Raw genomic sequence first — 144179 nt, 5'->3', positions numbered from 1 at the left:
TTACGGTGTATAAGACTACTGTGGCTGGTAAACAACATACTCTGCATACATTTTCTTGTTTTTTAATAGCTCATCTCATTTAGTGTTACGCGTTGCTATTATCCAGATTGTTTGGCTATCTGGCAACCTCCAGGTTTGGAGGCTGCCGGATATATGAGAGTTTGCTGTACATCTGTTCTGATTTGTGGTGGGAAAAATGAATAGTTAAGTAACAATAATTAAAAAACAATCTTATGTCTGAAATATACTTCTCCGGGAAACCAGAAAGAAGAGACAATTTGTATTAATTGCTTTAAATAAGCAACCTTTTTTACGTATATGTTTTCCATTGCTGCCAGTGTGTTTTCATACAAGCGAATCCTTTCCTTTGCTGACAACAAAGGCTAGGGAGTTTTTTGTTTTGCAGCAAGCACTCCGTTGTAATCCTAGTGGCGTTAAATTTCTTCGCTAATGAAAGCGGCTACTGGGGCTGCAGAATGACACACGGGACCCTTCAGTTTTATTTTTAGGCATATTTAGGTCAGCTCTGACGGGGGGGCTCAGGTGCAACCTCAGGAACCTGTTTGCGCGACCTAGCATGGTGCCACCCCGCTGCCTGCACTCACACCTCTGGCAGCGCAGGAGGCACAGCCGCCGCCCATGGTAAAAGGCAGGCCGGTTACCCGGACAGTAGTCACCCGCCCAGCTCCGGGGGTTACTGGCCGAAGCGGGCACGATCGCGACACGGCGCCGCCCAGGACCGCGGCCCAGAAACGCTCCCTCACCGCCGGCGGTGCTCAGTTGGGTGCTGCGTACAGAATCGCGGACATAAAGCCGGCGAGGCCGCAAGCTCGGGCCCATGGCGGGAGCGGCTCAGCAGTGCAGCCGCGCGACCCCTCCCCCACTCACCATAGCTGCACAGAGCTCTCCTGACCGACTTATTCCCGGGCGGGGCGGCGCGCAGCGGCCCAGCGAACAGCGGTGAGTCAGGAGCGAGACAGCTGCAGCGGAGTCACTCGCGGCGGCAGAGACCGGCCCACGGCCGCGCGGCGCTTATATGGGCGCGCTCCATACGGGTCTCGCGCGACCTTTGACGTAGGCAGCGGGAGCGGAGGGTGGCGCCGGCGTCAAGCGGGTGTTTAGTGAGAGAGCGGCGCGGCCAGGTCTTCCATGTGCTCTGCCGGGCCGCACGCAGCGCAGCGTAGCGTCTTCGCCCGGTGCCCCCCACCGGCGCGGCTGAGCCGCTCTCCGTTTCTAGCCCCCACTGCTGGGGAGTGTCAGGGGCCCAGCGAGGGGGGGAGCCTATAGGCAGGGCCGGGACGCTCCCCGCGGTCTGCCCCATAACTAGCAGGCGGCCGGCAGCTCGCAGGCTAACCCGTGTTAGGGTATGAGCTTTCCTCGGCCAAACCCCCTTCCGGCGAGGGGTCTGTTTAGCGTGACCTGACCCCTTATCTCTAATTACCGTGTGCAGGGCCACCGGGGGCGGGAGGCATTGGGCCTTTAGGCCTCAGAGGTAGGGGTGGTTAATTTTTTGGCATTTGTTGAATTTCACAGCGTGTGGAAGTGCACAAGTTCACAAGCACATCTTTATTGACCCACATGTGACACTTCGTCCGCTTAGAGCTGCACATTTTTGGTGTCTTAGCTTGTTTTCTTCGGTCCTACTTGTATTACAAATAGGGGCCTGAGAGGCTGGGAAGGGGCCTGGGCCTTTCTGGTCCTCTTGCGACGTCGCTGCTAAGTGAAAATGAGGACAACCCTCATTTAAACTACAGTGTACAAGTTGTTTGTAAGATGCACAATACTTTGCAATATGCTGTTAATGTGTAAACATGCTTATTTTTACTTATAAGTAAGGGTCAGTCTCTGACCGTGTTTCTGTGTTTGCACTTTAGCTTTGGTTCCTGTGTATATGCAAATAGAGTTCTGTTTTTGAAATTCAAAAGTGTATTTTTCTGCACCAACCGTAAATGATGCATTACAACATAAAAAAGGAATCAATAAGCCTTGACAGAGTAGTAACCTTATTCAAGGTCTCTGAGCACAAAGGCACACTACTTCATGGCCTCACAATATGCTAACATATTTATGGCTGACCTGGAACAATGATTCCTCAGCTCTCGTCCCCTATTACTCCTCCTGTACTTACGATACATTGATGACATGTGTATGACTTGGACCCATGGTATAGAGACTCTAGAAGAATTCCACAGAGACTTTAACAATCTGTACCCCGCCATCAAGTTATGCCTCCACTACTCCATGCAAGAGATACATCTCCTGGACACTACAGTACAAATCAAGGATGGCTTCTTCGATACCACACTGTACCAGAAACTCACTGATCGCTATACTTTCCTACATGCTCCTAGCTTCCATCCTGCATGCACAACTAAATGCATTGTTTACAGTCAAGCCCTTAGGTACAATCGCATTTGCTCTGATCCTACTGACAGAAACTGAAAACTACAAGATCTTTACCAACTATTCATAAACCTGAATTACCCACCAGGATAAATAAAAAAACAAAAATCAACAGGGCCAGACAAATACCCAGAGACCAGCTGCTTCAAGATAGGCCCAAAAAAGCCAAGAACAGAACATCACTGGTCATTACCTACAGCTCCCAACTCAAACCACTGCAACATATTATTAAAGACCTACAACCTATCCTTAATCAGGATGCCACACTCCAGAAGGCCCTAGGTGACAGGCCTGTTCTCTCCTACAGACAACCTCCCAAGCTTATGAGGATTCTCACCAACAACCATAGTCTTTTCTGCAGGAACACCAGTCCTGGAACTTTTCTTTGCAACAAGGCAAGTTGCCAACTTTGTCCACGTGTCTATTCTGGGGATACCATCACTGGACCTAACCAGGTTATTCACAGAATCATGGGCACATTCTCATGTTCCTCAACTAACATCATATATGCCATCATGTGCCAACAATGCCCAACTGCTTTGTATATTGGACAGACTTCAGACTTTCTTAGACAAAGAATTAATGGGCATAAAACAGACATAAAAACACTCCTGATTCAGAAACCTGTCAGTCAGCACTTTAATGGAGTGGGCCCTTCTGTTAATGACCTGAAAGTTTGCATCTTACTGAAGAGGAATTTTCACAACAGTTTGGAAAGAGAGGCTGCTGAACTCTCTTCAAATTTGACACATTAACACATGGTTTGAACTGGGATGGGAATTTTCTCGGTCATTATAGGGGCTATAATGCATACTTGGCTTTATCTAATTCTTGACCACCACCCCCCCTTCTGCCCCTCTACTTTCTGATTTGCTCACCTTAATTACTATTTTTGGTTCTCGGTGCCTTAAATATTGAGGCTGTTCTGGTATGGCTATGATCTGAAGAAGTGGGTCTGTCCCATGAAAGCTCATCACCTAATAAATTATTTTATTAGTCTTTAAAGTGCTACTGGGCTGCTTTTTTTGTTTTGATAATATATAGACTAGCAAGGCTATCTCTCTGAAACTAAACAAGAAATCATTACATATCAACTGCCTAGAACAGGTGACCAAATCAACAATGTAACATGAAAATGATCCAAAAGGTATCAATCATTTAAATGTTTTCATTTCAAAGATCTCAAGTCTTACCTATTTCTCTGTGAAAAGTCAACGTACCAAAGAAGCAGCTGTAGCCTACAATTTAAATTAAGAGGTTGTGTTTAGAAGAAAAGCAAGGACAGAGTCTGTAATGTGGTCTCACATTGCACTTCAGTTAAGAGCTTCTGGACCTGAACAGAAGAGCTCCTAAGCTTTTCTTTGACTTACACTTAATCATACCATAATATTTCATAAAATACGCACTCAATAAAAGAATATTTTATACATTCTCATGCACACAATTCAGTTTCTATAATATGAGAGAAGAAGAATTATTTAGCACCCCAGGACAGAGATCATATCTCCCCCTCTTTTCCTTCACCATTTAAACTATCACATTAGCTGTCCTACAAACAAGAACTAAAAGAAACCCTTCTGCTTTCCAATTCGACACATGCCTGTCCCCACCCTTGCCCAGTTAAATGCTGACAACAGACATTCCATCACAAAATAGAGAATGAAGTACTGGGTTTGCACATTTAACAACAAAAGAGAGGTCATCAATGTCTTCAGGACTTGAAGATTTTGTTCAACTATTTATATATCTAAATCCTGAAGTATATGTAGAAGGCCATTTGGGATATAATAATCACTCATAAAAAGTGTTGCTAACTCAGCTTTTTGGTAACACTTTTGTTATATTTATTTATCTTTATGGACTAACTTGGAATTGTGTGACTCTATAATTTTGGAAAAGCTTTAATTTTTAAAACATTTCTAGCACTTAGGGCTGCAGAGAAAAGCTTTGGAACATGACAACTCAAAAACGGGTAAGATAATAACTGAAAAGTATCACTGTCATAATCTTTGAATGATTGGATCTGGTGATACCGCTTTAACTGGCTGTAAATCAGGACAGTCTCTTTCCATGTGCAAGATATGGGATGAAGAAACTGCAAATGAGGGTTTGCAACTTACACCTCAAGATGTAGCAGTCCAGTGTAGATCCTAGCACCAATTCCTGCAAAGACTTGCCCCCTACTTACCTTTACATATTACAAGTAGTTTCAATGAATCACAGCGCCTATTCATAGTGCATTAAAGTAAGCACGCTGCATAAAGGTAAGCCATTGCGGGCTGAGGTTGTTGGGAGCTAAGCCTTACTTAAGTCTCCATATATTCCTGAAGTTTAGAAGGTTTTTGCTGTTCAGAAAACAAAACTACTGATGCCAGAAAATTAAAACAAATGAAACAATGACAGGTAACCATCTCCAGGCACCTCCTGGTGACACTTTGGGGCCCTGCAGTACATTGCTCTCTGCTGGCTTTTGGTTCTTATAAAATTTACTCTCAGGCCAAAGCACTGAGAGTCTCCCCTCCAAAACACACACGGTTTATTTTTTAAGTCTCTTTTGGTATTTCAAATTAGCTCTTAATGCCTCAACTCCAACTTTTATTCCCTTTGAATTACAGTTCCCACTGCCCTTGATCTGGTCCCAAGTGAATCTTTGAGCAGGTTTCCCCTACTTGAATCAGGAATAAACCAGGATAGGTAATGGATTTTTTTAATTCACTGACATGTCCAGGAGGAAAGAGGAAAGTTTTGTTTGGGATCAAAATATCAAACCAAAAATAATGTTTTTGGCAAATCAAAAAGAGCCACTTTTTGTATTTTTTCATTAGATTTCATTCAGAAAATTATGTTTTTGTGCTGGGGCATTTTGACAAAAGCAAGAGAGACCTAGATTCACCAAACGCAGCAGGAGGAGGAATGCCCTTGTAACTTAGCCCAGAGGTTCGGGCACCTATAGGAGAAGTCCGGATTCAATTTCTTTTTCAGATTTACTGGCCTATTGAATTGGGAATAAGCAGTAGGTGTATCTCTTGATTTTAGTGAGAGGGTTTTGATGCAACCTCCCTCTCCCACCGACATTTATGTAAGCAAATTAGGGAAGTCAGGTCTAGATGAATTTGCTCTATGGTGCGTACACAATTGGTAGAAAAATCACACTCCAAGAATGATTATCAATGGTTCACTGTCACACCGGGAGAGCGTAGATAGCAGGAGACCACAGGGATAAGTGTTGGGTCTGGTACCATTCAATACATTAATATCTTGGATAACAGAGTGGATGGTGTGTCTATAAAATTGGGAAATGGCACCATTGTGGGATGGTCTGCAAGCACTTTAGAGAGCAGCATTAGAAATCAGAAGGACCTTGAGAAACTGAAGAATTAGTCTTCAAGATTAGCAAAATGAAATTCTGTACGACAAGTGCCAATAACACCACTTAGGAGGAAAAAAAAATGCCATACAGTCTTTCCCTAGCCCAGAGGACTAATTCTTGATGTTCCGAATGACTATGATTTACAGACAATAGTTATGTGGGCCAGAGAAAGAGGAAATGATGCTCTAGCTCAGTTTCTTAGTCAGTGGTGCGAGTACCCCTGAGGGCACGCGGAGATCTTCTAGTGGTACATCAACTCATCTAGATATGTGCCCAGTTTTACAACATGCTACATAACAGACTCTAGTAAAGTCAGTACAGTCTAGAAGTTCATTCAGACAATGACTTGCTTCTGCTGCTTCATATGCCTTACACTGAAATGTAAGTCCAATATTTCTGTTCAGACTCATCTATTTGATAACGTGGTAGAAAGTTAGCAAGCTTTTAGTAGTAGTCTTCTGTGATATTTTTGCTTGTTTGTGTACGTAAGTAGTTTTTAAGTGAGGTGTAACTTGGTGGTATGCAAAACAAATCTGACTCCTGAAAAGGGTACAGTAATCCTGAAAGGTTGAATGGCATTTGTTTCAAGACCTCAGATTACCTTAGCATCATATTTCTCAACCAGTAGTATGTGCACCTGTAGGGGTATGCAAGAGAGGCCTGGGGGTACTTTTTTTTTTTTTTAAAGGGGTACTATAAAAAAAGGTTGAGAAACACTGCTCTAGCTTTCCAAGTTCAGTGCGTTATCTGAGGTCAGGCAAAGGAACAGCATTTTCACTCCCCCTGCTGTGATCACCTCAGGATTTCAGCCCAGGACCTCCTGCATTAGAATCAAGAAGCCATACCCTTCTGTCAGCAGCAGCAAAACTTCAGGTAAGCTTATTTTTTGAGTAAATATAAGCTTGCTGCTCGTGTAAGACAACAAAATGATTAAAAGTTCTTTAGAGTGGCTGTTCTTAGTTACCTATGTTTCTTACTTACTTCTTCAACAATCTACACATTGAATAACCAGGACAGTTCGATGTTCTCTAGTAATTTCTTTTAGCCATAATCCCATCTATTCAGTGCCTGTAAATAAGCAATAAAAATAAGGCTTCAGTGTATGTGAGATAAATAAGAAACTAGTATGCCATCAGTACTACCTGGATACTGTATTTTTCAGCCTGGATGGTTCTCTCATTATCATGTTGCTAATACACATAGGCTAAGTCTAGTCTACAGGGTTTTGTCAACAAACTGCTATGCTGTCGACAAAATTGGGAGAGCATCCAGATTCTGAAGCATGTCCTGTTGACAGCAAGTGGACAGAACACAGCGCGTTAGTTGACAGCCGTACCCCGCTCACCACGAGGAAGAGCGCTGCTGTTGACATAGGTCTGTCAACAAACAGCCAGTCTGAACATTCCCGGGGGGGCCTTCTGTGAACAGAAAAGGCCTCCAGGCTGCCGTGCAGGTGCCCAGACAGACACACTGTCCACAGCAAGCAGTGCTCTATGGTTCTTGCTTCTGGCCATTCTTAATGCCGCAGGGAGCCTAGGGAACCATGTGGCACAAAACAGAGCATGCAAGCATCAGCATGCCATGTGGCTCTCCAACATGCCCTCAGGGCCACACACTACCAGCAACGGCTGAATCCCAGGCACCCTGGGAGTTTCCCAGGATCCACCCTGTGGCTCCAAGATGCAGGTCCTCTCATGGAGTGGAGCTGAGGTCGAGGCCCTTTTGGACCTGTGGGGAGAGGAGGAAACCCTCCAGAACCCCAAGGCCAGGTGCATGGACACCGAAATATATGGCAGGATGGCCATCACCTTGCCCGAAGAGGGCTATCCCCACTACAGCATGGAGTAGGTCAAGGCCAAAGTAAAGGAGCTTTGCCAGGGCTGTGTCCAGGCCTGGAATGCTGCCCAACACTCCTGGGCAGGACCTGCCACCGGCCCCTATCACCAAAAGCTCCACAGCATCCTGGGAATGGGGATAACACATTCCCCCCATGCCGCAGCATTGACACGGCACTCGAGCCCCCGCAGGAGGAGGCGGCAGCGGCAGCCCAGCCACAAGCCACACAAGAGCTGGAGCAGGAGCCTGACTCGGAAGCCAGCAGCCTTGTGCTGATGTTGGACCTAGTCCCCGGCAGCCAGGCCACCTCCTGGGCACCACTGGAGCTGGGCAAGGATCCCTCAAGTGAGTAGGCCATACATTACACACCCCAAGTGGTGGGGCACAGGTGTTCATGGAGCATGCTGTGAGCATTGCTCGGCCAGCTCGGGTGGGACCTCACGCTGCGGTCCCAGCACATGGGACCACGTACAGTGGGAGTGCGTGCCACCCGGACCAAGGAGGATGGATGAGCCCCAGAACCTGGAGGGGGCCCATCACCCACTATGGCTGGAAGCGGGCGAGCCACAAGGGCAATAGCCTGACCCTAGACACAGTGAGGAGTGCAGCATCCCACACACAGGCATGCCCGCAGGCGGGAGGCAGCACCCGCTCTCAGACAGCACCATGAGCTGCTGGGATGCGTGTGGGCCCCAGGGAGGCAAGACTGCTTCCCACTCACCCTCCGCCCATGAGGGGACCCCTCTGTGGCCAGACACCCCTCTCGGCTGCTAGCCTGTCAAGTGGGGGACTGGGTCACAGAAGCCAGCACGGTCCCAGAGGCACCACAGAGCCCCTTTGAGGCAGGGCCGGCTGAGCAGGCCACACATGGCTCTGCTTGCAGGACATCCCTGTCCCTTTGCCCAGGGGAGTGTTGGTCGGTGCTCATGGTGGGTGGCACGGCCTCAGAGGCTGCACTGCATGAATGACTCACCGACTCTCCTGATTGTCTTCCCTACAGCTGGACACCCACAGACTAAGGGCTGAGCCACCCCCATCTCACCACCAGGCTGAGCCTGCAACCAGAGGGGGCATTAGAGGGTCTATGGGGGCACTGAACAGTTCTCAGATGGATGCTGTAGGCTTTCATCAGCCAGGGCGTGAAGGGGTAGGCTGTCTCCCCATGATGCAGTGTGAGGTCACCCCCTCAGCAGCAGGGCTGTGCGAGGGTGGGATGGCACAGTCCCCCAGGAATAGGGCTTTCCCCCACTCCTCACACCCTTGACCCCAGTTCTTGAAGACCCCCCTTTGGTAGGACCACCCTCCCCCCATGCAGGGATGGCATCCTGAGAGTGTTTTACCTCCATGAAGAGAGCCCCAAGGGTGGGCTTCCCCAGGCCAAACTAGTTACCCACTGAGTGATAGTTGCTGGGGGTGGCAAGCTTCCACAGGGCAAATGTGGCCTGCTTCTCTCAGGGAATGGTGGGCCACAGCCAGATGTACTTTCTCCGGCTGGCAGGGGCGAGCCAGGCACAGAACTCCAGGAAGATGGCCTTCCTCATTCAGAAGTTCTGGAGCCGCTGCTGGTCATCCCACTGCCCCAAGACCAGCTGATCCCACCAGTTGGAACTGGTGCATTGCTTCCAGAGCTGCCTGTGCATCAGGGATTGGGGCGGGTGCAGGTTTGAACATCCTGCAGCCAGGGCTAGGCCCTGGCAGGTGGTCTCAGACTAGGGCAACTACATCTCCCTGGCCAAAATACAGAGCAGGGAGATATGGGGGGAGGTGAGGCTCCCCCTGGCTCCACCAAGCCCCGGGGAGCTGGGAAGGAGGTGGCAGTTGCCGGCGCTCCCCAGGAAAGCAGCAGCCGCTGGCCCTTTTCCGGAGCCCTGGGGAAGTGGCAGCTGCCAGCGCTCCCCCGCTTCCCTGAGGCTCAGGGAAGTGATTCCCACCAGCAGCTGCGCCTGTGCAACTGCTCGCAGAAAATGTCAGCGGCAGGATGGCCCACATACGAGAAGAGTCCCTTTTAAAAAATAAGTCAGGGTGCCTTTTTGGGACCGTCAAATACAGGACCATCCCACCTAACATGGGACGGATGGTCACCCTATTCAGACTCGCCCTCCACAAGAAAGACGACGACAAATATCAGGATGTTCAGAAGCTGATGCACCATCTGTGTGTGGGGCCACTGCAAGCCCGGGGGCAGCTCTGGTGGCAAGGCTTCCTGGAACCAGCTGTGTCACACATGAAACGTGTCACACACGTGCTCGTTGTGCTGTCCCTCAAGGAGGTAGGCACACCTGCAGCAGAGGTAAGAAATGGGTGTCTGGGGCGGGTTCCTTTAAGGGCGCATCTCACCGAGGCTCCCAAAAGGCATGGGTGACCTGTGACCCTGTCCAACATGGTTCCAGGTGGCTGTTTTGCTGATAGAGTGTCTGGGCAGTCTGACAGCTCTCTGTCAACAGAGCGGATAGTTCTTTCAATCCGCCTGTGGTCTGGACGTGATCTGTCAGCCAGAGTTTTGTCACAAGACTTCTTCCAGCACAAACTTCTGCCAACAAATCCCTGTAATCTACACATAGCTTTAGAGGAGTTTGTATCACTTTTTTATACTATTATAACTCTAATAAACATGACCACAAATACATTGTTCTGATCAGGCAATTTTAGAGATACAGACATCACTTCAATATTTATGTTTGTTGTGGTGTTCTAAAGTTTTCCAATATGATTTTTTTTCCCTGAAGCCTTCCTTCTTCCCAGACAAACTGGAAAGAAAACAAGAAAACAAACCTGGACCTACAGAAGTCCTTATTGCAATCTATCCCATTTTCCTAGAAAACCTATGGGGTTTTTGTAAGTAAAGAATATTCATGTTCCACAATAACCTTTCACTAGCTGTGACCTTTGTAAGACTCTCCTGAGACCACCCAGAGTATTTCATTCTTTCATTGACCTCCTTTCTGAAAACTTCCAGCAGGCATATTTCCTGTTCAGAAGAGGAATCCCTCATGTGCTCATGTGAAGAGCTGCATTAAATATATCCCTGTTAAAAGATTCCTGCTATGAGAAGTCTCTAGTTTTGTTCTTGCAGGCAAATATGCATACTAAACCACTGAAGGATGCAATAAAAACCTACTTACTTACTTACTAAGCTTTTCAGAAATCATACTCCCTTCTCCTTCCCACCCCAAAATTCAGAAGGGGCTGTTATAGGAGCCAGTTCTTCAACCCCACACAGATCTCAGACCAGGCATCCCTGTGAATAAGTTAGTCCTCTCTTTATACAGCTTGAAGCTTTGATCTTCATTTCTGTCTTTTTGCACAACTGGAGGTGGGTTGTGAATTTGCATTAACTTTTCTCTAGAGATGCCCAGGAGAAGCCACTTGACCCTGTTTGTCCGCAGAAGGCCATTTTTATCCTTCCCATTTATCAGCCCTCTGAAGTTCATAACACTTTCCAGGGCTCACAGTAGAACATAACTTTTCCATTTGATACAGTTGACTCCAAAATACTTAATTCAATAAGGTTTTTAAGGATGTTGCAGGAAAGTGCCACATCTTTCACACTAATGTCTTCTATTCATTGGACAGACAATCTCTAGCAGCAACTGAAATTCAAATAGTCTTCCCCCACCTTACGAGGGTAATTCGTTCCTGAAAAATCCCTCTTAGGGTGAATTCTCGTAAGTCAAAAACACAATTACCATTAATTTCAATATGAAAAAATTCTATGCGTTCCTGAGCCCCAAAATTTACACCCATTTATGCTAAAACACCACCAAATCCCATTAAAAGGAACACAATTACTTCAATAGTTAACATTAGCTACCATAACACAACCTAACAAGGCATTTTCCCTTCATTAATTACTCTATAATATGGCTGTTTACCTGCTTTCAGGGGGCTGTCCCAGGCGCAGAGACAGGGCTGCGAGGGGAACAGAAATCGAAGAGCGCCTGGGAGGGGGACACAAAGCCGGGTAGCTGCCCACGGCTGCAGAAGTGGAGCTGGTGCAAGTGGGTGGGCAGGGCAGAGCAGGGCACCGGGAGGCAGCCCGGCCTGAGCACAGCTTAGGTTAAGCGGGGAGGGGGCAGTGCCAGGCGGCTGGCCGCGCAGGGAGGTAGGCAGGCACAGGGGACCCTGGCTGGTGAGGGGCAATGCCTCGCTCATACGAGGCCTGACTGGCAGCGGCTGAGGTGGCAGCGGCAGGCAAACCAGGCGCTAAACGGGACGTAATGCCACAGGTGGTGAGTGGCGCCCGAGGCACAGCTGCGCAGGGCAGGCAGTGGCGGCTCCCTAGCCGCCTGGCAGGGCGAGTGGCAGCAGCGAGGCCGGGATGGGCTGTGCACCCAGCATCCACGTCTCAGGGAGCAGTGTGATCTACTGCTGGGACTCGGACGAGACTACCTCCCCACACCACAACGCCACCCCTCTGCATGGCCTCTTTGTCAAGACCAATGTGGCCGACTCCATCCCCTTGGTGCTCACCTACCAGAGCCGCCAGCCTCTGCCTGGCCCCAGCCTCCACCGCCAAGAGCACAGGGAGCCCGCAGCCACCGGCCGGGCCGGGGTGCACCACTGCTGCAGTGCTGAGGCGGAGACCCAGACCAGCCACAGCAGTGTCAAGGTAAAGGGGAGGGTGGGCTGAGGTGCCTAGTGTGGCGGCTCCGTGGATGGGCGCTGTTCCCCTCCTCTCCCGGCTCCGGAGATGAGTGCCCTTTCTGGCTGGCCGGGGCTCCAGGAAACCGCTGCCGGGCGCTGCAGAGATGCGCCAGGCGGGCAGCCATTGCCTGGAGCCACAGCCTTTCTCCCGCTGCAAGGTGTCAGCATCCCTCTGAGGTGTGTGAAATCCAAATCAGTCCTCGTAAATGCGAAGAAATGTCTCATAAGCCAAAGTAGGGGTATTAAATGAAACTCCTTGTAAAGTCAAATTCTCGTAACCCAAATGGGCGTATCTCGGGGTATGACTGTATGGTCCACCCCACTTTTACTTTCCAGTGGAGTGTAGCTTACTGATTAATTATTTCTAGCAGTTCTGTTTATCTGTTAATAATTTGATGCATCTAGTAGCAACATTATATTGCTTTTAGGTCTCACTATTAATAAGCTGCATGCTTTCCACTAAGGCTGTGTCTCTGGTGGAGAGTTCTGTCGATAGAAGGTGTGCTGACAGAGTACTATCGATACAAGTGCAGCTTAGGCACTTCCGTCGACAGAAAGGGCTTCTGGATGCCAGGCAGCCGTTTGCAGAGCTGCCTTCCTGCTGTCACCAGGAAGCAGTGCAGTCTGGCAGTTCTCCGTCGACAGAGCAAGTTGTGTGTAGCAGCAATCAGTCGAGATTTCTATGTTGACAGTAACTTCTGTCGACAGATGCTTCTAGTGTGGACATAGCCTAGCTGAGAATTTGTAGTTAACCACATAACATTAAATGCGAGTTTGCAGAAGTGCTCAGTTTTGACCTAACTCTCATCCCAGTGCATAGTAAAAAACTTCAGATCCCATATATAGGCCTGGATCCTGCCAAGACTCACAAGAGTCTAATTTAACTACTGCTGTGAGGAGTGAATTTAAGTATGTTTGCTCATCTTGGTAGGACCAGGACTTGATTGCCTACTACCTCCCCAGCATACAAACCTCAAGGAAAGAAACATTTGTTTCTAAGCAACACTAGTTTCTTTACAAGGGGAGTAAATATCTAGTTATAGATATGTACTAGGGAACTTCCTGAAAATTTTATATTGCATTAATGACATGAAACAATGCAGAATCTTTAGCTCATTTATTTTAGTTAATCTTTGTTACATCAGTGCAGATGCCAAACTTTAATATATGTAAATACAGAATCCCCAAAACTAAGCTGATTGAAGTCAACAGTTGTGAATGCATCAGTCATCCCCATTGCAGAAGGAACACAGGCAGATGCATTCCCCAGAATAAGGAATTACGCAGCATCTTAAAATGGGAGCCTGATGTGTTGCAGTTAGAGTATTCACATGTGCAGCTATAACCTAACGGATACCCCCAAATGACCTGTAGCATGATTTTCTTTTGTCTCCATGTACTAATGAACCCAGTTTGTTGGTTTTATCTTAGACAGGAAGCTTTCTGGTTCATGAAAAGGTAACATCTATAAAAGGCAATATGTCAGAGCACTTTATCAATACTATGTTTTAAAGACTGTTTCTCCTACAGTAAAGAAATTTAGGTCTAAAGTGTTGTCTGAGCTTCTGCTCACAAGATCTATGAGCACAGAAGAGCATTCGTAGCAGTGGCTGAAAAAAGGAAGAGAAAACACATGCAGTATTAGGTCTCATAATGGAATACAGAATCTTCCACCATTTTGCCCAGATGAGTAGTGATTACAAGCTATTACTATCTGATGGCAGTTAGGTGCCCTGCCTAAAGCAAGTCTGATCTCAGTCCCATCTCCAGCAGAAAGAACACCAAGAAACCTGGCTTGATGTTTGATCAAGGACCTGACTCTCCCTGAAGGAAGTGTGTGTGCCCCATGCACATTACAAAAATTCCAACCTTGAAATTTTGTTCAAGAACCATCCTGAACATCCACTTTCAGCAAGAGTGTTTGCTGGCTGTTGCCACTTTGTGTAACCTGGACAAGATTTATATATTTAAAGTGCTGCTTCTAACTGCAGCAGTTTAACTTTTTACTTTTTCAAACTTAAGTACAAGAATTTCATTTCAAAAACTTCAAGCATATTTTTCCAAAGAGAGTCTTTTAAAGATATGATCTGTCTAAAAATCTTGATTCTTAACAGAAATGGTTTAATTTAGTGTGTGTGTGTGTGTATATATATATATATATATATATATAAACAAACCCACACACCTTAATTTCGCACTTCAGTCACTTTGCTTGCAGAAGTGACATAACCAGGTGAGTTTCTGGCAAGGTCCTTCAGGGACTGCTTCTTAGACCTACACTATTTAACATTGTCATCAATGACCTGAAAGTCAATAAAAGAGTCATAACTGAAAGTGTATAGATGGTGCAAAAAAATAAGAAAGTGGTAAATAAAGAAGACAGACCACTCATACAGACTGATCTGGGTCACTTGGTACACGGGACACAAACAAATACACAGTACCAGAGAGTAAGCCGTGCTAGTCTATACACTATCAAAACAAAAAGCAGTCAAGTAGCACTTTAAAGACTAGCAAAGTAGTTTATTAGGTGAGCTTTCGTGGGACAGACACACTTCTTCAGACCATAGCCAGACCAGAACAGACTCAACAACCTCCCAACCTCATGAGGATCCTTACTAACAGCCACAGTCTATAGCCCAGGAACACCAGTCCTGGAACCTTTCCCTGCAACAAAGCCCGCTGCCAGCTTTGTCCATGTATCTTCTCTGGAAATACCATCACTGGACCTAACCAGGTTACTCATAGAATCACGGGCACTTTCTCGTGCTCCTCTACTAACATCATATATGCCATCATGTGCCAACAATGCCCAGATGCTTTGTATAGTGGACAGACTTCTAACTCCCTTAGACAAAGGGTCAATGGACACAAAACAGACATCAAAACACTCCAGATCCACAAACCAGTTAGTCAACATTTTAATGGGATGGGGCATTCTGTCAATGACCTCAAGGTAAGTGTGTTACTGAAAAGAAATTATCGCTCCTTTGTAGAAAGGGAAGTGGACGAACTGACATTTATATTCAAATTCGGAACATTAACACATGGTTTAAATCGTGATGTGAACTTTCTGAGTCACTATAGGGGCTCGTCTGCATACCTAACTCAATAATCTAATTCTTGATCTTCCCCCTGACTCCTCCACTCTCTGATTTGCTCACCTTGATTATCTTTTTCTGATTTGTCCTCCTTGCTTACTGTTTTTGGTTCTCTGTGTCTTAAATATTGAGTCTGTTCTGGTCTGGCTATGTTCTGAAGAAGCGGGTCTGTCCCACGAAAGCTCACCTAATAAACTACTTTGCTAGTCTTTAAAGTGCTACTTGACTGCTTTTTGTTTTAAATACACAGTACGTACTTCAATATTGTTAACTGTAAATAAATACATCTAGCAACAAAACTGATAGTCCATTTTTACAGGCTGGGAAACTCTACCCCAGGAAGAAAAATTCTGAAAAGAATTTGGTGGGGGCGGGGGCGTGGATTGAAGTGGATAATCAGTTGAACATGTGCTCCCAGTGCAGTGCTGGGCCCAAAAGGGCTAACACAATATTCGGATCCACAGGAAGGGGGAATTTTAAGTAAGAGTAGAGGGATTATTTTACTTTTGAATTTGGCACTGGTGCGAGTGCTGCTGAAAACCTATGTCCAGATCCGATGCGCACTCTTCTCAAGAAAGATATTGATACGTTGGAGAGTATTCAGAGAAAAGCTACAAGAATGACTAAAATATTAGAAGACATGCTTTATAATGAATCTTAAGGAGCTCAATCTGTGTAGTTTAAGAGAGAGAAGGTTTTGGGCTCATGGTTATAGTCTATAAGTATGTAAAGGGAAGAGGAACAAAGGGTTCTTCAAACCAGCAGAGAAAAGTTTAACAATGTAACAGCTGGAAATTGAAGACAGGCCCATTTAGAATGGAAACAAAGGGCAAATTTTTAACTGTGTGGGTAATTAACCATTGGAAGACTGTCACAAGACTTGTGGTGCATTTTCCATCACAGGCAATTTTAAAATCAGGATTAGAATTTTAAAAGGAATATATTCTAGGAGTCATTTGGAGAAAGTTCTGTAGCCTGGGTCATACAGCATATCAGACTAGATGTTCACAGTTGTCCTTTCTGCCCTTGGAATCTAGGAATTTTAGCGTCTGGTTACATATTTCAGTGATATAGCCAGCAGCTGAATCGCTCTGCAGGGCCACATTCAACCCCACAAGCTAGGTAAGGTGTTTGTTTTTAGGGATATTTGGACATCTTATTTAATTTCTTGTACTTGCATATTGTTGTCTCCAGTGGGTCAGCTTAAACCTCTCTGCAAGTGAAACTTAAAACAATGAAGTCCTGTTGCACCTCATAGACTAACAGATATTTGGAGTGTAAGCTTTTGTGGGCAAAACCCTCTTTGTCAGATGAAACAACTGATGAAGCAGGTCTTTGCCACGAAAGTTTATGCTCCAAAAATATCTGTTAGTCTATAAGGTGCCACAGGACTTCTTGTTGTTTTTGTGGATGCAGACTGACACAGCTACCCCTCTAACACAAATACCCCAATTTTTTTATGTCTCCCAGTTTTATTTTATTTATGTTAACCAAAAAACAACCACTGTTAAGAAAGCTGTTCCTTCTTTATAAAGTCTCCATCTTTTCAGCTGAAGTTTTCCATGTTTGTAACTGAAGGCATTTGCTGCTGTTGAAAGTTTAAGCCCACATTTTTGAGCTAAGCAAGAGGGAAAAACCTCTCCAAAGTCAATACATAAGATTATATAAATTTGACACTCTTTAGTCTCCTTCTCAGGAGAACAGACTCTTAATAAACAGCTGGAAATTTAAAATTTAAAATTTCCAGCTTATATATTTCATTCTTTACAGCCCTCCCTAACATGTGCAATAGAACATTAATTCGGTGTCTACACGACAAAAATAACTTTGAAGTTGCTTACTTCAAAGAAGTTTAACTTCGAAATAGAATGTCTGCATACACCCTACTTTAACGTAGGGCACTACTCCATTCCCAGGAATGAAATAAGGACTTTGAAGTTGGGCTTCCTACTTCAAAGTAAGGGAAAGTGTGTGTAGACTCTCCACTGGCTACTTCAATGTAGTTAACATTGAAGTTAGTTCCTAGTGTAGACGCACTCTTCCAGACTACTGTATACCTTCCAGATTAACTGTCTTTCATCCCACCCAGCTGCCCCCAGTGCCATCTTACTTAAAAAACTGCTTGCTTATAAAAATCAGACATAAAATACAAACGTGTCACAGCCCACTATTGCTGAAAAATTATTTACTTTCTTTTTTTGTACTGTGTAATTGGAAAATCAATATAAATATTGTACCTACACTTCAGTGTCTAGTATACAGAGTAGTATGACCAAGTCTGTGTGAAATTTTAGTTTCTCCTGACTTTGCTAGTGCTTTTTATGTAGCCTGCTGTGAAACTAGGCAAATACACAGATACGTTGATGTACAACTGGAAGATTGCTGGGCACCCCCAGGGTAGACATACTCCTGGTTGAGAGCCGCTGCACTGCACAAATAAGCACAGACATTTACTCCTCAGCAGAACATTTAGCCCACTGAGCTTCTTGTCAGGCTGTGCCACTTAACAACTCAGGGATGCCTTCTGGGAAATTTAGGATCTGATCTACCATTCTCTATCAAAATACTCCATGTCTTAGATGGAGCACTGGGCTAAGAGCCAGGAGATTTTTTTTATTCCCACTTCTTGCCTGAATTGACAAACCACCCAACCTGTTTTATGGGGAGGATAACAGCAATGCAGAGGTAGAGAGACTTGTTTAAGGTGACAAAGGAGATTTGTAGCAGAAACAGGTGCAACAATTTGCCTTTGAAAATTTTATGAATAAAATATTCATTGTTGCCCCATCCTAACCCCATTAAATTTCCACTTACAGTGACAGAGTGAGTATGGAACTTTACAGAAAAAAATATCATTCCTACCCTAAAGAGCTGATGTCTAAATTTTGTTTGCAAACAAAACTTCGAGTTGTTCTTCTGTAGCTACTGCTGAAGCAACCAAATTCACTGTATTCAGCATTGTTCTAGCTATGTTGGCCCCAGGATATTAGACAGACAAGGTATGTGAGACACTTTTATTGGACCAACTTGTGTTGGTGAAATAGAAGCTCTCCTTTCTAGTGGTGATGGTACTAACTCACTTCAAGAAGGTCACCTAGCTGCCTTCAGAAAGTAACAGCTTGTCTCCTTCACCAACACAAGTTGGTTCAATAAAAAAAATCATCTAACTGACCTTTTCTCTCTAAAATTCACTGCAGACTCTCCATTTCCAATTTAATGTCTTCTTCCATCTGTTCTCATTCCTTTCAGATACTTTGTCAATGCAGATTTTTAGCCCAAGGAATGGAAATCTTTCCCCTGTTTTACTCCTCCTGATTACTTGGCTGATCAAGTTAACTCCTGAAATCTGGAATATTTCCAAGCTCTAACGGGCTGATTCGAAAGGGAAAAAACAAGACTTTTTTTTTTTTTTTTAAAGACTGAAAAGAGTTTTCATGTTAATCCAAAACACTTCCCGAGCACTCCTGACTGGTTGGGTCAGAGACACATGATCTCATTTTCCACATATAATGGTTGTTGAAGTTTCAACTGCACAGCACCAGGATTAAAGAAAATCCATTTCTTAGTTACAGCCTGAGTTTTTTTTTCTAAAATGTTTCAAAGGAAACTTGTCCATCACCCCAATGTTCTGCTTACGCTTCCTATGCTGGAGCACTTCTAATTTACAGACACTGCATTCTAATCACACCAAACTGTTAAGACTTATTTGATCAGAAAACTCTACCAAGCACGCTCATATTGGCCATATTCTCCACATAAGGGAATATTCATTCACATTAGGGATATATTACAGATAAAGATATGCGTTTGTCCAGTTACGGGACAAAAGCGAAAACAAGTTCCAGGGGATGCCAATGAAGTCATTAAGATTCTGACCCTTGTAGAATGCAGGGTTACCAATCAAGTCTGTAACACGTATTGTAATTAACACACCTGACTAAGTTTAAATGCAGTTTGCCCGCTGGAATGAAGTGAAATGCTTCTTTTATAGCCCATATTTATGGTTAACTATAGAACTGGAAGGAACATCATGAGGACATCAAGTCCAGTCCCCTGTACTAAAGGCAGGGCCAAGCACCGACTAGACCATCCATGACAAGTGTTTGTCTAAGATCATAGAATACTAGGACTGGAAGGGACCTCGAGAGGCCATCGAGTCCAGCCCCCTGCCCTAATGGCAGGACCGAGTACTATCTAAACCATCCCTGATAGACATCTATCGAACCTGTTCTTAAATATCTCCAGCAATGGAGATTCCACAACCTCCCTTGGCAGTTTATTCCACTGTTTGACGACCCTGACAGTTAGGAACTTTTTCCTAATGTCCAACCTAAACCTCCCTTGCTGCAGTTTAAGTCCATTGTCTCTTGTTCTATCCTCAGAGGCCAAAAAGAACAAGTTTTCTCCCTCCTCCCTATGACGCCCTTTTAGATACCTAATCTCTATCCAGTGATAGAGATTCCACAACTTAAGCAGATTATTTCAGTGCTTGAGCACCCGGACAGTTAGGAGGTTTTTCCTAATGTCCAACTTAAATCTATTTGCTGCAATTTAATCCCGTTGGTTCTTTTCTTATCTTCAGAGGTTTAGGAGAATAATTTCTCCCTCCTCCTTGTAATGAAGGTAATTGTTACATCCCCTTTCAGTCTTCTCTTTTCCAGACTGAACAAACCCATTTCTTTTAATCTTCCATCATAGGCTATGTTTTCTAAACCTTTAATCATTTTTGGTGCTCTTCTCTGGATCATCTACAATTTGTCCATATCTTTCCTGAAATGTTGCCCCCAGAACTGGACACAATACTTCATTTAAGGCCCGATCAGTGCAGATTAGAGCCAAAGAATTACCCCTTGGTTCATGCTTACAAATACACCTGTTAATACCTCCCACCATGATGTTTAATTTTCTCGCAACACTGTCAACTGATATTTATATTGTGGGCCCCGCTGATCCCTGGATTCTTTTTTGTACTACTCCTCCCTAGAGAGTCATTTTCCATTCTAGACGTGCAAATGATTGCTCCACTTAGGGGCATTTGGGCTTGTTGACTTTAATCCTATTGTCCACAGCCCATTGCCAGTGTTTTCTTTAGTTTTCTCCAGCCTTATGTGGATGTGCACCACCACCAGACACCCAGGCTGTCCACGGCAGGTGGCTGCACGCACTCTGCTAATATCAGCTGGGCAGCATCTGAATCTCTCCTGGGCAGCTACCCAAGCATTCAGTTTGTAGCAGACACTGCCCATTTCTCCAGCTTTTCCAGATCCAGGGGCATCATTTGAGGGTGAGGGGGAGAAGTTCCCCCCAGCCCAAAGAACTCCACTACTGCAGGACAGGGGCTCCTGCCTCCCTTCTTCCCCGGAGCGTGAGGAATGTAGGATGCTTTATTTATGCAGGCCGTAGACTAAAATTTCTGGGGAGGTGTGCTTTTGTTGTAACTGTGATCACCCCCAGGGGCCCTGCCCTTCTCCCTCTACTTTGGCTCTCCAGCTGGCCCTGCCCACCTCCAGCCAGCCCAAGTTCAGCCCCCCACCACATTCCCACTAGGCCAAAGATCTCCCATCCAGCCTGAAACCCTCCCCCCCATGCTCAACCCAAAGATTCCCCCTACCTGCCCCAGCTCAGTCCAGGGACCCCCCCTCCCCATCTCCTCTCTGCTCAGCCTGAACTCCCCCAAAAGCCCCCACATCCCCCACCCCAGCCCAAGGACCCTCTCACCGGCTCAGCTGGGGAGGACTACCTGGGACAGGAGGCAGTGGCCACTGCAGGGAATAAGCTCCCCTCAGCCCCAGCGCTCACCACCCAGCACTCCACCTCAGCCTCCAGGCCTAATGAGCCCTGCTTCTCCAGGGGTGACTGTGAGGCCTCCAGCTGCCCAGTAGGGCCCTCTGAGGCTGGAAGACATGGTGGAGCACCCCCTGGTGAGGGCAGAGGTGGGAAGAGGGTGGAGGCAATCTCCTGCAGCTGCCATCCACCACCCAGCCCCTCTGCCAGGCCATCCCTGGCTGGGTCAGTTGGGGAGTGAGCCTGAGGTCCAAGTGGGGATGGAGCAGGGAAGGGATAGGGCAGTCCATTGGAGGGGGGACATGCAATCACATCCCCCACATACAAGCCCGCTAGGCACCTTTGGCTCTGCCCCCCGCCCCAGCCACCCTGCATGAAAATCAACGTCTCTTTCCCCTCTCACTCCCCGTGGGCTATTCTTCCCTGTCACTGAGGAATGCTTCAGTGTAAGAGCAGCAGAACTAAAGAATGACCACCTGCCAGGACCTTTCCCTGCCATCAAGCAACAGACATGTTTTCACTCCACAAGCATGTCTTAAATTACCCCTTCCCCCCCCAAAAAAAAAAACACATCCAGACCATGTCAAATGGAGTGGACCCAATCTTTCACCTGTATATTGAGTTCAGCTGGGCTCCCTTTTGACTCATTTGCAGTGAGAAATTTGCCCACAACAAAAACACAATCTCGAGATGCATTTTCTCAAAAAACTCACTACTCTTGCTGAACAGTACCAAGCTGGATATGCCAGGGAAAAAAGCCATGGAGGCGCTGCTACGCCAAGCTGAGCAAAATAAGAACACTTTTGCTAAATGGGTGAAATCACCAAGTAGTGTAACTGTGGCTAGTTTTATGGTAACAACTCGTGAAATGAGGACAGTCATTCAGAGATGGATACATAAAAGAGTGCTTTCTCAAAGCATCAGCTCAGAGAGACGGTTTGGGAGAGAAAGTCAGGAAGACAGTGATACAAACACATGTAAAGTGTGAGGAAACAGACTACGTACGAAGTTTGTGAATGTCCTGCAGTAAACATGTATCACATTACAAATCATGTGCACGCACGGTTCTTAAAATAGGGGTTGCAGAAAGTATGGTTTGATATTATTTGTTAAGGACCATATGATTCACATGCATTGCAGCTCTCCAGTTATTGAGTTTTTAACTGAATTGAAAAAAAAAAATGCTCTTGCTCTTTCAGCAGCAAGAGAGCCCTGGGCCAGATACAAACTACCAGAGACTACTGTAGTACAAATTGAGAGCCTCACAGTGTTCACCTGCATTCAGAACACTAGATGTCACTTGCTTAAAATTTTATCTCTACAAACCATTAATCCACCTGTGTGGGTAGTTTGAGAGAGATTAGCTGTTCTAAGTATTACATTAAATGCACTCTGCTCAGCAAGTTCCATAGCAGCTAATTGACTCAGTATGGTAAACCTATGTTAAAATTGAATGACAAAAATCTCAGTTTATAAGTTGTACAGTGTTATAGGACAAGTGATCGTGGTTCATCATCAAATGGAAACACGCAATAAAGCATGCTCTGAAGGAATCAAGTGGGATGAAGAAAACCCAGTCTGGTATTTTCCTTTAGGATTTTCTAGCCTCCAGGATGTTTCACAAAGCCTTCAACAAAAATAAAAGGTACAAGTGTAAAAGATTTCAGCAGTATCTTTTAAATACGTTCCTTCTGTGATCAACAAGCCATGGACATTTGCATACCAAAGACTACCACTTCCATTGCTGATTTGCAGCTACCCCTTTCCAAGGCTTCAATGAGACACAAACAGTTCTGTCTTTTTCTGATTGGAAACATTAATGCTTTAAACAATGGAGATGAGTGAGAAAGGACAAAATTGGACTAACCCCTAGTTCTGCCTCCCCCTCCCCACATCTTCCAAAATGACCCCACAGGGAAAAGTGTAATGAGCACTAGGATTTTAAATCCCCTTTCATTGGTCAACCACTCGGTTTAGCCAGGTGGTGGTGGTGGGGGGCACGGTGACAGTGCAACGCTGCCACAGACAGGGGCTACTCCGGCCAGGTTGGAAGCACAGAGGCTGCTCCAGCTCTGCTGGAGAGTCCCTGCCCACAGTGCTGGTGTGAGCACTGGAGCAGCTTTGTCTTCAGTGACCCAGCCTGGGAGTGCCACAGGCACCTCTCCCCAGCTACCCCTCCCACCTCCCCTGTGACAGCCCTTCTGGGCACAAGCACCATCCCTAAAGTATACAGGCTATGGCAGTCTTCATAGTTCGAAGTAACTGCTTACAGCACTAATCGTCCAGAACAGTTACATGACCCCCATCTAGGATCAATGCTCCCTCATACTAAGCGCTCTGCAAAAACAGAAAGTCAGTTTCAGCTTCCAGTACAAATTATGACAAGACAGATGGGGAAGATACCAGGGAGGTAACAGCAAAGCAAATAAGTGAGTGCAAAAATCTAGTGCTGGTGGTTTGCCCAATTAGAATATCATCCTAACATGCCGATTTTTATGTATCTTCCTTCCTAGTTGCTCTAAATATCTTCCTTAGCGCCAACACCCCATTGGCAGTCAGGGCCCCAGAGTCATAAGTTTAGCTTAAAAAGTTTGGTGGTTCTTATTTTTTTTCAGTTTGAGCTATTAGGGTTTATATTTTCCCCAATTCTCTCAGCTTCCAGCCACCCTGGCTGCAAACCATGTTGAAGCTGTGATTCTTCAAGCACTGCAAGAGCTGGTGCTTTAAGTAAATCACCAAATACAGACAGACTTACATTAGTGTCCACTGTTGTGGTGAGTTTTTCTTAACCAAGTCCACTTGCTAATACAGCTTTTGTAGAGTCAGTTTCTTATCTTGAAAACGTTACACGGATTAAAAAGCTACCTTGTTGAACAGTCAGGTTGCTAAACAGGCAGACAAGTTACACAATAGCTTTATTCCTAACCTCTCTCACATGAACGCAGGTGACATTTGAGGAAGCAGAGGAAAAAAGATTTCAGTTATCTTCAATGTTTCACTTCCCTACACATCTACTCATAGGATGTGTGATCAATATTTGTTTGGGCAGGGGGAGATTGGGAACAAGAAGGGAGGCTATTCATAGGCACATACAAGAAGTTTCCTTGAGGCAGTTTAAAAGTTGCCCCCATCTCGCATCTTGGCAATAGATTACATAACTGCTATCATGCTAGTCTGAGGCATTTATGAAAGTGCTTTTTGGGGCTTAACACTTATACATCACCCCTCAAATACCAGACTCTGAAACGCACATTCAGTCTCTAGTGTCTCCTGAGCAAAGCAGGAAATAGCAAAGCCCTTTGAGACAGCCTGACTGCTATTCCGTTCTTCAACACTGACCAGGCTAATTTTAATCACTTTATTTATAGAAATCTCTCTCACAACAGGTAAGTTTTTTTAAACCTCTTGACCGAAACAAGGGTCAGATCACCACCACATTGATGCATGCACACATTAACAAAAGAAATACAAACGGGAAAGAGAAAGGAGAAAGAAAAGCCATCAATAAAAGCAAGAAAAAGACAGACGCTGCAAAAACGGCTACAATCTATCTTGCAGGGAGCGGAGGCTTTGAAGAAGCAGTTCTGCACTGGGACGCTCCTCTGCATCAGATCTCCAGCAGCTGCAAATGATAGTCTGAAGCCTTTGGCCCCAGGCTGCCTCAAAGAAGACTGGAGCAGCCAGAGAGGGACGTAAGTTATAGGCTACCACGGCGTAGAGCACATACTGGCGTTCTCCCAAATAAGGTTGCTCGTGGGTAACCATTTGCCATAAGGTGATAGCAAAAGAATAAATGTCTGCTTTGGGGGTGACTCTCTCCCCTTTCAGGAGCTCAGGGGCACGGTGGGTATATGTGCCCCCCTGCTGGCAAAGCTGGGGACCTGGGGACACACTGTCCTCTAGCTTTTGGGAGCACCCAAAGTCTCCAATCTTGCACACACCCTGCTCTGTGATGAACACATTAGCAGGCTTCAGGTCCAGGTGCACAATGCACTGTGAGTGGAGGAAGGTTAAGCCAGTCACAATATCAGAGCAATAACCCAGGGTCTCAGCGATGCTTAGGGGGTCTCTACCCCATCCACCCCCATCATCCTCTCCCTTTCCCTGCAGGCAGCCCGTACCGTAGATGACATGGTGGAGGGTAGTGCGGCCAGCATATTCCATGATTATGGTGCCCAGGCTGTCTTGGCTGGCAGGGGCACACGTACTGGCAGCTACAACACGTACCACATTGTCATGGTGGAGGCGAGCCACATTTAGCTCAGCCCAGAAACTTTGCCGTGATGCTAGCCGGTTCTTGCTGCACTTCTTCACCTGCTTCACAGCCACTGTCTCCCCATGGTAGATGGCCTTGTAGACAGACCCAAAGCCCCCAGCACCAAGAGGCTGTAGGAGGCACAAATGATCCCAGTCTATAGAGCACCAGGCCAAGCGCGGAGGCAGCCGCCGAGCCCTGGGTGAAGGGGTTCCGCCTAAGAACAGTTTCCCACCTTTGCCAGGGAGTACCAAGGGGCTACTGCAAGGCCGCAGGTCCACAGAAGGGGAACACTCCCGAGGAAGGAACCGATTAAGAGGAATAGGTGATGGCATGCTGAGTTAGTACTAAGAAAAAAGGAGTGTTGATAACAAAGAAAGACAGGCTAAGAGCCTTCTGCTGAAGTGGAACCAAGCAACTGCTTTCCAGGGCCTCTTTTATCTCCCCCCCCCTCCACTTCCATGAGCTGCATCTATCTGTCACCAGGTAGCTGAATCTCAATCAGTTTCAGCTGCAAACAGTATTCTCCACACTGAAAGCAAACTCCACTCAAAGCAAGGCTTCTAAAGAAAGCTCCTTGATACCCATGGGATATAGGCTAAAATATGTTAACTCATCTTATGAGATACTTGCCTTTTGTTTCACTTCTCATCACAGGAGAAAATGTTATTTCAAGTATTCCCAACTGAATGCCATTAGAAAGTATCCTGAGAATCAATGAACCACAGTGATCAAGTAAAATGGTTCACAGTTGGCAAAAATGGTAGTGATCAGGTGCATTAAAGATCTCTCAATTATTATTGGAGGAAGCAGTTGAAACTGAGAAAACTAATATGGATAAGTGTCTCAGAGGGTGTGTTAGTTTGTAGCTTCACAAAAACAAACAAGAAGCAGTCCTGTAGCAGCTGAAAGACTAACAATTTTATTTATTAGGTAATGAGCTTTCATTGATAAGACCCACTTCATGGAAGTGGGTCTTACACACAGAAGCTCATTACCTAATAAATAAAATTGTTAGTCTTTCAGCTGCTGCAGGACTGGTTGGTTTTATTGATGTGTGTTAAGAGAATGATTAGTTGCCACCTAAATAAAACTGGTCCAAACAAAGTTACCTGGATGCCCAAGTCAATAGCCAGAGAGACAAGGACGATATCAGAGTAAGAGGATAACATTATATTGTTTTATCAATGTATAAATAGGAAATCACAAATTCCCTCTTATCTCATCTCCATAACATTTCCCCACCCAGTCAGCTCAGCTGGATGATCAATTTTTCTTTTTTTATTTCTATATCCACTGTTGTCAAACAAGCTGGAGAAGATATTGTAGCTGCACTAGCAGGAACACAAAACAATACCCAATTACCTTCCCTGGATTACAGTTAATAAAGACAATAAAATTATAAAAAATCTACAATTGAGAAAGAAAGAAAATATCATTTCTCACAGAACACAGTTGTGTTGGGTCCATCTCCCATGTTCTTGTGGCCATAGGATGCCTCAAGCTCAAAGTTCTGGAGCCATTGGTTCTAGCATAAGACACCATACATTTCTGGGAATGCAAGAAATCATCCAGAAGCTTTTCTTCCACATGTTCCTTCCAGACTTTGTTGGCCTCCAGTAGGTAGCTGTGACACACTCTGTGTGTGTGCGCGCACGCACGCGCGCTCAGTATTCTGCTATGCCTTGGGGCTTTGAGTCTCTTGCTGTGATTGTGTACCAACTCCTTCTATTCTAGACACCAGAGGTCTTCAGTGATGCACTGGGACATCTAGGACCAGATTTCCAATGAGACTTAGGTGCCTAAAGTTGCAGATGTCTAATAGAATTTTAAAAAAGTGCCTAGGCTCCTAAAACCCATTGGTTTAAATTGGATTTTGGTGGTGAAATGTTTTTTGAAGTCCCAGCTTATCCGCATCTTTAGGTATGTAAATAACTATGAAAATCTATCCCCGAGTTCTTTGCATTTACTCTCTTGAAGTTCCAGCTCCTGTTTCCTCCAAGCTGGGCTTTGGCCAGCACTAATTCTGTGCATTGGTGCTGCACTGACAGTGTTTCTTGTTCTTAGATCCCTTTTTTTCCCCAGGATTTACAGGAATCAGCCTACTGGCTTCCAGGGACATTCCAGGCGGGGTGAGATCATGCTCCTCACAGTGCACCCTCCCTCTCAGGAAGAACCATGACCACCTTCACACAGGTCCTGTGACCAGTTGTGCCCAGGAGGGAATGCCAGAGCTCCCCATCGACTTCCTTTGAGGCAAGCTGGCCTCAAAGGATTCAGTCTCTGGCAACCCACAAATGAACCACAGCTTGGAACTGAGACTGTCTTTGTGCTGCCTGAATCAGTGTTGGTCTGTCAGGGTAGAGCTGGCTTGTAACATCATTGTTTCAAGTGCTAAGTGAACATGTGGAATCTGGACCAGAGGGGAATGTGACTGGGGCCTCGGTGATCTTCCAACTCTCTGGCGCAGCAGAATCCTAGTGGGAACGGGTCTCTTGGGTGAGACATAGACAAATAGGCTGGAGTGGTGCAATATGGAGTTTTATCATGTTAAACAGAAAAGAGCCCAGGATGAATTAAGTTCCTCCAGCATATCTTGTTCCAGCTGGAGCTTCGCTGGGATGCAAGGCTCCAGTGGCTCCCCTTCCTCCACCTTTCTCACCTTTTTCTGATGAGAGTTTAGCAACAGGAGCAAAGATGAAAATAAGCTGGTGCACCACTCCAGTAAGAAGGAGCTGGCTTCCGGCTGTCCACCTCCTGTCACAGTCAGGGACTGAGGGGAAAGTGCCAGGTGTGCTGCATTCCTCTCACTCTGGCTGGGCTGGGTAGGCAGGGACAGACAAGCTGTGCACTTTGCTCTCGCTCCTTGACCTCCCTGCATGTACACACACCAACCCCCTGCCCTGAGCCTGCCCACATCCCCAGCCCTGACTCCTCTACCCCTACATTCCCACCCCAGCCCTGAGCCTCCCCCACAGCCCAACGTTCCCCAACCCCCTGCTCTGAGCACCCCACACTCCACCCCATACTTAAATCTCTTACAAATACTGTCATATCACAGCCTCCCCATTCTCCTACCCCAAGGGCCCCCCACCCGGGCAGTGGTTTGCGAAATGACAGTACCTGTAAGAAATTTACATTACGTTCCTTTCAGCCTTGCTGCACAAGGAGCTTTGAGGTGGCGTGAGGCTACTGATCTCAGTGCTTTTTCTGTTCCAGAACCAGCACAGGATGTAGACAGTGAGAGGACCTGCCAGAGGTCCCCTAGTATTCACTGGTCTCAGCAACAGCTACCAAAGGACACTGGGTCTTAATGTCAGGTTGGGGCCCCACAAACATCCTCTATGCGGAAACCAAACAGCAGCAGAAGCCCTAGGGTAGCCTGAAACTCACAGCTCCCTGTGCAGCTGAGTAACCACCACCACTACCGAGAGCAGATGCTTCATTTTTGTCCCCCTAGTAGCAGCCTGCTGTTATCACCATTCTACTGTTGCTGGGTGACAGACTTGCTGGTTTTCTGTTCTTGTCCATTTCTGATTTCCACACTCCACTCACTGCAATTCCCCCTGCCCCCTTGCCACTGTTTGTCTTCTCCCTTCTTTCCTTCCCCCCATCTTCGGTCACCTCATTAATGCTCTGCTCCCTTCCGCCTCCTCAGTTTTCCACTTTCCTGTGCTTGCACAGTCCAGCCCCATTCCCTAGTCCATCCTGCCAGACCTCTTATTTTTAATCCTATTGTCATAAAATCTAGCAGCATAAAACCCCAGCAAACACAGCCATTGACTTTTGGTAGGGCTCTCTCTACTGTCTTCCGTGCTTTTGCCACTTTTAAGAACATTGCAACAGGCTTTCTGAGGAGCTATGCATTAAATCCAGCCAGCCACTGAAGCTGAGGGGAGAACTTGGTGGTTCCTTTGTTGCATGTCATGGATCAGCACAAGACACCAATACACCACATTATGACCTATGATGGCCATGCTGCCTTCTCTGTTTTGGAAATTACTTTTCCCTCATCCTGCCCTCCTGCCAAACTTGGTCAGCTAAGCCACTGGATCTCATTATAAAAGATTGGAAGCTGGTGCCTAGTGAGTGGGGGAGTTGCCCTAAGTTTGGAATTTTCATTCAAATTATCACAAAGCTCTGGCCTCTGGACATGCTGCAAAGCTAGTCTCTGGGTTGTACTGAAAAGTACTGCACGGGATCTTTTCAGGGGAAAAGACAAAACGCCACATTATTGGTAATACACATATACCAATCAACACATCATATGCACATGATATATTTTACACACACACACACACACAGAGGCACACTCCTGTCTTTTTTCTGTTACCAGTAGTTATGCATCCTAACTGCACTGGCCAGTGGGGCCGAGTTTCTGCCGATACAGATCAGTGCTTCAGTGCTGACAAGACAAAAACCCACAGCCCCTGTGCAAGATGCCTTACATTTATAGTGTTCTGTCTCTCATGCATGTTGACACCAGTTAGCCACCTCATGCATATGCATAATCTGGAAGAGCAATCTTATGAATATGCATTTAGCACCTTCTTCTGGGTGCTGCTTCCAAAGGCAGGCACTTGCCAGTGACTCCCGAGGCATTCATATACCCAGTCTTCTTTCACTGGGCTCACTGCGCAGGCTCCGTTGTTCTTCTCATTGGTCTTGGATCTACTTTCTCCAACCCTTGCAAGTACCTGGAGGAGCTTGTCTTCCACACCTTTCCGTTCATACCTCATTCACTCAACAGGGCAATCAATTAAGGATTCCAAAATAAAGGGCACAGAGAGGTTTTTCGTTCCCTTATCTACCTATAGGAACTGTTCTACAAAATATAACTAAATATCTGTACAACAGGGATTAATACAACAAGACATAAAATGACTTGATACCCCATTTAAAAACTCCAAGGAGAAAATAGTTAAAACAAAGATGTATCTACATCTGTACCCTGCTTTTGGGGAAGCAGAACTCTGATGATGATGAGAGAGTGCAGTATGAAGAGGGAATGGGAATGTGGGATTTGTTGGGAATTACAGACAGTAATAGGAGTGGCTTTAAAAACATGTCAGGGCATCCTAGATCAGGGATCGCCAAACTTTCAGTTGCCAGGGTCACATTACTCAGCCTTGCTCTAATGGTGGGTGGAGTGGGCCAATTATAGAAAAGGATATCTACTTTTCCTACAGAACTCTAAAGGTGTTTAGACCATTTCTACCCTGAAGAGCTCACAGTGCTCATAGACAAGACAGCAGAGGGCGAGGGAATGTTGCTAAGTGCGTGTAGTTGTTTTATCTGGGCAGTGTGCGTGGTGAGATAGGAAAAAGCAAGAGGGGACAAAGAGGTGCTGGTATGTGAGGAAAGTATGTGGGGAAAGGGCAATGGAAAGGAAAGAAGAGGTGGTGAGTAGACTGTGGCCTGGGGAAAGAGGATTGAGAAGAGTCTGTCTTAGAAGGTTTCATTTTGTCTTTGCTGCATCAAGTCTTGACGTTTGCTTTTCTGTAGATGTGTGTACATGCCTGTTTTGAACAAGTTCCTTGGGGGAACCTTATGTTCTACCACTGCAGGTCTACAGGACTCTGAAAGCAGTGTTTGCACCAGGAACAATATATCCTGAAAGGCAAGTGGCCCAGGGGTTAAAAGGTGTATTAAATGTACCCAGTGCTTTAAATTTGTAGCTCTGGTAAACTTACACCCAAAAAGCACAGGCAGCTTGCAGAAGGCCCATTGCTGCAGCTCTCTGGAGCACACCAAGTTCAAAACTGTTGCGACCACCCCTCTTCACCAGAATTACACCCTTGAGCACCCACAGGCCCAGTCACTTGCAGCTCGGAGTGGCCATGCTTCACTATTTGTGGCCAATGAGAGCTGAGGGATGTGGCAGCTAGTATGTCTCTACAGCCCATGCCATTTCCTGCAGCTCCCAATGTCTGGAACTGATGAACCACAGGCACTCGATGTAACCAAACTTGTGGCTTGCCAGCGGGTTACCCCAATGGGCTGCATGCGGCCTGTGGTCCTCCTGTAGTTGTAATACCACTGGACTCAGCGGGCTGTCACTCTTCTCCTCCTCTCCCCTGAGCCCCCTTCTCTTGTGTTTTGTTTTCACTTGTCTCCTGCTGTCATTATGTACATTTATAAACAATTTGGGGCAGGGACTTAAGTGCTGGAATTAGTGGTGCTGGGGGCACTGCCCTACCTTTTGGCTTGAAATGGTTCCCATTGCATCCAAGGTTTATGGTTTGGTTCAATGACTCTCAGCACCTCCACTATACAAATTGCTCCCATGTTCTGTAGGGACATGCCTTATATTTGTCTTCTAAAGTGCAATTCATACATCAGGCAGAGAGCAATATTAAAGTGTTTTCTAGGTGTACAGGTAGTGAGGCCTACCTTCTAGACCATTAACCAAACTGAGGCGAGAAGGTGGAAGAGATGTAGCACAGTAAATAGCAGAGTCTATAATGTAGGCACGAGAAGATAATTAACTGTTATTTTTGTCTTATGTATTAGGGGTCCACGGTGCTGTCACCTATTCAGATAATCCCCACTTTGGGTTTTCAAAGGACTTTGGCATCTTTGGGTGGATGAAATCTATTTGCTATGGATGCTTTCCAATACATCAAGACAGGGGTTTGAAGGCTGCATGAGATGCTTGGGGCAGTTATATAGAGGAATACTTAAATTAAAAACCAACGTACTCAAGCGATTAAAAATACTACTCATGCATATTCACACTGTTAAACAATAATAGAATACCACTTACTTAAATATTTTGACTCCAAGGCTTTTGTGTGTGTGGAGGGTGGTTTATATAACAAAAAATCTGCATTTGTAAGTTGCACTTTGATGATAAAGAGATTGCATTATACTTGTAGGCCACATCTACATGAGTTGCCTCTGTCGACAGAAGTCACTATCGGAAGATATTTCCCAGCAAGACTTCTGTCAACAAATCACATCTACACATAAAAGCAGCTCGAAAGACTAATCCACTCTGTCAACAGAGAGAAGCCAGACTGCCCCGCCCTCTCTCTATAGAATGGCTGACTGGAAACTCTGCAAACAGGGCTGCCCAGTAATCTGGAAGCCCTGTCTGTCAACAAAAATTCCCCAGGGCGTCTACACAGCTGTTTTGTCAAGGGAACACTGTCAAGAGAGGAGTTATACCTGAATGGGGAGAGGCATAAAGTGCATTTGCTCTGCAGACGTGCTGTGTTTTTTTCCAGCAAAAGCCCAGTTTTGTAGTAAAAAGCAGCTCGTATAGACCTGGTCATATTGAAAAAGATGTCATCATTTTTACAGTCCAAATATTTGTAATTAAATAAAGTGAGCAGTGTAAACTGAAATCAATATATTTGAAAATGTAGAAATACATCCAAGATATTTAATAAATTTCAAGTGACATTCTTTTGCTTAACAGTGTGAGTAAAACAAATTAATCATTATTAATTTTTAATTAGTCATTAGTTAACTGTGATAAATGGACATACCTATTAAGAACATTCTCTTCCCTTACAATGAGGGCTTTCCCTCTTATGTGAATTCTTCCACTCTTCTTTGTCCTCTCTCTCTAGCCCCACATTTATGTTTTTCAGTGGTAGTGAGCAGCCACATCACATCGACCTGAAAGGGTCATTATAGGTGCTCAGCATGCATAAAAAAATCATTTTTTTGTTTGCTGTGACGGGAGAAGTATTGGACTGAAGAACAGAAGGAATAACTGAAGGTACTGCCAAATGGAATTTCTTGAAATCAACTTATTTAAACATTCCACTTTCTGATTAAGCAGCTTCAAATAGTACACCCTAGGTTTTTTTTTTAATCTTTTCAAATTGATTTTGTAAGGGACTTTTTGCTCTGATGTTGCTGGTTCCAGTTCTTTTCCCTTTCACTAATTTCTTGGATTTGCAATCATCTCCAGTGTAGCTTGTAACTACGGGAGGTACAGCAACGTTAGAGAACTTTAATTTCCAAACTGATGATGTCTGTTCATCTCCAAAATATGAACACACGCAGAAAGCAAACTGCATTCCTTTCTAAGTGTTGATTGCATTAGATTTCGGTAACAAAGGGGTATAAACTAAGCTCTTTAGGTTCCAAATGCATCTTTCCTTGAGGAAACTAAATCCCGTGTATGACAGCATTGGGGGGAGGGAAACGAGGTAGGATGTGCAGACTCTGTCTGTATGCGATTAAAGCAGGCTTTTTTTTAAAAAAGGGAACAGACTTTTAACAGCTTTGATTCATATAACACAATAACCCTGCACAATACGGTACACAGCAGATTACTGAAGAATGTCTTTTTTATACTTAATCCCCAAACCTCTCTGTTTTTAGGAGTCCTTAGTTACCCAACTACAGAAGAGAGAAAGAGCTGCACCAACACAAACGTGCCTATCTTTTCAACCATTTTCTATATCTGGTGGAATGATCCTTTTTGACCAGGAGGGGGAGCACTCCCCTTTATTTAATAAAATTCCCGTTACAGCAGTTCTCCTGTAGCCAATGCAATTCTTTCAATGGGGCCTTTCACAGCAGCCTCTGTCACCCCGTGAAAAAAAAGTACAACCAGACCACCAAGAAATGACTTCTTTTTCTAGAGTCATGCAAAGAGAGAGGAAGCTGCATCAACTGCAAAACATCAACGGAACATAAGCTTGAAAGCATCATTAGGAACAGAAACAACGAGAAGTCCCATAGCACCTTGTCAAGTAACAGATTTATCAGAGCACAAGCTTTTGTGGGCAAAGACCCATGCATGCATCTGATGAAGTGGGTCTTTGCCCATGAAAACTTATCCTCTGATAAATCTGTTAGTTGCTAAGGTGCCACAGGCCTTTTTGTTGTCTTTTGTGGCTACAGACTAACATGGCTACCCCTTGGATACTTGTCATTAGGAACAAATAGGTAATAAGGGATTTTAAAGTCAGGGGTTTATGGCACCTTTAAAAGGACAAAATTGTAACATATATCCTATTTCATGAGAGCTGCAGTATCATACAGGTGAAATAATCTATAGTACAAATATTTACATCTACCAGCTCAACCCCTAAGCACAGGGTTTATAAAAAGCAACAAATGCTACTGCATTTGATGCACACTCAAACCTCCCTTAGCAGTAAGCAAGAGCAAAAGAAATGCAGGATCAGCCCCAGTGAACACTTGTTCATCCTCAGTCATATCTAAGGAAATGCTTATATTGATTAACTTCTGATTATGTTCTTGCTACAGGAGAACAAACAAACAGTCCCTACCTGAAGGGCTTACAGTCTAAACAACAGACACAGATAAGATGTGACACCCCAGGAAGTCTGGAGGGAGTTATCAGCAATTTTTTTTTAAATGATCAAATGTCCTCTTTTGAGGTGGCGTTGGAATTTGATTAATGTACATTTGTGATCATGGGTGTAGAGAAGTGCTTAAAATGAGTTTGAAATGTTTTAGGCCTTAATGTGAAAATGAGTACAATATTGACATTTTACCTCAGAGTATTTAACCCTGTGTAGTTTGAGTATATAACCATGTGGAGTTTGTTTTTTCCCCACAAGAACTATCATTGCATTTGTAATACATCCAACCCCACAGCATCTGTTTGCTATATAAATTTATAGTTTCCCACTGAAAAGGTTGTAAAATCACAGAGAATGGCTCCACTTTATCTTCTTAGATTTGAAGTACCGTTCTATTCCAAAAATTGTTGTGGAAAAATGGCTGTAAGGTTCTGCATTTGGGATTCACTTATGTCTATATCAAATTGCTCAGTTTACAATTAAAATACTATTTTCTTGTCATCCCTTGCGCCCTCAGTTCTGCATTTGAATGTGAAGCGGTGGGGTTTTTTTGATACACATATCATCACCACTGATAAAGATTTTACTCCGTTACATCTGTGCAAGCTCAGGGGCCTCAGATTATATACTCATTTATATGCATGAACTCTTTCTGCCATTTGCAAGACAACAAAAGTGTCACTGATGGCCTCATTTGAGGGCAACAGAAATATACAGGTTTTCTTGATGAACATGAGCTGGTTCATTATTCCAGTGCTTGGGTACTTCTGATGGACAGATGGGATAGAGAAGCAAACAGTAGAATGTTTCAAGGAGCTACATGTGAACCTGAATGCTCACAATGAGCACATCTGCTACAGCTCTATCACAAGTTTATTTTTTGTATCCCTGCTTTTTAAAAAAAAAGTGGATATTTTTTTAAATTAAAATTCACCATCTTGTTCAAACAGAAATTAATAGTGGGATGTCCTATGGGCTATATTTTATGTGCAGTCAGACTAGATGATCCCAACTGGGCTTACAATTCATGAGTCACACGTGCCAGGCCTGACTTTCAATCAATGTATTGCCTAGTAGATTCCTGCTTGGCTTTCTCTCGCTTTGTGGCACCAAATGAACACAGTGCTCAAAGAAGTCCAATCCAACGCAGGTTACTTTGGGGAGCTGATCATCCTTCTTTGCCTGAGAAAGGAAGAACATATGTATGTTATGTATTATTATGTATGTTTGAAAGATAACTACGACGTAGAATATTTTGTGGGCCATTTCAGGGACAAAAATACTAGATCTCATAGGTTACCATTTAGCTAGCCTTTTGCTTTCCTACATTTCTAAACAATATATTATTGGCCATCCAGCTATGAATTGCACACCAATCAAAATCTGTGAGGACAAGTCATAATAGCGTCAAAGTCCCTTAAAAGCATGAAGATAGATGATATGAAACAAGGTCATTGTATGGCAAGCAAATTCAGGTAACTGATGGAAAGGTTTAACTCCTGTCCCAAGGCAAATATTTAGTAATGGACTCCTTATCTAGCAAAAAAAAAAAAAAAAAAAAGTATAACAAGATCTTCTGGTTGGAAATCAAAGCTGGATGAATTCAGACCAGAAACAACATGTACATTTTTAGCAGTGAAGGTAATTAACCATGGGGACAATTTGTCAAAGCTTGGGATAGATTCAACATCGTTGGAAATTTTAAAATAGCAGTTGGATGTTTGGTCTGCTCTAGTTCAGACAGGAATTATTTCAAGGCATTTCTAAGGTCTGTGATTTGCAAACCAGACTTCTGGCCTTGGAATCTATGGCCCAGACCCTCCAAAGTATTGAGGCACCTAACTGCTGCAGAAATAAATCATCCATGAGGCACCAGAATATCTTGGCGGACCTGAACCTCAGAAAGCTGATTAATATCCTGTGGGTCCCCCACTTTTCCAGTAGGACAACTGAGGGATAAAAGGTAAGGTTGCCTGATTTTGAAGCTTGCAGTTTAGTGCTAGGATCATGGTTTTCCACGGAGATGACTAAATACGACACAAACACAATGGGCTCGAGAATCACGTCACTGGGCTTCCAACACTTATTGACTGCTCCTTGGCCTGATGTAACAGTGATAATGGTGGTGGCTGGCATCTGAATATTGCTTTGTAGGTGAGAGGCTAGCGGGTAGTAAGGAACAAAAAAGCGTCACCCAGGCGTATGAACAGCCAAGCACACAGGTCCTCTCCTGCTTCAGTTCTAGCACTGTAGTTATCACACAGACATGATGACCATTATGACTTCCATTAACAAGCAGCACAATGTATTTGGGAATGTCCTCTCCCAAGAGATGGGACGGGCAGAACAGCACTGCCTAATCCCATACTACTTTACTGTCATGACTAGTGTTCACTGAAGTGTGAAAAAGCAGATAGCTTTCAGGCATCTGTTAGTTGTAGGTAAATTTATCCAGTGTAGAACGTCAGTGATTTTGGGGTTTTATTCCCTAGCTACTTGTCTGTTACATTAATGTTCAGCTGAGATACAGTCCTCTGCACTGGCGTATTTTGCTAGTCTCTTCCCACTTTAAAATTGAACACCCATTTGTTAAAAAAAAGAGAGATAATCTTACCTGTAACACAATGTCCCCTGACGCCTACGCTTAATTTAGTTATAAAAGTGTTCAGTCAGAAAGTGTGCATAATTTCAAAGGCACTGCCTGGAGAACTTTGATGCTGAAATTGTATCCAGCAAACTGTAAGGGTCTGAGATACCTTCCTCTTAGGATGCAGTATGCTTTACGACTAGTTGCCATCTCTTAGACAAATCACATTATTTCTGGGAAACTCTTCAGCTTGCTTGGAGACTGTTTCACCCAATTTGGACTTGTGAATACAAAATACCACCACATTTTTAGTTAAACGTGCCCCCCCCCACAACCTAGCTGGTGTTAAATTACTATTCCAGGGCTGGTCCGAACCCATGGTAATTTTTCTCTAAGTTTGAACAAACAGTTCTATGTTTGTTTTATATACATTATGTATTTTCTATGACCACTTGTGTCTAGAACATCTTTAATTACCCTGTACTTTGTGTATATCATAGTCCACACAACTGATTTATATGAAAAGGGCACATTAATACCATTTTTACACAACACACTATTGATTGAGTATAACAGTTTGGAGCAGTGATACACAACTCAAGGTCCATGAGCTGCAAATGGCTTTGTGTTGTGTCCCCTGAAGCTTTTTGCAGTGCACTATTGAAATGCTGTGTGATTTATTAAACAATCTAAGTTAGTAAACAAATCCTGAAGAGTTAACATGTTGTTAAACAATTGCAGTTGACAAAATTGTTTCATCTAATTTTTCATGAGTATAAAAATACTCATGAAAAATTAGATCAAACTATATATATATATATATATATGTGGTATATGATATATCAAACATATATATATATATGGTATAAGCTCACTGTACACACCAAGGTGCAGGTCTACACAGCCTGTGTTTTGAGCACACTGCTGTACGCCAGTGAAACATGGACTTTGCGCTCAAAACAAGAGCAGCGGCTCCACACATTCCACATGTGCTGCCTTAGGCGCATACTCGGTATCTCGTGGCAGGACAAGGTCCCCAATAGCACAGTGCTTGAGAGGGCAGGCACCGCCTCCATGCTCACCCTTCTCAAACAGAGGCGTGTGCACTGGCTGGGCCACATCTCATGCATGACGGATGGTCGAATACCAATAGACCTCCTCTTCGGAGAACTGGTGTCTGGAAAGAGGCCGAAAGGGCGACCTAAATTGTGCTACAAGGACACGTGCAAGTGTGATCTCAGCATACTCTCTGTCAGTGTGAACACCTGGCATTCGCTCGCCTCAGACAGGCATGCCTGGGAACAGGGAGTGAAGGAAGCTCTTGCTATGTATGAAACTACCTTGGTGAAGGAAGCGGAAGACAGGAGAGCCCTCAGGAAGATCCGTGCCCGTGATACCAGAGCGACATCTGCCTACTGCTGCTCACAGTGCGGAAAGGACTGCCGCTCCCGCATTGGATTGCACAGCCACAGAAGACGCTGCTCAAATCAGTCCAACTGGGGCGCAAACTTATGATGCCTCGGGATCGAAGGATGCCTACCTATATATGGTATATGATTTTATTATATATGTTTGATCTAATTTTTCATGAGTATTTTTATACTCATATATAGAGTATAAAAATACTCATGAAAAATTAGATCAAACAATTATCAACTGCAATTGTTTAACAACATATTAACTCTTCAGGATTTGTTTACTAACTTAGATTGGTTAATAAATCTGTTAATTATTACTGAAATTAATATTATAAATTATTTATTATTATTCTGTTAACTATTACTAAAAAAAGTCACAATAGTACAAATTGATTTTCATTTACCACATATATATTTACCATTTATATATTATATCTATATATGGTAAATGAATATCAATTTGTACTATTGTGACTTTTTTCAGTAATAATCAATTGCTAATTTGGCTCCTGAACTACTAAGGTCTGAGTATCACCACTTTAAAGGAACATTGACAGTGGCTTATATAGCCCACAGGACAGGAATGCGACAGTGTGGTGTTATCTCCCCAGTTTGTTTCAATCTATTTTTACCATCAGAAACCACTTACATTTTTAGCTAATTACTTTCACATGTAACTATCTTGTAACAAGATATGCACTAAAAAAGTTTGGGTTGCAGGTTGAAAAGAAATTGTACAGCACACTAACTGGCTGTTTATTACATTTTAAAAATAAGCATCATAGAATTCATCTAACTGAAGTCCTTGAAGACCTAGTGAAGCTTTTGACAATGAATCAATTATACACATGAAACATTTAAAATATGCTACACAGGTATGTTTAAAGCTGCAGGCAACATCTGATAGTGATTGCATTGCCTGATATAGGGTTCAGTGTGTGAGTGAATTGTAATGCGCTTGCCATTGTTACTTCCTGAAATGTGTAAGCATGCAGCAAAAATATTCTCTCCCCTTTATTACAGAACATGCACACCTGGCAGAAATGTTATTTTGGAATCATAACATTAAATACTTGAAAATAAACTTACTAGGTTTCCTTTGCTTTTATCATTCTTTCCTTTCACCATCCTTTATACTTCTCTAATACGTCCTGGTGCCCTTCCCTCTATTTCCTTACCCCTTCGCTCCCCATTTAAAGAATTCTTTTTCCCCTTCTTTCATGTACTTAGAGCTTCCTTCCCTTGGCTTCTCATCTCAACCTTTTCCCTTCTACTCCTCTACTCTAACACCCACACCCCAAAATGCACTTAGGCTTGGCCTACACTAGGCAGGTAAGTCCATTGCAGATACACAATTCCAACTAATCAACTTACCTGCAATCAGTTTACGTGACTGTTCTGATTCAGGAAGGTTGACCGGACAGACGCTCCTGTTGACCTCCCTTACAACTACAGGGGTCAACTCTCGACCCTAACAGGGTGATTTTGTGTGTGTCTACCAGGTTTATGAAATCAGCCCCCAGAAGATTGACCCTGAATGGTTCGATCTTCCAGGTAACAGACATGCTTACTCTCTGCTTTCCCAAACCGTCACCCCTTTCTATGACACTCGACTCTAGTTTCCATTTCCCCATTACTGCTTCCCCCCATGGTGTCCAGTGTCTTCACAACTTTACTGCAACTTTTCTCAGAACTCAATATGGCGCAGTGTGGGAAGAGAATGTGCGCCTGGAATGAGGCCAATGACCCCTCTCTAGTCCCGGTGAGAGAGAAGGGTTACTTACGCATAGCAGCACATTAGCACCTAAGTAAAACAGATTTTCTCATTTACCATGTGCGTGTCAGGGGCTAGCATGGGGGTAGGTGAGTGGCGCAAAAGGACACCTGTGAGCCTCGCTGTTTCTGGAACACTCTGCCTCTCCCGGGAGTGCTCATCTCCTAATGGCATTCCATTGCCAGACAGGAAAGCTGTGAGCCAAGGACACTGTCAAGTAGCAATGCAACACGTGCCTTTTAAATGACCAGTTTTATTTGCACCTTATTAAAAGAACAAACCCACATCTGTTTGATATTTAAAGAATGCAAGGGAAGTGTGTGTGTGCGTGCAAGCAGCACCTCTGCTGCTCAGTAGAGGCCTACGAACTACAGAACTCACCACAAAGTTGTAGCTTATTCTACTTCAAATACACTTATTTTCCCCCAAAAGGGGTAGTATGTATAAGCACACAAGAAATGCACTGGGTGCTCAAAGTCAAGGAGAGACACTACACACGCCTTAGGAAGGACAAAATGCATCCTGCTCTTTCACAAGTCCTCACTTCAGTGAGAAAGACCTGGGAAGTGAAGATAATTAGCATGTCCCACCTACTTCAGATCTGTGACAAAAAATGCCTTCTCTGAAGAAGCGTGGTTCTTATGCACTAGAACTTAGAGGCAGTAGTCAAGCTTGTGCTAATTTCCGAGTGACAATGATCAAAATAGAGGTATGAAGAGAGAATGCCATAGAGGAGTGGCTAGAATTTCTGCCCCTTTCTTGCACACTTAGAGCCTCAACATCTCCCATCCCCAGTGCAACTATAAACCTGGGGATGAGGTATCACAGGTTCTTTTCCTACAGGTCCTTCTCCTCAGTCACCAAAAACAAGGGTTAAATCATCTAGCACATCTTCTCAAACATTTTACATTATATGGACTGATCTTGTGAGCCTCCTGGCCCTTTGTAACATTCCTCTGGCAATTGCAACCAGCAACATGGAAAGTGAAAGTACATTTACACCTGACAATAGAATATAGTAACTGAAATTGGAGAAAGCAACAGCATGTGACCAGTCGCTTCTCTCTCAGATCATCAGTGGATCACAGAGCAGAGCTTTGGAAGCATGCTCTAAGTTCTCCCCATGCCCCCTAAACCTCCAACAAAGCAATTTTATTCATATTAGTGAATCCATGCGGGGGTGGGTGGGGGGAAGAATCAGTGGGGATTTTCTGCTCTAGTCTACAAAGAAGAGTAGAATTAGATGTATTGCTAAGAGCTTGTTTACACTCAGTGGAAGATAGATGTTGCTGTGGCTGATCTTCCCAAGTTCAATTTAGCACATTTAGTAGGGACGCACTAAATGGAAAGTTTAGGGCCTCCCCATCAATCACAGTACTCCTCACTGTTGCAAGGAGTAAGGAAAGTTGACTGGAGAGCTTCTTGTGTGGGGATGGTGTAGAAAGTTGATCTAAGGTACATCAACTCCAGTCTCATGGCTGGAGTTGTGTATCTTAGGCTGACTTTCTCCCCAGGGTAGACCTGCCTAAGAAAGAGATTGAGCCTTTATCTCCTCTCCAGTTTACCATAGTCATTGCCTCATCAATGGGGCAGTCCATAAGTTACCTTTTAGATTAACGCAGCTGAAGCGATAACATCTTTGAACTCTCCACCAGGGTCACTCAATAACCTCTTGTCTGCATGTGGGGAAGAAAGAAGACAGCGGAGGGACTCAAAGAAAATAAAATGTATCTCAGATTGTTGAAGCTGGCAGGGCTAATGCTCTGCAGGAACTGAGATGGTGGCTGAACATATTGTCCATCTGATACAATACAGCAAGTTAGTATTTACACACCCGCTCCCCAAGCTAAAAAATCAAGACATGCTGAAAGGCAGGTGACAAAAAGAGGCTCCAGCATCTGGTTACTCTAAAGTAGAGGAGTAGTCTTATGGGGAAGTGCAACCCATGGGGCCTTTAGAAAATATGTTATCATCCATTTTACAAGATCAGCCAGCTGGCTTTGACGCACCTGTTCAAACATTCATAGAACTTATTCTATTTCTCTGGCATTGTCAGGTTGGGAAGGAGGACATATTAGGCCAGCAATGGTGGAGAATACTGGAGAAGGTAGCTAGACAAAGATATTTTTAAATGGGGGAAGGATGATTTGGGAAAAGTAACTGATGAGATATTCTGTGTCTATATTGGCTGTTTAGTTAATTCAGATTGCAAGCTTCTCAGAGTAGGGAACATATCTTTCCATGTATATAGAGATGGGCTCAGATTCTTTAAGCGTCTGTTGATGCTACTGCAATGCAAGCAACCCTCCTAAGCAAATGAGGAACCCAAGGTGTATAAGTGATTTTTTTTTTTCCTCAGCGAGAGTGTCAGTGCAGAGGAGAGGGACAAATGAGGCAAAGAGGATTAAAACAAAACAAACCCCCTCTCTCAAAGAAGGTGATCACCTAGGCCCAAAGTTCTCAGCAGCAGAATCTCTTTCCAATTCCTTTTTGCATTCCCCCTCACCACCCAATGTGGGAACGGAAAACAAAAGCAGGAAACATAGCTAATGGTGAAAGATAAGCCATATAATCCCAGAGATATAAATCCAAAGACAGACAATGATCAGAATGGAGATAATACAAATTTAAAGCTACTGTTGGGCAGTTGTTAGCCTTTTTAAGCTTCCTAGTAGGTGGAGTCACAAGCTAGTGGAAGTAACTAGTTGGAATGGAACCAGCAAGAAACAGACTATAGCCAGCAAGGCAGTAATAGGATCTTCACTGGATTCATAGCACTAACATCTGCAGGCACTAAGTCACTGACTTTTTAGGGAGGCCTTAACTAGTGTTTCAGATAGATTTAGTATTTTGGCCTGGCAGAGCTTCCTAGGATGGTTTTCCAAGAAAATGGTCCAATGGTCTTGTTTAAAGCATAATTTAAAATCATTACAATAAAGTCAACATGCATTGCCCATATTTCAGTCTGAAGTGATCATGCAACACATCACACTCTTGTAGGTGCTGGCCTCAAACTCACCAGCCAGTGTCTCACAGTGGGCTTCCAGATGTCAGGTGGCAGCTTCCTCAATCCTTATTTTTAATGTAAAGTTGTCACTACTTCATTGCAGTGAAAGTAGGATCCTAAAATTTATCATTTGGTTAAATCCCGTACTGCGGCTGCCTCTGTGTGTGTTTTGTGTTTTTTTTTTTTAAACAAGGCTCTGAAAAACTGTCACCTTTAAATCAGTTTTAAATCAGACAAATTGTTAAACCCTTGCAGAACAAAAATAAATGTGTTTGTGTCAGTTATAATTATGATCATTTCCTGAAGCCCCACCATATTTATAATCATGTTTATCTATTAAAATGCCAACCATACGTTATACATTAACTAAAACCATTCTGTAACTTTATTGATATATTTTGTGGAGTTCACATATTTTTGTACAGCAAACATAACACTGTAGCTGCAGCACTATTGTTTAATAGCAGCAAAGTATATTTTATAATCTGGGTACGTGGACAATAAATAGTCTGTTTCTTTGGATGTGAATGTTTAAAATGAAGTTCTGCTGCAGCTTCATAATGTGATTGCTATTTTACAGAGCTTATACACAAAAATATATATGCAATCTTTTTGTCTATATTTTATACAAATACAACAGTAGTTTGTGAATACATTTTAAAGTACATATACATGATAAGCAACTTGATTTTCCATATCACAGGATAGCAATTTTATATGCAAGAAACATACAAATTCAGTCTGGAATGCAGGGATGTGGTTTTTTTTTTGTTTGTTTTTTCCTTTCTATTTATGACTCAATCTTTATCATTAAAACATTTTTAGTATAGAAGTCCAAACATTTTTTCCACTAGCTAAAAAATATAATTTCAGCAATCCAAGTCAGGTTCAGGTGCATCATCCATTCCCCAATCTAGTTTTCCCAGTTTCTCTCTAAAAGGGCTCTTAGCAACATACAGTATGTTCTTCACTCCACGCTATAGAAAAAAGCCCACATCTCCTTTTAATTAACAGTCATCCTCTAGTTTTGCGAACAAAAGTTGGGCTTGTTTGGGTTTACATTTGCATGTCCAAGATTTTCCTTTTGCAAGTGCATATGAATACATTGTGGTGTTGTACAAAGTTCATTAATGACAAAGTCACAGTATAAAAATATATCGTATACCTATAGGTCTAGTATAGTCCTTTTTCTAGGGGTAAAAATACATCTGAATGAGACAGAAGGGTTTGTAGCACCATGAGAGGAGTTGTATCCCAAGTTACATTAGCAGCATGATCCAATATAACAATATTGCAGGAGTGTTTCTGAGAAGATAAAACATTCATTCTGGTTCAACTGTACCACTGAAGCTTATACTGAAAAGTGTTTACATATGATTAGCAATAGTTCTGTGTCACTTCCAGGGCTAGATAACTGTTATCAAAAGACACTGCCTTCCAACAAAGTAAGACACTCTTACTGTATAAAGGCTTTGGGACTTTCCAAAACACTCTTTTGAACTATCATGGCATTACTTCATTTTGACGTTCACTGTAATATTAAATAGGTGGTGGTTTTAATTGTACGCTGGGAGGATGCAGGATGCGTAGCTGAGTGTCTACACAGTTTTATAAGAAAGTACATGTCATAGGTCTTTTATAGACTGAAAAGTATGTAGGATGAAGTGCTAAACCAGTGTATGAGACAGACAGACAGACATAACTACAGGCGTAGTCCTGCTTCCCTTTAATTTAATGGTGTAAGATCAGGCCTTATATTTCCTTCAGACAGCAGCATAACTAGGATAGAGTATTATAAAATAGTAGGAGAGTTTATCATCCAAAACTGCAGAGTGCACAGTTTATAACTGGTGTGGAACGCATGAATAATTTTTCTTGGTACTAAAAATGGCAGTAGAAGACAGTGTAGTTTGAAACATGTAAACCTAGTAAAAAACCATTGTAAAACCCTTAAGAAAGACACACTGATTTTGTGCAATATAGCAAATTGATAAGAAAACACTGTAAAAATGTACCTGTTCAAAATTACATCTACCATTTTGTACACAACGCATTATACCAAAGTCCCTACATATATGTAATCTAATGGCACTTGAAACAAGTTATAATAAAAGGTTTTATAATAAAAGCGTAACCTGTAAGAAATTCTCTTAAAAAGTTTAGGTTTCTTTTTGAAAGTGCTATATCTTGTAATATGTGTAACATAGAGGTTGACCAAGCTTTATTTTAAAAAATATTGGCCTATAATACATGTATAGCTCACTAGGCAAATGATCCTGAAAATATGTACTCTTAACATTCATTATTAGCTTAATAAGCAATCAGCTCTGGCTCATGTTTCAGTCAGTATATGGTTTTAAAAAACCGCTACTGTGAAATTAACAATAAATCACTCTATTCCACAATTTACTACTAAATAAAGCACAAGCAACAAGTACTCAAAAATATATATATTTAAAAACATACTAGAAGTTTAAAAGTTGCACAAAGAGTGGTGCACGATCAGCCAGCCCCCTCCCTCCCCGCCTTTGAAAAGATAAAATCAACTCGGTAACCAGAAAGTAGGGTTTAAAAATGGACATTTTAATAGTGGCCAATAATAACTCTGCCTAAATATACTCTAAAGCACTAATGTGTTAATATTGCTTACAGTGCCGATCTGCTTCCACATATTCATACATCCTAGTTCAGTAGCAACAATATACCATGTATCCACCAACTGCAGCCCTGACTGAATGAGGTTCAATATCTTGTCCAAGGTCCCTATCTCTGAAGTGAAATGCCAATCCCTTTTTAAAAGCTAAGGCACTACCATTAGCATATAACCAGAACCTTTACTACTAAGAAAATGGATGCTGGCAAAAAAAAATCAAGTCTAATCAGAACTAAAACTGATAAACAAATGGCACTGTCTTTTTCTCAACGCTTACATACACACCACTTCCATCCCTTGAGGAACAGGATAGGTCTGTCAGAATGCTCTGTGTTGGCAGTTAAGATTAAATTAATTTGCAACACTAACAAGTGGCCTTCCTTGCTTACAGGCTGACAATTCACTGTGGTTCTGAAATTGGTGATATGCGTATTCATTTCCCAACAGCTGCATATATTGACAAACACAGCCTAATGGTATTATGTCTCCAATTGCCTTTTCTGGGTGACAAATGTGGCTATTGGAATATGAGTCTGGGAGATTCTCTGCACCCAAAACTTGCATTTACTTCAAAAGTTGAAGATGCCCAGTTCCACATACAAAACAGCCCATTAGGGGAACAGAATCCATTTATCTTCAGCTCAAACTGGTTAAACCAGATCCAGAGTAAAGTACTTTGGTTCCTCTTGTTTTTTATTTCATGCATGCGGGTTTAAACCAGCATTCATGTTTTTGTTCTGTTTATTTTGTGCTTTGTTCACACAACATTTTTCTTTCCTTAAAATGCACGGTGTGGGGTAAGGGGGAAGCAATATTGAACACATCATTCAACTAAAGATGTAGGTAAGCAATCTGTTTCATAGAAACTAAAGGAAGCAGTCATGAAGCAGAGCTAAAGTCCACTTTGAGATAATATGCTCCTAAACCCAACATCTAGGAGTAGTACACAGAATTTGAAAAGGTATTATCCTTATTAATACATCCTTATTTTAATGCCTTTGGAACACAAACACATTTATAAAACATTATCTTTCAGTAATAAAATTTAAATACATATAAGTATAAAATAGTAAAACTACACCTGCATATTGCTCCTAGAGGGAAAAAAAGTAGGAGCTAACGATAAAATATTGGGAGCAAAAGCTCCTTCAATGGGAGCAACTTGTTTCTGTGAAGTATATTTATTTTAACCACTTAAAACCTTGTACGTATCCTCACTATTGACTGAGTGATACTAATGTATTTCATTTTTATTTTTAATTCCTTATCCACAGTGACAAGGAAAACAAATATTAGTATTGAATTAAAGCAAATCTAACTTGCTTTCACACATCACAGGGTTTTTTTGTTTTGTTTTTTGTTTTGGTTATTAGGGGTAGGGGATGCGAGTATATCGAATTAGGTAAAAGTGGTGTAAGCAATATGCTCTTACTTCACTCCTAAGAGTCCTGTCTTTAAACCTTGGCAATGGGTGAAAAGTCCCTAGCCAAGTATCCAGGTGTAGAAAGTGTGACTAACATTTAACTTGTCGCTTAGGAGGGCATGACACACTGCATCACACAATTGAAAAGATCCACTCCACTTATATTGATATCTGCAAATTTACATTCATTCTCTGACTCAAGACTCACACTGAACTGACACTAAGTATAAAACTTCTGGCTAGACTTAACCCACACTTTGGCTGTGGCAGCTGGGAAAGACTGATGCCTACAGACGTGACTACAAAATCTGAAGATTCCTATGCAGTGCTCTTTCTATGCTGGTAAAAGACAAACAGCAAGTTAAGAATTAAATCAAAAATTGTGACAAAATATTCTGCACTACTAAATTAAAACCTTTATATTTCAGGATCAGCCATTAATTTTGCCTCTTTTCCTTCCACCAGAGTCATGAAAGCACAAAAGAGTTCCAATTCGAATTGGACACATTTGCCAATTAAGCAGAAACAAAGATTTTTTTAAAAAATATGTTGTGTCACAATTTGAGTCATCAAGTTAAACTGCCTCCCATTCAATCTCAATACAGGCAACAACAACTGAAGTCAGAAAAGAGCAAGTTCTTAATACCATTACTGACTTTAAGTCAAATATAAAACACTATGTACATACTTCCAGCAGGTAAGTTTGAATTTTACACAAATTTAAAAAAAATTGGTTTCAGGTTATGGACCAGATCATATACCACCATTCAGTTCGCTTCAAGAAGCTGTGTGTAAAATTAAAAAAATAGAATTCTATTACAAAATGAAACATGATAGAGCTCCCATTTGCTAGACAAAGCAGAATGACTGATACATTTGAAACAAAGTTTTAAACAAAGGGTGCATGTCAAAGTTTAGTAGGACTTGCTTTCTATTGATTTTTTTTGTCAGTGTGTCAATTGGCAGTGGAAAAATCAAACAATACATTGAGACTTTTTTAAAAACCAAAGTAAACAGCTGAGAATAAAACACTTTCAAAACATATAAAAGTTAATTTAAATTCCTTACTGGCTTCATGAGATTGGTACTGTACAAAAGCAGAGGATTTATAATGTCTTATAGTAGGCACTAAGTTAAAAATAATTACCTAAGGCAATTCTACAATTAGACAGTAATAAGCCAGCTCTGTACTTCCTATTGGAAAGCTTGATGAAAACGTGGTAGCGTGGTGGTTGTGCTTAAACTGTTTGCGAAAGCTGCTGACAGTGAGTGCAGAGACCCCAGACCTATACTGCTGCTAGGATCTTGAGGATCCTGTGTTTGTGGTGGAAGTTGAGTCATTGAAGAATGTGCCTCCTCCTGTGTATAATTCATTCCAAGATTTCCCACTGAAACAGAAGGGTTATAGGGAGGGCCATTTACTGGTATAAAGTTGAACAATTGAGAAAAGTCCAACGACGGGGCGCTTAGAGGTTCGCTAATGGAAACAGAACTTTTGGAAAGGGAAACCTCCCCAGATCCATCATCTAGTGGCCCTACTTGAGGATCCAACCCTAATTTAGATGAAGATGCTTGAGAATCCTGGGATGAAGAAGGTATACCACTTTGCAACTCCATTAAGTAACTTTCAATTTCCCCTTTCAATGGCTGTTCTTTTTCAGACATAGAAACTGCATATGAGGTAGAACTGAGTGGATATTTCAAAGACAGCTGGTGCGATGGGTGGACAGATTCCATATCTAAGGGACAAGGCATTCCTAAGGGTAATGACGTGGGAGCCATTTGGTGTGCAGACACAGAACTCTGCATGGACTGAATTTGAGTGTTGTAGAGATTCAACTGCAAAGTGTTTGTGAATGGCTTTGATGTCAGCTCACTGGAAGGTAAAGACATCACTGGAAGCAGCTCATCCTTAATAGGCACAGAAACATTGCAGGTAAAAGGATCCAGAAGGTCCATTGGCTCTGTTTTGACCTTCAGAAGTTCTTGGTTGTGACTTTTCTTCATATGGCGTGTTAGGTGGTCTTTCCGCCCGAATCTCTGTGCACAATACTGACAGAGGAAGTCCTTTCTTCCAGTGTGCACTACCATGTGTCTACGGACATCCTTTCGGGTGTAGAACCGACGATCACAGTGTTCACACTGGTGCTTTTTCTCCTTTACTCCACCTGATGACTTGCCCGCATGAGTTTTTAGGTGCTCCAGTAGCACTCCCGTGCTTTCAAATGTCTGCAAACATACCTTACAGGTGAGGTCACCACTTGTTGCAGCATGCAAAGCCAGGTGACGCTTAAATCCAAGCTTCGTATTGTAGTTCTTTCCACATTCTTCACACTTAAAGGCCTCTTTGTTGGGATTGTGTGTATGTAGGTGATTCTTTAGGTGATCTTTTCGGTGAAACATTTTCTCACAATAATTACACTTGTGGGTTTTCTCAGGAGAATGAGTAGCCATATGCCTTTAAACACAGATATATTCTGTAAGTAATTATTTTGATCAAAAAGTACAAGTGTTCATTTTTAATGGCAGCTAATTACTATACTAATGTTTCTTCACAACAGAATCTTTTTAAGCTGACAGCATGACACTACAAAAATAATTTGACAAATTTAAATATAGCAAAACACGAGCCATTATCTTTAAATTGACACTTTAGTTTTAGTTGTATTTTTAGTTACTGGGATACGGGCAAGTATGAGAGTACTTGTGTAAATGTCCATAGCCAAAATTTTAGCAGTCCATACATTTTTCTTGTGACAACTCCGTATACGAATGAAAATTCTATTCTCATTTACATAAACAAAGCCAAAGACATTAGCTGGTAAACTTACACACTGTAATTTAGAATTCTAGAAACAAACCAATGTCTACTTTAATTAACATTTCCTCTCTGCAAATCAGCTGAAGAATGTGTACACAAATATATATTTTTACATGGCTTAAAATGGCCAACATAAAAAAGATAATATAATCTGAAAGATAAATAGAGTTTAATACCTTAGTAATTTGTACTTAGAAACAAAGGCCTTGGTGCAGTCTTGTTGTGTGCACTTGTAGGGCCTCTCTCCTGTGTGAGAGTATGAGTGAACCTTTAATTTCTCAACACTGTTAAAGGCCTTGTCACACAGTTGGCAAGGAAAGTTTTTTCTTGGTTTGGTTTCACCACGCTTACGTTTCCCTGAAGGGACTTTCTGGGTATCTCTTACTTCTGACAAATCACCAGGAATGACAGTGGCCATCGCAGCCTAAACCAGGCCTTCTTGTTGGACACTTGGGAATTGCCCAACTCCACTAAATGATTTAGCTTTAGATGGCTTCTCAAGTTTCATGTGGTCGTAAAAGAAAGCAAAAGGGGACTGGAAAAAAAAATAAGAAACAACTAGTTTGTAACTAAACTCAATTTTGAAGTTTACTTGCTATGTGATGCTTCTGAATAAAACTTAATAAAATTAGGTTCAGCTGGTCTAATGTAATACCTGTAGGCTTCTTTATGCTATTTGTCACCACTCTTAAAATGCAATGCTCAGGATGAACAGATCCATATGTGCCCTGACACTAGACCTTGTAACTTCTCCTTAGGGCCTGGAGAGAGAATGGCCATGTTTCAGAAAGATTACAGAAGTCATCAAAAATAATTTTACTCAAAAATACGCAGACAAAGCTGACTTTTGGCAGCTGCTGATTTTGCAAAGGATTAAACTGTACTTGTGTAGATTGTAATAAGTCAGAACTGCTAGAGATAAAGATTTCTATAAATTAGGTTTTCTCAGATCAACACTGGAAATATCCATCCTCCCCATACAATTCTTTCATCGTAAAATAGAGAAATTGTTAAAAGTTAGGTTAGCTCAAGATGGAAATATTTATTCATTCATTCTAGAGGGATCACATTCAATCTTGAAGAATTAAGCTCTGTGAAATACAGGAGGAAGTCTATCCCTTTGATACTGTCTTCCAGAAAGAGTAGCTCTGAATTCTTAATCTGATAATACATAGAGGCAACTGATTTTGGTGATCTCACAGTACTTTACCATCTTTTATTGACAAAAGTACTACAGCACTATTTTAAATAGCAAAACTCAACTGCAATTTGAAATTCCAAGATGGGTGACATGGATCAGAAGCTAGATCTGCAATAGCGCCCTGAAAGGTTGTATGAGAGAAACAGAATGAATGACAGAGTTCAATATAAAATGCAGGCAGGATTTGAAAGGGGTGAATTTGCCATTGCTGTTGCAAGTGAGCATTTTCCAGTTTTTGAAAACCTGATGCACGGTAACCATCAGCTCAGGAAGTCAGGCTGAGCAACTGTCCTAGATGCAGTTTTGCCAGACACCAGAGGTCGATGTCAGTAGCCTGAGCTGATGGTTTTGAAATGCAGCCCTCTGTAGGCATGGGAGGGCACTCTTCCCAAGCTTGCTATCTCCTTCAGTATCTCAGCTCCCTGCTATGTGCTTCTGCATGCTTGCAGCTTAAAAGAAGCAGCTGTTGGGACAGGTGTGGAAGAGCAGCCAGGAGTCAGGCAAACAGCATCAGGCAACGGCTGCTTCAGGCTAATGCCACTTCCCTACCAAATAAAATGAACTGTCCCTAGCTGGCGGTGAAGGAAGGATAACTATCTAGGCAGCCTGTCTACTGTGTCAGCTGTCCTCTCCGCCTTTTGCTGTTGGACTTCCATTTAGGGGACAATGAAGTAGTGAATGCTGCTTGGAAAAGAGATTTGAGAACAGTGCCTAAAGCAAGATGGGGTTTCAGCTTGAAAACAAAAGCAGAAGGATCGTGCAAAAAATGTCCAGGATATACCACGGAGGACAGCTGGAGAGAGCATCTCTCCTGTTAATCAGGAGAAAAAGAGAGAAAGAGTCCTCCCTAACACAGGTGTATTTCAGATTGACTGTTAAATCAAACATGCCTCTGCATATGGCTCCTCACTTTAAACATGAAATGACCAACCAAATAAGTATTACCCTATTTTCTAAATCTCATGATATTTTTGCTATCATGATTTTTTTAATCTGAAGGAGTAGCGATAGTGCAACCTTAGAGGGGTAGCTGTGTTAATCTGTATCTTCGAAAACAATGAGAAGTCCTGTGGCATCTTATAGTCTAACAGAGGTTTTTGGAGCATAAGTTTTCATGAGCAAAGGCACACTTCATCAGATGAATGTTTACGCTTCAAAAAATCTGTTAGTCTATAAGGTACCACAGTACTTCTTATTGTTATTGAAACCTCAAACTGTCAGTTTATAATAAAGCTGTATCAGTGGTTAACTACAGCACTTTTTTTTTTAATTAAAGTTAACCAGTGATGGAAGAGAGGTTTCTTCAGGAATGGTGATTCTTCAAGAGTTACCTCCACACATTCACCCTCATGTGTTGGGAGTGTGGGGAACCAATCCTGTGTGGGAATGTACATAGGACATCAAAGAAGCAGCTTAGTTTCAACCTTCCTACCCTATCAAGTAATAAAATGGATCAGTCAGTTGGTTGCTTGAGACCAAATTCTTCTTCACTTACACTAGCATAAAAGGCCAAACCTATTTTTCAATGACTTAACTGAGTTATTTCTGATTTATACGGATATGAGGAGGAGGATCTGGCCCAGCAACTTTACAGTTAAGTTAAAATTTGTACAAAAGGATTTACCAAAGTCCTCTTTAATCCACTTGAGAAATAAAATTAAATTAATTGAAGTAACTGGTTCTCTATATGTAGTATTCTATGTGCCCCCACCCCCAACCTCCCAAATTTTCAGTTCTCTGATCTCAAAAATAAATCACTAAAAGCTGAAAAGGATCAAGCATATTAAACAGAATTAATAATGTTTAATTTCACCATGATCCAAATGAATTAGGATGATCTTGAATTCATTGCACTCAAAAATATGCCCACATGTGCATTGTTAAAACAAATTCAGAGTGGATTTGACCCCATGATTACGATAATCATTCAAAAATGTTGTTGTAGGGTATTTTCAATAGTTCTTTTTCACTATAAAATGTTTCATTTTTCACCTGTGGATGTACAGACTGAGCAATGAAGACAAAGCTTAAAAACACTGATGCTCAAGTATTACATTCTTTGAAGATCAGCTGAACGAATTTTATATGAGTAAAAACGCCTATTTGTGACTCAACATATCATTTAAAATTCTCTCTCATTGGTGCTTTCGCAACTGTAGGATGAATGATGATATACACTATCAAAATCTACTGCATTACATATAACTATCATACATTTTATATCATTTTAAAAGAAGTGCATACTACTTAAAAATGAACTATGGTGGCCTTTGTTTTAATGCACACCTGATGGTAGCCCAGTAAAGTCCTCAGATTTTGGTCTTAACCAGTTCCACTGACTCTTCTTGGAGGAAACCAGAATCCAGTACTTCCCATTTTTGCTGGTCTGAAAAACAAAGAAGAAAGAATGAACTAGACTTTAGTAAAACCAATATATTCAGAAAGGTGAAGGATGGGGAATGGAGAAAGAGAGATGAAAGAGGAACAGGAAGTACAAGAAGGAAAAATTAAAGAGATGCAGAATATGACTAAGGCTGATCCAATCTGTATGGATTTATTGTGTAAGTAGTATCAATTCATGACCAGAACTTATTTAAGTCCACTTACGTAACTTCAGCTAGTTCTGCATTTGGAAGTAACACATAAAGAGGCAAGATTACGTATCAGCAAAGCATTTCTCTAAAAAATAAAAAACTACAATCTATGAATTATTTGGAAATTTAAAAACACCTCAAATGTTGGGGCCAGCCGTAAGGTCCTCACATAATACTAAAACAACCAAAAATAAATTAAATATATCCAAAAGAAGATTTCTGGATGGGCCCAACATTGCAAGAACATAACTCCTTCATCCTGCCTAATTACACAGCAAGTACAACATGCTTAGGATTTGACCAGCGAAGGGTGGAAAAAAACCTCCACTCTCTTTTTTTGCTTCTTTATGCTGTAATAGGCCATGATTATCTTTCCCTTATAACTATCAAATCTCTCTTCCCATTTCTTCCTGGAAGGCTTTCTGAAGGATAATGATGTATTGCAAGTTTACTCAGTCTCTGTAAAGACAAGGTGTTGAATCTCTGTCTGTTTTAGTTCAGCACGTATATAACGTCCCATGTTTTCTGTGGCACACAGGCCCTAAGAATTCTGTAACAGGAACCCCAGCATTACATAGCACTGCCTCATACCAAACACTCTCCTTTATTACCTTGTACACTCCAGGGCTATATCTACACTACAGAGATCTTTCGAAAGAAGCCCTTTTGGAAAATCTCTTCCAAAAGAGCGTCTTTTGAAAGAGTGCGTCCACACACAAAAAAGTGCATCAAAAGAGTGATCTGCTCTTTTGAAAGAGAGTGTCCATACGGCCCCTGCTCTTTCAAAACGATGTCCAGTAACTGAAAAATCAGGTGCACTGAGGACTGCTCTTTCAAAAGAAGGGCCCTGAGCAGCGTCTACACGCGTTTTCTTTTGAAAGGAAAAAGACATGAGGGCTAGCAAGAATTTTTAAAGAAAATAAAAGCTTAGATTCAAGATCACAGTTACAATGCAAATTCATGGAGAACAATTATATTGCAATATGCACAGCTGTATAGACATGGGGTAAGGGCTCTGTTGGAGCACTAAACAAAAATCCTGATAAAAAAATTAACTTCTCTGACCTTCTGGGCACTGTGTTGCTTTCAGTCAACTAGTTCCCAAATTATCCAAGAGAATCTTCCCAGAGAGACAGGACTTGAATTTATAATATTTGTATTTTTTTAAAAAAGGTACAAATCGCTTTGCAGTAAATTTAAAAACTAATTGCATTGTAAAAATATTTTAAAATGACAGGAACTCCAAAAATCTAGCCCAAGACAACTGAATTGCTTGTAGAAAGAAACAGATAAGATTACTCAACCAGGCTTCCAGCCCAAATTATTAATTCCATAGAAATTTTAATTATATTACAAATAATTAGTTTCACCACTTTTAAAACACTTAGTTATTTTAAAATAATTAGTGAGGGTTATCTCCTGAATGTATTAATGAATCTAGGGGAGATTAAAGAAATTACCTGTCTGTACACTAGGGAAAGATCCAGGAAATATTAAATCAGAGCCAGAATAAGGATGTAATTCATTGTACAAATAATGGAATTACATGGACATGCCATGTTTGAGATATTTTTAAAGATTTAAGGAACAAAAGTAACCGCTAGTTACAGTGGTGGTATTTTACTTGAAGGATTCTTAGATATACTATAAATTACTAAAAGAGCCCTAATTTTGTAGATTAAATACTAGTTTGCTTTTTACTGAGCAACAGGTGAAAACTGCAGTAGAATGGCAACATACATAGAGGTCAGGGAAAAGAAAAGTACATGGAGATGTGAGAAGTTTATGAAATTTATTGCAGAGCAATGAAAATATTTGAGTGAAGAATGAAAATATATTCCATGATTCTAGGAAGCAAAAAAACACAGGAGAATGACCTGGAGGTAGTGAGAGATCAAATTTATGCCTCAGGCAAACTACTTAACCTATTCCTCTTCCAGATTACAGAATTCATAAACGTAGCTATCAAAAGTAAAACACAAAAAAAATTCTAGAATTGTATCAGGAAATAGCGAGACCATGTTAGCAAGTACATTAATGGATGTACAATTAGGTTTGTGCAATTTATAGTATAGTAGTAGTAGTAGCAAAGTCAAAGAAAGCATAAATTCTAAGATCATTGTAATTCAAAATTCCAGAATTTAAGCCTTGATTATTTGGCAAATTTGAGATTCACAGTAGACAGGAACAGGCTGAAGTGCACAAAATTAAGATAGAATAGGTGTTATGTCTCTTTTAAGCTAGTGACAAACTTAAGTAGCAAGGGAGCAACTCCTTCAACTTAGGAAAAAGGTGGCAAGTAGGAAGTTTTTTCCCCCAAAAAAAGTTGGTAACATGCAGATTGGAGTTACTAAAGCTAGAATAGAAATAATCTTACAACTAGTAGTTAAACAACCATTTGGGGAAAAAAGCACAATACTGTTGTGGTACCTCAGGCAACACAGAAGAAAACATTTATTTGCTTGAGATTTGTTGCCTCCAAAATACATTTTTTTTTAAATCCTAGCCAAAACCGTGTTGGCAAGATTTTTAAAAAGAAAGATGTTAAGCTTGTTAACCTACTGAACACCTTTTTATATTAGAAAACTACTAATTTTATCATGTTATAGTAGCATAACAATGAATACTACCACAACAGTGCAAGTCACCTTTATTGGACAAAAAAGAAAAAAATTTGCTATGCATGTCTTATTAAGTTTGCGGAATTACACAAAATGAATTTACCACAGTTTACCATGACACAATATGTTATTATTTAAAAAGCCATAATATTGGAATCTCTTTGTGTGCTTTTAATGTTTGAAACTGCTTAGGTCCATTTTAAATCTTCAGAGCTCAGTTTGGGTTACTAGATATTCCAAATTATATACTGAATGAAAGGAAATGAAGTTGTTTAAGGTTAACCAATCTGATCCCCACAGAATCTTGTGTGGTTTGTTTGTTTATTTCTAGGATTTCTCCAGCAACACATGGATGCTTTTCCGAGAACTTTGCAGCAACTATGGTGCAAACAACTTTGGAGTTGAAAAATGACTATTGTGAGTGTGCCTAAAGCCTGTATACAGGTGGGGTTTTATATTTCAAGACCAAAAGAAAAAGTATTTGTGCAAAATCATGTTTAACATGGTGGAACTTTAACTCTCTTAGAAGGCAACTGCAAAATGTCATTTGAATGTATGAAAATATCACTTGACACACAGAACAAATGATAGGCAATCTGTATGTGCATAAATTAGCATAACCACAGAATACATAGTAATATCAGAATCAAACTCATTTATGTAACTGATACTATTTTCCATTTACCTCCACTTATTGCAATAAAAGCTTCCCAAAATCTCTTTAGATTCCAACATCCACAAGCTATTAATTTCAAAAGAAGTATATTTACCTGTATCTTTGAAGTTTACTATTTAACAAGTATATTTAGGTTGCAGAGCAAGGGCAAGAAATATAATAGGTTAGCAATAACTTTTCATTTGCGAAAGTGATTCTATTCCTGAGCTGGTTCTGAATGCTTTCTGTAACCAATGAAGTCAACTGACATTTTTGTTGTCAGGTTCTAGTCCACTGTAGAAAGTGAAAATGAAATTTATGCATGCATCTCTTATTCGTGCACTTTGCGGTATATGACAATAGGGTTTTGTTCAAAATAATTTAGCACAAGTGACATGTCTGTTCTAGAGGCACCCAGAGCTGGAATAGCATGGAAAAATGCAGCAGCCAGTCATATCACTTTTCTCTGTTCATCAGAGCTGCATTTATACTATGTGCTGAAAGTAGAACATACTGAGTTTAGCAACTTTCACTCTGAAAGTCTGCTATGCAAGCAGCAAAAGGAACGAGCTGTACTGGAAAAGCTAGCAGGATGCCAAAGGACAGGGCAATTGTTAAGTAGCATGGTTTGAAGAATTAGAACATGGGACTGGGAATCAAAGCTGAATTCTAATCACAACTCTGCTAATGATACTCCCTATAAGCAAGTCACTTCATCTTTCTGTCTCCATGTCTGCAACTGTAAAAGGAATCATATTTACCTTCTTTTTAAAAAGGGACATAGTGAGGATTACCTATTTAATGAAGATACAGTGCTTTGAACACGTGAAGTACTATGTAAATGCTAACTTGCAGTACTGAACAGGACAAGCACAGTACAATGCCTGACGTGGGAGAGTTAGGCAGAATGCTATAGAAAGAGGACAAGTGTACAAGTGATAGAAAAAGTGGTTACTTACCTTTTGTAACTGTTCTTCGAGAGGTGTTGCTCATGTCCGTTCCAACAGCTGCGCACGCATGCTGCATGCATGACTGTCAGCAGTTTTTTTTTCCCTATCAGTACCCATCAATTCAGCTGTGGAGTCCCTTGGAGTTCTGCCTGCCCGGTGGGGTACAGAGTAGGCTGGTGATCCTCCACCCCTACAGTTCCTTCTTGCTGGCTTTCCGACAGAGGGGAAGCGGGTGGGATTTGGAACAAACATGAGCAACACATCTCAAAGAACTACAGTTACAAAAGGTAAGCAACCATTTTTGATTCTTTGAGTGATTGCTCACACGCATTCCACTAAGTGATTTGCAAGCAGTTTACCTGGAGGAGAGGTCAGAGTTCAAAGAGCGGCTGTCTGGAAAACTGCACTACTGAGCACTGTGTCATCCCAGAACTGCTGGGTGATGGCATAATGCACTGTGAACATATGGATGGAGGGCCACATTGCTGCCCTGCAAATGTCCTGAATGGGAACTTGTACAAGGAAGGCCGTTAATGAAGCCTAGGCCCTTGAGACGTGATCAGTCAGGGATGGAGCTGGGACCTCAGCCAGGTCATAACCGGTCCTAATGAAGAACGTGATCCATAAGGAGAGATGCTGGGATGAGATGGGCAGTCGCCTCAATGGTTTCACTATCGCAATAAAAAGTTGTGACAATTTACATGTCACAATTTGTCGCAATAAAAAGTTGTGACAAATGCTTGGTGCATTCAAGGTTGAAGGCTAGGGTTCACCTGACATCTAGGGCATGAAGGGGCATGGAGTGTTGGGAAGACAATGGGCAGAGAAATGTCCTGGTTAACGTGGAAGAGGAAGACCAACTTAGGCAGAAAGGCCAGGTGGAGATGGAGTTGCACCTTGTTTTTGTAAAACACCATATACAGGGGTTCAGAGGGGAGGGCTTGGAGCTCTGAAACCGACATGGCTGAGGTTATGGTCCCTAGGAAGAACAGTAGGACAAGGAACAAGAGTCTAGGGACTCAAAGGGGGCAGGGGAGGTCATCCTTGAGCTGGGACAGGACCAGGTTGAGGTCCCACTGAGGACAGGGTGTTTAATCAGGGGATGTAAGCTTTCCAACCCCTGAAGGAACTGCCCTACTGAGAGATCAGCAAAAAGAGATGTTTTCTCCCCCTGCCCCACGGTGGAAAGGCTGAAATGGCAGCCAAGTGGACCTTGATGGACGAAAAAGCCAGCCCTTGGTACATCAAGTACAAAAGGTACTCTAGGACCAAGCACACAGCTGCCTCCTGATGTTGAGCACCCGTCTGAAAAGGGCCAGAGTGAGAAGCACTTCCACTTGGCTAAGTATATTGCCCTAGTGTTGGGGGGGTCTTCTGCTGCCCAGCAGGACCTCCCTAATGGAATCAGAGCACCGAAGCTCTAGTGGGTTCAGCCAAAGAGTCTCCATGCCATGAAGTGGAGGGACTGGAGACTGAGGTGCTGCAACCAAACGCAATTCTGAGTAAGAAGGTCAGGACAGAGCGGGAGGGGTACTGGCATGTCCTCTGAGAGGCTGAGTAACACTGTGAATCAACGTTGCTGGGGCTATGCAGGTGAGATGAGGATGAGGTCCGTCTCGTCCTGCTGAATTCTGAGGAGGACTCTGTGTACGAAAAGGAAGGGAGTGAACGCATTCAGCTGGTGATCTAACCATGGACTATGAAACATGCCTGCTATGGAGCTGCAGCTGTGGTGCTGAAAGGAACAAAACCTGTGGCACTTCCTGTTGCGCCTTACTGCAAACAAGTGTATGTGGGGATAACTCCATCTCTGGAAAACGTAAAGGGCCATATCTGACCTTAGGGACCACTCACAGGTGTTGAAGCAACAGCTGAGGCAGTTGGCCAATGCATCCAGGCTCCTGGCAGGTAGGAATCTTGCAGGTAGATGCAAAAGTTCCAGAAGTAGAGGCTTCCAGATTCAGGGGACAAGAGTAAGCACCACTCTGTTTTTTATACAGTGCATCACAGCTGTGTTTATGAGTGTCAGAGAGCAAGATTCAGGTAAGAAGGCTCTCGCACGCACAGAATTTAGGAAGGCCCCAATGAAGTCTATTTGTTGAGATGGGATAATTTTCATTTGGGAAGTTCCAAATGAGCCCCAGTGCAGCAAAGGCTGTTCTCACCAGTTCCACGTAGTGACTGGCCTGTTACTTGGCCTGGTTTTGATGAGCCAGTCGCTAAGGTATAGGAACATTTGTACCTGACATTTGTGTAGGAAGCCTGCCACGACTGCCAGGCACTTCACAAACACCTGTGGTGCTGCAGAAAGGCCAAATGGAAGGACAGTGAGGTGACAGTAGCATCCGCTGACAACAAACTTGAGAAACCTCTCCTGTAGGCAGAATGATAGAAATATAGAAGCAAGCATCATTCACGCTAAGGGTGGCATACCAGTACCCTCAGATCCAGGAAGGGAATAATGGTCGCCAGATAAACCATGCGAAACCTGAACCTTCTTATGAACACAGTCAGGTTTTGAAGATCCAGGATGGATGTGAGCCAATCCTTGGCCCTGGGGATAAGGAAATACTGAGAACAAACATCAGCCCCTGAATTCTGAGGGACCTCCTCTATTGACCCTAACATAACAAGGGACTGAACCCCCTAACTGAGCAGCTGCTCATGAGAAGGGTCACTGAAGAGGGATGCGGAAGGTGGTAGAGAACTGGACGGAATATCCCACTCCGACCACGCTCAGGACCCAATGGTCTGAGGTAGCTGAGGGGCAGGGGAAGCCGGGTGCTCAGACAGTACTTAAACAGAACAGGCTTAGGGTCCTTATGAGGAACCAGAGCAATGATGTGGGATAGATGATTGCCAAATATGGGGGGTGCAAAGATGATCCAGGAACTGAAATGGTGCTCTGTCTGTGTGCACCTTCAAAAGCTGGGTTTGGAGCCTTGGTGCTGCTTGGAGTGGCCCTGTCCCAACAAAGAACGTGAAGGCTGCTGGCAGTGGTTATTCCTGCACTGGCAGAAATGGTCTTGTTGAGAATGACTTGAGAAAAAACACAAGGGGGTTTGCAACATGGCTTGCCCTGAGGTGCTGGGCTGTGTATGTCAAGCGACGTGAGGGTAGCCTGCGAGTCCTTGAGACTGTGATGTCTGGTGTTGGTCATGTCCAAGAACAGACACAGACAGTCAAGTGGAAGCAGATGGATGGTAGTCTGGACCTCTGAAGAGAATCCAGACACCTGGAGCCATGATTTGTGCCACATAGCGATGGCCACGGCCAACAATCTCATGGCTGAATCAGCTGAGCATAGTGCCGCTTGGCGGAAGGTGCAGGCCAACATCTTTCCCTCTTCCAGGATTGCTTCGATTCTTGGGATGAGCCTGCAGGGAGCATGCCCTGGAACTTGTTCAATGTGTGCCAGAAGTATCTGTTGGTTCGATATGCGAAGCTTGAGCCCCCACCCAGAGGAGTAGACCTTACTGCCCAAGATTTCCAACTTGTTTTACATCCATGTTTTTAGGAGCAGGCCCCAGCTGCTCCTGCCACTCCTCGTGATTGACAGCACTGAGCACAAGTGATCTCAGTGGGAGAGGGGAGGAATAAACAAATGTTCACACCCCTGCAAGGGAATAAGGTAATGCCTCTCAACTCTCTTAGCCATCAGAGGGAGGGAAGCTAAGGCTTGCCAAAGCATCTCAGTGGTGAATTGTATAGTGCTGATTATGAGCAATGCCACCCTGTACAAACAAGATATTGACCAGAGGATCTGCATCCTCTACCACCTCCCTCTCTGAGCCACCTGCCGCAAAAGGTACTGATCAGCCTTAGTGTCGGGGCTAGGTAGGAAAGAGAACATGCCCACAACCACCTCATCCAGGGAGGAAGACAATGCCCTGGGAACAGGGTTCTCCTGACCCTTGAGCTCCTAATGTCCCCAGAGACACCGGGCAAGAGAGATGTTGGTAGCTTCTTGGCAGGTGGAGCCGGGTGCTCACACTGCAACAGGCTCAGGGTCCTTATGAGGAACCGGAGCAATGATGTGGCCAAAGATGGCTGGTGAGCTAAGCCCACTGAAGCCACCTATGACACTGGGCCCTGACCTGGCTGGTAAGCCTGGGGTGTCCAAAATGGCTTTTGAGCAGAAACCTGTGGTGCTGGGACTGGTGCCAAGAATGGAAGAGGGAACAGCACTGGCCACTGTGAGAAACTAAGAATTCTTCCTCAGATTCTAATGTAGACTTAGAGCCAGACTACAGAAGTGTGGTGCCCGATGGAGCCAAAGAATGGTGTCAAGGAGATGGGGAGCTGCAATAGGGTCAGCTTGTCATGGTGTGAAACCAGAGCCTGTGCCAGCATAAATCCTGGAGTTGGCAGGGAGCACTGGTGCCAGGAGCAGAAGCAGTGCTGTTGGTCAGATCAGTGGCAGTGTAAGCTTCAAATAATGCCCCACACGCAGGCCGGTGCCTGTGCTGGGGCCACAGGTGGAGCCGGTACTCCATGCTCCGTCATTTGAATGAGCTCCGTTGTCTCTTTGAAGGTATCTGGAAAGAAGAGAAGGTCCAGGTCCTCCCTTAGGACGTTTTGCACTGCAAAACCCCTTGGGTGACTTGCTGTCTTTAAGATGTCCTACTAAGGGATGAACCGAGGTGCAGTGACTGCCAGTCTTTCTGACTGGAGAGTGACCTCTGTTTGACTTGGCCTTCCTGTGCGACACCGGAGACTGGGGGCGTTGCCAAGCAGAGGCGCATGCCTTATGGGCTGGGGACCAGTGCTGTTGGTTCTGAGGCTGCTCTTTAAGTGGTGCCGATGAGACTTGCACCAAAGCTGGTGAAATATGCACTGAGGCCAGCGCACTGCATGCAAGAGTCCAGTGTGGGGTCTGGTACAGAAGGTCTAAGTGCTGACTCCATAAGCAGGAGTTACAAGCACTGAGCTTTCTCTCACTTACTCCTGGGGTTGAAACTCCTACAAATACTGGACAAATACTGTTTAGCGTCCTTCACCTAAGTACTCAAGGCATGCTGTATGCAAGCCCCTTCTGGGCATAGGTTTGCCATAAATGACACAGTTCTTAAATCCTTGCTGCATGATCCAGGGCAAAACTCTCAGAGAATAAAAACAAACAGAAGTTTGTGGTGGGGCCCCCAACCAGAACGATCAACTAACTACTACTTAACAATTAACAACTACCAGGAGATAACAACTGGGCTTGTCTTGCTGAGCACCGGCAGCAAGAAGGAACTGAGGGAGGGGAGGGTCAGCGGAGCACTATATACTGTGCCACACAGCTGCCACTCTAGGGGGCTCCACAGCCTACCTGACAGGTACCACTAGGGCAGCGGTGGGGAACACTTTTGGGTTAGGGGTCACTGATTCACAGAAATATCAGTTGGGGCCATAGGAAAGTAGGAAGCAAAAAACCCCAAAACCAAACAAAACAAAACCCCTCACAGAGGTATACCTCAACTGAGAAGCAGAATAAAGACATGCACCTTGCTACCCTCAAGCATCACCCCAGAGTCTAAGGGGACTGAGACTAATACATTTTTGGGGCCTCCCTCTGTGTTATAGCCAAAAATGAGGGGTTCAACATACAGGAGGTGGCTGCCAGAGAATGGGCTGGGGTGGGGATATGGGGTTTGGGCAGGAGAAAAGGGGAAGGAGTGAGTTTGGGGTGAGAGCTCTGGGTAGGAGATAGGATGCATGAGTGGGCTGAGAGAGAGCGTACAGGGTCTGAGCACCGCATGGCATGCATGAACAAGCTGGGGGTGTAGAGTTTGGGTAGGAGCTAGTCTCTGGTTGGGGAGAGGGTGAAAGATGGGGTGAGGTTGGGCAGTTCGTCTGCATGAGAGGTACAGCGCAGAAGTGGGCTGGTGTGGGGGTCTGGAAGGAGCAGACAGAGGATGGGGGCATGGGCACCTACCTGACCTCCCCTTGCCAGCACCACCTGCTGCCCCTCCCATTGGCTGCCATTTGGCAATGGGTGTGATGGGGGAGACAGTGCCTGCTCAGAGAACTTCGCTGTAGCACAGGAGCTGCTTCCCTCCATCAGGCAGAGCCTGTGAGCTAGACCTGGCCACGGCTCACCTGGATTGGGCCTGTGAGGCTCAGGGCTCCACCCCAGCTGGGCAGGGGTAAGCCCCAACCTTTGTGGGCTGCCTCCAGGCTAGCCACGGACCATAGATTCCCCAACCCTGGGGTAGGATAAAAGCCTTCCGCCAATCGAGCACCTGGTGCACATGCTCACCTACTGGAATGCACGTGAGCAATTACCCAAAGAACAAATGTCAGACAGAAATTAGTATTATATCCCCTGCACTGAATGTACACCACAAATAAATACAATCATCATAAAAGTGTACTATGGGCCCACTGCTGTCCTGTGTCAGAGGGCAACTGAGTGCCTCTCTGATTTCACTAAGGATTTTTATATACTTAAGAAGTATGCCAGTGTAGCTACAATGCTCAGGGGTGTGAAAATTCCACACATCTGAGTACTGCACCTATGCCCATCTTGAGCCCCTCACCCCCAAATGCCGGCACAGATGCAGTTAGGCTGATGGAATAATAGTTCCACTGACGTAGCTAGTGGCTCTTTGGGAAGTGGCGCGCCGACAGCAATGGAAAAAACGCTTCCATCGTTGTAGTCTGTATCTACACATCCATAGCCCAGTAGGGTAGTCATGGTGCTGAACTGATGCCCCATAGTGCAGGTATGGCTTATGATGGCGTAAGGTATAAACTGGGGGCAGATTTGAAGAATAGTTTTGGATAGCCTTATATGTTAGTATGTTTTCTCACTGAAGTTATTGCCATTAGAACACTGGGGGAGAAAGCGTAAGCATGTGTCTGTGTCTAAGATTTTCAGTTGCTATGCAGCAGCAAAAATGTCCAAAAAACACTACCCCCTCCAAGAACCTGCTCTTCTACCTAAAAAGGAAATAACTTTATAGAAAAGTGGTGATTATATTAAAGAAAAAAAGCACTTACATTTATTCAAGATGGCCATTGCTACTACTGCTGGAGCTCTCTGAAGCTGCGTCTACACGTGCACGCTACTTCGAAGTAGCGGCAGTAACTTCGAAATAGCGCCCGTCACGTCTACATGTGTTGGGCGCTATTTCGAAGTTGAAATCGACGTTAGGCGGCGAGACGTCGAAGTCGCTAACCCCATGAGGGGATGGGAATAGCGCCCTACTTCGACGTTCAACATCGAAGTAGGGACGTGTAGACGATCCGCGTCCCGCAACATCGAAATAGCGGGGTCCTCCATGGTGGCCATCAGCTGGGGGGTTGAGAGATACTCTCTCTCCAGCCCTTGCGGGGCTCTGTGGTCACCGTGGGCAGCAGCCCTTAGCCCAGGGCTTCTGGCTGCTGCTGCTGCAGCTGGGGGTCCGTGCTGCATATACAGGGTCTGCAACTAGTTGTTGGCTCTGTGTATCTTGCACTGTTTAATGAAAGTGTGTCTGGGAGGGGCCCTTTAAGGGAGCGACTTGCTGTTGAGTCCGCCCCGTGACCCTGTCTGCAGCTGTGCCTGGCTCCCTTATTTCGATGTGTGCTACTTTGGCGTGTAGACGTTCCCTCGCTGTGCCTATTTCGATGTTGGGCTGAGCAACGTCGAAGTTGAACATCGACGTTGCCAGCCCTGGAGGACGTGTAGACGTTATTCATCGAAATAGCCTATTTCGATGTCGCAACATCGAAATAAGCTATTTCGAAGTTGGGTGCACGTGTAGACGTAGCCTGAGTGATGCTATGAGCTAAAATACAGGAGCCTTCAGCAACCATAACTAAAGATGCAGCACATTTAGGATAAACACCTCTCCCGCATACACATTTTGAAAGAGTTCTTATAGCTTTTCTTGTTTTAAATCACAAGTAACAATCAGTTAACGGTTTAATTATTATTTCTATGAAACTTTGCTACTTTGAATGGGTATAAGAAAGGTACGATTCGGAAGGAAGATCAGGATTCTCTTGCACACCAAGGCTACGTCTACACTACAGCACTCTTTCGAAAGAAGTTCTTTCAGAAAATCTCTTCCAAAAAAACTCCTGTCGAAGGAGTGCATCCACTCACAAGAAAAGCAGACTGAAAAACTGATCTGCTCTTTTGATAGAGCATGTGCACATAGCCCTCGCTCATTCCCCAAGAATGGGCCAGCACCATGAGGACTGCTCTTTCAAAAAAAAAAGGCCTGCAGAGCATCTACACATGCGTTTTGTTTTTTTTGTTTGTTTTTTTTTAAACTTTTGAAAGGAGGCACTCTTCCTGATCTGGGAGCAAAAGATGGCTTCTGGAAAAAGAGCCAGGTTCTCTCGATTTCTGATTGAAAGAGTGTATTGTGTGGACACTCCACCTGTTGCTTCAAAAAAAGGGGCTGATTTTTCAAAAGAATTTGGTAGTGTAGATGTGACCAAAATGTCCTTTTAAAAGGTGAACAAACCACAAATCAGTGGCATCAGCAAACGTTTCTGGATTCGAATTACTTATAAGACAGTCATTTTGATCCGTTTCAGTCAAACACATAAAATATAATCACTATTTGCAAGCAATCACTCTCATTAGCAGCTAGTTATACTACAATACACCCATGTTGAAGTTCCTGAAAAAACTAAAACAAGCTGCCTGTTGCTCTAGGTTGGAGTCTAGTGCCTCTGAGGCACATGGGGAAAGCTAAGATATTGCACCGCTCTACTCAGAAACCAAGTGAGTGGAAATAAAAAGACAAGGGAAAGATATTTTCCATTTAGCATTTCTTTCTAGGGGAAAAGCCTTCATCCTAGCACACAATCTGTGTAAATAAATGGTGCTATGGAAAAGCTACGTAAAAGATGAAGGGGGAAGTGGAATCATTCCCACTCCCTGACTTTTGGATCCTTTTCATGACTGCTGTTGCAGATTCAGTGCTATAGCAGCCACAGTTCCCTGCTGCACTTCCTGTGTTCCACTTGGTTGGGAAGGGGGCTGATGGAGGGATGCAAATATCCCTGTCACAGCCCCATCTCTTTAATCCCTCTGTGCCTCAGCATAAAAAGATGTGCTGGAGGACACACAATGGATGTGGCTCCGTCCTTATCTGCCCTTATTAGGAATCCATTCTTGCTCAGGCCTTAACCAGGAACCACGACTATCTATTTCAGCTATTACAAAATCCTCACTGTTCATTATTAACCATGGAACCTGTATCCCCTTCAAAGCTTACCACCATTTAATGTGGAGACCAGTGCAATATCCTCCAGTCTTCAGCTGCAAAAGCTTATTTCCAAAGCTCAAGTCTACATGTACATCCACTACATTTTCTTTTACATACATGCATATCTCTTCAAACTGGAAAGGACCTTACAAGGTCATTGAGTCCAATTTCCTGCATTCACAGCAGGACCTACCACCATCCCTTACATTTTTTGTTTTTTAAATCCAACCTGCCCCAGACCCTTGAAAGGCCCCCTGAGGGATTGAACTCACAGCCCTGGGTTTACAAGGCCAATGCTCTAACCACTTAGGTATCCTTTTGTTATTAGCTACCCTAATCTTTATTGAGAGGTAAAAAACTTAAAGATGCTTAACATGGAACAACAGAGTTGAACAGTGCCCACCACAATTAAACTGTACAAGTTGCAACATCTTAACACATCCTTTGACATGAGTACTAAAAAAACAAATTTTCTGTTAACCATCTTTTTAGAGCAGGGATGCGGAACCCGCAGGCCCAATCAGTTGCTCAGCTTGCTACGATCTAGTCCTTGAGGTTTGGGGTTCCCCTTTTCCCCACGTAGCTGGAGAGTGTGCACTGAGTCCCTGTGGCTGGGAGGGGTGAGCCCCAAGCCTCAAGACATCATCAAGGCAAGCCCCTGATCACATCTGGCCCAAGGGCTCTGCTGCCTGGTGAGAAGAAGGGGTGCTGTCCCCTGTGCTGGCTCCACTTCCATCCCTCTCATTGGCTATGGTTTCAAGCCACCCCATCCAATACCCCAGATGCATCGGTTGGCTCCCCCCTTTTCAATCCCTCCCACACAGATACCCAACCCACCATGGCCTGCTCCAGCACCTTTTCCTGCTCAGGCCCACACCCCAGCCCACTTCCACACCCTCACCCAACCAGACTGTCTCCACCCTCAGCCCACCCTTGCATCCTCCCTCCTGTCCAGACACCACAGCTTCACCCCCAGACCACGCCCAAATTGCCCCTACGTCCTCTTGCCCAGACCCTGCCTCCTTCACCCCACAGCCTTGCCCAGCCCCTAGCCCCCAACCCCAGACTGCTCTCCAGCAGCCCCTCCCACACAACCTCTCATTGTTGAACCCACTTCAGAGCTGAGAAGATCCTCCACAAAAATCCACTAGCCCTGGTCCCTCTGAAGAGTTAATACAGGTGTGAGTACGTGTGCATGTATGGGCAGGGAGCCCAGAGCCTTGATTCACTCCACAGAACTGGAGTGCAAGAGGAATCCTGGTGCCCTGAGTTGCATGAGTGAGGTGAGGTCTCTCTTTTTTTTTTTTTCCTACTTATCAGTTGGGGGAGGAGGGGGCACATCTCTATATGGGGGGAGGGGTTGTACTTCTCACTTGCATAAGTCACCCAACTGATTTTTCTATAGGTCAAAGGCCCCCACTCCCCAAAAGTTTCCCACCCCAGTTTTAGAGAGAGACAGGTTGGAGCCATAGATCTTAAAAAGTGCGATGTGGGCAGTACTGATCATTGGGCAGGGAAGATATGGCTGCATCTACCTCCTCTTTCTAATATTCTGGGATCAAAATGGCTACAAAATTGCATACAACTACAATCATTAGTGATTCATCAGGAAGTGCACTCACTAGAAAGATTTCAGATATTAACCTCAAAATGACAAAGGGAATGAATTATTCAGTGGCTAATTTGATATTTAAATTCTTACCTAAATTTCAGTTGTGTGCCAAGTGCTACGCAAGTGACAAATCTCTAATGAATGCGAAGTATGTCATTTTCTCAATTAACATATTTTCTAAATAATCAAAACTTAGCATTTTCAAATGAAGCTGCAAGATAGATGTTGTGGAAAAATTTACTGTGCTAACCACATTGGTAGGTGAAGCACATTTAATGCCACAAAAATGCTCACAATTGTTAACAGGCATTATAGCTAGTATTTGGATTAGCTTTGTGCTCTTAGAACTTGGGTGGTTCTTCACTGATACTCTGCTAACGCAAACAAAAAAAAAATCACTGAGATAATTGCCCAAAGCTGCTAGCAGCTCTCACAACTACACATAGTGTATGGAGTGCTTAGGTAGCTTGTCCTGTCTACTTTATTTGTACTGACATCAAGTCGGCTAGTAGCCACTTAAGCTCTGTCAAGACTCAGACTATGTCTGCACTGTGCCCCTTACAATGACATGGGTGTGCCACTGCAATCATGACACTGTATGGTGCACAGCACAGCCGCTGTCATTGGGAGAGCTTTCTCCCACCAACTCTAAACTGCCTTCAGAGAGAGGGGCTCTAACTTTGCCAAGGGGAGCATGACAAAAAAGCACCACCCTGAACAACATGAATACCAATGTAGACGCAGCAGAAAATGTAAGGTGAAATGTTGGCATGCACTAGAATTAGACAAAGCCTTTAACACTTGCTACAGTGGCTGAGATAATGCCTTGGAGGAATGAAAAGGGGAGTGTGGAGGGGGAGAGTTTAGGTCAGAGGTAGGCAACAATTTTTGCTGAGGGGCCACTCCAAGATTTTGTTAAGTGGTCAAGGGCCACACTTTTCTATGCAGGAGGTGTGAGTTCTTGAATAGAGATTGGGAAGTCAGAGGGAGTTTGGGTGAAGGAGCGGAATCTGGCCTGGGGGAGGCAAGTAAGATCGGAGAGGGAGTTGGGGTGCAGGAGCGTGTGTGGCTGTGGGCAGGGGTGCCAGACAGACTGTGGCCGGGAGGCACTTACCTATGCAGTTCCTGGCCAGGTGCACTCTCAGGCAAGCTTTCGGCCTTCCTATTAGCCCTAGACCACTCCATGTGGCTTTCTGAGCTGCAGAAGAGTCTTTGCGTGCTCCCCCACCCCAGCAAAATCTCTTAGCTTCTAATGGCCAGAAACCAGCCATTGGGCACCAAGAAATTGTGCTGGGAGTGGAGGAATGCATGAAGTCTCTCTCATCCAGCTCCTTCACTGTGCAGAGAGCCACAGGGAGCTGCTACCTGCTTTGAGTGTCTCTGCTCTGTCCACAGGACAGGGATGGATAAAAAGGCTTGGTGGGCTGGATGTGGCTCACAGGCTGTATCTTGCCTACCCCAGGTTTAGGTGATGTGTTTGCTTACACAAGATTTTTCTTAAAAACACGTGTGTTCTTGATAACTTACATCACATCTTTAGATCTTTCTCTAGTCAAGGCTGTACTTAAACAGTTAGCATGGCACACATGGAGTTTAGTTGCATATACTTTTCCTAATGTTAGGATGCATAAAGAATGAGATGAACACGGAAATGATATGTATTAAATTTTATGTAAATCAGTGGTGGGCATTCACTTGAAATTCTACATGCCAAGCATTGAGAATGAGATGGTGGAAAGAAAAATGTTCATGTTGAGATACTGGAAAGATTAGAATGGTTGATACTAATTAGGAGACATAAGAATACAAAAAACAAAACAAAACTACAAAAGGTCTAGAGAGGGTACTCACACCACCCTCTTTCATACCAAGACCAAAGAGTTACTCCATGAAACTGAAATGCAGCAAGTTTTAAATAAAAAAATACTTGTTCATACTGAACAAAATTAGCCTATGAGTTTTATTGCCATAAAGTATAATTTACGGTCAAAAGCTTAGCAGGATTAAAAATGATTCAACTGTTCTATAGATCACTAGACCAAATGGAAAAACAGCAAGGATAGTTTTAAAAACACGGATTTTTATAAAGGCTGTAAACTCTCATGTTTCAGGGCATAAGCCAAACAACTGTGGGTAGGAAGGAAAAAGTCCCTTGGGCAGGTTATCCCCATAACAACTTACTACATGGTTCTTGTATCTTCCTGAAGGTTCCTGTGGGACCGTTCACTCTCAAGATGGGATGCTAGACTAGATGGAACTTCACTCTGAATTCCCGCGTCAGATAATGTCAACAACCCAAATTGCTGGATCAATACTGTGTAAATGTATGCAGGGAACTCCAAGTAGCAGTCTTGTATCTCCCTGGAGTCTCTTTTGAGACATGCAGCTGAACCTGCCTTGGATACGGCTGAATAGGTTTGAAGACCTCAGGCACTGGGATACCTGCCAGATGACAACAAATATGTATACAGAATCTCATCTATTTAATCTTTCAGTGGAAACTCTCTGCCCTCTGGATATATCCCTGTAGGCTATGAAAAGTGCACTTGTTTTACAGAAGTCTTACTCCTGTCCAAGTAATAACTGAAAACTCTAACATCTGAACAATGCATATTACCATCTTCCAAAATTAAATGAAGACTAGTAAAAACATAAAATTACTTACTAAAAACACTTGAAGAGTTGCACAAGACCCATCTTATCCTGATGGAACACTCTGGGATGTGGAAGAGTGCAGAAGAGCTTGGATCATGCATACTCTTCATGCTTATGTGATAATAATCAAGAATGCAACCTTTCAAAAACATCTATAATTAAAATGAATATAGGAAATGGCCAGTAATCAGACCAATGGTCTACCTAGAATCAAATCCTAGCCAACAGTGACTAGTACTGGGCAAGAAGGCATAAGAAATTCTTGAGTTGACATATGTTGGATAATCCACAATGAGGTTGTAAAATTTTTGCAGAGAAAATGGATTAAGATTACAGAATACTGTGAAGAAATGCAGATGGGACTTTCAAAAAATTAGGAAAGGCAAAATGGCCAATGAAACTGTGTAGATAAAATAAAATGAAAGAATCAAATCTGAACTTTTCGCATACCCACTGGTCAGTTCTATATTAACTTTAGTCAGAGAAAAATCTGCAAGATGTCATTGCGGACATCTCCGTTAAAATATGTATTCACTATATTCAGTGGCAGTCAGAAGAACAGTGTTAAAATGTATAAAGATTATGAACAAAATAGGTCTATGCAGAAATCTAAAATGCAGCTTTCTTGTAATGTTATTCAATTAAGCTGTGTCTACATGTGCCACTTCTTCCGGAAGAGGCATGACAATGAGCTATCTGGACAATGTTAATGAGGTGCAGATGTAAATTTCCTGCCTCATTAGCATATGGGCACATGGTTCGGAGTCTGGAAGAAGATCTTCCAGACTCTAGAATACACAAGCAGAAACACGGCATGTGGGGATCTTCCAGAAGGAAACCCTCCTTCCGGAAGCCCCCTCTTCCTCAGTGCCTGAGGTCTTCAAACATACTCCTCAAAATTTTGAGGAAGAGGGGGCTTCCACAAGGAGGGTTTCCTTCTGGAAGATTCCTGCGGTCGGCACGTCTGCATGTGTATTCTGGAGTCTGGAAGAGCTTCTTCTGGACTCCGAACCACGTGCCCATATGCTAATGAGGCACATGAAATTTACATCTGCACCTCATTAGCATCTTCTGGACAGCTCATTACCATGCCGCTTCCGGAAGAAGTGGCACATGTAGACACAGCCTTAGGGTCACTCTAGCTGAAAAAAAAATTAGAAGGGGTCCAGAAACTAGAAAGAATTATAAAAACAAACCACACACACAGATTTCTGGATAAAATGCTCATCAGCACTGCATTTCTACCCCACTCAGGTCCACCTAGCTATTACCACCTAGAAAATATAAAATACTTCCGTTCTGAAGCAATGAAAATTTAAAACTTAAAAGTACATATCCTTTTCACCTTCACCCTTCAGCACGTTACTATTACCATAACGATCACACGTTACACACCACACACAGCAAGCTTATTTTTGTCTTCTACAGTTCCCAATCTTTAATTCAGCTAAGTTCCTTTCACCAACAATCAGTTACCACAGCAAACATCCACAAGCAGTAGTGTTCAGAAAACAATCTTATAAAGGGATGCATGCAAAAGAGAGGCACAGGTTATCAGAAGGAAAAGGAGAAACAAAGTTCAGATGTTTACAAGAAGATAAGAAACAGAGTTCTGGGGATCTCAAGGTTACCTTTGTGAATGGTTTGTCTTGTTATACATATGCTGCCTTCCAATGGTAGGGCCCCCAGAGAAACCTGTATCTTAAATGAAACCCCAGGACCCAGTCAGTCACAAATATAGCCTCGTGGCTACAGTAGCTGTCACTAAAAAGCTAGTTTCAGAGGACTAGCCATGCTAAATAAAACTGTTAATCTTGAACATGCTACTAAAAATCCAGGAACTGCATCCAAGGCATCATGAAGCCCCTTATAGTGCTTATTTTGTGGTTCATTGGCCATCAATAACTTTAGTCACTGTCTTTCTCCAGGCCTCTTCAGAAGGATGCTCTATCAATGACAGGAGTTTCTCTCAAAGTAAGAGCTGTTACTCATTCTATGCAGTAATGGAGGTTTTTTGAGCTGTGGTCCCTGTGGGTGCTCCACTTTAGGTGTTGTTGCACCCCTTCCCTTCTAGCTGGAGATTTATGGCAGCTGGCCCTGGTTGGGTCTCACACATGCAATCCTCATCTTCTGCTGCTTCCTTCCCTCCCCTCACCCAGCTTCTCTACCGCAGAGAGTCTGTGTCTGATAGAGCTCCAAAGTAGAGGGGAGGAGGGAAAGAAATGAATGGCACACCAGCAGGGGACACATCTTTAAAAAAAAAAAAAAGTATTACTGCACAGGGTGAGTAATTCTCTCTTCTTCTGCGAGTGTTATCCCACTGTAGGGGACTTCAGAGCAGTGCCCTTGAGAAGAAGGGGTCTTCAGAGCTCAAGTTGTAGCTTATGAAAAGCACCGTGTGCCCAAAACAGGATATCAGAGGATGTGCGTTATCCCAATACATAGGCTATGTCTACACTACAGTGATCTGTTGACAGAAGTTACTGTCAGAAGGTATCTTCTGACAAAACGTATGTTGACAGACTGTGGCCAGACAGCAAAGTGGATTGAAGAAACAATCCGCCCTGTCGGAAGAAGTGGCTGGACTGCCCCGCCAGTCTCTCGACAGAACGGCCAACTGAAAGTATAGCAGACGGGTGCCTGGTGACCTGGAAGCCCTGTCTGCTGACAGAGGATGTTCTGGAGCATCCACATGGCTTTTTTGTTGATGGAGTCTATCAAGAAAGGCATTCTGCCTCACGCAGGAGAGGCAGAAGGCTGTCAACAAGTGATGAGTTCTGTCAATTTACTGTCGACAGAAAGCATTTGAGAGTGGACAAAACCCTCTAGCGCAGACATAGCTACAGTCTTGTGTAAAAGTGTGCAGTGAGGGTCCTGTTGCAGACCTACAGAGTTCTGCACTAGGCAGGGTGTAGAGAAAAGCTACAGAATGACTCCAAGTAGTATGTTAACAGATCCCTCTAGAGGGTTGTCTGTCATTCATACTGGAGGTAACAAAGTTTGATAGTCTGACAGCCATTTGGATAGATGGTGTTTTGAAATGGCATGCCCTCTAGACTGTTCAGGCTACGTCTCCAGTATTCGATAAATTTAGATGTATTAAAAATGATTTTGAAAAGCTGAGTTTTATAAATTCGAATTTGAGTATCTTCACCTCCTAATAGGCTCCCCATAAGGTTGACTTTTTGCTGCCACACTCAATTGCCAAACATCAACTGTTGCAGCAGTGCATTGTGGGAACTTATCCCACAGTTCCCTCAATCCCGACACATTCTGGGTATTTTTGCTGGTGCAGCATGGGAAAAAAATGCCCTGCAAGTGGTTGTGGCTATATTATGTCATCTTCCCACATTGCATTGCCCTCATTCCCCTCCTGTGGAAAGCAAACTGCCATTTTCCAGGAGGAAGGACAGAAAAGTAGGGCATCAACATAGATCACTAAATTAACTGAAATCTCTTGCTTCTATAACTGAATTGCTTTTTAAAGCTGTACCTGTAACTGACTTATCAAAGATTTTACTAAAAGCAGCAGATGTCTGAGTCTTCTCAGCTGGCCCTCCAGCCACTGTCCTCACTCCCTTGATTACATATGATCCCTGAAAATAATACAGCAACAATGAAAAAAGAATAGGATAGTAAAGGTTTTGAAAAAAAAAAAAAAAAAAAAAAAAGATTTTGTGAGGCAGGGTTTTTGGCTTCCTAGTGGATTACACAGCTTCTGTGCCCTGGGATCACCCTGCAGTCTGTGTCTTCTCAACTGGCCCTCCACCCACTCTTCTGTGTGTTAAGGGGGCCAAAGCTTGAAGAAAGATGACAGAAAAGGTTAGCAAAAAGATTCTGGGCTTCCCATTACACTACATAGAGTTGTCCAACAGAGGGGATGGGGCTTGCCAAATTTCAACAAGTAGCGGTGCTCAGGTAAGGGAGGAGGGGCAGCCCCAATTAACTGTTAGGGTGCTAGACCCCCTCAGCCCACGGGAGGAGGAAGGTTGAGTGGATCAGAGTATGAAGGGCCAGTTAACACGGTCCCCGAAAATGTTTTTGGATGGGGGTGGGGGGCGGTCCATAGCTTGAGGGCCAGTTGTGGGGCTCGCAGACACCTGGGGGGACCATCTCAAGTCTCAGTCACCAGGGGAGTCTTCCCCCAGTGGCAGTAAGTCCCCCAAAATACTTTTGGTTGGGGGGGCGTGTGATCTGTGGCTTGAGGGCCAGTTGAAGCAGTCCCCCTGATATCTGCAACCTCCCCAAAATCTTAGCCAAAAGGGAGACCTCCCCCAGTTGGCAGCCAGCTCCCGAAAGTCTTAGTCACTGGGGGGATTTGATAGCAGCCTTCAACTATTTGAAGGGGGGTTCCAAAGAGGTAGTGGTAGATGACAGTACAAGAAAAAATGTGGTCTCACTAGTGGTAGATGACAGTACAAGAAATAATATGGTCTCAAGTTGCAGTGTGGAAGCTCTAATTTGGATATTAGGAAAAACTATTTTGCTGCAGCAATGGGGAACTGAAGTACTGGAATGGGTTGCCTAGGGAGATGGTAGAATCTACATCCTAAGATTTTTAAGTCCAGGCTTGACAGACCCCTGGCTGGAATGATTTAGTTGCAGTTTGTGCTGTCTGGAGTAGGGGGTTGGACTAGATGACCTCTTGAGGTCTATCTGAACCCTCAACTTCTGTGAGACTAAGTGGACACACTCTTGTAAGGCTCCTGAAACTGCTTGAAATCATTTGCAGTGATGGGCGGTGAAGGCACATTTGTATCATTCAGTGAGGAATATGACAACTGCACGTCAGGTGTTTTGCCTGGATTTGAGAATTGTTCTTGTTCTTCCAGCTCTTGGGTGGATATGGCAGAAGGTGCCTTTAATGGCAAAATGAGTAGTTGAGGTGCCCCAGGTATGGGCAGAGTGGTGGGTACTCCTTGTTGTTACTATTGTGGGTATGGAGCCCAGGGCATGGTGGGCATCCCAGGTTGGCTACAGCAGGTTTGATGTGTAAAGTTTACAGGGAAACCCATGTTTAATGGGGCATGTGGAGCAGGAGTAGCCACAGAAGATGAAAGCTGTGGTGAGTTTCCAATATTATCCTCCTCATCATGCTCCCCACTAGAGAACTGTGTTGAAAACGGTGGAGAGCTGAGTTGGCTAAGTACCACGTGTGCCGTGATATGGTCAATACTGAGGAGAGCAGACTGTGGTACCAATGAGACAGATAAATTTGTATGACAGAGGAACTGCTACAATGTGTCCAGTTCTGGTGGAATGGAGGAGATTGGTACCACGTGCTGGATAGAGCTTATGGGTACAGGTGCATGGCTGGAGTTTGCAGAACCAGCAGTAGATGGCAGCATTAGAGCAGGGATGGTCAGTACACATTGTTTGCTTGTAGTTGGTGCTGTGGCATGGGGTTTTACTTTCCCTTTAATGATAGTAACAGAACTTGACCGTTTAAGAGCTCTGGTTTTCTTATCACTGTCTGTGTCAGAGACCCCTGATCTCAGTCATGGCTATGGCCGATGTAATTGGTGCTGGGAGTGTTTTGCTGATCTTGGAGTGTTTTTTCTTGACCAACTCTAGACCCAAGGATGCGGTGCCCCATTTCTTTGCTGCCTTCTCAGTATGTTGTTCAGACTCTGCCTTTGAAAGAGGAGCCTTTAGCTAAGACAGCAGTCGGTGGTACCTGTTTAGGAGTGGTTCTTAATTCAATCTCAGATGCAAACACAGACTTCTTCCTGAGGAGAAACTTTAGCTTTAAATTCCTGGCTTCATTAGTGCAGGCTTTCCAGCTGGAAGCGCACGCACTGTTAGGATACCTCTGAGACAACATCAGAAGGAAATATTAGTGCCAGAGAAATATCAGAGAATACCCGAGAAGCCAATATTGAAGGCTTGCACCTATTCTTCAAGAATGGTTGCAGTCAAGGAGACCAATACTGTGACATCTCCCACACTAATGTATTAGTTTTGTTGTTTTCATACTGTGGAGCAACTCAGCACTGACAGATATGGCCCAGATGATCACTAGAGACTTTGCTCTCAGAATGGCAATACAGGGAAAGAGATTGATTCCACATCTGATGTCTTGCAAAGAGATTTGTAAATCCATGCTGAGGCAACCTCAATTCAGACCTTTCCATCAGAAGAACTGGGCTTCAGCACAAAGCTGCTCATCGCCAATTCACCACTGTCTCAGCAACTGCTACTTAGACCTCAAGAATCCCCTAGCACTGACTTCGCCAAACAGCACTACTGCTAGTCAGCTAGGACTTCTGCCACATCTACACTACGAATGTAAATCACCTCATTCAGGAGCGTGAAAAATCCACACCTCTGAGCAATACACTCATACTAATCTAATTCCTGGTGTAGACAGTGTTACATCAACATGGGATGGATTCTCTCATTAACATAGCTACCATCTCTCAGGGAAGGGGATTAAAAGTACATCAATGGGGCACAACAGCATCTTCATTGAAGTGCTCCAGCTATACGGCTGCAGTGGTTTAAGTACAGACTTTCCCTCAGACTCCTCATTGTCCCTTTATGTTGATCACCTCAAAGGCTTAGCATTGGATTGCCGGGAAGGTTTTAAAGCTTCCTCAAACAATGGCTGTTTGGTGAGTTGTAAGAATCCCACACCAGAACAGGTCGACTATTGGATTTAGTCATCTATCACCAACATTATAGCATCATATAAGGCACTAATTTTAGCAGAGCACATCCCAGGTGCTGATAGCTAACAAGAGCAAACTAAGTCTACATCAACACAAGCAAAGTGTATGTTGTCTAAAATAAAAAACAAAACAAAAATGCTATGCTACGCTACACCTAGAAAACCTTAACAGAGATACCTATGAGATAAACCGATAGACAGACCACGGTTCCAGCTTGCTGTGCCTAAGAATGTAAGAAAGAAATAACCTTCAAGTTTCTACACCAAAAGCAGGTACCTCTAGCGCATGGATCTCAATACAGGGAATTCTCCAAGGCATTATGCTTTCATTAAAAAAAATCCACTTAAAGAAACCCTTTTGAAACATGACCCAAATGTAAAAAGATGAAGTAGTGTCTTCTTCAGTCTACAGTGTCTTTATTGCTTCTCAGAGTCCAGCCAAGTAGCAGCAATGGAGTGAAATTTTAACAATTCAGGTCAGTTTTACAGCTGTTACAAGAAAACCTAGGCATTAGTACAATTATCAGCCACTTCAGTTTCACGTAGCATCTGCAAACTGTAGCAGATGTGCTAGGAGTTATTCATTAGGAAGAATCCCCATCAGGATCCAAAAATAGCAGCTGAGGAAGACAGAGGATTCCCTATATCAGCTAGAATTGTATGGCAAGTGGAGAAAACAAGAGAGAAAGCTACTTGTTAAAGGGATGGGTAATGTTTGAAGGTGGTCAGATATCTAGAGAGTGATACAAGAGACAAAAAGCTCCAGGCAAGAACCAGGGACAGCTCACTGCAAAAAGCCAGCATCTCCTCCCATCACAAAAAATGCAGTGGCAGAGAAAGAAGTCAGGGAGCTCATCAGTTATCATTACTGAACTTCACTGTTCCTGGAAACCATCACCTAACGCTTCCCATCTTTCCTATCAACTTAAGCTAGAAGTTTGGAAAATATTTTTCTTATCTTACTCATAGTTATGACATTAACAAATAAAACCATACTCCACATCAACAGCTGATTAGGACACGAACTACAAAAGCTAAAAGTGCAAAAATAAAAACCTCTAGGCTAAAAGTCACTCAAGTTTCAGCATGATGATGGTAATTTGCTAATCAGTAAACATCTTGCCCAAACTGATAAAACCTCACTGAAATAAATACAAAAAATGAGAAATTTACATATTAAGAAACTAGAAGTCCTGTGGTACCTTATACACTAACAGATTTTTGGAGCATAAGCTTTCGTGGGTAAAGACACACTTTGATAAATGCAAAGTGGGTCTTTGTGCATGAAAGCTTATGCTCTGAAAAATCTGTCTATAAGGTGCTACAGGACTTCTTGTTGTTTTTGCGGATACAAACTAACATGGCTACCCCTTGATGCATATAAAGAACTACCTTTTTATAACATTCAGGCATTGTCCAGCACAAGAATATGCACAACGAACAACCTGAAAAAAAAGTTTCAAAACAATAAAGGTTAACAAAAAAGCTACCTGTCACCAGTGTTCCTTGTAAGTGGGAGATTCAGATGCTGCCCAGCTAATTAGCAGAGTGCCGACAGATATGGCTTTTGTTTCTACTAGTGGTACACATTCACACATTCCTCAGTGCACATAAAAAATTATTCTGAATATGGATGGAAAAAATCCACACATGGATGGAAGAGAATTGAGGAAACTACCTATCATGGAAATCTTGTGAAGACCCAATCTGTTCTGCAACACAGCCATTATCCATAATTACAAACCTATGTTTATTGCCTCTGAATCAAGACAATCATTTCTGCATGATAAATTTAAAAAAATTGCTATTGTTTTAATTAGCATTGTTTTTAATTCAAAACCTGGAAATGAAACTGAAGCTTTTCAGCCAAATGACACAAATTCCTGATTTATGCAATCAAAGATTTTACACCAAAAATGTGCAATTTAGTTATGCCTGGAAAATGCTTCAAGTCTTATCTGTGTCTATAGGCTGCAGAAACTTTAGCAAACATTAGCAATATGTGAACAAAAATTGAGAACTATCTTAATACTCCTTTGAGAATTAATATATTAATATTTTAACACTATGCTTCTAAAATGAAAGGGACACTGTCAAATGCAGCACTCAGAATGGTTCATTTAACACCTAGATCTCACTGGACATTTCACTGCCGGATGGACACAATTCACTAACAGCATCCTCATGCAAACTCATATGACATCCTGTGAAGAAATTTCCTGGTAACCTCTTCACAAGCTTTACAATGGCAAAAAAGTGAGGGTGCTGTGCTAGGGTGTGGACAAGCATCACTGGAAGCCTTTCCCAGGTAGGTAGGTGTGACAAGAATGCATTCCACTCAGGGTCTCCATAAAAATACAGGGGCTGCAATATATGGGAACGGTTAGTCGGCAGTTTCTCCAAAGCGAATTAGACTAACAGTAGCTAGCCTGAGGTAGCATGACATTCAGCATGGGGTCATCTTAGAAATCCATATTATCTTATCATATATTAGGTCCCAAAATTAAAAAAAAAAAAAAAGATGTTTTCCAGTATTTCCTATAAGACGACAAACAATTTGGTCTTAAACCAATCCAATACAGAACAGTAGCATGAAATAAATGCACTGTGCTTCATCTTGGCAGAACAATAATTCCAACACTGTCTTACACAGGACTTCACATTCGGTTATGCTCATTTTAACTGCCATAAGTTCAGAAAAATTCAGCTATATCTACTGAAGATTTGATAATATTGCTTGACACTTCCCACTATAATACATAGCTGAAATCTTCCAAAACCCTCAGGCATATGCCTGCCATGCACAACTTCAGCCAAAACAGTTCAGCCATTTCCAAGAACAAGAAATAAAAATATTGTTTCACCAAGGTAAAAAAAATTCTTTGAAAACCCTTGCTTCTAAAAGCTCAAGCTATCCCATATTTCATTGCCAGGACTTGGGATCTGACAGGTAGCAGCCTTTGCACCAATGATGCCATGTGATACCACCCATGGACACGTCCCCAAATGCGATCTATTTACAAGCCTTTGAAAAGTTACAGTTCCCTCACATTCAGTAGAGATGTCTTAAAACTGAAGATCAGAATTCCCTGTCTGTTCTCTGTATGTTCCACCCCAAGGATGAACATGACGTTCCCTGCAATTGCAAGTGTCTGCTACAGGCCATGCCAAGTCAGAGATTACAAACTCAGAGCTGTGAGACTCTCTTCCGTGCTTTCAAAATAACCCATATATTGACGTCAGGCAGCCTGGAGCAGGAAGTAGGGATGTTAAGTGTAACTGGTTAACTAGTACAGGCTGGAGCAAGGCTGCCGTGGGAAGGGACGCTCTGGCTGGGCTGGAGTCGCCCCATCTGCAGTGACCCTGGGGGAGACGGGCAGCTGGAAATGCTGCTCCAATGGAGGCAGGCTGGAGTGGTCCCCCTGCCACAGGCTGGGACTGCTCTGGCCTGGCTATGGCACTCCTGCCCTGTAGTGCTCCTGGGGCTGCTGCATATGATGTCTGCTCCAGCCTGGGTGTAGCGCTCCTGGCCCACAGTGTGCCTGAGGCTACCATGGCTGGAGACTGCTCTGGCCCAGCTGGAGCACCCTCGCTGCACAGTGTGCCCAGGACCAGGCTGCTCCAGCCACACTGGAGCGTCCCCCACCTGTGTCACGGACTGGAATGCTCCAGCTTGGTTGGGTCAGCCCCTGTTTCTGGTGCACCACAAGTGGGAGTGCTCTCACCTGGCCAGAAGAGCCCCACTGTGCAGCAGGGGAGTCGCTGTAGCTCACCTAGGCTGGAGTGGCCTTTCCAATCCCCCCCCACCCGCTTAATCAATTAGCTGGTTAAACCTAGCGTTTAGCCAGTTAACCAATTAAACAGGATTTTGCATCCCTAATAGGAAGCTGGCAGATTCAAATACACAACAGCAGCCAGACTTGCAAGTAGGTAGAAGACTGGGACAAGGAACTTTGGGAGACTGGGATGAGATGTTCACACGGAGGAAGAAAGGAACTACAACCAGAAGTTGGGATGTGTCAGAAATGGGGACTGGCTGGGCACAAAGACTAGGTCTGAAGGCCAAGAGTGAGACGAACTTGGACTGAGATGGGAAAGCCAGAGGGGTTAGATCAGCAATTGCTGGTTAAGGAGACTGGATCTAAAATAAGATCTCTCCAGAGTGGCAACAGGGACAAACAGTTGGAGCAGAGATAAGACAGCAGTAGAGGAAGGACAAGTTGGAGTAGTCAAAGTGAAAGAGATCAAGATTAAGGGCAACATGTAGAAGAATCCGTGCCCAATAAAACAATCCTCAGGAGGCTGGAATGGATGTCAAGATTCCAGATGCTTATTCTTCTGCTCTCAGCGATTATCTAAGAAACCTTCTGGCAGAGTATCCTGTTCCCCTCTAGTGCTGGTTCACATAGTTATAGTATGCTGCCTCTTCTGTCAGTTTCTCAGGCTATGTCTACACTAGCCCAAAAAAGTCAACCACAAACATGCAATTCTAGCTATGGCATTTGCATAGCTAAAATTGACGTATCTGTGCTTAGCTAACCTGCCTGTCTATATTGGGGAAGATCAACAGGATGGTACAGCAGTCAGCTGAAACCCCTGAGAGGTCAATGTTGTGCATCTCTACTAGAGGCGCAAAATTGAACCCTGGAAGATCAACCCTGATCAAGTCAATCTTACAGGGTAGTGTAGGCCTGCCCTCAGTTCAAACAGCAGAGGTCTGCTGGAGCTAAAGGTTCCATCAATGCTGCTGACACATGCAGATAACAGTATAATGCCACGTGATGAAATTTGTCTTTTCAGTTTACTTTTTTAAAAATCTAGGAAACTACAAACAAAAAAAAAAACCCAAACAAACAAAAACCAACCAACTCCCCCGCATCCGCAACGCACAAAGAAAGAGTAACCCACAACCCAATGGTAAAAGATTAAGGCTGCAAATGCAAACACTCAAAAACGAGGAAAATGTCACAATTAAAGGTTGCCTGTGCAATCTAAACTCATACCCATTGCATGTATGCATTTTGATGCTGTCTTTAATTTAATGATCATGTACTATTCTTTCCCTGCACAGGCCATCTGATTCATTCAGTGCCCAAGATGAAGTTACTTGGAAAGGATAATGTAGGGTTGGACAGTGAGAGACTATTGAGAGTTGTCTGTGGGGACCCTGCTTCATATGTTGCAAAAGTTAGAAGGTGTTATTGAATAAGGTAGGGGCTTCTAGGAAGAGAAAGGACAGTTTTACAGCTAACGCAGTTGAATACTGTCCAGTAGAACTTGATTCTATCCCTGTCTCTGCCAGAGTTGCTATGACATGCTGGTCAAATCATTTAAACCAAAATTTTTGGTAAGTGGTCACTTACTGTGTGTTCTTAACTTACTGTGTGCCTGACTGATACCAAAGGGCCTGATTTGCAGAAGCGTGGAACTCTCACAGGGGCAAGTGAAGTCAGTGGAAGCTGTGCTATACAATGTTAGTAGCCTGAAAAACCAAACTGGTCAAAGTCCAGGGACATTTATTACCATAAACTCTGTGCCTCAGTTCACCAGCTGTAAAATGGAGAGAATAGCTGCTTTGACTGACAGAGCTGTTGCAAAAATACTTGTAGCACTCACAAAGAGGTAATGAGCACCAGAGAAAGCCCATGAGGATATTAATAATTCTGTATTCAATGCAAGGTTTTAATAATAAATGTAAAGGATCAAATAAGACATGGTGCTTAACAAGAACAAGAAAATACAAAATACGAACAACACTGAACAAGAACACTGAACAAGAAAAAACAAAATACGAAATAGGTATTTAATAACTGAGCCCTCTCCATTCTGTACACTGAATGAGGCAGGGGCCTGCGTGTGTGACGTCGGGGTGGAGGACAGTTTGTCATCATGAAATTAAAGACCATCCAAGGGACTTGAACTGAGATTGCACGGGCAGCCTTCATTCTATCATTTCCTAATTCTTCAGTGCTTGACGTTGCAATCTTAATCTTTTTAACATATCTTGTATCTGTAGTATTGGTATACTTAATTACATCTCTTCACTACATGCATGCACAAATTCACATCATGAGGACTTTCAGACTATTCTAAGACAAAAGAATGAAGTCTTCTTTTGAACAATAATCAACTTCTACTAGAGAAAATGTGACCAGTTGCACAAGTATATCTCCCCAGTGACCAGGCTCAATGTGACATTCAATGCAGAAGTAGCTCTTTCCCTTGTTTGGATTCCTCTCGATTTTGGGCTGAATCTGCTTCAATGCAACACCCCTGAATGTCACTTTGCAATTTCACAGCACAGTATAATTAAGAATTGTTATATTTTAACAGGGTTTTAAGTGGCTTTTTAAAGTTATATATCAGTTTTCAAAAATTTAAAAACACATATTTTACATTCTTTGAGCTATGAAAAAACATTGACAAATCGTACAATTGAAAAGCCACTCACCTGCTACATATTTCATCAGGGCTTCTTAGTAGCTGGATGTCACAGTATGATGCATTTTGGGATATTACAGAACAGTGTCAGTGCATGTTCTCTGAGATAAGTATTAAAGTCCACTAGTTTGTTTATTGAGTGAATAAAGTTCACCAGTTTACCTTATTACCTTTAACAATAAATTTATCCAATAGTGAAATGAAGTGCATCATCAATAAGTTAAAAGTTTCAACAGGGAAATATTTGACAGCAGCACATGCAATAGTAGCTCTGTGTCCATAATCCAGTAATGGTAATGGTTACTTGTCTCTTAAAACATATATTTAATAACTTCACGTTATTAAAGGGGAAGTTACACAAAGTTGGTTGAAGGTGAACAAACTGGTAGTCCACCAATTTAAGACTGATGTTCCTTGATCTGCAAGTTACCATCCATCTCAATAATTGTGAGCCACAAGATAATTGATATTATCAGCTACTCAAGAATGCTCTAGCACACTCCTCAGGTGTTAATGACTTTGGTGGGAGCTGCAGTACTCAGGTGACCTCCTGATCAAGCCCTCAGCACAAGACATTTCCAACCATAAATCGGAAAGAATTAAACCAGCTAGGGACATAGTCATAAAAAGAAGCGTGGGGTGTAAATATACATAAAACGAATGCTTATATCAACAATCACAATGGTCAAACACAGACATTTACTTCAGGACTTTTGTTTTGTTTAAGGATCATTTATATTTTACACAGCATTCAGTTAACTGATTTTGGATATTTTCTTTTTGGTTCTTAGTTTAAGTAATTTACTCTCTTTTCCTAACAGATAACAATGTGTACTAAACATCACTGGCAACAATAGCTTTATTTCCTATGCCACAATTTATTGTGGCTGATATCTAATTTTTGTTAAATCTTTGTAACTAACATTACTAAAATTCCCATCAATGTAACTAAATCGAGTTAGCTCCATCAGTTCAACTCTTAATGCAGACTGGCTGCTCTTATACAGTGTGGGGCTTATACCAGCACCACTCAATTTGGCAGTCAATTATGTAATTCCACAAATGAAATTAAAAAGTACATTTAAAGGCCTGAACCTTCTATACACATGGTCATGGAGGCTACAGAAAAGTTAAAATATAAAATCTGACTTAAACTTTAGTGCTTAAATTAATTTGAAAACAAATCTACATTATTAAAAGGAAAAAGGCTCAAAACAGTATTTGACTGGAAAATATTTTCCATGATCAGGAACTGAAAACGTCTGGATTCAGCAGCAGTAAAGCCTGCAGGCAATCTGCTTTGCCTTCAATATGCACATAGAGAAGACATCATGATAGGTCACTGAAGGCCTCTGTAGACGGGGGTGTCCAACACGCAGCCCGCAGGTCAGAAACCAGCCCGCAGAGTGAGAAGCGGCGCCATTTTTAAAAGGTGTCTGGACAGCTCTGAGCTGCAGGTGGCTCTTTAAGGAACCCTTTGTGGCCCCTGCCTCTGCTGCCTGACTCCTCCTCTGGTGCCCATACAGCACGGCAGGGGATACGTGTGCTGGAGCCACTTGTGGCTCTTTGAGCAATAAAACGTTCTGAGCTGCAGAAGGGCTGTGCGTCACTCTGTGCACAAGTCCCTCCCCAGTGCTTGGAGCCAGAAGCATGTGGCAGCGACAATGCTGGCTCAAGTGAGTTGCCAGCACTTGATTATAGTGAGGGAGGCTGGCCCAGGAGAAGAAGAGGCGGGGAACTGGGTTAAAGCAGGGGGACTGGGGGTGCCTGGCTCTGGCAGGAGGGGGATTGGGTTAAAGCAGGGACCTGGGGGTGCCTTGCTCTGGAGGAGAGTAAGGAGATTGGGTTAAAGCAGACAGCTGGGGCTGCCTGGCTTGGGGGGAGGGGCGGGTGTTGGATTTTGCATGTCTGAAAATTGTGGGTACTGGGGGATACTTACCTTTTTTCTTTTTTTTTCTTTTTTTTTTTTTTTCTTTTTTGAAAAAGAGGTATTTTATTAAAAAAAAAGGTTGGGAAACACTGGAGTGGAACTTAATTTAACTGGTTTAACAGCTGGCAGGAAGAACCTGTCCATTAAGCCAATTAAATTGATGTTTGTGGGTGGAGTAGGAGGGCTGGAGGGGTGCCATGCAGCTGGCAAAGGAGTAGTGGGGGGCAGCAGCATGCAGGATTCCTGGTTTGGGTAGCAGTTTGGGACTGTGAGGGGTTTAAGCCCAGCGGTGGGGAATGGTGTGGTGGTTGGGGGCTATTTTGTGTTCAGCCTCTGGAACACGTAAAAAATTGCCATGTGGCCCCGATGAAGAAGGTAGGACACCAGTGCTGTGTGGACTGTATTTTACCCACAGGTGGCACTTTTAGCTCTGGCTTACCCAATGTCATCAGTCAGCTTCTGAACAGAACAGATAGTTGGTGTTTCACCTTTTGTTGGGGGTCGGGGGGTGAGCAACAAGATTGAAGAGGAAAAAGAGGTGGAGATGCTACTGCTTAGATTACCTCACTATTTCCCTGAGTGCTAGATGCCCCCTCCCTCCCACCCCCAGTGATGTCCAAAGGAGTAAGTGAGTATTCAGGAGACATAATTAAGACAGGTAGGCCTTAAACAACACACAGCACAATTGGAAGAGTAGAGCACATTATATGTGGGATTAGTTTTATTTTCCTGAATAAAGGACTCAGCTTGCAAAATGTTTGGAAAATATTGGATTGCTTGAACCAGCTTGGGTGACTGAATACACAAGTCAGTGCTCTTTTCTAATTATGTGCCAGCTTGTGAGAGACGAGGCATAATGTACCACATAGAAAATTAAATGTTGCAAAAATAAATTTAAACAGTAAAAAAGCCATGATAAACTGGATTTGTATGCAACACAAAGCCAGCACCTCCTTTTGGAACACCTTCTCCGTGAATTTCTTCTTGACCTACCACACAACTGTGCCTTCTGACAGAAAAATATTCCTAGCATGCTTTTCTGGGAATACCCCTTAGAATTCAGGAAGGTATAGCTACAGCTCTACAGCAGCCATATTGCAACTACCTATTTCACCCCAATCTCTTTCAGCTTTTAAGTACTCTTGAAGAAATGACTTATTTGAGAATGGGTTACGGGGTGGGGGGAAATATTTTTCTTCAAAAAGCTCCTAGATTCATTGAACTTCTGGGCCCAGTCATCCTGTCAGTTAACTTCAACAGTTGTTTTGCAAGCATAACTGATGGAATTAAAAAACACTCCTGACAAAACATAATAGAAATTTCATTCTTAAAGACACTCCCTTGAACCTTCAGGCTGAGTCTTGTACAAAACACTGCATGTGCACCAGGAAGTTTTATAAGAGGGCAGGATGCAGAGTGAAGGGGAAAGGACAGACAATTAAGTAGCTGATGCACCAAAGCTCCAGGGAAATATGTTCTATTGCCTATTAGGCACAGTGAAGTCCCCAGCCAACTACTGTTCAAGTTCCTATCTATCTACAGCACATCCTAATGGGGACTCTAGCTGCTTCAAGAATCATCTACGTGCACCCTACCATACTCTTCCCCCATAGCCTCAGGTTTGATAATTTGGAATTTTATGTTTTCTAGAGGTGACTTAACTCTCACTTACAATTATGCTTGGCTCAGCAGATCATTCTAATTCTACGCAGCACTTCCCTCCAGAGAAAGTTTTATTCAGAATACTGCACTGGTGACAAACTGAAAGAATGATGATTTGGCTGTCAGGGATAGCTAATTTAATATATATATATTTGGTTGCTTCAGTAACTGTCAAGATTTGCCATTACTACAGAAGTATGGTAATTATTTTGTTATCCTTATTCCCCCATTCTCTGCTTGCAGTATAGCTTGTCTCACATTAATGTGACATCAAAACAAAAAATGCAATTAAGTAGCATTTTTAAGACGAACAAAATAATTTATTAGGTGAGCTTTCATGGGACAGACCGTCTGAAGGAGTGGGTCTGTCCCACGAAAACTCACCTAATAAATTATTTTGTTAGTCTTTGAAGTGCTACTTGACTGCTTTTTTGTTTTGATAGTAAATAGACTAGCAAGGTTTTCTCTCTGTTATTAATGTGACGTGTGTGTGATTTTGTACAGCACAATGGATCCTGATGGCAACTTGTAGGCACTACCATATTACAGATAAAGGATGCAAGCCATAAAGTGATGGAAAATAGATGTACCTGTACTTACCACCTCAGCTACACAATACTCGAATGTTATTTACACTGGAGAGCAACATGCTATACTAATTAGTCCAAGAAAAGAGGATGCCCCATGCTGATTAAGAAAACTGAAGTTTCAAGATATTATTAAATTAGTCTTTTCAGAATAAACAATGAGTTAGGAAACTATTTTTCCTAATTGTAGTGGGAATTTCAAGTGGGAAAGTACAACAGGGCACACACTATTTATCTAGTTGTCTGTATGATATTTTTGGTGATTATCCTTCACAGTAAATTAGGTAGTGTTAGGTCAGAAGGCTTGGAGCAGTTGGAACTAGGCCTAACGATTATTTGTCCCTTACAAGAAATGTCAGTAAAAAGCCCAGGCAGCAAGTAAATAAAATAAGAATACTTATAACCTCAAAGTTCAAATGATGAAGCACATACAAGGTTAAAAGTTAACACTGACATTTAGACACTGCACACTTCTCTGAGCCATGATGTGCATGAGGTGACATAAGCAGCTCATGAGGAAAAAAAAATACAGCCTGTTGCTCTTGAATTAATGTTGCAACATCCAAGTGCAAGTTCATCATGACAGAAGTATTGTAACTTCCAAAAGCCAAACAGATTGGCCATGGGCTTTTCCTGGCATCCACAGTTGAGTTCAGAAGCTGAAAAATACTCTCTCTAGCGGCTATCTGGGCATACTGAGTACCTGGCTGCCATGAGTGCAAGGCATTGGACTAAATGAGCTACTAAGGTCCCTTACAGTCCTACAGTTCTATAAGCCTAAGGAGGGAGCCTCAAAGCAATGTATGTGCCCTCACTTCCTCTCTAAGGCCCAGTCCCCTGCATTCTACCCTAAACTCCAACCAGGAAGAAGGGGAGGATTAGCCCTAGGAAAGTTGACACATTATGCTGACTTAGATCTCTAGTAATTTACCCAGCTCCACGCCCAGACCTGCTTTCTAGGATGATCCTCTTCTCCCTCCAGTGTCTCAGTCCCCCTTTTGCTTCTGCCTGCCGGACAACTCCTCCCCCAGACAGTGCAGCAACAGGTCGTATAGCAGGCAAGTCATAATGATTCTAAACAGAGTCTGAGGTTGGGATTTGCCACTCAAGTCGCAGGCAATGTGTTGCATTCTAACAGCCCTGTGTGGACCATACTGGCATGCCCAAGAGCTAGGTTCTCAACCTTTTTCTTTCTGAGCCCACCCCACATGCTACAAATACTCTAGGGCTAGAAGGTGCAAGAGGGCTTTGGACTTGAGTGCCATAGGCATAATCTGACTTCTATTTTGGTGAGGTAGCGCATGGTAGGGTTGAAGGAAGCAGTGCCACCTCTACCCCCCACTCACCTCAGCAGGCCACCCAGCTTGCTTGGGTTGTGCATGCTGGCAGTTAATCTCAAAGGCTTTTGAAAGATGATCACAGCACACAGATGGGGCAGTTAGGGCCTGTGTGGGGGCATGAGGGTAGGCTCACGGTGCAGGGAGAGATAGCTAGGGCCCATGTGCAGGCCTGAGGGTAGCTCAGGGTACAAAGAGGAGGTAAGTAAGGGACTGGCTGTGCACAGGCAGGGGTAGCTTAGGGTACAGGGAGGAGGTAGGTAACCCTAACCCTAACCCATGTGCTGGACAGAGGGTACCTCAGGATACAGCAGGGGATAGCTAGGAGGAGTGCATGGACCAGGGCATATCTCAGGATGTAGAGGAGTAGCTAAGGGCTGTGTGCAGGGTGAGTGTGTGTGGGGGGGGGGGGGCGGGGGGAATAGCAGCTAGGGGCTATGTGCAGACCAGGAAGTACCTCAGTATGCAGGCAGGGATATGGATAGGAGCTGTGTGTGGGCTGGGGATGGACCTCAGGATACAAAGAGGGTGTAGCTAGGGTCTGTGTGCCAGGAGGTCACTGTGGTCACAGCTCTCCAAGGTTTCTGCCAGAAACCAAGCCGGGTACCCCAGCCTGGGTGGTTCTTACTGGCTGCATGAGCCGAAAAGCAGCCACAACCCAGACACCAGCAGCAGGTGGTGAAATGCCCTATTGGGTGCTCCATGGCACCAGCAGAGGAGAAACTGCCCAACTCCAGCTTCCTGCCATTGAGATCACCAGGGGAAGGGCCTCAGGGGAGAGGAGGAGAAGTGTGATATGTGGAGATGCCTCCAGGACTGCAGGGAAAGGGGCAATCAGTGCATGGAGCTTCAGCCCCACGGTAAGGAACACTGAGGTTCCCAGCTATGGCTTCTGGATTCAGTTCTGTGGTGAAGGGGTGCTGAGGCTCCCAGCCATTGCCTTACAGTGAGAGGGCGACGAGGCTCCCAGCTTTGGCTGCTGCCTTTGGCCTTGTAATAAGGGGGCAGCCATGCTCAAGGTTTCAGCCCTATGGCAGGAGTGCTGAAACTTGGACTCTCGGTTCTAGCTGCAGTGTCCTGCAGCTCCTCCATTAAGAATCACTGCTCTAAAAGGTAACTAGAGCACATTAACATAGTCCTGCAAGATGATGGATACAGAACCTCAAAATGCCATTCAAAATCCCAACTGCTTGCCTCCTGTCAGACCTATCACTGGGAAGTTTGTGCACTCATCAGATTGGTGGTAAAGAATACTACCTGCAGCAATATTTGTTGTGTTCACCAGATGCAAGTGGCTGTGAAAAAATGCAAAAGTTCTAAATATAAGGCCTGAATTCATAATACCATGAAAAAAATTTGGAAGTTTACAGACAATTTGAGAGGGCTGGTATCTCCATTGCTCCGAACCTACATCCTCCTGTTCATACTAAAATCTTAGCCAGTCTCTGCCATCTCCTTGTGGGGGCTTAGCTGTCAGCTCAAGGTCTGCATGGTTACAACAGAGCTTTTAATCTCCCCAACTAAATTTTCTTTGATTACTGTGAACCTCATCATCATTCTATCACTCTGTTCCATGACCTCAGCATCATCTTGGATTCTGAACTAGTGCTCATATCTATGGATTCTGTCACACAGAATTGCTAAAATATGGCCTTTCCTCTCTGTTTGCATAGGTAAAGCTCTCACACAGGCTCTCATCTCGATTATTGGAAAATCCTTTTCTCAGGCCTTGACAAATGCAATCTTGTCCTGTCCATGTCTATTGGGAATGCTGTTGCAGATATTATTTTCCTGTTCCATCACTATGAACACGTATTTCTCTCTCAGCATTCCTCCACTGCATCAAACATAAGCTGATTGCTTTTACTTTCTGGGCCCCTTCTTGACTTATTCACTATCAAGCAGTCTACTCTCACTCTGTTTGGTCTGTGATTCTTACAACTATCACCCTCTTAGAATTTCAGACAAGAACAGAGGGATGTGTTAAATTGCCACAGTGCACCAAAAGCAGGTGTACAATCCTACAATATCCACAAGCAGTACTGCATCATCTTCAGCACTGTTTATATACACCTCTCTTTCATAGAGCACTCCTCTAATAGGTAGTGCTGTGGAGCTAAGCAGAACAGAAATCAGGGCCCTAATGTTGTTGTTTTGAGAGGCAGGAGGATAAGATAGTTACATTCTATCGAGCACAGGAAAGAGGAAAAAATTAGATAAGCAAACCGCCACAGGAAACACACATATATTAAAACACAAAGAGAATAATAAAAAACCTCTGGGAAATGGGGAATTCTACATAGGATAGCTATTAATGCATAATATATATACACTGAGGAATAAATGGAACTTTATTAACTATTTCAGAGAGACATTAAAGAACTGTTTGTTACTGATTTACATTTACGCAGAAGGATGTAAAAGGAATATCAAGGAAAAAGTATTTTAAAAGAAAATTAAAAATCAATGGATTATGTTTGGAAAGGGCAGTTTAGGCACTGAAAGTTGTTGGACAGTGCTGCCCTACTTGCCCATTTTTCCCATTAAGCAGTTAAAGGTATGAATGCAAAAAAAAAAAAAAAAAAGTTACAAGGTGTTGGAATAAGGCATGAAAGAGTAATAATGTATGGAAAAGAAGTCCTCAAATAAGGAACAGAAAAAAGAAAAACCCACAGAAGCAGCAATTAAATAGGACACTTTAAAAAGCAAACTGCTCAATCCACATAAAAAAAACCCCTAACTGTCCTGGTATTCCCTCTCTGCAGTGAGTATATTACTTGCTTGAACTGTTGTCTGTAACGTTTTGTGTAAAGATAAGCTTTTTCAGTAAGTAAATTCTTGTATTTTAAAAGCATATTTTGTTCTGAAAATTGAGACTAAAAACAGAATGGAAGGCTCCCATTCATGTCCTCTTTTCCATCTCAAACTTTTAAATTTAACAAGTAAAATTGTTTTTCCCCAAACTGTCAGCTATTTTCACTGTTGCACTGTTTTTCAAACTGTGAACTCACCCTGGACTAGGGACCACCAACAAAAATAGCAAGAACCCCCGCCCTTTTTTTTTAAAAAAAAAATTTGGTAAAAACTCAGTTCAAGAGCCACAATGCATGTGAATACGAGATGGTCCTTAATAAATAAATGTCAAACTATACTTTTTGTAACCCCTATTTTAAGAGCAGTGCACACACAATGATTTGCAATGGGATACACGTTTACTCTAGGACACTGACAAACTTTTAACATACCTACTCCGTAAAACTTTGTGTGTTTGTACTACAGGGTAAACCTCTCTTCCTACCAGGCAACATCTGTAATCCAGTATGATTTTGGTTAGCCAGGTGGCCACTTATTATGGGAATTGCCAAGTTTCCTGCAGTCCCACAAAGTTTGTTTCCACCCACCAGCCCTGGCTCTCAGTGTTTTGTGCTGTTATTTACCCCTGAATGTCTTCTCATAGCTCAGTGAGCAGAAGTGTTGGTAATATACTAGAAAATATTGACCTCCCGCGAGCCAACAAATTCTCTCATCTGGCATCAGTCAGGTCCCCAAGGATGCAAGACAAGATAGGTTCAACCTGTATTGTCTTCCTGTTTTTTCACTCCTGAACCCACTTTAATTATGGCAGTTTTACTTTGTGTTTAATTCAGTTTTCTTTCTTAAGAGGTGTGCTGCCATTCACAGCAGGAATGCTACAAGCTTCCTTTTCCTTTCCAAAATCAAGGCTTTATAAGCAACATGATCAAAACACAGATACAATATCATATGCACTGCACATATTAAAGGGGGAGTTATCCAACGTTTCGACTCACATATTGTTTACTGTTTAGATATGTGTTGTTCATTACTGGGCTTTTAGACGTTCACCATTTATCAAAAATAATCAGGAGGGTTTTTTTTTTCTACTTTGCAATTATAGCATTGGGAGCCACAAAGGAGTTTTTAAAGAGCTGCATGTGGCTCTGGATCCACAGGCTGTAGACCCCTGCCCTGGACTGTGACTATGAAGCTATGACCTTTGACTGACATTAGTTCTGGTGATGTGTCCAGCAATGTGTGATGATCTATATTACTCGAATAAGTGTATTTAATATTGTGGCAATTTGAGAGAACAGCCACAAATACTAAATTAAACATTTATACTTAGTTGCAAAAATGTTAGATGTAAAAGGCAAAGTACTTGTCTGTTTTAAACAGTCTTCCTAGGAAACAAGTTTATTAATAAATATAATTTAAACTAGGATATTTTTAAGGAAAGGAAAAGTCAAGGAATCTCTGCAAAGGTAATATGTGTTACATTAATCCAGGCTAATAGAGCAGGAAACTTTGAGGATATTTTAGAACCTCTTAAGTTCACATTAACTGGAAAACCTACCATGAACAATACTTCTGCAAATAAGCAAGTGAATAAAAAACAGAGTGTTTATTATTTTGCCAATTTTAGGATAATTTTAATACTACTTCAAGATATAACATTGAAATGCATTTTATGAAAATAATCAAGTATTATTAAGAAATCTCATTCACTAGAGTGCTCTTGAATCTTTCCTGGTTAACAAAGAGACTTATTTGCATGAATTATCATCTGCAAATAACAATGGTCTGCTTTAATTTTACATAACATCACTGAGTGTGTTTGAGAAATAACCAAAGTCCTTAAGAAGCTTGTGAGAAAAGTCAGTCTTAAGTTCTTCAACCCTCCTGCCCCCTCAAGTAAAAGCTAACCAATCAGAGAGCGACAACTTCAACTACCATTCTAAGTTTATCCAATATTATTTTTGATTGAGTAAATGCACTTTGGTTATTCTTCAGAAAAGGCTTTGATTTAACATTTATCCTGTCTGCTTAGTAAGGAATGTGCATGTAGAAGTTTTCTGAAATCTTGCTGCAGATTGTTAATTGAGATAGCAAACAAATAGTGGAACTGCTTTAGGGAGCTACATGTACCACTTGCTGTGCTGACCTTAATATTTGTCTTCAGTGCAGTTAGTTAAGGTATAGCTCTAGAGTTGCCTTTAACCCAATCCTTCCACATACACAAAAATCTCTAACTCAAGCTGGCTGGACCATCAGGAGGCACAGGCTGAAGTTTAAGCTCTGATGACACTCAAACTAGTCATGCAGCTGGGGAACAGCTACTTTCTAATGTTAATCCAATCACACTTTGCTTACCAAGTGTTATTTTTCAGTATGGCCATTTGCATTTTAACTAATCTAACTAGAAAGGAGTTAATTTGAGTGTAGACTACTACCGAATTACACTGAGTTAAAATATAAATTTTAGAAGAACCAAATCATCCTATCTGCTAGAAGGGTTAGCTGCACAGCTTTGAAACAGAACAGTTATGCTGCAAAGGCTTTCCCATCAAGACTTTAAATGCAAATGTTCAGATTGTACTGGTAATAATCTTAGGCTAGGTCCACCCAACATATTTTATAGTGGTGAAAAAGCCACCCTCCTTAGCAACATATTTACACTGATGTAACTTCCCAGGCAGTTCTATGTCAACAGGAATGCTTCTCCGCCTCTCAGAGAAATGGATCAACAAAAAGCTCTATGGCTATGTCTACACTAGAGCAAGCTGTCAACATAAGTTTCTGTCAGAAGATACCTTTCAACAAAACTTCTGTTGATGGATCACAGCCGGACTGCCAAGCAGATCGAAACAGCTCTGTTGACAGAGAGCAGCCACACAGAATCTATTTGACAGAGGCATTCTGCCTCATGAGGGAGCAGCAGAATGCTGTCGACAAAGTGCCACATTCTCCTGATTTACGGTTGACAAAACGCATTGGGAATATGGACACTCCTTGGTTTTGTTCTATTTCCAACTATTTCAAGACATTTGTTTTACTTAGGGTTTTTTTGCTAATAATCTGCCTTTTGCCATAGCACCATAATATCGATATATGAAATGACTACGGTTAAAAATATTAATATCATCCATACCCCTCCGCAACACAATTTAACCTAATAAGTATTTTTTCACATATAAGTAAGACACAGCATTACAGCAAAATACCTTTCAGAATAACATCTCTTAGTTTGTCACTATTTTCTCAATGTGGGCACTGCAGCTTTACCTTGAAATATTTTCCAACATTTCTATCTTGTCTCCCACGTTTCCCCCATCCCTCACTGTTCTGCGATTCCTAACTGAGTGGCATATGCTTGTGGATAAAGGCGATCACTAAATCCACACACCTATGCTGGAATGCAGGTGCATCTCTGAAATAAAACAATAATGAAACCTATTTTAGTTGTTATATATTAGAAAATTTGTACGACTTCTTTGAAATTTTCTTCAGGTTGGAAATACACTGCTCTTATCTGAGAAGGAATTGAGAATGTTAGTAAGCAATACACATCAAATTAATCCTTTGTATACTTCTGCTGCTTTCTGGTGAAGTTGAAATAGGCCTGAGTTTGACTCTGTCCACTCTTCTCAGACCCCTTAAGAATAACAAACCACTGTGGATAATATGACAGCACACAAATCAGGAAGCAGGAATACTTCCAAGTTTATTAGTGGGGGAATTCTGTGCCACTGCACAATGCAGAATTGGCAAAGAAATTAATCTTTTTTGCACAGAATTTCTTCTTTCCCCTTAAATGGGCTGCAGAGTTGACCGTCACTAGGGGGCACTGGAGCCAGCACAGCCCTTCTTGCAAACAGACACTGCCAAGGAAAGGGGGATGGAGGGTTCCTGGCAGCTGCAGTTTCCAGAACACCCTCAGAGAAGCAGGCAGCGTGCAAGCCTGGCACCCAGCATCACAGTTTCTTCATATGTATCCATGAGGTCCCAGAGGAGTTGGGGGCATGAGTTTTTTGGGCTGCAGGCCCACAGATGCACTGTGGAGGGGAGGAGATTGCATCTCATAGCTGGATGGCACCTCACAGCTGAGCTTTGGGGAATATAGGGGGTAGCAGGTGCATGCAAGTGTCTGAGCTGGGAGGCCCCTGGATCAGAGGTCTGATGGGGAGAAATACTGTTAAATTGGCCCTGTCTATTCACTGCAGCCTATTGAGACTTTATAACACAATTCTACCCCTGTACATTTGAAATGTTATAGGTGTATTTCTGTAATAACTTGAAAGCACTCAGACAAACCATTGTAAGGGACAACTGCCTCAGTTTAAAAACATTCCACACAAAATGATATATGGTTTAACAGATTAGTACATTAGACTTAAGAGCATAAGCTTTGATATGGTCAATTTTAATGAGTTTTAGGAAGATTCTAAAATATTAATCCTGTTTTCCAATAAACAAACTTTTAATCTGCTGAATCTGTTGTGCTACATACAATAATCAGAGAGGGAAGACAATGTAATTAAATTCATTTGGGGAAATAAGACATTAGCACAACACTATATAAACTAAAAATGATGCAATCACAGAACAACATTCCAACACAGAAAATGCACTGAGTGCAGTAATTGACAAACAGAAGATTTTATTCTATGTCCAATCCACAGTATTGTGCAATCAATTCTAGAAATACTCAATGCATATATGAAAATTTGTTTAGAAAAATATGCAACTGAAATATATTTGTTATGTTTATTTAACATGTCACTGAATATTTACTTTTAATTCTGAAATTGGAAAAAATCTTTAAAAAAATCCAACACCAATATTAAACATCTTGATTGTTCTTAAAATGTAGCATTAATGCATGAGTACGCAGTTTTGCTGGCAAAATACATAGTTTCAGAGTTCAGCAAGTACTTTTAATTAGTTTACTCTTGTTAAGTAAAACAGTTTCAAAGATATATTTAATGGTGGAGTTATGTTGTTTTAGTTTAATTGTGATGGTTCTCCTACTAAAAGCTCATACCTTCTTATTTCCAGACAGCCTATTCCTAATAGCAGCTCCCCATCCGTCTTTGCGACCCTCCAGAGTCATACCTGATATTATACCAAAGCTGCTTGGTGCAAAAGGCAGCTGCTGACCCCTGTTCTCTGTGAGATAAAAGATGCTGGTAATTTGACCCATCATAATGTACAGAACAGAGAGAGGTGACCAGCCACAAGAAATCAACATGGGCTGCACTATAGAAATTAAGCTACTAAGATCAAATGGTTGAACACTCCAACAAACAAAATGAGACTGCAGCTCCCACAATTGAAAGACATGTTGAGGAGGGTTAAGGTACATCATACCTAGCAGAGACCCCTGAAAATCATATCGATTAGATGGTTTTTACAATGATTGTGGACAGAAGACAACCAAGGGGTAAGACAAGACTTAGTACATGGACTGGATATCAGAAGAACTTAGAGACACCAGTTTGCATGATAGCCAGGAATACAATAATAAATTTTGGAATAAGGCCATAAAAAGTCATAAATACTGAACAGGGGAGTGGCAAGAAAGAAGAGACCCTTGCTCACTACTACAGAAAGATTTAATCTTTTAAATTATTTAATAACCAAGTTACTGTATTATCTTCTTAGAAACATGACACCTGTGTTCCTTGATTTATCTAGACAATTAGGTTCATTATGGAGTCTGAAGTTCTGGTATTGATCGATAAGACCCTAAATGATTTGGTTGTTGCCACACAGCTTCTCTTCTCATGTCAACAATCAGAAGACACTCAGGATATGTCTATACTACAGAGATCTTTCGAAAGAAGCCCTTCCAGAAGAGCATCTTTCAAAAGCGTGTGTTCACACACAAAAAAGCAAATCAAAAGAGTGATCTGCTTTTTCAAAAAACAGTGTCTGCACAGACCCCGTTTTGAAAGAACAGGCCAGGGATTTGGGGGAAAAAAAAAAAAAAAAAAAAAAAATCAGGTGCCATGAGGACTGCTCTTTCGAAAAAAGGGCCCTAAAGAGTGTCTACACATTTTCTTTCAAAATAAGCTATCAAAAGAAGGTGTTCTTCCCGAAACGGGAGTGGAAGAGTGCTGTTGAAAGGAGTGTCACATTCTTTCGATTTATTTTTGAAAGACTGCTTTGTGTGTGTAGATACTCCATGGGATCTTTTGAAAGAGCCTCCTTCTTGCGAAAAATCTGTCGCAAGAAACTAATAGTGTAGATGCAGCCTCAAACTGGAGTCCCCTTGATATAAAAAGGGGGGCTGTCATAGTGTTCTCTTTCAGTTGCTCACTATTTTGAAACTAGTCTTTGGGCTGAAACAGCATGAAACTCTTGATCCACTAGGCATACTGTAACAACTATCAATTTACTTAGAATTTAGGAATGAAGAGGGGAGAGGGCTTGTGAGGTAGGGGAGTATTAGTTGGGTTTAATTATGATTGGCTATTTTTAGCTTGCAGTTAACAGCTGTTGGCTTTACTGCTTGAAGGCACAAAATGAAACTTCATATTTCTTGTCTAAAAGTTCTGTGTATCAGACCAAATATTATTCTTGCCATTGCCCATAAAAGCACTGTAAGCAGTCACATGACCCAAACTGCTTAAACTACTAACAAGCCTATCAAAAGCAGAACATATGAAATAAACTCACAACTAAAGGCAGCATTCTCTCTTCAAAAAGGCAGGAACCACTGAGCCAAAGAATTGGGCACTGCCATGTACTGCTTGGCTGCAGAGAGCAGGTTGGGTATATATTTTGTTCCGTCTTCTCATCTAAAACATCTAACCTGATACGAAGTCACAGCATGCAACAAATACACACAGCACATTAAACCCTGAGTGCTGCAAATATCTTTTTATCTTTAGTTCCTGTAATTTCCTGCAAAGACCTCTGCTTCAGAATGGTTGGATGTATACGTTCGAGGAATGCCTTTTAAAGCTTGACAAAAAACAAGCAGTCCTGTAGCACCTTAAAGATTAACAATTCTATTTATTAGGTAATGAGCTTCCATGGGTAAGACCCACTTCATCTGACTGCTTGTTTTTTTGGGAAGCTACAGACTAACACAGTACCCCTCTGAGACTCTTTAAAGCTTGGTTTTTTTGGCTTAGGGTTTGGGTGTGTGGTTTTGGGTTTTTTGGTTTGTTTGGTTTTATTTTTTTTGGGGGGGGGGCGGGGGGACGACGGACGGGGAGAAAAAGCTCAGCAAAAGTTGTTGGTCACCTATTTGCCATGTACTGGGAGGGAAGAATTCAAAAGTTAGCTGTGCCCAACATTCTGCAATGTACATTACCCATAACTGTCACGAAAACTTAATATACATTTAATTTAAGCACTAATTGAGGAGCTAGTTTTAGAGTATTCCTCTCCTACTCAGAGATGACTATTATTTTGCTTTACTGAAAGCCATAAATGAAATTATTAACCCTTCTGCTAAAAGGGCGGTTTGCTAGAAATTGATTATTTCATCATATTGAAGCACAATTTAACTCTGGGCAATCCTTTGTTACTTTAGAGAATAATCATTAAAACAGGTTATCTAAACATAGTTAATTCCTGCAGAAAATACATACACGTATATTGAACGAAAGCTAAATACTATGTAATCTCTATCAAGGAAGAGATGTCCACCTGTGTCACACAGCCCTATGAACAACAAAGACTACAATTTGCAGTCATTACTGCGACAGAACTCTTACTTGCCCAAGCAAAATTGTAGACTTTGACCCAAGCTAACTGAATATATTGAGAACTTTGTGGCTCTAACTAACAGTGTGATTGAGGTAGTAAAAATTTCTGGCCCTCATTTTTCCAAAAATGTCTATATCCCTACCAAATTAAATCACTGGAGAGCCTCTTGCATGAAGTGTCATAAAAATATCCAGCATCTTTTTACATTCAAGATTTTAAAAACATCCATGAAAATATCTTAAAAATAGAAGGTCCATGCATATGCCGAACAACCCCTACTTCTTTTGCAAACAACTGAACTAGTAAACTCTTCAGTTAAAAATTACTCAAAAATCCACTTCTTTCAGCATACAAGTTTAACACAGAAAATCAAGACAGATTTACATGAACACATGACTTTTAGTACCATCTGTATCTACTTGTTATCCATGATGTACCTAGCATATTTGTGCTCTTAAAAATAGTCCAACTTTTCAAAGGTAGAAAAATAGATTACATTTCAGGGAAACAAGTGACCTATACAAATGATACTTACCAAAGTAATGTATTTCACAGTGCATCTTTTTTTTAAACCACAATCTATGTTTCTGTTTGCTTTCTACAGCACTTGGTGGCAATGAGTATATTCAAGTATTTCCTATGGGAAATGATAATACATCATATATTTCATTACAATGAATATTCCAAGTCTGCAAGAACTCACATCTTTTTCTCAGAGGTTAGTATCAACATTCTTCCAGTTTGAGCTTGCTCCCAATCATCCAAATACCAGTGGTGGTTAGTCTTCCATTTTATCTTATAATCCAGTTTCTGTATTTGTAATTCTACCAGCACGAGTAATATCATGCATAGGAAGAAATTAATTCTGAGAATGAAAGTCAAAACCACTTTTTCCACTTTAATTTCAGGACCAAAGAGAAACATACATGAACGTATTACACAAAGCAACACACTTTTAAAAATATTATAAGGAAACAATTACAACTGAAAAGCACAAAGAAAAAAAAAGAATAATACTAAATTATTTTTACACGAACTCTTTATGGCAATTGCTACTTTCATGAACTTGTACCCATAACGAACAATCTGAATAACCAGAATTAACATAATATTCTTACCAATACCTTTTAAAGTAACAGATCATGCAGTTTTATCACTTTGGAATAACTTTACTCCTGAATTCACTGTATTGGTATGCTTAGTGTTTTAAACTGTTTTCAAATACATGTAGTAATATCATGCTTTCATATGTGCAACAATATTTGTATTAATCTTTCTGAAACTGAAAAGTAGCCATAATATATTTTCTGCTGGGTTTAATTAGAATGCTTTAGTCCACACATAATCCCAGTATTGAGACATTAAAGGAAATTACAGCAAACTGCAAAGACAAAAAAACCCACCAGATTTGTATTAAACTGGCACCAATGGCAGCCAGCTATATTTGAGCTACTCTTTTTAAGCTCCATGGTTTACAGTTTCTTGAAGGCTGCTGGATGATATCAATTAAATCTGCATTAACTAAAGTATCTTCCGGGGGGGCGGGGGGGAACAGCTTTGACAGTATCTGTATTTGGCTTTTGGACAAGGTGTCTAAATTCTAGGGGCTTTTTCCTTTAATTTTGTTCTCATTTGGCTTAACATTCATTTTATTTACAATACTTTCTGCAGGAAATGGACAATAGTAACTGATAATATTCAACAAGAAGCGTACATGAACCTGGTTGTAGTATATCTTTTGACCAGACATACAAAAAGGTGCCATCTCTAGAGGTTATTTGTTTTAGTTTTAGATATTGAGTATGAAAATATAAATCCATACTTTCAAGTGATGAATAGTGTGACCAGTAGTAAATTAAGCAATTTTATTACATATACAACTAATATCTCTTTAAGAATTTTGTACTAAGAGTTTTAAGAAATAATAAAAATTGCCCACTCTTACTTACATTTTACTACTAAATGTATGGTCCTGAAGTTTATTATTAAACTGCCAGAACTCCTTTACTCCTGGCTTAGACTTTTTTTTTTTCCTCTTCTTCTTTTTAAGGCCCTTTTCAAAGGTCTAATTTGGTACTCTGGAATAATTTCCTATATTACGCAACTCAGAAACTGCACCATCCTCCCTGAAAGATAAGTCTAATGTTTAAAGAAATTGGTAACAGTCATGATGAATACATATGCCACACTAAGCACTAATTTATTAGTAGTACAGTGTAATATTTCACTAATTTACATATAATAAATGGTATTTTGCACTTCTCAAAGGCTTAACAGCATGATGCTGTAGTGATGTCATTAATTCAGTCTTGAGTACCTTCTCAAAATGTTACAGAATTTTTTCTAGTAAGTTTGATATACCACAGTATACAAGTATCAAAACAACAAACAAGATGAACTTTGTGATGAATTATCAGTCCTTTTTGTTTGCTTACTTGATGATTTCCACAATTCAATAATTGGGAGTGGGATCCCCTACTCAATGTGATATGCGAGATTCTACTATGCAACTTCTATTAAAAATGTTAAGTTTTTGACAATCTAAAATATTAAATTTGATCCCCACATCCAAAGACATAAGATTGCTGATGCACTATATGCAGAGTAGAACTTTCCAGTATATTGTGAGTGTACTATATGAGATAGTAGACATTTAAAAAAAATATATTTACTGAAAATTCTAGATCATCAGTATGCAAACTACACAACAAGATGATCTATGTTTTACTGAAACATGCAATTATTTTAGTTACATTAACATTTGTCATACTTATTTTGAGTAAAATCATATTGAACGCTTTGCAATCTGATTTCTAGGGACAGTCTCCTCAGAGAGGCATTTGGCATATTAAGTGCAAAAGAAGATTATAACAATTCAACGTACTGTAATAGTCACTTCTTTGTATCCTTCAAATATCTCTACATCTGTGGGTCCCCCACATTTCTTTCTCTGGTCATAGTGAAGTTTGCTCTTCTGGTTACCCATTTAACTTTCTGCAATTAAGTTAGTAGTTTTCAACTGCTATTCTATTCATTATTGCCTACCCTGGGGTACATTTACTTGTTTTCCCTATTTTAGTCCTTGTTTTCATGCTTTATTACTCTAACAACTAAATTTTTTTTTAAAAAAATCATGAGCATTAGACTATACTCTACTCTCATTTATACCTATGCAACTCTACTGAAACCAGCAAGATTTACAGGTGCATCTGAGAACAGAATTTTGTATTTACTTTTGAATAAAAGTATTGGACAAAGTTTACACAGATTCTAAACAGATAAGTGCATTTTAAAAGTTATGAGAGATATTAGGAAAGTTTACAAAATACCATAATTTATTCTATTAACATAAGCATAATTGCATAAGCACAGTCACTTTTCAAATGTTCAAGTATGCATATACACCTCTTGTGCACTCATCTCAGATTCCCCTCACTCACTGTGGCCAGTTTTAATACCCTGATCCCGCAGTAACTGTGTTTACCAGGGACCATTTAAATATCAATAATTTTAATCTACTCTGTGGCAATGCTCCATCTTTGTAACTAGTATCACATTATTTTTAAAGTATTGCAGTGTCTTATTAATTTTTTAAAATATAAAACTGTACATGAAATTACATGTACCTAATAAGATGAGAATGACAGGGGTATACTTTGAGGATGGAGGGGAAAAAAGAATTCATGTAGCAGATTATTATGCTTGAGAGCAGAACTTAACATGGCATTATTATGATCAAGCTGTTATTCTTTATTAGCCTCTCATAGCTGAAGTTTTTTAATTATTGTAATACATAGCCATTAGAACTTTTTTCACATTTGTTGTAGGTATGTTTCATGTTCTGAGGAAAACATTTTAAATCCATTACTAACTGCAATCTATCCAAATGTAGGTAATAGATAATTACATTGCCATTACTCAAATAAAGTATAGGGAGCTTCATGAGCAATTCAAATGAAAAGTAATATGTTTTAAGTTCATGTACCAAGTTTGCACAACTTATAAATCAACAAACATGTAAGTAACTCCTAGATGTGGTTTTCTATTAACAGGAAAAACACTCATTTTATTCGCAAGACATTTCACGAGCTAAATGCAGAAGTCTTCTGCCACAGGGTAAAACTCCAAAACACTTACTTCACAACTGATCAATACAAAATGTTACTTTGTTCTCATATTTGAATTATTTTGAAATAGTTCCCTAATGCTACCTAAACATTTGGTAATTGGTTAAAGATGGTTAGCAATTCACTTGCCAGATAGAAATATGCACTATCAAAAGTAAAGAAAGATTAAAAAGTTTACTATTGTATTTCAAGAGGATACTCTCAACAAGTATTTTGGCACCTCAGTAGAGGTGATTGCTAGTTCCTTCTAACACTGCAATGTATCTGAGGAGGGTTTAAGCACTGTTACATGTTTTAAGTTTTCCCAAATATTTTCCTTTGGTAAACAAATTAACTTGTTTAGGACCCCCTTCCTAACAACATTTCTGTAATTCGGAGAGCTACTTTTAAGATCTAACATGTTAGAGATACAAGATTTAAAAAAAAAAAAAAAAAAAAAAAAAAAAAAAAGCCTTAGTTTTTATATTATGAAATAAAACAAGTCTTTCAGTAAAACCATTTAAAATCATTACAATACTGGTTAATTCAGAACATAAGTAGTCAGCCACTTTATTCCATTCATTTTATGAAACATCTGCAGTGCACTGAAAGGAGGAGACTTAAGGGCACCATTTTGACTCAATAGCTTTGGAGATGGATGGCCATTAGAAGTCACTGCACTTTGGGTGCAGTGTACTTTGGATTAGATAAAGTGAAAAAAAATTAAAAAATATAATTCCAATTTCAAAGATCTGTACTTGGGGTAACTAATTTTTCAGACTAGTTTATTAAATAAAGCGGGCATGCCAAGAACCATACTTAGATTAAGCGTGCGACAAAAGCTTAATGTATGAGAATTTATATGCTTGCATTTGTTGAAAATTTTAGAATTAGTGAAGCTAATAAAACCTGTATAGAATCACTGAAGCTAATAAAACCTATGTAAATATTACCTGACAGGGTAGATAAATACCTACAAAAAGATTTAAATGCATTTAGAACATTCTAGTTCACCTACAGAAACTAGAACAACTTTATCAATAACAGCACATGAACATTTACTTCCTTAGGTACTTACAAGACAAATTTTCAAACGATTTATCATTTATCAACTCAAAGCTATAGAGATCAGAAAAAGGACTATCTGAATTCTAAAATCTTCAGTTTTCTGAAATGTTATTTTTATTTCTACCAAACATGACCTCATCAGTGTATGAGAATTCAGCATTCTATGAAATGAGAGCAACTAAGAACATAAAGAATACTATCAAGTAAATTTTACTATATAATCAAGTAGAATAATAAAATATAGATAAAACCCAAATTAGAGTGTCTGAATATCTTCCCCCACTAAATGTTGTACTACATTTGGATGCAGTGGATTCACTTGCAAGTAAGCAATTGAGAGTCAAGAAAGATACTCAGCAACTATTAAACCATATTTGATGTTATGAACAATATTTATACCTATATTCTGGACTGCAAAAACTAAATAATTTATATTTTCAAATAAATGAATGTTTTAAATTAAACGCTTCCGATCATCATAAGTGTATAATTAGTTTAAAATTTTAGACGAAAGTCTTATATTTGGTATCATTATTACACTAGTTAAAAGATACTTTTGTATAACCAAAAACTAAAACATTTCACTACACTAAATAAGCAAATTACACTTCCAAGAATTTTGTGAAATTTTTAGTTTTTCAAGTCTGTATATCTTCAATAAACAAAAAAGGAAAAGATTGATGAAAAAAATAATTTGAGAGGCCCCTCTAAGTTTGATTTGTTTTGAAAAGTATATGAAATCTCTAAAACATGGACAGAGTATTGCAAAAATGTACAGTTTCATTCCTTCATGCTAACAGATTAATCCTTCTCTCTTAATGAGCTTTCTTCTTGCCCAAGAACAGTTGATATGATTTAATTTTCAAAACTGCAAGTCACTGGAAAACTATGATTTCTTCCAAAAATCTGTAACCACAAGACTATCCCATTCAACAAACTACTTTACACTTCTTTTTAGTCACTTTTGCAATAAAGGTCTAGATTACATGTAATCACAGGCTATTGAACATAGTCGGCTACTTCAAGTCATATTTAATGTCCACAGGACAAAAGAAGCCATTTGTTAAAAAACTTCCCTATAGGTTTAGTCCTCCTCCTATCTCTGGAAGCAGAATCCTGGTATTTAAGTTTTAATTTACAATTAAATATAAAGGCTACAAGAACAAAGCAACTGTAATGAAAAAAAATTCTGATAAAGATATCAAACCAGTATATTAAGGAGTTATGCTAAAAATTTTAAAAGTTTGATGTTTTACGGAGAATTAAAATATATACAAAAGACACCACAGTCATAGATAGACAAATAGAAGAATTCACACCATAGTAGTTAAACATTTACTAATATAAAATACAGGTGGAGTCTGTACCAGCTACCACACTGATTTTACTGTATATATGTGACTTGAGTTAAGATTCTTTAAAAACTAGAGGTACTTTTTCAAGAGATGTTATAATTACACAGCTAAGGTGTACGTGTAAAAAGACCTTAGATTGGCCAATTAAAAGCAAACTGTTACTGCGCTATTTCCAAAATCTTCTGGACCTGTTCTTGGGTTTTAAATACAAAAGAAGCTTTGGAATGCTTTTCAACAGATAGGTATACGTCCCCCTTAAAGGTGAAATTACACAAAGTGAAGATTATGCACTCAACTTTTTACAAGATGGCTATGAAATGTTGTTATGTAATAGCCTTTAGGTTTCCTCTCAAGGAATTCAGAATTAGTAGAAGAATGCTATCATTTATATTAATAATGTTAGACTTTCAAATTTCTGCAACATCCATTCCCAAATTGTTTCCAAAACACAACATTTTAACTAATACATTAAGAAAAACCCTCCTGAATATTTCCTAACACAAAAGAAATGCTTGGCTCCTAAAGAATCTGCAAAGTTACCCCTATTATGCTGCATTAATTTATCATACAAAGGTCCATTTAACGTTTTTATCTAAAAAAAACCCACACCACCTCTTTGCTTTAAGGGAGAGGTTCAGCATAGGTGTTAACTAGAAGAAAAGAGAAGCTGTCTCTTTAAAATGCCCTGCTCTGTCTCTGATCCCACGTGGAACCACCACCAGCAGTACTTTCGCATTAACTTCAGTGTGATGCAAGATGAGGCATTATTTTATATAAATAAAATGAGAAGGTTGCAGAATACATTCTTTATGGAAAACAAACAGGTGAACTAAGCATGTCAGTGAAATCACATGCCATCCCCAGAAGAGGTGCCCTCACTCTGCGCCCTCTATGCTAGAAGAGGTGCCCTTACTTTCTCTCTATGAGGTAATGTTCCAATCCAACACTACACTGAAGGATCCAGTTTAAATAGAGGAGGGAGGCACAAGAAAAATTTGAATTTCAAATGCAACGAAAATGTACTTTATAAACCGGAAAGGTTTACTCTTTGCTTCACACGTCCTAATTAGATCAGGAAAGTGACACTACAAAGGCATTACATTCCGGCCAAAAATAAGAAAAAGGGAAACCAACCACACACAAAGAGCATTAAAAAGGTAATTATAAAGGACCAAATATAGCATTTATCTTATCTGAAATCACTTCAGATTACCCCAAAGTTAGGTAGTTTCTGTACTATCATCTCCCCCTATCCCTCATCTGAATGGGATTTGCACGTTTTCTCATTGTAGGTGGCGAGTAAAAAGAGGCTTTGCCTCTCTCAAGAATTCATCAACAAAAAAATAATAAATATTAACTCCTTGCTCCCTGCAACGTTAAAAGGGGCATGCGAGGACACCGGGTTGATTCTGTTACCCTCAGGAAGAAAAGGGGGGTCAGTCCCGATTTTTAAGTATTTTTGGGAATTTTTTCTAATTTTTATTTTGTTATATGCCTCAGTTCTCCCTCCATTTTGGTTGTTTATGATACTGACAACAAGCTGTCCCCGCTCGCTCTCTCTCCGGATCTCTCCTGCTTTCAGTTAACAAACCCCTCTCCCCAGTGCAACAACACTGCACTAACTTGGAGTCACTCTTTCCTCTAAACATAGTCGAACGGGAAAGCCAAAGGCTCCGGGGCGACTCGGAGGCGGGGGGAGAGCACATATATTCGTTTCTTTATTATGAAAGGGAAAACTTCAGTCTTCTCCCCCTCCAAAAACGAAGGAAAGGGGGGCTGAGTTCCCCGAAAGGGCTCGAGAGCCCCCTAAAGAGCGAGCTGCCCGCTTCCTAGGGCACTCTCCAAAGAGCCGGATCCACCCGGGAAATTTCTGTGCAAAATGCGCCTGGTTTGATGCTTTGGGTGAATTTATATTAATTTTTCCCTCATTTTTTCGGGCAGCCCGGGCTTTAATGTCTTCCGCTCCCTCTCGCCGCTGTCACTCTGCTCGCAGCGCAGACCCTGGAGGAGGCGGGGGGGTGCCAGCAGATGAGGGGGGAACTTTCGCAAAACTTTTCCGAACTCCCCCTGGCAGGCGGGTGGGGGGGGAGGGAGAGCCCCTCTCCGTCCTTGCGGTCCCCCCGGCACACTTCTCTCCCTCTTTAACAACTCCGGGGCAGGCGGGAGGAAGGGGGGGCACCGAGCTGCACTCCCAGGCTGTATTTTTACAAAGTCCATTTTCCGGGCTCACGACTTTTCTCGCCTCCTTTCTGCCCTGCGACCCCCCAGCCGTGCGGTGGGGGGCAGCTGAGAGATGGGAGGGGGGCGAGTAACACAAACTTTTCCTTGCCGCTGCGGGCTGCTCCGCTCTCCGCTCCCCCTCCTCCTTCTCCTCCTCCCCCTTCATAATTTAAATAACCCTGATATTTCCCTGCTAAACCCCGGCGCCTGCCCCCCAAACCCGCAGCAGACTCACCGCGGGAGCCTCAGCATCCCCTCTGCGCCCCGTTTCCACCCTTTACAGTGTTCTCCGATTTTTCTGTAATTTTTTCCCCATATTTCGGGCTGGACGCGGCGGGCCTGGAAATTGTTTGCTTTCCCCTCTTTCCAGCAGCCATTGTAGTGTATGCGCTGCGGTGCAGCCCAGCCTGCCGCACACGCCGCGCCCACATCGCCCGCCGCCCACACGCGCCGCGGGTTGGCCGCCTCCCCCCGTCACTCAGGACCCCGGCCACGCCCCACTGGAGGCGCCTGCGGCCCGCGCTGCCCGCGCGGTTGGTGGAAGGAGACGCCGCTCAGGCCGGTAGTGGGCGGGGCCGAGCGGGGATTGGCGGACCCGCCGCGGGCTCGGCGCTGCCACTCAGGCTGGCCGCGGAGCCGGGAGTGGGCGGCGGCGGTGTCAGTCCGGGGGGAGCCGCGGGGCCAGGAGCGGGCTAGGCTGCGCCCCTACATAACGGCTGCCGCCCGAGTTGCTGACGTCTTTCGAATTGGAGACGGGGCTCGCGCGCTTGTCTGTCCGCGCGGGAGGTAAGTGTGGGGCCGGGGCGTCCCTCCGCAGCCCAGCCCAGCCCAGGCAGAGAGCCGCCGCCGCCGCCGCCCTCGGAGCGGCGCTCCGCCTGCCTGCCGCGGCGTAGGGAGCGGGGCCCGCTCGCTCTCCCGCCCCGGCGGCAGGGGGCGCCCCGGCAGCTGCGGGGCCGAGGAGGGCGGGCTGGGGCCGTAGTCCGGGTCTCGCTGTCCCTGGGACAGGAGCAGGGCCGGAGGGACCCCCGATACCCCGTCTCCACGCACGCTGTGGTGGAACGGGGAGCGGGCGTGGTAACGGCTCCCCTTTGCCGGGCCTGTGCTGTGTGGCCCCGCGGGGGGAGGGGGGCCGCAGCCTTCCCCCTCATCCCCCGAGCGCCACCGGAGCGGTGACTTGTCCGTCGGTAGGTTGGGCAGGGAACTTTCCTGCCCCGCTTTGCGGAGGGAGCGGCCGTGCGGCGGTAGCCCCCCAGCCTTCAGCCCCCCCGTAACGTCCTGCTGTGCTCTCACCCCTCTGGGTGTTCGTTCAGCTCTCCTCGGGGGCAGCGCTAGGGCTGGAGGCTGCTGAGCTCGGCCGGAAGGAAGTAGTGGGAGCGGGAATAAATAGCTTGATGGCCCTTGAGCTGCTCGTCTGCCCTAGGGTTAAACTGTGGGGAGCAAACACTTTCTCTGCCTTTGCTGTTCTTTAGAGCTGCTAACTAATCCTGTAAAACCATTGACGGATAGTAGCATAAACAAACCCTTGATGTGTTCGGGGTTGGGCCTGTATTCCTGAAGTGGAAAGATCAGTCAGTAGATGTGTAAATCAAGGGTGGAGGGGAGAGTAGGTCAGGAGAGAGTATGTCCTTTTAAACTTCGCTAAATTAAATGGAAATAGTATTGCTTGTGACCTACCGGCCTGTCACGCCTGATAGTAGGTTGTGCTCCTAATGTTGTAGAAAAACAAGAGTCCTGTGGCACCTTACAGACTAACCAGTATTTTGGAGCATGTTTTGGTCTTTGCCCATGAAAGCTTATGCCTCAAAATACCTATTAGACTATAAAAGGTGCCACAGGACTGCTTGTTGTTTTTGGAGGTATAGACTAACTTAGCAGCCCTTGCAATAATGTTGTTGAAGCAGCTCACAGAAAAATAAGTTTCAAGACCTGTTATTCCCCATCGTTCCTTTACCTGTTTTTTGTAGTAGTGTCCAGTGTGTTTGCCCACAGACTTGCAGGTTTAAGCATTTGCACATCATAAACTAAATCACTGAGCAATATCATAAGAACAAAACTTACTTTGTAAGTATCAGTTTGATTAAAAAAAAGTACACTTTTTATGGTTCATTGTCAACCAGACTGGACAAATTGACAAGCACAGGAAATGCCTTAGCTTTAAATCAGCTGCTAGTCGTTTGTGCACTATCAGTAGTGTAAACACTAGAGAAAAATCTGCTTTCAGGAAGCAACTTTCCCTTTCTTAATTGAAAGATCATTTTTATGAAGATAGTTTTAAAGGCATATCTTCAGTATGTCCTTATCGAGCACCATTTTATAAAATAAGCGCAACACACCTCAGTTATAAAGTTCTGTTTAGGTGCACCTGAAACTTCATGCATGTAGCATTGATATAGGTGGGAAGTAGAGTCTTTATGGCCTTTCCTAACTTCAGTCTAGGAAATGGCATTACCATTATGTACTTCCATTTTATTTTTAAACACCCCTCTAGCAAAGAAGCTGAATATGTATCTCCAAATGCAACTAAAATTTTAGGCTGACTGTGCCAACAGTTGCTAAAAAGAACCTGTAGGTATGTGAATGAACACTTTTTAATTTGTATGCAGTCTTCCCATAGCAGTGAAATCTGAGAATTCAAATGCTTCTTAAAAGAAACAATATTCTGAAATGTGGTTCTCCTGTGGGAAAATGCCTATTAATAGAGCCCTGCACAGACACAAAATTTGTATCTGCAGCTGCAAAAACAAGCCACAGATACCTGTGGCTTTAAAGTGATATCTGGATTTGTAGGGCTCTCAGTATTAAAAAGGGACCTTGTTCCAGGTTTGTGTCGGTGACTTTATAGTGTTCAGAAAATGTGCTCCAACTGGGTCTTAAATACGAAACTTATGCTGGTGTTTCTTCCTTGTTACGCAGTTGCCTTTGGTGCAGATCAAACCACCCCCAAACAAATTCTGCACCCACTAGTAGCAGGGCACCTTGGTTTCAGAGAGGCTGCCCAAGTGTAACTAAGGGAGGATTTGGCCTGCAGTTGAAACAGTTTAGTTGATTTGCAAAAAACAATTGTTTCCCACTACCTCCTATAACCTTATTGGCTCTGCAGTGGTAAGAATGCTAACGGACTGAGTACGTTGCTTGTTGAGATAAGCAGACTTGTTTTTTACTGGAGATACTCAAAATACAAATTTTTATATGAAACCTTATCATCAACAGCAGCTTTTTGAAGAAAACCAGTATTTAAAATCAAGTGGAAAGCTTTGTGTCAAACAAATTAGTTTTCTACTTCATTTATATACCGCTTCCAATTACCAAACTAATCTTCAATATTTGTAGGTAAGCATTGTCTTAAAATCTGATTCTTAAACATGAAATAAGTAGGATATAAATAGACATTTCCCAAAAAGGAGCTGTTTTTGTTTGTGTCAAAGGCATAATTGATTGGTGATGCAGTGTTAAGTCTAGATGGTTCTGTACTGAAAACTTAGTTTACTCTTGAGTCCTGATTCCCGGGGACTTGTCTAGGAGCACTTGTCACAAGGAAGAGTTTGAAAGAAAATTGAAAAGGAATAATCTGGGTGCTAGGTTGGTCACCAATTTAAATTAGAGCAGTTTGAGAGCTTCTCTAAGTAGTGGCTGTGAAAAGTCCAAGGACTCTTGAAAGACCAGGGGATTTTGGGGTGCAGGAATGTGAGACTCATCCCTTTCCTCATCCAGATCTTGACAGTGAATGTCAAGAATTGGCTTAGAAGCAACTACAGAAGGCTATCTTTGGCAAATAGAATCCTGGTGACTACCTAAACTGCTCTGAGTTGCTTTGTTGTTATCAGAAGCATGAAGCTTCCTAGTACTCAAGAAAACCAGGCCTCTTTTTATGCAGAAAACTAAAGAAGTTCAATAGTCCTGTTTTTTCTAAAATTTCTAAATTCTGTTTAAAATTTCTGCAAGATTTTGTGCTTATGTAGTGTGTTAGAGATTTCAGTTAAACCACTTGAAATTCAAACTGAGCCTCAACATTAGTGGCACTCATGAGTCAAATACAAAAAAAAATCAACCAACCAACCCAAAACAAAAACAAAACTACCCTTTCTTTCCTGCTTCTAGCTGCAGTGAGACTTTTAGGATGTCCAGAAATGTGCAGCGACTTAGAGACCATGATGCAAATCCATGTATAGCGGTAAGATTGGCCAGTTATGGTTTAGTCTAAAGATGCAATATTTTGGGGGTATGAAACTTAACAAAACAGTTCCTTCTAAAAGCAAGTATTTTATACTGCTTCATTTCTGTTTGGAAGTGGGGGTGGTGTGCATGTAAACATTGGAAATATTTGAACCTTAAAAGTTGAAAATACTAAGTTCAGAAACCAATAGCTTTTCATGAAGGGATGAGATAGGTTTGTGGTTATCAGGTTTGGAATTCTGATTATAGTTTCAAGGACAGACTTAAGTCCTGGTAGCTTGGATTTTTTTTCTTTTTGAGATAATTAAATCAAGCACTGTGCAGTTTACAGTACTGTGTACCTTTTGAAAGAACCAAATAGAACTTCTGCTTGCACTGTGCAGAGAGTGTCTGCTCCCCACACCCCTACTCAGAGGTGCTGAGCAGCCACAGCTCCTAGTGAAGTCTTTGCTTTCAGGTTCCCTGACCCTTCTTATAAAAGCAAGACTTTGACTTACTACTTCCCTAGCTATTGTTTATAGCACTCAGGTAGGTTGGCTGCCTCCCTTAATCTTATTTTGTGAAGTATTTGGGGGATTTTTTTAGAATGAAATAATACCTTAAAATGCATAAATATATTTATGCACCAGAGCTCTCAAGTGTGACATATGTCTTCTATATTAAAGGAAACAGATGCCTCTAGACAATGTATGGATGACAATAACTACAGAAAGGATATGTGTTCCTCCTATTTTTTAAAGTACAAAAACTGCAGAAAATTTTGGGTAAGTAGGCATGAGCAAAATTCACAATCAAACAGCAGTTTTGTTTATCAGCCCTTTGGGATTATCCCTGAAATTGATGCCTAACACTAAATATTTTTTGCATTAGATAATTCTAGTTTATACTGTCAATATTCTGACATATATTGAAGTTCTAGCATTTTTATTTTGATAATGCTGAAACTGAAATGAAATTGAGTTTTGCTTCAGTGTAATGTGGGTACTATATCCTGACCCAAATCTCATGGATGTACTGTTTAAATTCTCTTTCTAATGCAGTAAACTCTTTTGTATCTAGCAGCCCTGGGACCGGGAAGATGCCAGATATTTAAATATTCTGGATAATAGAGAGGTATACCTAGCAATGCATAATACTAAATAAAAGCAAAATTAGATATTAAGAAATAAAAAAAAAATACATACAGGATACTTTATTTACCAACAATATTGTATGCTGTAAACTTATGTTTGCTGTATTTATTTGTATTTACTTTCACAATACAGTTAAAACCCTGATTTATGTGATTTTTTTTTTTGATGTATGCATTACATGGATTAAGGCAAGTCAGAATCAGCAAGTAGAGTCAGCTGGGGAAGTGGAGGAAGCCAGGGAGGAGCTGTGCGGCCATGCCTGTCTGCCCCTGGCTCCCCCAGCTGGGGAGCAGTTGTGCTGGACTGTGCCCATCTTTGCTGCCACTCACAGGAACCAGAAAACTGGTCAGCACTGCTTCCTGGCTCTAGCGAGTGGGATGGGGGGGAAGGTTGGGAAACAGGCAGCTCCCCTCTGCTTGCACTGACCGACATCCCAGCTTATGTGAATTTTGACTTATGCATGGTTGCTCAGGCACACAATTTACATGTAAGTTGGGGGGGGGGGGGTTATTGTACTGTACTTAGGGAAAATTTAACTAAAATGTACTTTAGTTAAATTAACAGTTACTTGAGAGTTCTGGATGTTAGAGTGCTGGATACGAAAGACTCTGTATGATCAGGGAGTTTTCTTTCCTATGTTAATTTCCTTCACCATTACATTCACTGTCTTCCCTGATACTTTTGTCTTCTTTGGTCCCTGTTAATATCCTAACTTCTGTTTGTTTTTTTCCCTCATTGGATTTCATGCTGCTGTCACTTTTCTGTTTCTTTCTAATGCTAGCTACTTCTCTTTCAGACAGAACATTTTGTAGTGGAAATAACTGCAGAGAAATCGCTCTTGGGCTCTATTAGCAGCACCCATTAGCTGCCAGCTCTTGATTTAATACTTGTAGGCAAACTTGGTTTTTGGTGGATTGTGCAATTATGCATTTAATCTGACATTGCTTTGAGAACACTGTAGTTGTTTACAAATATTTTCTTCCATTGTCTACTGCAATTATAAAATGTATGAATTATCAGATGTTACTTCATCTAAACACACTGGTGTTATCAGCTAATTAGATTTTAAGTACCTGGTTTCTGATATAAAACTCCTCTCAGAAATCCATTCACCAGTAGCTAAATTAGATGCAGAAATGTCCTGAGAAATCGGTATGTTCTTATATTTATTTTCTTCTGTTTACAGCATGCCATTATGATACAAAGGAGAAGAGAGGGGGTGAAACCAAATATGCCTACAGCCAAAGAGAGAGAGAGTATGTTGACGTCAATAGGAGAGACACCATATTGACCACGCAATCTATATTGTTTCATATTTACTGTTGTACATATGAAAATTTGTCAGCTAGACAATAAACTTTTTTTTAATGTTGTCTCTTTATTTTATCATACCATGCTGTCACCTGAAGAACATTACCTTTAAATTGTAATCTTTTTGGGTGGAAACAGATAGACCTGGCAATGGCAGGAGCTGCTTTTATGTTCCGACAGTACCTGGCACAATGGGGTGCTTCTCAGGGTAGGGCTTCCAGGTTCTACCATGGTGCAAACAAATAATTGTGTTCCTAAAAGGTATCCTATGGACATATAGAAAGATGGCCTTTAGGCAGTCACAAAAATAATTCTTAAATTTTCATTTAATGCTGACTACCACATAGTGGGTCTTGATAACAAAGACAACTTTTTCAAAATAAGCTTTGGCATAGCAGCATATATATGGCAGGGAAGAGAGCATCTGCCTCTACCAAGAATTGCAGAAGAAGAGGAGCTACAGCGACTAGGGTGGTATGGTACAACTTAACCAATAATTAGTATCCTATTGTCTTCCTTAATAGTTAAAATAGCAGATAACTGAGCTGGGTTTTTCATAATGTAGGCACAAATGCCACCATTTACATGAGTTACAGTAATCACAACTCTAATTGGGTGTATCTTGCAACAGTACAGCGGTGAAGTTGCAACTTAAAAAACCCAAATGTAATACAAATTACTACTAAGAAAAAATAAGTATCTGGGCTTTAGTGGAAACCACCTTCCACATGATACAAAAAAACCTGTTGCATCAGATTTGTGCAATAGCCATCTGCTTCTGTGGGAAGAAGTTGGACTCCACTGCTTTTACTAACTTGCCTTTTGGTTAACTGTTGGATGAAACACTTGCTGGTGGTAGTGCACCAAAGTAAGGGGTAGTAAATATTAAATTAGTTGACAGAAAATGTTTAACCTACAATTAGTGTAGGGAAGGGGCTATGCACAAGTCTTTTAAAAGCCCAAAATCCGTTTTAAGGAGATAAATGCGATTTGGGGCATTTAATAAGCCTGTATATATCCAGTTCCTCCTATCTATGGATCTGTAAAATAACACCAGAGGCACTTAAAGGGTAAAGCCACACCTTGAGCACGTTAGTACATAAAAACCTTTGACTTTTTCTTTTTTTTCCCCCCCCTGAAAGTGACTTCAGATTGTTGGACCCATCATGTATGAACCATGGTAGAGTTCTGTGGTTTATGTCACTGCTTAATCAATTACCCTGTCTTATCACATTATGAATTTCCCACTGTTAGAATCATGGTTCATGGTTTAATGCTATTCTCTCAGAGGAAGCAACTAAAACAATGTGAAATTGTTAAGGCTGCTCTTGCAGTGGACTTAGCCAGACTATTGTGGCTGACTTCCACTCATCATGCTGCATCTGTGTTGCAGTTTATAGGGTGACTACTTTTGTCTGTGACATAATGATCTAGGTCAGTGGTTCTTAACCTTTACTGCAGGCTGCAGCCCTTTGGGTCTCAAAATTTTGTTGCACCCCTTATCAAAAATGGAGCGGGTGGGGGATTGTACACCTTTAAATGCTTATTAAATATATGTAAAATAGTTTTATTACTCACCACAAATAATAGTACAGAAGGCATACAAAAATATGCAAGTACTATCCAGAGAGGTTGCAGAGTTTTGCTGTGGAAGTAAACTAACTGATGTGCTAACAGTGGCTGACTGAATTCAGACAAAGCTATTGCGCTGCTGTATTATCTGCACATGTCAAGAAATACCTCACAACAAGGCAATACACTATTTTGTAGCAAGATAATTTTGCTACAATTACCTTAAAAACTTTAAAATAAATTTGTGTATATTACAGTAATTGTTAAATGTATAATGTTAATAAATACTTAGCTTTGATGAAACAAAACAGTTGTGCTTATGTGCCTGTGCTTAATTTGTGCTTTTAATGATTTACCTTCTTTAAAAAAAAAAATCTGGCATGTCTTGCATTCCCCAGAAAGGGCATAATGCACCCTGGGTGGGAGGGTGGACTCCAGCTGAGAACCACTGATCTTGGTGTTTGTGACTCCTTCATGGCAAAACTAGATCAACAGGTAAGATCTGAATGCAGAGACTTTATAGCAGCCTTGTAGAACATAATTATCCCACCTAGGTGTGAAAACTCCTTCAAGAAATCAAATGTTTTCTTCTTAGTGTGCTTTCTATAGTTAGCCAAATGTTTATTTTAGTTTTCATATCTTTGCTCACCAGTGGTTGATTTGTTCACCCTTACTACAGTATAGGGTGAGTGAGGAACTATAAATGTGAAACAAAACCTTACATACACAAGTTGGAGTTCTCTTAATTTTAGTAATGTGTGATCACTGATCTTTTAAGATAAGAATATTGGTCTTTTCATTATCTCCCTTAAAAAAAATAGGGTGTTTTGTTTTTATTTTGCTTATTTTGTTGAACACCCATAAAGGGCCAGCATATTTGCCCCTGCTTTCAACTTTATCCTGGTGTGAAGTTATAGGAGTACCTTAAGGTAGATACTCATTTGTTCCCCCTTCCCCGCTCCGAAGAATTGTAACTATGTCTAGAAAGTAATGTTTCTTAAGGTGTTTCACAGCTGGTTGGTGCTGTTATTTTGTGCAAATTCCTAATAAAATAAGCTTGTTAGCTTGTAGTCTAACTTCTCCCTTACCAAGCAAGTCCATGTCAGTGCAAGTCTTCAGATATGCAAAGAGCTTGGAACAACTGATACACTGCATAAATGGATAAGATGCGTGATCTAAAAGCTTCAATGTGGACAGAAGTTTAGATGCTCTAAACATTTGTGATTTGTGTAAGGTGACTAAGCAAACATTCCAAACTGCAGCTCTATACCATCTTAAATTGGTAAAAATCAAAATGACTAAAGTTCAGAAGAGAAGAAAAATAGCTTATTTGAAAATATTTTTCTCCAAGAATGAGCATTCATCAAACACCACTGTAGGCTTTGTATGTGGTTTATTTATTCTTCATAGTAGATGTGTATCTGCTTAGGAATAAATAAAAAAAACTAAATCAGCCACCTTCAGAATGTTAAATGTGTAATGGAGTTCTGCCTGGTCTTTGTCTCAGCTAGAGCTTTTTTTGAGTTGGCGATATAAATACATTTACAGTGATAGTCCCTCAAATCTGTTTTTCTATCCTGACTTCCTTTCCTCTGTTTAGTCTCAAATATGCAAGTATTTTTTATATTCCTGGATGTCCAGCTGCCACCGGAATCTGATCATAGTTAAAATGAAATCCTACCCTTTTCCATCTTCTTTCTGGCATTATTTTAAAAAAATTCTAGCTTTTGTGTAGTTGAGTCCTGCCTTTCTTGTCCATGCTCCTTCATTCAGGCAGTCATGCTAATTTTTGCTCTTTTATGCTGTTGCTTGTCAATATTTTAGCATGTTCTTGTCACAGCTACTGCAGCCTTTTTCTCTAGTTTCTGTATTGTCCCCACTACCTGCAGTCTTAAATATACTAACAAAAGTTGTTCTTGCCTGCCAGTGCAGCTGTTATTCTGTACAATGAATCCCTAATTTCCCTTTGGATCAAGTTCAAATTTCTCATGCTGAAGGTTATGCTACTACCTGAATTTTGCATCTTTCTTCCTTTATAAACTTACACAATCTTTTTTAGCCTTCTCAACGTTGAACATCTTCATGATTCTGTTACGCAGGCTCATTTTCCTTCATATTCCTCCAGGGCAGTGGTCTGCAACTGAAAGAGCGAGAAGAGCCATTTTTTCGAGTTCAGTTACAAAATCAGTACTTCAGTTGCAATGCATGTGAATACGAGACAGTCCTTAATAAGTAATGTCAAACCCTACTTTTTGTCGCCCCCATTTTAAGAACAGTGCACACACAACGATTTGTACCAGTTAGAAAGTTACCTCCATCTCCAGGCTTTACATGTCTCAGCTCCCAAATGTGCCTCCCATTCCAAGCTTTAGCCCCCCATCCTGCAAACCTGCCCCACCATTCCCTGGATGCCCCACCATTCCTCTAATATGAATATGGCATTAGGAATATATTACCGACCACCTAACCAGGACAGTGATAGTGATGCTGAAATGTTAAGGGAGATTAGAGAGGCTATCAAAATAAAAAACACAGTAATAATAGGAGATTTCAATTATCCCCATATTGATTGGGTGCATGTCACCTCAGGACGGGATTCAGAGATTAAATTTCTTGATGCCTTAAATGACTGCTTCTTGGAGCAGCTAGTACAGGAACCCACAAGGGGAGAGTCGATTCTCGATCTAGTCTTGACTGGAACGCAGGATCTGGTCCAAGAGGTAACTGTTACTGGACCGCTTGGAAATAGTGACCACAATATAATAACTTTTAATATTCCTGTGTTGGGAAGAACACCGCAGCGGTCAAACACTCTGGCATTTAATTTCAAAAAGGGGAATTACACTAAAATGAGGAAGCTAGTTAAACAGAAACTAAAAGGTAGAGTAATTAAACTAAAATCCCTGGAAGCTGCATGGAAACTGTTTAAAGACACCATACTAGAGGCCCAACTTAAATGTATACCCCAAATAAAAAAACACAGTAAGAGACCTAACAAAGAACCACCATGGCTAAACAACCATGTTAAAAAGGCAGTGAGAGAGAAAAGGGAAGCTTTTAAAAAGTGGAAGTCAAATCCTAGTGAGGAAAATAGAAAGGAACATAAACACTCCCAAATTAACTGTCATAATGTAGTAAGAAAAGCCAAAAAAGAGTTTGAGGAACAGCTAGCCAAAAATTCAAAAAACAATAGTAAAATGTTTTTTAAATACATTAGAAGCAGGAAGCCTGCTAAAAAAGCAGTGGGGCCCTTGGATGATAAAGATATAAAAGGAGCAATCAAGGAAGACAGTGCCATTGCGGAGCGATTAAATGATTTCTTTGCTTCAGTCTTCACGGCTGAAGATGTTACAGAGGTTCCTAAATCTGAGCCAGCCTTTTTAGGCGACAAATCTGAGGAACTCACTCAGATTGAAGTGACATTAGAGGAGGTTTTGGAATTAATTGATAAGCTGAATAGTAACAAGTCTCCAGGACCAGATGGCATTCACCCAAGGGTTCTGAAAGAACTCAAATGTGAAATTGCGGAGTTATTAACAGTGGTTTGTAACCTATCCTTTAAATCCACTTTGGTACCAAATGACTGGAAGACGGCCAATATAACACCAATATTTAAAAAAGGCTCTAGAGGAGATCCTGGCAATTATAGACCGATAAGTTTAACATCAGTACCAGGCAAATTAGTAGAAACACTAGTAAAGAGTAAAATTGCAAGGCACATAGAAGAGCACGAATTGTTGGGCAAAAGTCAGCATGGTTTCTGCAGAGGGAAGTCGTGTCTGTCTAATCTATTAGAATTCTTTGAAGGGGTTAATAAACATGCGGACAAGGGGCACCCAGTGGACATAATATACCTAGATTTCCAGAAAGCCTTTGACACGGTCCCACACCAAAGGCTTTTATGTAAATTAGGTGGTCATGGGATAGGAGGAAAGGTCCTTTCATGGATCGGGAATTGGTTAAAAGACAGAAAACAAAGGGTGGGAATAAATGGTAAATGTTCACAATGGAGGGGGGTAACTAGTGGTGTTCCCCAGGGCTCAGTCCTGGGACCGATCCTGTTCAACTTGTTCATCAATGATCTGGAAAATGAGGTAAGCAGTGAGGTGGCAAAGTTTGCAGATGACACCAAGTTGTTCAGGACAGTCAAAAGCAAAAGGGATTGTGAAGAACTACAAAAAGATCTCAGCAAACTGAGTGATTGGGCAGCAAAATGGCAAATGAAATTTAATGTGGGTAAGTGTAAGGTAATGCATGTTGGAAAAAATAACCCAAATTACACGTACTACGTGATGGGGTCAAATTTAGCTACGACAGATCAGGAAAGGGATCTTGGAGTTATAGTGGATAGTTCTCTGAAGACATCCACGCAGTGTGCAGCGGCAGTTAGTAAGGCAAATAGGATGTTAGGAATTATTAAAAAAGGGATCGATAATAAGACAAAAGATATCATACTTCCCCTATATAAAACTATGGTACGCCCACATCTCGAGTACTGCGTGCAGATGTGGTCTCCTCACCTCAAAAAAGATATATTGGCATTAGAAAAGGTTCAGAAAAGGGCGACTAAGATGATTAGGGGCTTGGAAAGGGTCCCATATGGGGAGAGGCTAGAGAGACTGGGACTTTTCAGTTTGGAAAAGAGGCGATTGAGGGGCGATATGATAGAGGTATATAAAATCATGAATGGTGTGGAGAAAGTGAATATAGAAAAATTATTTACCTTTTCCCATAATACAAGAACTAGGGGACACCAAATGAAATTGATGGGTAGTGGGTTCAAAACTAATAAAAGGAAATTTTTCTTCACACAGCGCACAGTCAACCTGTGGAACTCCTTGCCCGAGGCGGCTGTGAAGGCCAGGACTCTATTAGGGTTTAAAAAAGAGCTTGATAAATTTTTGCAGGTCAGGTCCATAAATGGCTATTAGCCAGGGATAAAGTATGGTGCCCTAGCCTTCATAACAAGGGCAGGAGATGGATGGCAGGAGATAAATCACTTGTCTTCTGTTCTCCTTCTCTGGGGCGCCTGGCATTGGCCACCGTCGGCAGATGGGATGCTGGGCTTGATGGACCTTTGGTCTGACCCAGTATGGCCATTCTTATGTTCTTATGTTCTTATGGATTAACCTGCCTCTGACAATGTTGCTCCTCCATGGCCACTGCCGCCTTCTCCCCCACTGCCTGCTGTTCCCCTGCATCATATATGCAGCTCCTTCATGTGCATCACAGGCGCCTCCCTTCCCTGCTGGCTTTCTCTTCCAGGGCTGCTGGCCACAGCTGGCTGCTCAGTGGCGCTGGATGCTACTGCCACTTACACAAAAAAATCTAAGTTCAGTTGGTTTAGCGGTGGGTAACAATCCAGGGTTTTTTGTTTTTTTTTAAGCGACAGCAGCCTCCGGAGCTGCAAGAGGAGTCAGTGGTGGCAGTGTTTGGAGCCACAAGTGATTCCTTAAAGAGCCTCATGTGGCTCTGGAGCCTCAGGTTGTTAACATCTGTTCTAGGGATTTTGTTTTCCAAACTAGCCTTCCCACACTGATCTTCATGCTTGCACGGTTCTGCCTCCTCTTGCTAATAAGTGATTGTTGTAGTAGCTTTACATTTTTATATTTAAACATTCTATTTGCATACACTAGCATACAAAATATTGTGCATAACAAAAGTCTGTTGCAATCGTCCTACTTTACAAACTTCCCACCCTCATTTGTTGTTCCTCATGGAATAGTCTGCCTAATCTGGATTGTCAATTCCTTAAGCAAGAATCTGCCATTTCTTATTAGTGCTATATGTAACTGTAGTACTATAGAAAAAAAATAGCTTAGTACACTGAAGACTGGAACAGATTTCAGAGTCTGACATTAACAAGTAATGGGTCAGAATCTGGGTACTTGTTAGTGATCCCTCCAAGGAAATCTTGCAAACAGATAAAAGGACATGGAAATTATATTAAGTGCTTTCTCCCCATAGTAATATGGAACTGTCTGATTCAATTAAGGGAAAAAAAAAACTTGGGAGCAACTGTTTAGTTATACACAATCAGAGCTGAAATAGCATGTCTCCTGTGCTATAAGCACGTAGGAGAAGCTTCAATCTAGCTTTGTTTTGTAAACTGAAGTTGGTAAAAATTCCACCTAGAATTTACAAAGTTAGACCTATTTCAATGAAAGTCACTTTTATGCATGTATAGTAACAGAGTGAAAGCCGTGCTACTCTATATACTATCAAAACAAAGAAGCAGTCAAGTAGCACTTGAAAGACTAACGAAATAATTTATTAGGTGAGCTTTTGTGGGACAGTGTTAGCTGTTTATTACTTATCAGAGTAACATAAGTAGATAGATAACCTGTCCCACGAACGCTCACCTAATAAATTATTTCATTAGTCTTTGAAGTGCTGCTTGGCTGCTTTTTTGTTTTTATGACTGTATATGCATTATGTACTCAGGATTTATATTTTTGCTATTATTGAGCAGACAGCTTCATTAAGCAATTTACAGTAATTCTTTTTCTTTAGAGGATTGTTCATAGGCAGAGATCATCAATTTGAGTACTGTATTTTTTGCCAATTTGCATTGTTCTAAGTTAAATTTTGTCTGCTCATGTCTGGCACTTTTCCACAATGGCTTAATTACTGAAAAACCCAAAATTTACTACTGGCGTGTTTGAGCTAGTCACTGTACATTTCCTTCAAAGAGTTAATTAAAGTATTTTTAAAAGTCCCAGTATCAGCATCCAGGTTATCTATCTACTTATCTTATTCTGATAAGTAATAAACAGCTAACATTTAATCACATTTTAATATGTGATAAGAATTGGATCCTTACTCTCCATTGTCCTCATAATCCTTCAGAAAGATTAAAAAATCTTTTAATAAACCTGCTGTCCCAAGTGGATGGTCTTTATTAGTCTTAACTTTTCCAAAGTCTAATAAGCCTATTTTTTATTATGGAAGTTGTGCTGGCTATTATTAGAATACTGTTACAACTATCCAAGTATTGTACTGCTGTATTCTTATTTACGTTCAGTCACTTGCCCTTCACTGAGGTAAGACTTCATGATATAATTCCTACATTGCCCCAGTTTCATTTTCTAAAGATTTACAGCACACTAAAGGTGTCTTTAGGAATAGTTGCTCTTTTTAAAGATGTTTTTGTATTTTTGTTATTTTACATTGTCTTTAGATTTCCTCACGGAATTTTATCTAGTGCTAGTGATTCAACTGGCTATCTCTTTATAACAGTTTCTGCTAAAGTTATGTTCTTATTTCACATGAAAAATGTCCTTGGACATAGGCTCAGGGTTTATGATAAAAACTGCTAAAAATTGCATTCTCTGCTATCTTATCACTCTAATTTTTCCCTCTTATCTTTCACTCCTTTGTAATGAGATCTTACAAATTACACTAAACCCTTGACTACTAGTGTTTTGTTAAGGGGATTGAAAAAAATTAGCTTTGACTGCCTGCTCTCCATGTTTACCTCTGCACTCTACTGTGTGTTTCCATTTTATACCTACCCTGGTTGTGCATTCTGTTCTCAATGGCAACTGAGCACATTACTTGCCTTTTTGAAGGGTGCTACTTTAACTCTGTTAAATTTTTGTATGTTAGCACTTAACTATCCTCTGTGGTAGCGGTGGTGGTTTGTTTTAAGTTCAGATGACAGTTCCCTACTCAAACGCAGACCCTTGGTGCTAGTAAACCACATTGACAAAACTCACTGTCTTATAAAATAGCATGATCACCTTCCTTACAGCAGTTGGGAACCTCTGACTGTTTTGTCCTTCTCAGACTCAGCCATGTCCTCATATTTTATAGATTTTTAAAGAAATATTTAAGCTAGTTCTTGCTGGCAGGGCTGAAAAAGTTGGGGATTTTTTTGTTTGTTTGTTTTTGGTGATTGCTTCTCCATGAATAATGGGTGACCTTATACAACCCTAGATATGGACTGCAAGCTTTACTTGGATGGATCATAGTTTGCAGCGAGAATCATATTTTTCTTGTATTTATATACCTTGTCTTTAATAATGGGGCTCTGCTCCCTGATTGTCTGGACATTCAGCCCATGCCAATCTAGTATCACTAATGGCTACAGATCTGAAATATGAAATTCATACTCTTTAGTTGTTCCAAAAATAAATAAAATAAAAAACAATGAAAGGTGAATAATAACTTACTTTTATCCTATCTCATAGAGCTGGAGGGACTTTCAGAGGTCATCAGGTCTAGTCCCCTACACTTACAACAGGACCTATCACCATCCCTGATAGATTTCTTTTTTTTAAATCTGTTTGCCCCAGATACCTAAACAGCCCTCTCAAGAATTGAGCTCACAACCCTGTGTTTAGCAGGCCAATGGGCCTATCCTGTGTGCCCAAGAAGTATGTTGTTATAGAGCAAAGACAAACTATAGTGAAGTCAAGTAAAGCCCTTAAAACTAAGACCAACAGGGGAACTCAAAGGCATCTACTTGAGCTTGGAAGTTGTAGCAAGCATGAGAGAAACTTCAGTGTTCTTCTTTGAATATAAGGAACTGAAGTTGTTTGTGAATAGCCTTACCTAAATTTGCAGATAACTCTTCATTAAAATACTCAGATGTAAATTTTTTTTTCTAACATAGGTCATCCATAGTAAGTATTGTCTTATTCTGTCAGCAAATCTTGCTGAGTTCTAAGCAGTCTTGGGTTCTGTTACCGGCTGTTTCTGTCTATGTGAGAAGTCCCACTGAGAGCTAAAATGGTAGAAGTAGAATTTTGGTTTAAAAACATCTTGAGAAAAGGTTTTCACTCTCACTGGCTACATGTTGCACTGCAGGTATGTGCAATTTACAAATAAGTATATATCTCATTCTGTGGGTAATAATAGTAGAGATTAAGGATAAAGAGCCAGATTGTGAGTTAGGGCAGATGCTGCTGTAAACTTTAAGTAATTCCATTAAGTATCAATATTCAGCTCCTCAGCTTTAGGAAATTAGCTAATGTGGGTTATTTGGCCGAGATTGTTGTTCCTTTCAGACACCACACTGGCATGTTTTACCTCATGAGCATTTAGTTTGAAAAATGTACACTTGATTTTTAAATATGATTCTCTGGGAGTTTCTCAAGTCAATATATATATTTTTACATGGTGCAAGCTCTGTGTGATCCGTAAAAAGCATCATGAGGCTCATTGAAAGGATCCACCTGTATAGGCATCAAAAGCACTTTTCAAGATAAATATTTGCAATTTCAATTTTACTTTAAAAATATTAGATTTAATTACAACAAAAAAGAATGTCTCAGCTGATTTATAGTTTTAGAATGACAAAAAATAGCAAAACATAGTTTTTATACACATAGAAAAATGGGTAGCCAAGGTCTGGCAGAGTATATATTCATTCAGCTGTGCCCTTCTATTTCCCAACTGGTCCTCAAAGTGCTTCCAGCAGTCTAAGCTAGAATAAAGTTGGCTATTCTGCTCTTAAACAAGGCAAAGACTTCCCATGCTTGGAGAATCCATAACTGCTCTGTTTTGCATTGGTTCAGGAGGACAGAGCCACTTGTTGTGACTTGGGCATATGAGGTATACCTCTGTTGTAAGCACAAATTTAAGCAGCATTGCAAGTTGCAATAACTGTGGAAAAACAGTCATTTACCACTGTTGAATATTGTTACAAGTGCAAAAGACCCGGACACAAGACATTGAATTAGTCTAAAACAAAAATGGCCCCATTAATATAGTCTAAGGACAGTTGAAATTATGTGTGGTACAAACAGAAAATGTGGAACTGTCAATTATAGACTAATTGGTGAACAAAATAATGAAAGAAATTTCACTTTTCACCCTTTTGGGATTCCCTAAAATGTTACTTTGAAAAAAGGCATGATCAGTTCTATTCAAATCAACTCTCCCTTCTTCGCCCATCTCAGTTTCCCCTCCTCCCCAAGTTACAATTTATCCCAACTCTTCTAATGGACTTTTTCCCGGGAAAGTCTTAGTCTTGTTCAAGAAACTTTATCTGCGTCTCTGTGTAGTACTGAAAGTCACCACATCATTATGACATCCAGTCCTCAGGCCATCAGTGGTGAGGATATCTAACTGCCAATACTGCAGGGGTACATAAGATCCTACATTGTTTTCCCTTCCCTTGTGTTATTTTCTGTCCCCTTTCTTTCCTTTTATCTTCTCTCTTGTTGTTGGCTTTTCGTCAAGAAGAAAAACGTACAAGCAGTAAGTGTCAGTCAGTTGAGTTGCCATTCAGAAAGCATCAGTCGTCTAGTTTTTCAAAAGGCATCAACAAAATTGCTGTTCTTTACCCATCTTTTCTATCCTGTCACTCCCCCTTGTGTGTGTGTGTGTCTGTCAAGACAGGATAAGTAAATCCTCTGTATGCAACACAACAGAAAGTAAAATGAGATCTTTCCTTTTTTGTCAAAAAAAAAGATATTCTGATAATAAACCAGATTTTTTTTTCTAAAAGGAGAAAAGGCTTTAAAGGTTTTTGCTAAGTTAATTTTGCATGGTAATGCCAGTTTCAACAAAAATGCTTGTTTTGATTTCTTGTTCTTTTTTATGTTTAATCAAGAAACGTTTAATGTTAATGAATGCTTTTGGGTGTTTGCCAGGTAACTGAGCAAAACTTGAAGGTCTGTCTAAAATGATCTGGACCTACCTATCATTGTTTCATTGCTGGACAGTGGAACTGTTTAATTTTAATTCTTTTGGTCTTCAAGATCAATAGCCTATATTGTCTGTATCCCCAGCCCTGATACTAAGTCTGTTTATTTTATGGATATTTTGTCAATTACATGTTGAACCTGTAGTTTGGCACATTCGGGACCTGACTGATGCCAAATGAGAAAATTTGCCAGACCATGGGAGGTCAACATTGGCTAGCAGTATTACCGACACTTTGCACCGCTTACTGGGCTCTTAGAAGACATTTAGGGGTAAATTACAGCTATATAACAGCATAGATCACTGAGAGCCAGGACTGGAGGCTGTACACAAACTTTATGAGACTACAGGAAAGTTGGTCACACCCAGAATAGAGAGGTTCAACCTGTATTATTATTATTATTATTATTATTATTGCCAGATGGGCTTCCAATTTAATAAAGAGTGACAGAGACACTGTTCCTTCTTTTAGCACATGTAGAAAATAATTGCTCATTTGAAAGACTTTCTGCATTAAATTATGGTTAAACTTGACACAATGTGATTTTTTCCTGAAGAATAATTTCATTTAATAGTACATTAATTTTTTAGGGATTTAAATTTTCACAGTTGTGCAAAATTATGAATTTTAGGCATTTTTTGTCAATTTAACTTCCTGTAACTGTGAAGTTATGGGGGAGTAAGACAGTAATTATTTAATTACAGTAAATGTTGAGGTTGAAAAGTTAAAGCTTTATAACTGTTAAAAATTAACACCGTTTATCAAAATACACAAAGTATACAAAATAAATGTCTTAAGCTAAGTTTTCAAGCAGCATTTTTTACTGTGCTTGTCTATACATTTAAATTATTATTGACAGAACTAGTTTGTCAGTTTGTGTTCACTGAAATTCATGGTTATCAATATCTAATAATAACAATTTAATCCTGCCAAACCTAATTTTGTTTTGTTTGTGTGCTTTACTAAGTGCAGTTGAGCACTTGTCTTGAATTAATTTGGCTGTATTTTTATATTAGTTTCTCTTATTTTTCATTTGTGTGTAGTAGTGCTCACTTTGTCCCTGGTTCTGCACAAACATAAATCAAATTTCCTACCTAGGTTACTAGTTTGGCATTTTCAAAACAATTTACTACTTAAATTCAGCAAGTTTTCAAAAGTCCTCTCCTCCTCCCCAAAAAAAGAGCAAGCTCCTTTGTGCTTATACAATAGATTTGGTATTACAAATAAGTACTGTATATGAAGCTAATATAACAATCCACTTTTTGTCAATTTACTTAAGTCAAATTAAGTTAGTTTAAAATACAATATTTAGTTAAAAGCATTTTTAAATTAGCAAAACTTAATTATTGAACAATTTGTCTCAAATGTAATATTCTGAATTATGATCTGCATTGTCAGTGTTAACCGAGATTCCACCAATAGGGGCCGTGATCTGCTCTGCTCATCTAGAGCAGGGGTGCGCATATTAGGGGGATGGGCCCCCTGAGGGGGCGAGAAATTTCATAAGGGAGCACAGCACAATTGTCTGCTGGTTGTCATGCTCAGCCACTCATTAAAAATGTTGAAATATGTTACTTTTTTATGTATGTGTATTCACATTTATATACCGATTAATAACAATTTTACATTCTACAGTAGACCCTCGAGTTACGCGAGGGTTCCATTCCACGCACCCTCACGTAACCCACATTTCAGGTAAATGGGGGTCTGGCTTTTTCCCCCGCAGAGCACACCTTCTGCAGCCAGGGAAGCAGCAGAAAGGTAAGTCCTTGGGATGGGGGGGCAGTTCAGGAGGGTTAAGCCTGGCAGTGGGTTGGGGCTGTGGGAGGTGGGTGGGGAGGCTAAGCCTGGGGTGGGTTAGGGCTGCAGGGGGGTGAGGGTTGGAGCTGAGCCAGAGCTGTGAGCAGGGGTGGTGAGCTGGAGCCCTGCTTGGGTGGTGAACTGGGCTGTGGGGGGTTTGAAGCAGAGCATGGAGGGTTTGAACCAGGGTGGGGGGCAGGCAGGGCAGGTTTGAACTGGAGCCACACATGGGAGGTTTGAACTGGGGTGGGAGGATGGAACTGGAGCTGCGTGTGGGGGTGTTGAACTAGAGCTGTGCGTGGAGGGGAGCCTTGAACCAGAACTGTGTGGGGAACGGGTTAAACCGGGGCAGGAGGATGGAACTGGGGCCGCACACGAGGAGTTTGAACCATGGCGGGGTGGGGGGGTGTTGAACTGGAGCTGCACACGGTGGGAAAAGGAGGGTTTGAGCCAGAGCCGCATGCGGGTGGTGAGCCAGCAGGAGTTTGAACCAGGGCCAGGGAGACTGAGCTGGAGTCATGCCTGAGGGGTGGTGAGCTAGAGCCAGAGGTGGGGGTAGAGGGTAGCAGGAGCTATGCGCAGGTGGAGAGTGGAGCTGGGAAGGCAGAGGGCTGATCTAGGGCCATGTGGGCATGAGTTAAGCACAACTGGAAATTGTGTATTTCCAAGGTTTACTGTAGGAATCGGGGGTCAGCCACATAGGAGCGGGGTTGTGTACTCCGGGTGTGCGTACTCTGAGATCCTGCTGTACACACAGTTTCTTACACATGCTGAAAGGATTGTTTTCATATGAACATACCTGAAATTTCCATCAGTTTGGATTTCATTAGACAGGCTAGGGGTGGTGGTGGGGCTGATGTAAAAAGATTGCTTACCCCAGTCTAGCGGGTACTATATATCATGCTTCATTCATCTTGTCTTTACTGGATGATATCCTAGTGAATACTAAGTCTTTTGAACAGTAACAGATGCACTTACAAATGGTGTGAGATGAGGGCAAGAATGACAATTTGAAAATGAACCCAAAGAAATGAGCTATTGTAAGTGCCCAGATCACATTTTCCAATTGATTAGCGAAGCGGGAATTTTGATTGACAAAAAGAAGATTGAGGCAACACTGACTCAGATGTACTGAATTTTCTAGGGCTCTGTTACTATTAAAGACTTATTTCTGGGTTTGCTAATAATACAAATCCATTTCCGAAATTAAATGAAAAATAAACCTTGTAAAAATGCGTGTGTATGCACTTTAGCATTAACAGAGTTCAGAGATGCTGCTTTCTTTCAGAACCTCTTACATATCTGAAACAGATGTCCTTTCAAACTCAGTAACTTCTCTGCAAACCAAAATAATGAGAATAGCTGTAAAAGATAGTGGTCATATTATAGCCAGAGTGTCAGTTATGCAGATATAGTTTATTGCACTATTGGAAAGAAACTTTAGGCAGTAATTCCATTTCTGTACAGCTTTCACCAATATTTTTATGGGGGAAGAATTTCAGAATGGACCATGTGTTTTTACAGTGGCTCTTCAAATCTTAGATTGCTCTTGGTGTGCTTAGAAATGCATGTGAACAGAATCCAAAAGGCAACCAACAGAAATTTGCCCTGCACTATTCATCTAAAGGGGATGATGACCCAATTATTTATATATGTGTGCGTGTGTGTGTATACACACACGCACACATGGGGAGAGAGAACATACTTTACAAGGCTCACACCTATAATTATTTTATTTAAAAAAAAACATATTTGAGGTCCCTGATGGGTTATATGCAGATCAGTTTTCTTATGTGGAAGGGGATCTTTAACTTACATTATTAACAGGCATTGCAGGCTATGTAATTTGTTAAAGTTACCTGGCCTTGTTTTGTTCTGTCAGGATTTTGTTATTCCCACTATTTCCACTTTTATTGTGCATTATGTCAGACCTCAGCAAGCACCCCTTTCCGGCCGGCCATTACAACAGGGGTCTGCAATCAAAATAGCGAGAAGAGCCATTTTTTCAAATTCAACTACAAAATCAATACTTCAAGAGCTGCAGTGCCCGTGAATACGAGACAGTCATTAATAAATAACATCAGACTGTACTTTTTGTAACTTTTATTTTAAGAAAAGCACACACACAATGATTTGTACCAGTTAGAAAGTTTGCTACTTTCACCCCTGGATCACAGAGCAAATGAGAACAAGGGAAACGCTTAGCCTTGGGATAGGCTCTTAAGCAGGAAAGAGCTATGTTTACATCAACCTTCTACATGCTGCCCATTCACAGGCTCTACCCCTCTTGGCCCACAATCCTGCCCCCATATCCAGGCTTTACCTACCTCAGCCCACAAATCTGCCTCCTTACCCCGCCCAAGCTTTACCCCATCTTGCAAACTTACTCCCCATCTCCAGGCTTAACTCCTCAGCCCCAAACCTGCACCCACATCCCCAGGATTAACCCACCTTAGCTGGTGAGCTCCTATAGCTCTGTGCGCTGCCAGTGTTCCTCCGTGGCTGCTGCCTCAGCGGAGCCGTGCGGCTTCGGGGGGGGCAGACTCGCTCAGCCCTCCACCCAGCTCTCCAGCACTTCCCCCACCTGCAGCACGAGTGGCTCCCTGCCCTGGTGCCATGGAAATAATGGCACTAAATTTAATTGGTTTAATGGCCAGCTCCCTCCCGCAACCCTGGTGGCCCTTACACCAATTAAATTTAGTTCCATTATTTCAGTGCTGGCAGCTGAACTGATTCTTTTAAGAGCCTCATGGAGCCACAGGGTGCTGACCACTGCACTAGAACATCTGTGAAGGGAAATCCAAGTCTCTGTACTCTGGATTCCCCAAAGATGTTTTATGCTCCTGGATGCTGAACATAGTTCAACCTCTGCCCCAATCTTGCTCTTCCTAGAAACAATCTCAGGGCACAGATGTTCTAAGCAGCCCCCTCCTTCTGAGTAGCGGAACCCACTGTCCAGTCACCTAACCCCTCTGGGCACAGAGCTGCTCATCCAGACGCCTCAGAGCTCCATGCCAAATGGTGCAATGCTTTTGGTTTACAGTTTGAACTTGTTCAGGGGCACGCATCAGTTGTGAAGCAGCCAATGCACATCCATACACATTTTGTTCAGTCCATTTACTTTATGCTCTAGACTGAAGAGATAAAGCACAGGAGAACATAGATCATATAACACAACATGCTAAACACAATGTCTTACACTACTCATCCTTCCCTAGGGAGATCAACTGTGTTCTGGCAGGAGGGACCTCCACCCCTGTGCCTGCCCTTCCCTTGTAGCAGACTCTCGCATTTTAATCTAATGCAAAATGGCTTTCCCTGCCAGTTACCCTCTGCGTGTTCAGTTATAGACCCCTGCTGCTCTTTCGTTCCTCCATTTGGTAGCTTTCCATAGATCCCAACACCCCTCCTTCCAAATAAAGATAAGTTTTTCTCCCAGGCAGAAGCAAACCTGTTGTTGCCAAGGCGCTTTACTTTGAAGAGAGGACACCTGAGTGCTGAATTAGGATTGCCAACTCATCCAGCCAGCCAGACCAGGCACCATTTGTAGCCAAAGGTATCCAGTTAGGAAAGCTGGTAGCCCTACGCCTGCTGATCATTCCCTGCTGTCTCTGGCCTGGCAGGGTTATGACACAACTTTGCTAAGTCCAGGTGGATCCACATATGCATAGGTATTCCATGACACAATTTCATAAAATCATCCAAAATTTATAAGAGGTACAGACAGATCTCCAGTGCATCACGCAATGTAGCCACATCTGATGAAGAACCAAACCTCACAGTTACCGAATACAGAAGACTCCATACTCACACGTCACTAATCAAATATTTGCATTTTTATGATCCAGGGTGGCTTTCAGGAGCTGCAAAGCAGAAAATCCATAGATTTAATCAAATTCACTGCGTGTATGTGTTCTCTGCCTCCTCCTCATCTGCAGTGTTTTGTAACTCTCTCAGTATATTCTAAACACACAGATCATATTTTAAAACTGGAGCCTAACAGATGCCTGGGTGAGTCTCTGCATATTTCAGTGCCATTCCCATGGCAGGGTCTGGAACATGTCTTCCATGGCCCAAATGACTAAATCCTGCTGCCAAATATTTGCAGAGGGAGCTAGTACAGTGAGACTACTGTACTAATACACTACAGGTAGACTACGCTACCTGACACTACTCTTTTAGGTTATGATGTTAGCTGAAAGTGCCTTATTTCTGTACTTACACTAACAGGTAAGTACCTGAATTTTAGCTCCAACCACCAGCACAGTCGCATGGGAGGGTGAGCCACCCTATTTAGCTAGGTACAGTATTTTTTTGGGTTCAGTATTGTTTGGCATTTTGTTGACTATTGAGGGTGTGGCTACACTATGCAATTAGGTCAAATTTATTAAGGTCGATTTTCTGGCATCCGATTTTACAAAGTGGAGGGTTCATGTCCACACTGGTACATAAAGTTGATGGTGTGTGGCCCCATTAGCATTGCCAGCTTTGATTTTGTCAGTAATGCTCTGTAGGTACCTATTCCACAGCGCCTGCTGCCCCTTTGCATTGTTGTGGGTTAAGATCCCAGTGTCTGATGGGACAAAAATGTGCCACAGGTGAGTGTGAGTGTGTTATCAGCATCCTAGAGTGTACTTCTCTGCCTCCCCTTGGAAAGCAAGGGCAAAGAATGTTTGTGCCCTTTTTTCATATTAGTGCAGATGCCATTGCAAGACTAGCATGGAACTTAAAACTGTTGTGGCAAGTATGAGCACCTCCCGCATTGTGCTGTGCTCTGTGCAGAGCCTAAACAGCCATGAGAGCAATGAAGACTCGGAGGAGAACACAGACATACATGAAAGGGAAACAGTGGAGAGAAGGAATGGGGAGATGCTGGCTGCACTTGATGCTTTGTACAGTGTGGAGTGCCGGTTCTGGTGCTGTGAAACAAGCTCAGGCAGGTGGGACCACATTGTTCTGCAGGCATGGGATGATTTCAGCAGTGGCTATAAAACTTCTGCATGCATAAGACCACTTTAATGGAACTTTGTGAATTGCTTTTCCCCACCCTAAAGCACTGCAATACCAGAATGAGACCCGCTCTGACAGTTCAGAAGCATGTGGCAATAGTTCTATGGAAGCTTGCAACACCAGACAGCTACCAGTCATTTCAGAGTGGCAGATCTACAGTGGGGGCTGCTGCCATCCAGTGGCAGAGACAATCGATACCTTTCTGCTGAGAAAGACAGTGACTCTGGGAAATGTGCAGGACATAGTGGATGGTTTTGCCATGATGAAGTTCCCTAATTGTAGCAGAGTGATAGATGGAACACGCATTCTGATTTTGGTACCAGACCTCCTTGCCAGAGTACATAAATGGCAAGGGGTGCTTTTCCATGGTGTTGCAGGCACTGGTGGATCACAAGGGTCATTTCACCAGCATCAATATGGGATGGTGGGAAGGGTGCCAGATGCACGCATCTTTAGGAACTCTGGTCTGTTGAGAAAGCTGCAGAATGAGATTTTTTCTCAGACCAGAAAATCACCATTGGAGATGTGGAGATGCAAATAGTGATTCTGGGTGACCCAGCTTACCTCTTGCTCCCTTGGGTCATGAAGCCATACACAGGCAGCCTGGACTGCAGCAAGGAGCAGTTCAACTACAGGCTGAGCAAGTGGTGAATGGTAGTGGAATGTGCATTTAGCTGTGTAAAAGCCAGACTCAGAAGTCTCCTGATTCAGTTAGACCTTAGTGAAGGCAACATTCCTCTCATGATGGCAGCCTGCTGTGTGCTGCTTAATTTATGGGAGAGCAAGGGGGAAATGTTCATGCCAGGCTGGAGGACAGAGGTAGAACACCTGGCCAATAATTACAAGCGACCAGACAATAGGTCAATAAGGAGAGCACAGTGAGGCTTACCAGGAAGGCTTCAAAAAGCAACTTTATGGATGACCAGATAGTGACATGACAGTCATGTCTGTTATTGTTAAGTAGGTGCCTGCTGAATTATGTGTCCTTCCCACCCCCATGCAAGACAAGCAATAAATACACTTTTTTATCTTAATCTCTATTATTTATGGGACACTAAAGGAGTTCATGGCAAGGGCTTTGGGGACAGGTAAGCACGGTGGCTAAGTGTGGCAAAGTGTGCTGTTGAGGAGGTCAGAGTAAGGCAGGCCTCCCCAAAAGTCTTGTGAGAAGAATTAAAGAGTAGCTGTCTGAGAAGTTTACGGAGATGTGCAAGGAGGATCTGCAGTCCATCCCCAGACACATTAACATATCTGGCAGCTGCCAGATATCGCACACAATTGCCTTGTAGCATGATTAAGAAATGAGAACTCACCAGAGGTGCCCTCCCCAACATCAGGGTCCTGCTGCAAAATGTCTTTGGAGGAGGAGATGAGATCCAGGGTTACAAAAAGTTCCTGGCTGTCGGCAAGATCAGCTGCTCCATTCGCCTGCTGGCCATTGTTGTTGTCCTCCACCACCATGTTCTCCTTGCTGATGCCAGAGGCCTCCTGAGGAATCTCTGTGGAGGTATCCACAGACTCTTTGGGGGCAGTGGTTGGGTCACTTCCTCGAATCCCATGCAGCTGCTCAAGAAGTGGCATGTTTGCGGCAATGACCCAGAAGATCTGTTTGCTTCCTTTGTTTTATGGTATGCCTACCTGAGCGCCTTTATTTTCACTTGGCACTGCTGGCCATCCCTGGTGCATCTTTTCTCCTCCATGCACTGCAAGATGTTGGTATGTGTGTTTGGGTCCCTTCCAGTCCTAGAATTCTATGAATTCTATGATTTCTTTTGCTGCTTTGTGGTTTCCCAGCACAGATGCATTCCTGCCACGCAGCAATGAGGTTCTGGATCTCCTGCATGCTCCAGGCTGAAGCTCATTCGTGACCCTGGAAATTGATGGTCCGATGTGCTGCTGAGGTGTGGTGCCTGCTCCGCTCGTCACACTGGCCAAACAGGAGAGGAAATTCAGATTTTCCCAGGCTGTTTCCTGCACACCTGGAGAGCAGCAGAGTTGAAAGTGGTGGCCAGCGTGGCCACAATAGGGCACTGTGGGACACTTCCAGGAGGCCAAGAATGTTGGATTTCACAACGCTCCATCTGCACTACTGTAAGGTCAACCATGCAAGATGGAATTTGGCATTACTTCTTGTAAAAAACAGGAGTATACAAGTCAACGGTAGGAGCCCTTAAAGTCAACAGAATGAACTTTGTAGTGTGGAGTGATTCCTTAGAAATTCGATCTAAGTCACCTAAATTTGACCTAATATCCTAGTACAGACCAAGCCTGAGCAACTATGCTCAGTGCCTACAAGAGTTGAACACACTGTTCTGAGCTCTCCTCCAGGTCTCTACAAAGAAACATTCAGCAGGAATGGTAGTAAGATGGAACCATACAAGACTGTCAGTGAAGGCAAGCATTATTTCATGCCAATGTTTAAGGTGTGCTCTATGAACACCCCTTTTATTTTTAGCATCAGGGCAAAGCTGTAAATGAGCGTTGAGGCAGATTTTTACTTCCTATTGCAGGATATGGTCGGTAAGTTTCCCTTAACCCAGAATAAAAATAATCCTACAATGTACTTTTTAACAATGGTTTCCTTTCATAAGTACTAAAAAGTGTAGGAAAGATACCATTTAAAAATCCCATTTAGAACTAATTTCTCCATTTTATTCGCTGCATGGGCCACTCACAATTAGAAAGCTATTGAAATGCAAATTTTCTTAGAGGACTGAAGTAGAAACTAGTTATACTGTGAAATGCATTGTGTCTTGAGGATACCAGCTTGCAGAGTTTATCTTTGGACTTCTCAACATATACATTCTTCTGGTTGTTCCATCATTTCCTGATGATTGAAGCCGAAACAATGCTTTTTTGTTTCTGATCAAATGGTTTTCATTAAGAGGAACCTTTGATTTTGTTCTCTGAAAATCAGAAGCATGCTTTGATTAAAACTTAAATAACTAAAATTTAAAGTTATTTTGCAGAGTTGCTAGCCTACCTTTCAAAAGGAGAATTTAGAGCACTCACAGGTCTTGTAAAACAGCAAACAGGCAAAAAAATCTTTAAGCAGAGTCATTCCAGTTTAATTTCTCTCCTGCTTCCTTTGAAACTATTGTACCTTACTGAAACTTCTCTCTGTACTGGGTTACTACATTTATATCCCTGAACTGGTTTTGATTTATTGACGCTTACATTTGTATTCCTCTGATTATAAATTCTACTAAGTCTTCCACTCTGCAATGAAGTACTCACACCAGTAGTCTTTATTCATACAGCTGGTCTCACTGAAGCTGGTGGGTCTACTTGTGTGAGTAAGGGTTACTAATGTAAGTAACAGCTGCAGAACTGAAGTTTTATTTATGACTCTAGTATGAGCAAGTTTATGGTCATAAAATGAATGCAAAAAGCTAAACCTACCAAAATATATATTTAAAAATGTATTTATAATTCAAAATGCATGCAAGGAAAGCTTGTCTCATGTTCTAGGCACCCTGACAAAATTAAAGTGCCTTATAATTAAGAGAGCAATGGCAGTAGCAATCCAACAGCTTTTCTCCACACAAAAGAAGCCAGACAGTATTTCCCAACCTTAGTTCCTGCAAAGCCCTATTCCCCTGCTGGACATCCTCACCCCACCCCACCCTCATGTCAACACTCCTAAAATTCTGACCCAAATAGATGAGCATTCTGCAGAATTCATATAGGCTAATAAATCTGGGCTACTTTGGAGAGTAAGTTCCCAAACCATCAGTGGACTCTCACAGAAAATACTTGGCCAGCAGCTTCCCTCGGTGGTGTGCTAAGACAATTCTAGCTCTACCAGCTCTGTTCTTCTCCAACTAGGCAGGGCCACGTATGGAGAAAGGCAATTTCTTAGGGATGGATTGAATAATTGGTGGCTTTATATAACACAAGGAGGCTTGCTAGAGTTTGAATAGTTTTACTTGATGTATATGCCTTTAGATTTTTACTGACTCTAATGCCCTAGTTATGGGAAATTATAGGGGAGCAAATTATAATTGATAAAAATAGCCATTGAGATTAAAAAGCTGATATTTCTCAAACCATTGATAGACACAGTGTTATCACATTAGCAAAACAGACAAAAGTAAAAAAAGCTAAACAGGTTCTGTCAATTGCCAGTATTACAACACATTGTTACACTACACTTTTTTCTAATTTAAGAAGGACTTTAATAAATATTCAAGTAACATTGTCATGCTTTGCTTCTCTGTAAATTTCAGTCATCATCAATGGAAGTATTTTTGTTGGTGTGTGCATGTATACAATGTGACTGATGTTTACCTACATATCCATGCCCCACCCTCTTCCCCCCCAAAAAAAAGTCTAGCCCCTGCAAACGTAGAAAGTTTAAGCTAGATGGAGGCTGTAGAAATAATTGCCTGTAATAAATAATATTCTAGCAGCAGAAAATTACTTGCTTATTTGTTCACTCTCTCTTTCAAATAGAACACATCCAGAAGTTGCTAAATAACTCCCAAATGGCATGATAAGGTCAACATGTTGAATGCCATCTGAGAACCAACAGGTAGCTAATACATACTGCAGAACTGATGTCACCTCCTCCTGCTGAGATACACCAAATGAGCAAAATACCACTGCTGCTTATTAGGCAATCTCTGGATTTCTTCTATCACATAGTGAAGAAATCAGCAAGCTGTTGTCTGCTGCTAGAATTGTATTACTTTGGACAACTCTACAACCTCTGTAATACCTAAATATTCTTGAATACATTGGGCAACTGCAATGTCCCAGTCATAGGACGTGATCCTGCAATTGACTGCAGTCACATTCATTCTTGCTTCACTTCTATAATTAGTTACACAAGTTCTGATGCACAAAGGTATTTAGGGGGTGGAATGAAAGTTGGAGCCTGAATACCTCAGTGGATCTTGGCCACTGAAATTGTAGGACTTAGGTCAGAATAGGGAAAAGAAAACACTAGGCTTCTGTAGGGATTTACTACAACAAGCTAATTATTTGGAAGTTATACAGGGCCAAACAACAAAGTTTACCAGGATACTGTAAAGAAATTGGGAAGGGATACAAGGATGGGAAAACAGACAATAAACAAAATATTTAATGCACTTTTCAGACTTTAAAACATATAATTTTTAATTATTTTTGTGTTTTTCTCTGTTAATGTGAGGGATTAAGTAAATCTCACTTTAATTTCTTTATTAAAACCATATAAACCAAATTTATGTTATTTTATAAAATAGCTGCAAAGTACGCGTAGTTAAGATTCAAGTGACATATAACAAATAATTCTCATCGTTAATATGAAAATGGAATTGTCTTTATGTTCCACCATAAGCTGGTATAGTCCCATAAAGTGGCCTTATTTGAAACTGTTCTTTCTTAAATGAGCTCTTCTTAATCCATTTGCTTTTTGAACACATCTGGTGACTTTTTTTTGTGATGTCTTTAATAAAGGTTGGCTTATGCCTTTTCTTTAAGAGTATTTTTATTGCTATTATAAAAGCCAGCTTTCTTCAAAGATGCATATCTAGGCTCTAATTCCACAAACACTTGTTTACTTGAGTAACTTTAGACAGGCAAGTAGTCCCAACAAATTCCAGAAAACCACTTGTGCCTATAAAATCACTCAGGTAAGCAAGTGTGTATAGCATCAAGACGCAGTTTTAGTCCATGACTTTTATTTAAGTTTAATCTTTATTTTTAGATAAACTTGATTGCATATAATTTTTTTTTCATACTGAAAAACTCTGTTCTGAACCCAAGTCATTAGCCATGAATGTTAATTGTCTGGTGAAATTCAAAGGGTGTTCTTTCCAGGTAGGAACTACAGACCAACAGAGATTTTTCAGAACTATTTCTTTCTCTTATATGGTAGAACAATGGTTCTCAAACAGGGTATTCATAACCCTAGAGGTAGGCAGATGTTCTCAGGGGTCTAAGCTCACGTAGATTAATGTTCCTTAACCTAGTCATTGAATTCCCAAGGAGGGCTGTGGGATGGGGCAAGGAGGTGTTGCAACTGAAGAGATGGCATGGGGGGGGGGCAAACATGGCAGTTGACCAGACCCTCATGTCACAGGGGATCCCACAAAGTCAATGCTTCAGCTCTGATGCTTGGGGGGTTGGGCTTCAGAGGAGGCTTGCAAGTGAGAAAACCGGCTCAATTATGACACTGAAATGGATGGACTATATTTGTATTTCAACTGATTTGTAGTTATGTGGTAAAACTAAGAAAGTCAGTCTTTTTCCCTAATGGTGGGCAGTGATTCTTCCGTATTTTTGTGTTGGATTTTGGGAGCAAGTCAGTTTTGTGAGGTGAAATTGGGGGTACGCAAGACACATCAGACTCCTGGAAGGGACACAGTACTGTGGAAAGGTTGAACCACTGTTTTAGAACACCTGGTTAAAGCATTGTGTGCCTGGCCCAGGCCCCCTAACATTGCAATTTCCCCCAGGTCTGGCAACTCAAAGAGGTCTGGGGCTCCCAGCCTCTGTTGCTACTGAGGCAGCGACAGCAGCTAGAGCCCTGGGCCCTTTAAATTGCTGCCGCAGTGCCAGACCGCTGCTCTGCATGGCTCTGAGGGCTGCAGGAGGGGAGGGCAGGGGGCTCAGCTCCACAGTCCAGGCAGCGCTGAGGGCTGGCTGCCCTAGCCCCACCCCTTCTACCTGAGGCCCCACTCCTTCCTGGGCTGCAGAGCCGGCCATCCCATATACCTCACCTGAAGGCCTGAAGAAGCTGGCAGCCCTCCTGGTCTTGCTGAGGAAGCTCCAAGAATTTGCTTCTGCTGCATTGCAGTATTAATAACTAATTCAGTACATACATTTGCTTTCAGTTTGTAACACCAGGAAATAAAAAAGCCCTCCAAACATTGGATATTACCAATGAATTGCTCTGAGCTGCCATGCTCTTTTTTCTAAGACTGTTCCCAAAGTAAAATGCATACACAACAATTATCCCCATGAATAATTCCATCTAACCCGGGAAAAATTGTTGCATTTAAAAAAAATACAAATGAAACATTCATAAGATTGTGAGCATTTGTGATATCTGTAGAAATAAATGATTGTAAATCTAATAAAGAATCCTCCCCGGCTTGACCTGGAACTAAAGTGACAACCGGCACTCTGCACGCAAATCTGGGGCTCTTCAACTTCAGCCCCAATCCTGAGAACACGTGTTTAATTTTACTCATGGGAGAAGTTCTCTTAGTGTCAATAGGTCTATTCACTTGCTGCTAAATAATAAACACAAACGGAGCTCAGGCCCCAGCTATTCTATGCCCTGAATTCTGTGGGAAAGTGGCCCAGAGAAATAGGAAATGAATTTTAAACTGAATTCAGTACAGCAGGCTTGACTGGGTTTTGAATTCTATTAAAAGCCACTTGAAAGTGTCTTTTCTCTCCAGTCACATCTACACGGCCCTGATCTTCAGCTCCGCTGCCGGCAGAGCTGTGCTATGCAGGGTTCTGAAAATTGCAAACGGCTTTCCATTTTCACACTTACGTGACTAATTAGCACAGCCGTGCGAGATTTCGCTCTTGCAGAGGGGTCTGCCGGCAGTACAGAGGCCATGTAGAGGTGCCTTTGCTGGCTAAACCCCACCTCTGTCGCCAGTCCCTTATGCTTGAAAAAATGATAGGAAGGGTATCAGGGGTGAGTGGGAGGGGTTGGCAGTATTACAGATTGTCATAGTAAGACATAATTCCAGCGTCTCTAGTTAGGCCAGGATTTTTAGTGTTTACCAAAGTTATGAATTTAAGCTCCCAGGCTGGTCTTTTGAAAGTACTATGCAGGTTTCCTTTGAGGATGAGGGCTGAGGAGTCAGCTATTGAGTAATCGCTTTGTGAACAATGCTCACCCACTGGTGATCTGATATTTTTGTCTATTATCATCTTTCATTTGAGAGAATAATGATTCTCTGGTTTCACCCACATAGTTGTTATTGGGGCATTTAGTGCACTGGATGAGGTACATCACATGTTGTGATAGGCATGTGTATGTCCTATGGATCTTGAAATTGGGGAGGAATGAGCTCTGACCTGGGGCAAAGAACTTTGCAGTGTGGGAGATGGCTGGGGTAGAGGTTGGGGTGAAGGAGGGAATGATGGTGCAAGCTCTGGGAGGGAGTTTGGGTGTAGGTGGGGGCTCAGGACTAGGCCAGAGTGTTGGGCCACAGGAGGGGATGTGGGCTACAGGAGTGGGTATGGAGTGCTGCGTCTGATAGGGGGTTCAGACCTGGTGCTGAAGGCTGGGATTCAGGTTGCAGGAGGTGGTATGAGGTGGAGGAGGATATTGGGGTACTGGTTCTTGTAAGGGACTCAGGACTGGGGCTTGGGGTGCAGCAGGGTGCTGGCTATGGGAGGGGCTGAGCATTGAGATGCAGCCTCCTGCCAGGTGGCGCTTACCATGGACACCTCCTGGTTGGTGGCACAGCGAGGCAATGGCTGTGTCTACACCATGAGCTAAAGTCGATTTTATTAAAATCTATATATTAACACTGGGTTTTATCCATTAGATTTGGAGCATCCTCACCTTCCCACATACTCCCCACAAAATTGACTTCTTGCTGCCACGCACAAGTAGCGTAAATCAACTGTTGCAGCAGTGTATTGTGGGAACCTATCCCACAGTTCTCTGAGCCCCGTAGCATTCTGGCTATTTTCACTGGTGCAACACGGGAAAAAATGCTCCGCAAATGGCTGTGCATATCTGACAACATCTTCCCACTTTTCATTTCCCTCATTCCCCTGTCACGTCAACCAAACATTCCTTTTTCCAGGTGGGCTCTGGCT

General features: G+C 42.0%; 4 protein-coding genes across 7 annotated transcripts in view; 1 reads left to right on the top strand and 3 right to left on the bottom strand.

Moving 5' to 3' along the window:
* The window catches only part of RPS20 (ribosomal protein S20), a 3842-nt gene extending 2796 nt beyond the window's left edge, over positions 1 to 1046 (bottom strand). The window contains exon 1 of the mRNA XM_074985785.1: positions 889 to 1046. Within this exon, the coding sequence (XP_074841886.1) occupies positions 889 to 891 (3 nt within the window). The 5' untranslated portion in view covers positions 892 to 1046. The remainder of the gene's footprint in view (positions 1 to 888) is intronic.
* A 23632-nt stretch (positions 1047 to 24678) lies between these two features.
* Positions 24679 to 25728, bottom strand: MOS (MOS proto-oncogene, serine/threonine kinase). The gene has a single exon (XM_074985784.1). It carries the CDS (start codon positions 25726 to 25728, stop codon positions 24679 to 24681), a length of 1050 nt encoding a protein of 349 aa, XP_074841885.1.
* An 18122-nt stretch (positions 25729 to 43850) lies between these two features.
* Positions 43851 to 110112, bottom strand: PLAG1 (PLAG1 zinc finger). Of its 2 annotated transcripts, XM_074987165.1 has the most exons (4): positions 109981 to 110112; positions 53857 to 53956; positions 50546 to 50904; positions 43851 to 50006 (listed from the first exon to the last, which is right to left on the bottom strand). In XM_074987165.1, the coding sequence occupies exons 3-4, from the start codon at positions 50785 to 50787 to the stop codon at positions 48743 to 48745; spliced, it is 1506 nt and encodes a 501-aa protein (XP_074843266.1). In that variant the 5' UTR covers positions 50788 to 50904; positions 53857 to 53956; positions 109981 to 110112; the 3' UTR covers positions 43851 to 48742. The 2 variants fall into 2 exon arrangements, with proteins under 2 accessions (XP_074843266.1, XP_074843267.1); XM_074987166.1 differs by lacking the exon at positions 50546 to 50904.
* Positions 110113 to 110400: 288 nt separating this feature from the next.
* On the top strand, positions 110401 to 118242 carry CHCHD7 (coiled-coil-helix-coiled-coil-helix domain containing 7). 3 transcript variants are annotated; one of them, XM_074985782.1, is made up of 5 exons: positions 110401 to 110531; positions 113844 to 113916; positions 114584 to 114682; positions 114981 to 115031; positions 116238 to 118242. In XM_074985782.1, the coding sequence occupies exons 2-5, from the start codon at positions 113863 to 113865 to the stop codon at positions 116340 to 116342; spliced, it is 309 nt and encodes a 102-aa protein (XP_074841883.1). In that variant the 5' UTR covers positions 110401 to 110531; positions 113844 to 113862; the 3' UTR covers positions 116343 to 118242. The 3 variants fall into 3 exon arrangements, with proteins under 3 accessions (XP_074841883.1, XP_074841882.1, XP_074841884.1); XM_074985781.1 differs by having other exon boundaries at positions 114978 to 115031; XM_074985783.1 differs by lacking the exon at positions 114981 to 115031 and having other exon boundaries at positions 110438 to 110531.
* Positions 118243 to 144179: the final 25937 nt, after the last annotated feature.

This window comes from Carettochelys insculpta, chromosome 2, assembly GCF_033958435.1.
Source record: "Carettochelys insculpta isolate YL-2023 chromosome 2, ASM3395843v1, whole genome shotgun sequence".
Lineage (NCBI taxonomy): Eukaryota > Metazoa > Chordata > Testudines > Carettochelyidae > Carettochelys > Carettochelys insculpta.
The sequence above is the reverse complement of the archived record's forward strand: the minus strand, read 5'-3'. Positions and strand labels throughout refer to the sequence as shown.

Bases quoted from the DNA above. Each gene is read 5' to 3' on its own strand.
- MOS (XM_074985784.1), bottom strand. From the start codon at position 25,728: ATGCCATCACCTATTCCTCTTAATCGGTTCCTTCCTCGGGAGTGTTCC.
- PLAG1 (XM_074987165.1), bottom strand. From the start codon at position 50,787: ATGGCCACTGTCATTCCTGGTGATTTGTCAGAAGTAAGAGATACCCAG. The intron at 50,007-50,545 runs GTATTAAACTCT...CTGTGTTTAAAG, and splicing joins TCTAAGTACAAATTACTAAG to GCATATGGCTACTCATTCTC.
- CHCHD7 (XM_074985781.1), top strand. From the start codon at position 113,863: ATGTCCAGAAATGTGCAGCGACTTAGAGACCATGATGCAAATCCATGT. The intron at 113,917-114,583 runs GTAAGATTGGCC...TCTATATTAAAG, and splicing joins ATGCAAATCCATGTATAGCG to GAAACAGATGCCTCTAGACA. The intron at 114,683-114,977 runs GTAAGTAGGCAT...TTTTGTATCTAG, and splicing joins AAAACTGCAGAAAATTTTGG to CAGCCCTGGGACCGGGAAGA.